The sequence below is a fragment of the Rhea pennata genome, chromosome 7, assembly GCF_028389875.1.
Source record: "Rhea pennata isolate bPtePen1 chromosome 7, bPtePen1.pri, whole genome shotgun sequence".
In the NCBI taxonomy this organism is placed as follows: Eukaryota; Metazoa; Chordata; class Aves; order Rheiformes; family Rheidae; genus Rhea; species Rhea pennata.
Window position 1 is genome coordinate 39,531,787 of NC_084669.1, and position 143,012 is coordinate 39,674,798.

General features: G+C 41.4%; 4 protein-coding genes and 1 long non-coding RNA gene across 6 annotated transcripts in view; 4 read left to right on the top strand and 1 right to left on the bottom strand.

The window, feature by feature from the left end:
- The first annotated feature begins 1,255 nt into the window (after positions 1-1,255).
- MINPP1 (multiple inositol-polyphosphate phosphatase 1) lies at positions 1,256-19,963 on the top strand. The gene is made up of 5 exons (XM_062580653.1): positions 1,256-1,787; positions 1,970-2,158; positions 3,025-3,122; positions 4,673-4,806; positions 18,842-19,963. The coding sequence occupies exons 1-5, from the start codon at positions 1,256-1,258 to the stop codon at positions 19,239-19,241; spliced, it is 1,353 nt and encodes a 450-aa protein (XP_062436637.1). The 3' UTR covers positions 19,242-19,963.
- Positions 19,964-36,375: 16,412 nt separating this feature from the next.
- PAPSS2 (3'-phosphoadenosine 5'-phosphosulfate synthase 2) lies at positions 36,376-70,661 on the top strand. Its single transcript, XM_062580786.1, has 12 exons — positions 36,376-36,418; positions 53,206-53,311; positions 55,562-55,797; positions 56,524-56,662; positions 56,937-57,055; positions 57,177-57,290; positions 57,749-57,860; positions 61,937-62,142; positions 63,442-63,577; positions 66,208-66,476; positions 67,414-67,643; positions 68,204-70,661. The coding sequence occupies exons 1-12, from the start codon at positions 36,398-36,400 to the stop codon at positions 68,343-68,345; spliced, it is 1,830 nt and encodes a 609-aa protein (XP_062436770.1). The 5' UTR covers positions 36,376-36,397; the 3' UTR covers positions 68,346-70,661.
- Positions 70,662-72,782: 2,121 nt separating this feature from the next.
- On the bottom strand, positions 72,783-90,875 carry ATAD1 (ATPase family AAA domain containing 1). 2 transcript variants are annotated; one of them, XM_062580789.1, is made up of 10 exons: positions 90,764-90,875; positions 87,343-87,518; positions 85,632-85,730; positions 85,203-85,323; positions 84,121-84,321; positions 82,890-82,996; positions 79,760-79,849; positions 77,623-77,673; positions 74,824-74,960; positions 72,783-74,283 (listed from the first exon to the last, which is right to left on the bottom strand). In XM_062580789.1, exons 2-10 carry the CDS (start codon positions 87,502-87,504, stop codon positions 74,163-74,165), a joined length of 1,089 nt encoding a protein of 362 aa, XP_062436773.1. In that variant the 5' UTR covers positions 87,505-87,518; positions 90,764-90,875; the 3' UTR covers positions 72,783-74,162. The 2 variants fall into 2 exon arrangements, with proteins under 2 accessions (XP_062436773.1, XP_062436771.1); XM_062580787.1 differs by lacking the exon at positions 90,764-90,875 and adding an exon at positions 89,703-89,796.
- Positions 89,797-99,623, top strand: LOC134143090 (uncharacterized). Its single transcript, XR_009959035.1, has 5 exons — positions 89,797-90,012; positions 91,184-91,271; positions 95,804-95,841; positions 98,945-99,043; positions 99,331-99,623. It is a non-coding gene; the product is annotated as an uncharacterized LOC134143090 (long non-coding RNA).
- Positions 99,624-101,353: 1,730 nt separating this feature from the next.
- The window catches only part of PTEN (phosphatase and tensin homolog), a 49,538-nt gene continuing 7,879 nt past the window's right edge, over positions 101,354-143,012 (top strand). Inside the window, exons 1-7 of the mRNA XM_062580254.1 lie at positions 101,354-101,477; positions 116,489-116,573; positions 120,238-120,282; positions 125,338-125,381; positions 128,673-128,911; positions 134,429-134,570; positions 136,895-137,061. Of these exons, the coding sequence (XP_062436238.1) occupies positions 101,399-101,477; positions 116,489-116,573; positions 120,238-120,282; positions 125,338-125,381; positions 128,673-128,911; positions 134,429-134,570; positions 136,895-137,061 (801 nt within the window). The 5' untranslated portion in view covers positions 101,354-101,398. The remainder of the gene's footprint in view (positions 101,478-116,488; positions 116,574-120,237; positions 120,283-125,337; positions 125,382-128,672; positions 128,912-134,428; positions 134,571-136,894; positions 137,062-143,012) is intronic.

Consider the following 143,012-nt stretch of genomic DNA (forward strand, 5'->3'; position numbering starts at 1 on the left):
CTGCTTAAGGTTAACAAAGGTCAAGGATGGTATTTCCATCCACAATTAGTGGCTCCCCCCTAATTATAGGCTATTCAAACAAGCTAGACCAATGGAAAAGCAGGCTTGGGGAGCTCTGGCAAAACACTTTGATCCCAACTTCAAGGAGATCATTTTGTGAGCAGCTCTAAAATAGCCACCCTTGGCAATTGGAGGGAGGAACAGGAAGGGCGATACCCGGAAAATGCAGCCCAGTCACAGACCTCCATCCCACTGATGGCTGTTGACAGGTTGCAGTGCTATGAGCCCCATATCTAAATGATGTGAAAGATAAATAGCAAACCAAAGTATGAGGAGATGGTCCTTCTCTCTCTATTACAGTAGGAAAGATAAGATCAGAATTCGACCTTTTCTGTGAAAACCTTGTATCAGTGCATGCGTCATTACTTTTCCAGCTGTTTGCTAACCAAATTGTGGCATCAGCTAAAAAAAAAATAGTTTTCACAAGTGGCAAAGATTTTTCTGCTCCCTATTCACATATGCAGCAAAGGACTCTCTCTCTCTCTCTCAAAAAAAAAAAAAAAAAAAAAAAAAAAAAAGGAGAGAGAGAAAGAAAGAAGGAAACAGAAAGTGCCTCTGAAGAGCCTATGCTTCAAAAGGAAGCAGAGGGCATGCTGAGTTCCTCCAAGGCTGCACCCTCTGCCTGCTAATACAGTATACTCAAATGGGAGCATCTTAAAAGGTTTTTCTGTGTGTCTTTTGGCTGCTGAAGAAATATGTTGCCACTAATGGAAATTCCGGCCCACCAGCGTGAGGCTCAATAAGCGCTTTGAACTTCTACCCAGAAAGAGGGGTGCTGCGCACCCAAGCCGTGCGCTCTTTTGTATTTCCAGACGGGGCAACCTCCTTCCGCCGAGGCTCCGCAGAGAGCTCAGCTTCACGTCCAGCCGTTTGGACAAGGCGCTGTTTCCAGCAGAGACCAGCACTCGGCTGTTTCCCGTGGGACCCCCGCCACGGGCAAGGTTTTCAAGGGAGCAGAAAGGCCCCTGCGGAGGGGCTCGTGGAGCTCCCGAGGCGCCTCCTCCCCGCCCAGCACCCAGCACCCAGCACCCAGCGCCCCGCGGCAGCGAGCACCCGCCGCCGGAGCGGGCAGCAGGGCGGGCGGCGCCCGCGGGCGCGGCCGGGGCGGGAGCTGCCGCTGCCGCCGCCGCCGCCGCGCTCCGCGCCCCGCGCCGCGCCGCTCCGCCCCTTCCTGCCGCTCCGCGCAGCTGCCGCCATGGCGCCGCGGGCCGCCGGGTGCCTTCTCCTCCTCCTCCTCTTCCTCCTGCTGGCGCCGGCGGCCGGCGCGGCGCTGAGCAGCTACTTCGGCACCAAGTCCCGCTACGAGGAGGTGAACCCGCACCTGGCGCAAGACCCGCTGTCGCTGGGGCCGGCGGCGCGGCCGCCCGCCGCCTGCGCGCCGCTGCAGCTGCGCGCCCTGCTGCGCCACGGCACCCGCTACCCGACGGCCAAGCAGATCCGCCGCCTGGGCGAGCTGCACGGCCGGCTCCGCCGCGCCGCCGCCTGCCCCACCGCCGCCGCCCTGGCCGCCTGGCACATGTGGTACGAGGAGAGCCTCGACGGGCGGCTGGCGCCGCGGGGCCAGCGCGACATGGAGCACCTGGCGCGCCGCCTGGCCGCCCGCTTCCCGGCGCTCTTCGCCGCCCGCCGCCGCCTGGCCCTGGCCAGCAGCTCCAAGCACCGCTGCCTGCAGAGCGGAGCCGCCTTCCGCCGCGGCCTCGGCCCGCCGCCGCCCCGCGCCGACGGCGGTGAGCGCCCGCCCGCCGCAGCGCGGGTCTCGGTCGCGGCTCCCCGACGCCCGGCTGGCGCCGCACGGGCTCTGCGCCCTCCCGCCGGCTCGTCCCCACCTCCGCGCCCCTCTCCGCTTGCCCCGCTCCCTCTTAACTCTGCGAGCGCGCTGAGAAGGATTTCTCCCCTCTTCCCTTTCCAGAAGCCGAGATCGAGATTAACGATTCCTTAATGCGGTTTTTTGATCACTGCCAGAAGTTCGTGGCCTTCGTGGAAGAGAACGATACAGCAATGCATCAGGTGGATGCCTTCAAGGAAGGTCCGGAGATGAGGCAGGTTTTGGAGAAGGTAGCAAGCGTTTTGTGTTTGCCGGTGGACGAGTTGAACGCAGGTAAAGGCAGCCTGTTTCAGGTCGCTCCCGTTCTGCGTCCGCGTGAACACGGATGCTCCGTGGGTACGTGAAGTTAGTTTAACACGCGCAGGAAATTACAGAAGCGATCGTAAGGTATTAGCCATATGAGGCTGCGGATGTATATTGGTGCAATAATGTGTGCTTGTTGCCTAGTGCTCGGAAGGAAAACGCCTCTGAAAGAGTCTCGCTGTAGTGAGCGTGACGGGGACTTTGTTTTGAAGGCTGCAAATAAGTTACTCTCTTGATTCTCTCTTGGACGGTACTCATAGCTTTTGCGTCCGTGTTGTAACTTGGCTTGTCCAGAAGTGCCAGGTTTCCCTGTGTTTATCCCGAGGTTAAACTTCGAGATAGGCGCCGCTCTTGATTGCGGTTACAAGCGTTCCCTTAAAGATGCAAAGCTGAAGCTGCAGGATGCGGCTGTTCATATTCACCCCATAATGTGGGGGCTGAGTAGTGGCAATCAAAGACAGGCCTGCCCAGAGCAGACACATCTTGCCTGTATCGCCTCTTCTGTCTTTTATGGTGATCAAGATACATTAACAGTCAGTACCTGTAGCCCATGCATCAGCAGATGTATAGCATTCAATACGATTTTTCTTTTTGTGTGCCCCAATGTAATATGAAAAGCTTGCAAAGCAAAATTTGGGTTCTGCACATTTAATTCTGTTGTGGAAAACTGTTTATTTTTAGTGCGTGGCCTTTGGACAAGCAATTATTTATTGGATCACACTGATTGTTTTCATCATTAGATTCCGGTTACCTCTCATCTTAGGGGAAAATTGGGAGAAAGTTATTAGTTCTGTCGCAGTTGTTCATCTTTTGCATGCTTCTTGGATTTATTGCAGATCTCATTCAAGTGGCTTTTCTCGCCTGCTCGTATGAGTTGGCAATAAGAAATGTGACCTCCCCATGGTGTTCGCTCTTCAGTGAGGAGGATGCCAAGGTAGGTGCTGAATGTTAAGGGGAGAGATATTTGAGAAACATTTAAAAAGTGGCTTAGTGTTCAGATACAACTTCCAACTGTGCAAATAATAATTATTAAGTTCTGGGTCTGTTATTCTTCAAATTAATGAAGCGCTTTGTCTGGTCTCCAAAGAGCTCTGGATTAATCAAACAGCAAGAGAATTAAATACTGCTGTAGCCTTGATTCGTCCTGATTAAAATGATCTTTTACTGTTGTGCTTAACTCATGTAATGCTTTCTTTTCCTGTAACTTTAGAAGTGCCTTGAACAGCTCTGTTTCATATTTAAGGGTCTTGTATGATAAAACGCCTTGATTCTTGAGCGTTAGAGGACAGCAGATGAGGTCTTTTAGGCCCTCCAAGACCCCCCTTCCCCCCTTTCTTTTTCTTTTTTTTTTAAAAAAGGGCTCCAGGACTCAACAGAGACCTGTGCTGCTCAGTATGTTCATAAATAACAGCGAGTTAAAAATTAACAGTGAGGTGGGAAAGTTTGCTGGTTATACAAAGTTGTGCAGGGTATTACGGATGTGGGGTGGTTGAGAAGCCTTGCAGAAGGACCTTATGAGACTGAATGACCCAGCAATATAATGACAGATGGTGTTCAGAGTAGGAAAGTAAAGCGATGAGTGTGGGATAAGAAGTTGAAACTTCACATGTGATTTGATGGGCTCTGAGATCCATTTTGGCCCTTAAGAGTGAGATTTTTTTGGTGCTATTGATCCATGAAAATGTCAGTTCAGTTACAGCTCATTTAAAAAAAAAAAAAAACACCACACCTTTGATGCTAGGAATTGCTAGAAAAGGAGAATAACGAGGGGAGCATCACCGTACTGCTGCATAAATCCAAGGTATGCTTCCATCTTTTTGAGATGTGTGCAGTTTTGGTCTCTCATATCTCAAAAAGGATAGAGTTTGACCAAAATGTCATTGAAGGTGTGGCATTGCTTCCATTTGAAGAATGACTAAGCTAAGGATCTTGGACCATAAAAAATGTTTTCAACTACGAAATCAGAAATGATACAGAACTGGTGGGTAGTGATCATTTTGTTCTGTCTTGTCACGTACTGTAACCAAACAAAGCCAGCAGGACATGGGTTCACAACAAACATTGCTTTTTACACAGTGTGTAGCCAGGCTGCAGGATATTGCAAATGCTGAAACTTGGTATGAGTTCAAAGGGCAGATTGGATGAATTTGTTGGAGAGAATTCACTGAGGTCTACTGAATTTGTAGAAAACCACCTTGGGGCTCAAAGTCCTAACCTGAAAATTACTGGAGCCTGGGAAAACGTATGTAGTCTCTTCTCTAGGCCTGGTTATGAGCATGTTTAGAGACAAGATGCTGAACTTGATGGATCTTTTATCTGTTGTGTCTCTTTTATGCAGCACATAGCAGAAGCTGTTTGAGCTAGAACCTCAATTTTTATTTTTGTCAAAGAATTGCTGATTTCATGCTGAAATGTCCTTGTTCCTCATTGTATTTTTATTTTCCTCTGTGCAATAATAAAAACTTTTGAACTGTGTAACTGCAGGTACTGGAATATCTGAATGACCTGAAGCAGTACTGGAAGAGAGGCTATGGCTATGACATCAATAGTCGCTCCAGCTGCAATTTATTCCAAGATATTTTCCAGGAATTGGACAAAGCGATGGAAGAGAGCAAAAGGTAAATAAAAAAAAGTTTTTGGGCTGTGACTGGAAGCTTTCTGTGGTTGATCTTGAGTTGGATTTAATGTGAATAGAAGTTAAGCATTTCACTTCCAAAGATAACTGAATGGTTGAGCTCAATTAGAAGAGTTTGTAATAGAGGGACTCTAACCTTTGATAGAGCAATATTACTCTAAAAACATGCTTTTTGCTCTGTTGATACTCTTTGTACCCAGCTAGTTTGTTTCCCTGTTTTAACCTATTGATCCATGCAGGCTTTCAAGGGGCAGCCAGCTGCTGCGTCCGATAACGGTGTTCTTCACTTGGTCAGTTGTGCTAAAACAATTAACTTTTTAAAACAAGGGCATTTTAAATAAAAAGTTCTGTGATAAAGCAGAAGACTCTGGGATGAAAAAGTCCTCATGATATTTATAGAAACCTTGCCTTCTTTCTACATATGTTTGTTTGGAGTCTATTGTGCTATTAAAGCTCTCTTTTCAGGCTAAAGGTGCTGAAATGAAATTCTAGATAAATATCCTTCCAGACTGATCCAAACACTTAGTGACTCTAGACCTGAGCTGAGTGTTGCAGCATCCAAGAGGGCTGAGCTGTCATAGCAAACCTGCCTTCTTCACTGGCTGATGTCAGTCAACAGTAGTGATTCAGTATCTGTTTGGTCTTGACCTGTGTGAATCCGTATGATGGGGAGAACTGAAATGGAAATGAAACTTAAGGATCTATTATGGCATGGAGAAAACAATAGAAAAAACAAAGGCGTCAGTAGGATTACAGAATGGGACATTTTTATGTCGCAGAAGTACGTGCATGTACTTCCACGTGTTGGTTATCTAATTTTTTGAGAGCTGCTTTTGGCTCAAACTCAGTGTGCTCATAGGAGGATTGATTTATATAATTCATGTGAGTATTCCTCATGCAAATTGAGGAATTAATCCATGTGATCAGTCGCCAAACTATGACTTTATTAATACTTTAGCAGGTAAGTGTGGAAATGTTTATAAAAGTATATAAAATCAAGATAGTCAGACTGTATACATATTGTGCCTTTAAATACCTGGTAGAAACCATTTGTTAAGTAACTATAACTAACTTATAACCAGCAAATTCAGCTTTGATGTTAAAATGTAAACATCAGTTACATGTGGTGGATCTTTGTGCATTCCTAGCATCCTTGGGACTTCACTTTTATATTCAGTATATTAAAGTGGATCTACATAACGCTAAGCAGAATGATATTAACAGATTTTAAAATTTTCAGAAACGAAAGTACTACTCATCGATGCTCCAGGCTACTTAGAATGATTTTGGTTTTTTTAAAAAAAAACTTAGTAACCTATTTAAAAACAGTATTTTCCTTTTAGTTGTCAGACTAAAATTAGAAGTAGCAATCATATTTTGGAACACAGGAGTAATTCATAAAGTTGATTTTTAGCAGCAGCAGAAAAGACATTCAAAGAAGCTGTGTTGCTTAAAATGATTTCCTGAGCGAGGAGGATCTAACGTAGACATTAACAGTGATACACGAGTTTGAGAATTACATTTTAACTGACTTAATACTTAGTTCTTTTAAGTACTGTACATCTTAAAGTTACTTTTGGGGTTCACCTGGAAAATCAGACTGAGTTTAATTTTGACAGTATCAGCTCAGTATGTGAGAAGTTAAATGCATTTAACTTTTGCCTTTTGAGGTTTATGTGGAACTTGGAATAAAATCAGTTGGGATGAATTTGTCAGCCTTTACAGAAATCTGCCGCAATACTGCATGGTAAATGGGCTAATATGAGAAACTGGAGTAGAAATTTGTCCGTTTTTCATGTATTCAAGCTTCTGCCTGTCATATCTGCTTATTGATTTTTTTTTGCCTTGTGCTTTGAGCAAATAGCAGCGTGATGGCATGGGAAATCAGACTGGAGCGTGATGTGACTTGCTGCTAACCTAATGTGTGTCTCCCAGTCCCTGCTTGCAAGGCTTTCATCCAGACCAGCTCCTTGATCCGGCTCCAGTGGGGAGGGAGCTGCACGGGGTTGGAAATGAGAGCTGAGGACGGAGCGTATGGGACTGCTGCGTTGTGTGGCAGCACTGTTCAGTGGTCTTTCTGAACCTGATGTGTCATATGCCAGCCAGCATGAAGACAACTCTGCTTATTTTGCCATGAACGGGTTCGAAGTGGATGGTTGCAAACACTGAGTTTGGCTTTGGGGAGGAGTTGCTGTGAATGAAAGATGGGCAGGAAGAAATGGTTGGGGACAGGAATGTCTCCTGCAGCCAAGCTGGCTTAAGAAATTCTACTGTGAAATGATCGCTTGGGTTCTTGGAAATTTAAGGCCAGTCTAGGATTCTGTGATCCCCCTCATTTCAACAGTGGAGGAGTCAAAACTGTGGTTATATTAGATTATCCTTTAAATAATGGTCTTCACTGCATCCTTTCTGCAGCCTACTAGGGAGCTAAATAAAAAAATATATTTAGCCACAGGTCTTCAACACCAAACTGTGAACAGACTGTCAAGCGCACTGCTGTGATTGCCCCTGTCGTGTGTTATGTGTATCTCTGTGCTAGTAAAACGAATACAGAAAATAAGAACTGGGAGTGGGCAGAGAAATAAAAGGTTAAAAGAAAGACAAGCAGGAGCCATAAAACCCCTCTGTCCTTCTGAAATCTGAAGAATGAGTTCTTAATGTAGCTTGACTCAGGTGAGGAGAATGATCTTTTCAAATTTGTTTGCTTTTAGTGTCTTTACTCTTTGAGCAGTGACAGCCTTACAGGTTTCAATCCTTATATACCCTAGTCAGAAAGCCGTGTCTTACAGGGATATCTTATATCCAGTTGAGTTTGACAGAAATATACAGTAGTTGACAAAATCAGTATCTGTACTCCTGAGTTATTGAGAACTAGCTCAGCAGTCCTTAAGTTATAAGGTGGACTCCTTAGGAAAGAGCAGATGTTGGAGGCAGGACGCTGAAGCACCAAGACAGTTTCATCCTGTCTGTTGGCTCTAGCCTTAGAAGTTCAGCTCTTAAGTTGCAGAAGGAAGCAGATAGCAAGTTCATGCACCTATGGAAAGAATGGGGACACTAAAAATCTTGTGAAATTTGGAATTGCATGAGAATTGCATGGAATTGTGTGTCTTCCTGAACGGTAAATGAACGCTTGCAAAGTGTTTTGCCTTGTACAAGAAGAGCATGCAAGTCCATCCTGCAACGTAAGAGGGCAGTCTTAAAGCACCGAAGACTGAGCATAATCTGAATCACGTAACCTGGTGCATTTAAAAGGAAGTAGAGATCTGCCACTGCCAATTGATTAGAACAGCTTGCATCTCTTGTGATCTAGAGAGTGGAGGTGCAACTGATGCTTTATCACTTAGAGGGACTTATCCTGACTACGGCTGAGAATGAAAAGGCATGCACGTTAAACTTTATAACACTACAAAATGTTTGGTTGTGCATGTATGTGTACATACGTGTCTTTTTAATGGTGTAGTGCAGCTTTAAGGCAATTGGTAAAGTGTTTCTGCAGCAGTGCATTATTCAGAAAATTAACCTCTGTGATGATGGAATGTCTTTCAGTCAAATATTGCTTCAGTTTAGCTGTGTTTAATGTTGATTTGTTATTGGCTGTTTTGTTATGGAAATTTGAGAGGGACAGATTTACTTACAGCACCTTATTTTTTGGTCCAGGTTCTTTTTTTTTGGAAAGTTTAGATTGGGCTATTCAAAAGCAGACTGGTGAGCATTTCTGTTTGCTTGCTCTTCTGTTGTATCAATCCCAATGGAAGTAGCTAATTTAAAGTACCGATAGCCTCTTCTACATAGATCTTGCAGTACAGCAAGGTGTTTTTGAAGGCTATGAAAGGGATTTTCACTTTGTGCTTGCTTTTGTTATCAGTGTCTAGTAAAGGTTAATTCTTAAGTAAAAAGCATCTCTTCCTTGGGACCTCACGATAGTTGCAGTGAGCCTTCCAGGACTGCTGTCCTCCTTGTCCTCCCAACCTTCTTGCCTGTCTGATGGTAAATGCAGTGTTCACATTTCTAGGGAAAGATGGAGGCCTCATTAGTTGCACTAGCAGGACTATCTTGTACGTAAAAAGTTTCTTAATTACAAAAAAAAAAGAAAAATTATCAAGAGGAGTTTAATATCATGTTAAACCAGGTGATTTGTTTTACCAAAATGGCATAATCAGGCAGTTGCCTGAGTCTATAGAGCACTTTGTGAAGACAAAACAGTTTTATCCAAGTTGTCTTGTTGTGGAAAAGGATTTATGGTTATGGAATAGGATCCATGGTTATGGGCAGAATAGAGTCAAGCTATGTAACTATGTTGCAGAGAAGCTGATGAGGAGCTGGTCTTCCGCAAACTGGTGTTTCTTCCACTAGAACCTAGACCTTACTGAAATTACCCTTACTCTTCATTATATTGGTAAGGTTGCGAGATGACAACACATGCATGCATGTCCACTTGGCATTGTGCTAATATGGAAGAACCCTTGAAAGGCCGCTCTTGCCAGTCATCATTTGCTTAAACGGATAGAGGATTTGTTTAGAGGATAGAGGGTGTCCAGTTTTCTGGAGCAGTGCTATTTATGGCAGGATGTAGAGGAGCAATCAGTGAATAGCACCTTACCTAATAAGAAGCTTGAGTTCTTTGAAACACATCTGTTTGCCACAGCATGTCTCCTGTCCTTGCTGCTGCATACTGCGAAGGTAATGGAGGGGATCTATCCGTGTTGACCTTGTCTGGAACCAGAGGCATCCAGAAGCACCAGTGAAGAGCAGTGTCTGGACCCCCACAAGTGCTAAGATAGGTTATATTGCTTTGGTACATTCTTCAAGGATTTGATACGTTTTTTTACTTCAATATGAGCTGTGCAATTTGTGGACAGTTAGTGATCCTAACCTATTACGATTTCCCTCCTCCCCTCCACACCAAATCATGCTGATGGTACAGACTGTAGGAATAACACAGCCAAATCTGAATCTTGTCTTCCCTTTTTCATTGATTGCCCTAGCAATTGTGAATCTGTTGGCCAAAGATCACAGTAGGCTTAGAGAACACCTTTAGTGTTTAACGTTGATTTGTTATTGGCTGTTTTATTCTGGAAATTTGAGAGGGGCAGATTTACTTACAGCACCCTATTTTTGGTCCAAGTTCTCCTTTCTTTTTGGAAAGTTTAGACTAGACTAGAGAGCCCCTATAGATCATGTGAATCAGCAGCAAAGCAGAGGAAGGAAACTTGGGCTTGATGGACCTCCCCGTCCCTCCTCAGGTAAGGTATGTCTCGTGCGTTGCAGGGGACTGCCGAGATTGCCACCTCGACGCCGTTTCTCACTGACTTCTTGCCTGATTGGGAGAGCTGGAATGCTGAGGGATGAGGAAGGGGGAGATTGCTGAAGTTACAGAAGGAAGCTACTATTACTGCAACATGGAGCATCAATCTGTAGGAAAACCAGTACACTGCTCATGGAACAGATTAAGGTGTGCATAGTTTTGCAGCTTCAGATTTTTGTGAGTTTTCTAGGTCAGCCTAGGTTTGTGGTTTGGGACTGCTGTGGGTATTGATGAGAAGTGATGTTATGGTAGTCAATGCAATAGGGAGATGCTAATCTTACGTAGCTGCTGATATTACTCTATTTTTATAGTTGGCCAAGGGCAGGTTTGAAGATTGCTTGTGGCGTATTTTAAGGATATCTGATATTCATTAAACTACCTTAGACTTCTAGCTTCAAATATCAAACACTTCGTTCCTTTTTGCTCTTGAAAGAGAACGTGAAAATACCTCTTTTCATTTGTGCTGGCCAAACGATTTAGATGGATTGAGATGGTGCTCTTTGTGCAGTCATCTCAGTATTCAAAGTACTTGGCTAATGATTCAAAATACTAAACTAGCTGCGTATACATATTGCAAAATACTTGATGGTTTCCTCTGAAAGTGTGCAGGTTCTAAGTACTTAAAAAAAGACTAATTGAACTTACTCCAAGATCCAGTGAATGTGAGCTTTGTAGCTGTACTAGGCAAAGCCATAATTTAAACATTCTCCCTTCCCGATTTATTGTTAGCTTTTAATATTTTACATAATTTGCTTTCCTCTTTGCAGTTTAGTTCACAACAAAATTGACAAATTTTATGTAGTTGTTCAGTAGTAAATAGCTATGTCCTAGTTGTTTCTTTCAAAACTATGATTCAGCATACAAGAAGTCACATACGATCTAGAAACAATTAACTGTTCAAAACTTTCCTGTTGTAGTAAGTACAAAGGGAACAGAGCAAAAAAGTTTCCACATATTCAGAGGAAATGATATAATTGCTGTATAAAAATCTTTGTGCAGATCAAAATCCTTTAGTTGTTTCTTTTATCAAAACTTCTTGGTTAGTGCTGGAATCCCGTGTTTCCAGAGTGCAGGTTCTTGGTTCTCCGAGTGCATCAGCAGGTTGAAGACATCCTGCATCCCTTTCTGGTGCTGTAAACCACTGATCACCCACTGACCCACAAAGTAGCTCAAAAGGAGACCCTGGGCTATCATATGTAGATGTAGTATTTCAAGCATGTCATTTACATTATTTGATATGCAAAGCATTTTACAGCCAGATCTGTATTACAAGGGGTAACTTTAAGGTATGAAATGGCTCTTGCAGAACCAGATCAGAAGTGTCTGGATTGCACTCCCCAAAGAGTCCCTGTCCTAGAGAGCAAACAAGTGGCAGGTGACTCCGTGTGGCTTTGTATAGGTCCACATGAGGTGTCCTCACCACATTCCCTTGCTTTTTTGGGCTTTGGAAAAGCCTCCAGTGAAAGCTTCTGCAGTGGATGATTGTCACCTAATCTACTAACAGCAGAGTGATATATAATTTACCAAGATAAAGAGCTGTTTGATTTCCAGTGTATCTGTTCAAAGAGAAGAACAGACCGTGTGCATCTGATGGGTGAACTGATCTCTCTAATAAGATGTTCAGGTATTTACAGAATAAAGTGCCAGCTCTGCAGTTTAGTAGACCATAAAGCTAGTATCTGCACACTTAAAAATAGGCAGGTTGTGTCTTCATTTCCAGGTAATCAGAGAAAGAGATGACTTTCACTGGTAAACACCTCAGACAGCTTGACCTGGGAATTTCTTTATACTGTATTGTACACTTGTTTTGATAGTTCCATCTTTGAAAGATGGGACTTCTGACATGATTAAAGAATACTTTTGAGGAAACCAAGGAGAGCCATGAGATAGAATTACGTGATTTTCTCAAGGTCCTTGCAGCACGTTCAGTTCAGTGGCACGACAGTGTCTGAATTTCTGAAGTGTGCATGTGTGTTTGCTGACTTCTGCCACATACCTGGGCAGTCGGGTTAAGAGAATAGCCCCTGGAACGGCATGTCTTTTCGTTCATTTGCCTAGGACGTGGCATATAAATTATTGTCTGTGCCCTTCAAACTTTCCAGAATGTAGATAATCTCAATTTAGTTACCTAATACTTGCTTACTTAGAACTGCTCTGAAAAGATAGCTCAGCAATTTTTATAGAATCAATATCCTTTTATCTAAAGAATTTTTTTAGAAAAAAAGGAGGGGGGGGCAAAAGAATACCTAGACAACTAACATATAAATGAACTGGTCTGACCAGTATCTAACCTTACCTTGGGCAGTAAGGGTTTGATAAATGCAGTGATCAAGTGCAGTGACCTTCTTGATGTGATTTGTTTTTAGCTTATAAGAATGGAGCAACATTTAGCATCAGCACCCAATCTGAGACCATGATGTATTTAATTTTCTGAAGTCTTTAAGAATTTAAGAGGTTGATCCTTTCAGAAGGGAGCATTTGAAACTGCAGTTAAGAAGCTAAATGCAGACAAACCTAGGTATCTTTGGGTGATTAACTCATGTGGGACTGGATAAGAACTGCGACCTTTTAATCAGGGTTTTAAATTAATTTTGCGTGTTTTTTATCCCCTTTCCAAGTTCACCTTTACCATGTCCTTGTTTGGAAAGGAAGAAAATGTTGCTCTTGTCAGTATTTGTGGGGATGTACTGTTGTGTTGGTACTGATTTTGGAAACTAGCGTGCACAACTGGCTTCTGTTGTTCTGCCATTTAAGGTAGAATTTTTGACAAAGGAGTTCTTAATACCCTTTAGCAGATTTATTTTCTTCTTCCCGCTGGCAATACACTGTGAGCAGCAACACTATTCGTTGTTTCTACTATGCTCCGAGTCCCAGCTTGTAACGCCACGTTCCTTGACCTCTGCTGTTCCCTTGCAGATCTAGGGTTCCTCTGTCCATTTTCCCAGAATATTTCACTCGGGGAGGTAGGAAGAGAAGAGAATTCATGCAGTAGCTGAAAATGGAGAGCCAGAACCCTCCTAAAAAAAACCCCTCCTATCAGAGGGAGAAAGGACAATGTAGTTTAACAACTGTTAAACAACAAAGTTTAAACTTCTCTTCTTTGAAGTTCTCAGAGGGATCTTTACCTTAAGTGAGAAGGTGCTGTTTGAAGGTTGGCCAGGTAAGTTTTACTGTAGGATATGTTTCTTTTCATCCCATTATCTCTTGTTGTTTTGGTTATCTCTAGCTGAAAGTTATTTCAGTGCTTAGGAAATAAACTTTGGTTAAAAGAAAGTGAATTTCTTCCATATCTGAGGCTATGTATCAGTAGTCCTGAAAAAGTAGGAATGAATCCCCTGTTGAAGCTGCAGAAGGTTCAGGGTTAAACCCAAGTCTGCAGGGATCAGGAAGGACTAGAACTGGCCTGTACAATAAGTCACACATCCGTGCTTCTCCATAGTGCTGCTGTAGCAGGCTGAGACTTAACTTTTGGGGGCTGTGCTGGGCAATATTCAGAAAAACTGCTCCGTTTTTAACTGTAGTAAGATTTTCTTAGAAAGTTACAGCTGAAATGCACACATCTCTTGAATGAACTCTGTTGCGTGTTCTGCTTAGTGGCAGCCACTTCTACTTGTTTCCAAGTGTCCCATAAAACAAATATGAAACCAGTAGCCAGCAAGAATTTTCAGACAAGCAGTTAATATTGTATGGCGAAGTTTCATGCACAGTCTCTTCGTCTCACTTTTAGGTTGGAAATGAGGTTTCTTTTTAGTGATCAGTATGCTTTCCATAGCTGTTTATTACAAGAAAAAAAGGTTAATTCAAGTATTATCAGTTGCTCAAGTAGGACATTGAGAATTTTGTCCGACACCGTTATGTAATGCTGAGTCATGAATCTTTCATAACAGAGATTAAACATGGAAGTTTTAGGCCTTTGGTTTAATATTTTATTAGCTTGTGCTACTGTTTTGAATTTATCAGTATTCTACTGATTGAATTATGTGCTCCCAGTTTGAATTTATCAGCGCTGTATGAGCAACTATAACCTTTGTCTGTGCCCATGCCTGGGGCAGCCAATCTTGTACCGATTTCCCATAATTAAAAGTGGTGCTATTGCTGTTTTAACCTTGATCGTCATTTTTATGGTCATTACTGTATGATATGAAACTTTAATCTAAACTAGAGTGATGAGTGCAGACACTGAACAGAGGGTGCTTCAGCAGTCTTAAACAGAAATCCAGGATCTGGCATTGGTGAGAAACCAAGCAGGCTTTCAAGCATATTGCATTAAGGAGACTAGCAAAAACTTGGCTGTGTATCATATAAGGAAACTCTTAATCCTTATGAAAACAGTATAGTGGGATGGTTGTGAGTGGGAGAGATTTCAGTCTTCCTTCTCCAAAGTGGTTTGACCTGTTGCCATTAGGCTTTCAGGAGACTAAAAAAGAGTAAATAAACTCAGGTGTTCTTTCCTTGTTCTTTAGAGCGCTTGTGTGTGTATATGCTATAACATGTCTTCTGTTCTGGAAACACATGTTTTGCTGCTCTCTTAATTAAGTTAATCATGGTTTTTTTTGTGTGTGTATGTGTTATTTACTTCCATTCTAGAATTCCTGCTAGCATCAACTAGAAGGTAAAGCCAAATCTTGCTGTGAAGTCAGCACACATGGCCAGGATATTAAATCTATTCTTTTCCTTAGCATCTCTCAATCTTTTGTTATTAATTTGATGGGATGTAATCTACCTGACTGTGGAGTGAATAATGCCCTTGTACTTTGTGACACTTCTTTTGGAGACTCCAGCAGTACATTGTCATTAGCTTCCTGTTTAGTAAATTTTAAGGTTAAAACCCAGCCCATTTGAAAGCAAGCATATGTATAAGGGCTGATTTAAGGGCAGTTAGGTCAAAATGCAAAGTAATAGCTTGCTAAGCCGGGATGACGTTCACCTCAGAGTACTAAAAGAACTTGAGTGAAATAGCTGAAATAACAACAGGTTTATGGTGGTTTTAATCAAGAAGCTTCTAGGGGCTGGTATATCTGTGCCTGTGGTCCATACCAGCTGATCTAGTGGAAATAATAATTCAGACTACCATCTGTAAGTTCCTTGATGAATGTAATATACCTGGGTAGTGCCAGTATGGCCCTTCTAAAGGGAAGCATCTCTTGGAGCTCTTGAGAAGGATCAGCAAGCATACAAATAGGGTAATCTGAGTTAATACAGTCTGTTAGATTTCCAAAACTCTTTCAGCAGGTTTCCTTATGAAAAAATGAGCCACCCTGGGCTAAGCGGGGGAGGTCACTAGGTGGGTAAACAGTGAACAAAAAGATAGGAAATGAAGGGTGGGACTGGTTGGTTTTCATAGCAGAGGCAGGTCACTGGTGTTGGTCTGCAAGGATCAGGACTGTTCAGTGTATTGTAATTGATGGAGAGAGAAATGAGCAGTCAAATGGTAATGCAAATGTAGCATATTTATTCAGGGCAGATAAGTAAATTTTTTTAACCAGGTTGAATTGTAGAAAGACCTTATGAGAATAACTTGGCTTGAAACTTGCAGATGGACACATCTGTGAAGCGATGCACATAAGAAGAGTGATCTTAGTCTGTCAAGTATGATCAGAGATAGCTATTACTGCTCAGGAGTGAAATTTTGAGGTTATGATAGTTTTCCGGAAATAACTTCTGCAGACAAACTAGAAAAGATATAAAAAGCTCTGATTTAAGAAAACAACAGACAGCTTCATGGGTGTAGTATGCATTTGAGAGATGGCTTAATGTCTTGAATTCCATGCATTTCCTATATTCTGATCTTCAAAAGGTTATAGTTGAGCTGGAAAAAAGTGACAATGTTCTGAAATTACTCAGTTAGGTTTTATTGACTTGGAGAGAAGACGACTGCGAAGTTATGAGTAAAAAGGATCAAATTGTAGGTGACCTCTTCAAACAGAAAAATTAAGAGCTAGCTAGAAAGCAATGTATGAAGCTGCGAAATTCCTTGCCACAGGATGTTGTGAATTCTAGGAGCTTCAAGGAGAGACTTGGCAAGTTTTTGGAAGCAAGATTCATTGAGAGTTCCTCCATACAAAGAAGCCCCATCTGGCCCAGGAAATCTCTTAAGCTGGAAACTGTAGGAGGCCAGAAAAGTATCCCATTCCAGTGGTTGTCTTCTCTTCTTCTCTAGGCATCTGTTTTTACTTTTTGTTCCTATTTGTTGATTGACAGGAGGGATGTCAAACCTAAAAAGACTTCCTGAAGCTTGGTGGTGGGGGAGGATCGAAATGAATTCAATGAAAAGAATAAGGAGGGAACAAAGAATGGAAGGGAAGGGGAAAAGGGTCAAAGGATCCAAAAACTTAACAACTTTAAAACAAAGGAATTAGAGTTGGAAGGTTATAAATAAAAGAGGAGAGATGCAGCCAGAATCTCTGATTTTAGAGGAGCTAGAAGAAGGGCTGAAGTGTGAGGCGCTTGATGTAAATGCATACCTCGCGGTGCAGCAAAGGTATGAGGTGAAAGAAGCGTAATATCCTCCATACAAAAGTGCTTCTTTTAGCTTTTTTTGAACAGCAAATAGATGTAGGTTCCTGGGGGCTGTGGGGGTGGGTGGGTTTTTTTTGGTTTGGTTTGTTTTTTGCAAAATACATTTTGCCTAAGGGTGGGGGGAGTATGTGTGTATATGCATGAACATGTCTAAGGAGTATAGTCAAAAGAGTGTAGGCTCTCCAGGGAGCAGGACTGTGCAAGATGTATTTCAGACTGCACAAACACTATGGCTATATGGAACCAGTAATGTAGAACCCGTCATGTACTCGCACTAAAATACTGCTTATCTGAAAAAAATTCTTATCTGCAGGTAAGTCCCTCAGTTAACCATTTTTCAGTTGCTTCAGACTTTAGGTTCAGGCAGAGGAGACACCTCCTTTTCAGACCAATCAAGATGTGCCTGATCTGTGGGTGGACTTTCCTGGCCCGTACTGAGCAGGGGTGTTACTAGACGTCACCTTTTGTCTCAGGAAAGCTAAACGTGTATTTACACATCCTGGAGTGACCTGGGAGAGCCATCTGGAGATGGTGCCAAGAATACATCCTCCTCCCTTAAGAGCAAGGGGCAGATATTCCTCTTGGCTGATGCTTCCTCATACAGCAAGCCAACTGTTACCTTTCCTTTGGTCGAACAGTGTGTAACCTGTTGTCCAACAAACTGTCTTGGTTTTAAGCCGTGTTAGTGATGTGAATCGTTGGCTTAATTGGCAGAAGTCAGTGATAGCAGTAGCTGTGTTTATAACTTGAACTAGTAATTTGCAGAGGGAAAGCTGTTTTCTCTCCTGATTTCAGTCTAGCCTTTGGTATGGAAGTATACTGCTAATATAGTCTTCGAACAGATACACCATGTTACTAAACAAAACAATAACTGGCAGTATTTTGTTATCAAAATGTGATTCTTGTTTTAGCAGGATACACAGTTTAAAGTATTGGTGGTAGTAGGCATAGGCAAGAAAAACTCTCCTTAAAATTCTGCTTTGGTGGTGGTGTGGCAAGGGGGGAAGTAGTTTTCATGTTAAATCAGCAAGGGTAGCAGCGTTTAGTGTAGTTTGTTAATGTGCCAGTAATTTTGTGATTAGACTTGATTTATGTCTTGAAACTGAATTGTCACCTATCCTGTATTACAGCAGTTGAAAAAAGTTTTTTAATCTTCAATTTAGTAAAAATTAATGCTGCAAACTTTGAAAACTTCTCAGGCTGAAGAAGGTGACAGTTTGCAGTCTTTTCACCAGCACACCTTGAATTAGTTTAAGCAGAAACTTATTAAGATGACTTAAAAATTTTCTAAGTCTTTTGAAGTATTTAGAGAGGCTAGAGAAAGAGTGTGATTTAACACTAAGTCATTTTTCTTTGTGAAGGGTATCATGTCCTGAATGAGCTCCCTTAATTGTTCGTTATGCTTTGTCATTCGGATGCTTTTTGCTTTTGCTAGGGAATAACCAAAAAAATGGTTATCTCTAATAATTTATATTAAATGCAAACTCAGAATTCTGGGAATAGCTGCGTTATATTTTAGTCATAGTGTTGTACTAAAGCAAATCTATACTTCTAGTGTGTACCTAGGAGAATAGCTATACTTATTTGCAATGGATCTGAGTTATGGGAGTTACAAGTTATCAAGGTGTTCTGATGCCTTCCCAGATGCCAGCAGTGGAAAAGAAGTCCAGCCACGTAAGATGAAGGGTTTCATTTGGTTCATGTTTTAACAGAGCCTTGCAACTGGCTTTTGGGGATTTGCTGTTCTTAATTCCTGATGAAAGGAGGCAGTGCTATTTTTAAAAATGTTATGTTTAATCTCAAACCAGTATGTTAGTGGTAACATGTTATTGGTGCTTTCCATAACTGAGACTGGTACAAGTAATTGGGTTCACACAGGAAGTCTGAGATGCACAAGGTATATGGGTGCACACCATGAATCTGGTCTTTGCTTTTGTTCACCGTATTCCTTCATTTCTGGCTATATTTATTACAATATGTATTACAGATCTATATTTAACTTGGATGCTTTGAAAAAGCTTGTTATATACTGAAATTCCCAAACAGGCTTTTTTAGGGCATCAGAGGAAACCAAGTTCAAACTCTACTACTTCAAGCTTTTGCTACTGACTGCCGTGCAGTGTGTTGGTATGCTCATTTTGAATCACGGGCCCTTTCTGATCCTTTGCCCCTGTTTTGTTTGTTTTTTTTTTAGTTCGAAGCCCATTTCTTCACCTGTGATTGTACAGATTGGACACGCCGAAACACTTCAGCCGCTGCTCGCTCTTATGGGCTTCTTCAAAGATGATGAGCCTCTCAGGGCAAACAATTACGTGAGACAAACGCATCGGAAATTTCGCAGTGGCCAGATTGTGCCTTATGCAGCAAACCTGGTGTTTGTACTTTATCACTGTGATCAAGTGAATACCTCTAAAGAAGAGTATCAAGTGCAGATGCTGTTGAATGAAAAGTTGTTGCCGTTTCATCACTCAAATAAAACCATCTCTATTTATGCAGACCTCAAGGACTATTATAAGGACATCCTTCAAAACTGCCACTTCAAAGAAGAATGTGAATTACCAAAAAATAATAATACTGCTACTGATGAACTTTGAGGAAATGAAATGGAGTGTTTTTTGTGCAAATAGATCTCAGTTCTGTTTAAAAGATTTTGTGAACAAGCACTTTTGATTTGCTGCTGCTGCGGTGACTTTCTAAACTTGCAGATTTGATGGTCATGACTTATTTGGTTGCCTCCGTTAGCTAAGCGCACTGTTTGCATATTACATAAGCAGAATTACAAAAGCAAATGGCAGTAACAGGGTTGTTGCTTTGTAACAAATAAGTGTTGCAAGATAAAGCGTGCCTGTATGTTTACATGTGAGAATAAGTAATTTCGTAGGTCATTCCTCTTAGGAACATGCAGTATATGGATTTAGGAGCTGAGGCAACTTGCATTTTATCAGAGCTGAAGTTGGTTAGACTGATTCAGTGTTGCTTTGCACTGGCTGTTTTTGGTTGCTTTTTTTTTTTTCCTAGGGCAGGCATGAGATAATCCAAACTTGTGAACAAGAACTTTTTTGCTCCCTTTCTTGAGCATCAAGGAGGAAGAGGCTATGTATTCCTTCCCCACAGCTACCCATCTTCTGTGTGGACAGCACCGCACGAACATCTTGTCTTGAGCATTTAAAGCGGGAGGAGTTGCAATATTTCTATGTACATTATCTGCCTGAAAAGGGTCAAGGAATTGAAATTCTTACAGGCATCAACACATCCAACATAGCGAGTTAGCCACTGAGGTAAGTAAATTCTCTTTAATAAAAAATGAAACCAAAAACCCACTCAGCTACTCTTCCTTTAAAGAGCTCTTGAGATGCTGTGTTTCTCTGAGCTATCTGGTGTGTATTTTCACCTGATACCATCAATTTCTTGTGTTCAATGGTTGGGGCTAGGGCATTCAGGTTAGGCTGTGTTATGGCTTTGAATATCTTTGCCCTCTTAGAGGGCTGACAGTTTTCCTAGAAGCACTGCTTGGACAGGACCTCTGCAGGTCTCCGGTCCAGCCTCCTACTTGGAGCGGGATTTTTGCCAACCCGAAATGACAGAAGGTTTCAGATTGTAATAACTGTCTGGCTAAGACTTGACTTTTGCTAGCTTTAAGGCGCTGAACATGGAATCACTTACATAGGCCTTAGACTTTTGATTTGCTAGCTTGTTCTTGAAACGAAGCTGGTTTTAAAGAAATGTATTGCATAAAAGTATTGGTGTTTTAGAGCAACTGCACTTCACGTAGGTTTTCATGCTACTAAAAGATGGCAAGTATTTTAGAGAGCCCCAGTGTAGCAGAAGAGGCAAGAATGATGATAGTTTTCCAAAAACACCTTAAATACACTAAGTCAAATTCTCGCTTGTCCAAATAGGAGTGGAAAAAATTGCCCCAGGCAAATGAAGATGTGGTTTACAGCGCTGGTAGCTCTTAAAATGTGTACTTGCACCCTTGTAATGAGTGCTCTGGAGTTCACTGAGGGACAGTTTGCTCCATTTATTGGGAAGGGGGTGAAAGGCTGGTATTAAGCACTTAAACTGTGTATCTCATGCACTATAAATGTTTATACCCTTGTTTGCTTTAGGGTAACTTGTTCTTGTAGCCTCACCTTGAGACAGGTTAGACTGACAACGTAACTGCTGCATGGGTAAAAAAGAGAGAGAGACCTGGACTAATTTGAAGCTGACAAATAGTACTGTGAGTCTCTAATTAATTGATTTTTCTTTAATATTACTTATATAAAAAAAACCATTTTGGGTCTGTGTACCTGGAAGTTGAGCAGAAATGAAAAAAAAATAAGGTTTTTTTAGGATATTGTGACGACTCTTCATGGGCTTTGAGCTGCTGCTTCTGTGGAAGCAGATCAAAACTGGTGCTTGTTTTAGTATTAATGTCTTAATGAAGTGCTTGACTGCAATAACTATTGCTGCCAATCTTTTCTGAAACTGATGAAACGGAAAGGGAAGAGTATCAATACTGAAACAAATGCAGGAAAATGTTCAGGATAACTGTCAGCACTAGCATATGGCTTTTACTGCTGCTTTATATCAGCTTTGCATGTGTCCTTTTTTTTGCGTGATCCTATCTGAAAGGAAGTCAAATGATCATAAAGTCTATAATAAGCAACTACCACAAATTATTGTGGGACAATAGTAGACGCAAGTTATGAAGAAATCAGCCTTTGCTTAAGGATAGTTAAGTTGGTTAAATAGCAAACATAAGGTGGTGAAAATTCACCTTTCAACAAATAATTTTTTTCCTGGAATGAGTCACCTTGTATTCACCAGATTGTGATTTGAACGTAAGGGATGAAATCCTGCCTGTTGGAAATGAATGGAAGATTTTGTTTGCTAGTGAGACTACGATTTTACTCATCTTCTTTTAAAAAAGATACAACCTCCTTCTGTATGGAGGACCACTTTTCATTTTGTGCCAAATGAGCTGGAAGGACCAAATAGTTCATTTTTTTTTCTATAGTGAAGCATCATTTACTTCTGTGTTACCAGGTTGATTGTATTATAAATAGAATCTGTGCAGTGAACTTCAGGGATGACTCTTCGGAGATGGTTTCATATTTTGCTTTGGAGTACAGTTCAATCATTTCCAGCATGACATATATTTCTTCAGTGGCTATCACCAAGCTATTTGGTTTTTGATCTATATTTAAGGGGTGCACTGATTCATTCAGCTGGCATAATTAGAAGCTGAATGTGGAAACTTTGTACAGTTGTAGCAACAGAAGCGTTTGCACATATATATGTGCTAGGCATGCGTTACATTATTAATGTGACTAATTCTTGCCACTTGGGAGGTGACTTTAGTATGACTCACTTGTTTAAGGAAAAAAATATATATATTTGTGCATGTAATGGAAAAGAAAACCAAAACAGACGGGAATACTTTCATGAAGTTGGGCACTAGCTCAGTGAGAGGCGCTTGGACAAGCGGCCACATCTCCTGGTTTTGGAAGCTACCATATCCTGAAAAAGTCCTGCAAAGAAGATGATGCTTTCTCTTTGTTCATATGGCTCTGGACAAAACTCCTCATCTCGGCCATCCACTGGAGACTGCATGTGTAATCTTTCTGCAACTGGAAACTTTCCTCAATGAAAAATACTGACATTGTTCTTGGGTGCTGGCATTAAATAAATTTGATACATACGTTGTTTTGTTAAATGTCTGAAGCTTAACCGATCTCTCTGGCAAATTCATTTTTCTTCTGCATAGGTGCCATTGCTATAATGCTGGTTAGCATCAACCTGTCTAATCACAGTATGTGATACAAATTTGGGGCAATATGATACTAGCAGGATGAATTTTTTGAACTTGTTTTGGATTTTTAGTGCTGTGAAATGTGAGTTGCATGTTTTCTTCATCTCGCTGTTGGGAACAGTAATAATGATATGATCTTTAGTATCACGGCTGTGTTCTGCTTCAAAATATATTTAGTAGCTTGCTATTACTTGCAGTGGTGTCTCTGATTATTTTAAATTCTCAAATTTCTCGGTAATTAATATAAAATACCTTGATTGGGTCAAGATTTTCACTTCTTTTTTGAGGTAAGTGAAAATTCACTCGTGTTTCCAGGGGCCTTTAAAAACGGTAGTTATTTTCTGACAAACCTTTAACAACTATGACAATAGTATGCAAAACCGCAAGAAACGATGTGCATTTTGAAGTAGAATGAACGGTGCACATGCATTTTGGAGCAATCTAGAATCTTGCAATAGCGTTTTCTTGAACATTACTGATTTCTCAACAAGACTGTCAATAAGTTTTTGATAAAGAAGAATTACAAACATGTATAATGTGATACTTTCTAACCCATCATTTCTTGTTTAGCAATGTGTCCTCGTTATTGAGCATCCGGTAATTAGTTACCTTTAGTTTGTTAATTCTCTAATTACCCGTACTTAAAAATTAAGCTTTGCCTGGAGTATGTTTATGTGCTGAGGGTGTAGCACTTTCAGAAGCATGCTGTGACTAATTGACACCATCTTTGATGACAGGCTCTTTCATTTTCAGATGTATTGGTCTCAAAGACAGATTAAAGCAAAAACGGAGTGATGCTGCTTTGTTAAAAATACCCGTACAGTCATGGGAAAAGGAGAGAACTGTCTCCAAGATACTATGGTTTATCTTTGAACAGTTGGATCCCTTGCTTTCTCATGCTTTAAATTAGCACAATTCCTCCCGATTCTCAGAGTCCTTTCAAACTTATCTGGATCAGGGTGAAGGTCCCTCTTGCCCTCTATCATCTTTGAAGGGTAATCAGTCATGGATAATAAGCAAGAAGTATAAAGCATGCAAACAATATGCAGTGGCAGGTCCACCAAAGTACGGTGCCAGCAATCAGCACATCAGGAGCCTGTGAGCAGGGGAGAGCTTGTAACCTTGTTTAACATTTCTGGAGAGATCTTCCCCCACTTTCTCTTCTTCTGCAAATTTGCTGCAGAGCCCAGTCGAGCTTTTATCACCCATGTGATGCCAAGTTCAAGGTTTGTATATATGTATGGTGTAGAAAGGGTTTCTTTGTTTTAAACTTAATCTGTGGGTTGGGTGGTTTGGTGTTTTGTTTTGTTTTAGTTGCTTTGTCCGATGGTAATTCTGCTTAGCTGGAGCCCCTTTGGTAATGCGGAAGGGGAGATCTGACTCTCATGCACCCAGAGTGCATGTGTGCATTTTGTCCTTTCAATGTGCTGCTATCTTCAAAATCGGCTTCAGTGTGAAGGCTAGGCAACCCGCGTAATAATTCTAGCTTTTGAATGTTGTTTTTTGTCTGACTTACGGTTGATGTCTCTGTAAAGGCAGTATGGCTTCCCCCCCACCCCCCTTGTTTGCTTCCCTATGTGGAAAACGAAGATTGTATACACAGATTAAGCTGCAGTAGGGTTTTTTTTCAAACTAGTCTAATACTGTAAGGAGATATTTTTATATATGTATTTTTATACTACAGCTCAGCTATAAGCTTGATGAAGAACCCGCTCCTTTCATTTAATTTGAACTTTCCATCCAGCCGTGACTGTCATGTTTCTAGGAGCCTTTCTGTCACAGTACAAGGCTGGCTTGTTTGCATCACGATGTGTGTTGGGCAGTCCACGCAAGCTATTACTCATCTCATCGTTAGCTTCTTCATGCCTACAAATAACTTGATAAATTGTTCTGGTATTTTTCTGGAAACTAAAATCAAGCTGCCCTATCTGTAATCTATTTCTTCTTATGCTAGATACTTCTGGCTAAAGCACAGCCAAAATGACTGGCTCTTAATCCTCTCCAACCAGTCTGTTTCGTTCACTTACTCTAATGCTTTTAATTAGGTGTAGTTATTTAATGTGTTTATGAAGCACTGCTGTTCAACTTTCAGAAATGTATAATGGCTCTTAGTCAGACAACGTGCTATCCTAAGGGATGCTGCCCAACTATCATGACATTGCAGACGGGGAGACACCATGGGCTGTCACGCTCTCTGCGGCCACCATTTTACAGAATATCTTTTGTAACCGTATTTACCTATTGGTTTAAAAAACCATCAACACCCCCCCCCCAAAAAAAAAAAAAAAAAAAAAAAAAAAACACTCTAAGCTGCTAGTTCCTGGAATGTCTGCCAAGAGACACTTTTATAAACCTTTGTCTTTTGGTTTCCAGCCTAACTTTATACTTGGTCTTTGTGTACCACATCTGTTTTCCAATGTATGCTTGCCTGCCTGACATGTTTAGAGACAGCACTTATATCCTATTTCAGTTTTTGTTTGCCAGGTTTAGTAAGTCAATCTCTCTTGGTCTCTCCTTTCACCCGATTTATTTATTCTTCTGTGTACTGACTCTTGTTTCACTTCAGTTCTTTTGAACATAAATTATTGCAATTGTTTTCCACATGAGGACTTACAAATGGCTCACTTGTTGGCAGAGGTATTTCCCTTAGTTTCTCTCTTGGGAAAGTTAATCATTATGCAAGTGAGGTTTTTATATTTGCTAGTTTGGCTGAGGCCTATGTTTGTGGTGCCACAGAGGTTTTGTGCTTTGTCTCCCATCTTCTGCTAGGTAACATTTTCACTTGTTCTCACAGATCATTTCTTGTGCATGGGTTTCTTGTGTAACTGCACATCCCCTCTCCTAGGCAGTATGTTATTGGTTATATTCTGCATGCATGGGTTGGAAATCTGTTTGTCTGCACATCCTCTCCACTGATGATCCAGAACCTGCTGGATGGAGCTCAGTGCCTGGAGCCTTGTGCCTCTCAAGCATGAAGCAGACGTAAAATCCTACTGTGGTTTGGCTTCACAGAAATGCCTTTGGGGTTTGCATTTCATTACATATACTTCTGAATTACAGGGCTCTCCCTGGCCTTTATGTGGTACTAAATGGCAGGTCTCTCCTCTGTGGTCTATGCAGACTGTCCACCTAGTCAACCAGCATGGACATTTGGGTTTACAGCCAATCTCGGGATCTTTTTACCATCTGAAGAAATAATATCAGCACATAACCACTTTCTACTGCACCATTCTTCTTTTGGACCTGAGTTCAGATGAGATAGATAGATACTTGTGTGTTACCTTGCAGCGGGTCTCCCATTCCCCCTTCTTCCATCTGTTGGTCGCACGTGTGCTTTCTGCTTGTAGAACGTCTCCGTACCAAGTCGATAGTGAAAGTTACCTCCAGTGTGACGTGACACAACTGTCCTGTGCCTATGTGCTTCTGGTCATGTGACTTACTTCTCTGGTAAATCAGTGAAGAGGTGGTAAATCAGATGAGTTCTTGATCAGTTAAAGTCCTTTACTGCAGTGCTAGTTTTTTTCAGAAGGTGTTGCATCTGCTGATGAAAACCAGCTCTTGGCATGGGACTCAAGTTGGAGGTAAAATCCAAATCTGGAGGTTACTTTTTGAACTGCGTGCTTCCAGTTGAATGAAGCAAGACAAAACTAACCTCATAGGCTCCTGTGACTTATTCCTCACACTGTCACATGTAGGCTTTGGATAGGAAAATTAAACAGGAGGAGACAGCTTTCATAGTAAATGAGAAATTGTTTCCATCTCTTATGATAATACAGAGCTTCAGATTTTTTTTTAACTGTATCATGGTTAACAGAGCCATGTTGGCTTGCTGTAACATTAAGTCAGCAGAAGTTTGATGATCCTACTGAAATTGCGAGGGCTGTTAAGGAAAAGCCTCTTTTTCAAAATGGCTTAACTCCTGAAGTTCTTCCTAAGCAGTTCTGTCTGACTGACCAGGTTACCTGGGTGGCACCAGGCATCATCAGTGCCTGACAGCTCGATTTTCTCTGGCAACAATGTGAAATGATAGCTCAGGGGAAGTACAGAAGTATGGGCCTCAGCTGACTTGCTGTGCAGATCAGGTGGCTGTGTGCGCTCTTGGAGTTAGGATGAGAGAAGGTCACTGGAGGGGAAAAGGTTTTTCAAGTCTGGGTGGCCACTTGGATGTAGATATTTCATAAAAACAGGGCAGAAGGTGGACTTTGTGTAGGGGGGGAATGGAAGTGTCTACTGTGTCCTGCACTACTCTCCATTACCTTGGATGGAGAAGGGATGAGGTTTGAACTGACATCTGCACATGTGCCTACTGAAATCCAGATAAAAGGAGATTAGGGATGCAGAAGAAATAATGTTAGCACAACAAAACAGAGATAACAGAGCTCTGTCTTTTTTCTAAATCACACAACTTCCTTCTCCATCTCCCTGTTTTATACTGATGACAAGGCTCAAGTGGTTGGTTTGGCAAGGTGCTCTACTGAAGCCTAACTAAAACTGAACTTGGAGAGCACTAAAGCTCTATTTAATCCAAGTCTCTTAGTCTCCTTCCAGCAAGCAGAGCATGCCTCATAGTCTTTGCTGTGGTTCAGTGCATTGTAGTCTTTTTTACTTATAATGCCTTTCTAAAGGTGAATTTAAATGAGAGCGGATCACTGTAGCATACCTTGAGGTGGTACATGCTCACTCTAGTGCCACTCCAGACAAGATTTCTAATTGCAGCAGCCCTCTGCTATCGCAGCATGTTCCGCTTAGAGAATTGAGCTGATGTGAACTGCTTTTCTGGTCAGCGCTCTACCTAGATGCAAGGTGAGTTAATCGGTAATAGTGTACTCAGGACATACCTTCAGCTGGTTACACAATTTCCTGCTGGAGTGTTGATTCTGTTGGGTTTGGCTGCTTCAAAAAAAAAGCATTCAGGCTGTCTTTTCTCCAGCATGACAGCTGCCAGAAGCAATGTGGTTGGTTGATCAACTCCACTGAGTTAAAGATGCTGAAGAGGTGCTTGTTCTTATGGCTCTTTACTTGTGTCTTTTCTTTGATCCAGTGATTCATTTGATGTCTGGGGCTAATGGGATGAAGTATCATTTGTTGTCACTTTACTAACAGACTCTGCAAGACAGCTGGCAGTGTAAGCTTGGGCGTTTTCTTAGTGACTTGATATGGGAAGAACACAGATCTAAGAAAGAAAGAAACATTCTTTTCTGGTATTTCCTTGCATGCAGTATGCATTTTGAAAGACACTGATCATCTAGTAGAAAATCCATGTGTTCTGTGTCTTTGGCTAAAACTGTTTTGGTTTAAGAACACTTGTTTTTCAGCAAGTACCCAAAATATGTTTCCCAACAAACAGTGAAATCATAATTTCTTAAGCTACCACATTTTCTCCTGTAGTTAACAATTGCTTTTCTAGGAGAATGTTAGAAGTCTCACAAGGCACACAAAAGAATAATTTAAAAACCTTTAAGATGGATTCTATAGGAGTGGTCACTTACATTGCCACCAACTTAGAGAAGGTATGTCCTTTGTGGCTAGACAGCCTGCCTTGTAACCCATGTACTAAGCTACACTAGAAAAGGACATGGAGAGAAGGCAGGACTACAAGAAGGTATAAAATTCAGAGGTGAATTGCACGTCCTAAATCATTTGTCTTTGCACAAGAGTAAAGACAGATGACAACTGGTGAATAAAAACTGTGGAGCTGTTCACTTTGTATTTATTTGGGGCTAACTGAAAAAGTGCTTGGTGCTAGAGAGCTTGTGTTCATAACCGCCATTGAGGTAGAAGGCCAAGGGCTGCTATCTTGTGATGCAGATTTCCTTGCAAGACGATTAGGATGAACTGACACTTCAAAATGTTGTAATAAGAGTTGACCTGTCTGTGCTTGCCCGGCTGTAACACTAGCTGGCCCCAGAAAGGCTGGATTTGCTTGGCCTTTCTTTAAGTTCCCTCTGACTCTTCTTCCATTATGACTGCTTTGGTAGCAATTTTATCCTCAGAGATAATCAGTCTGATTTTCTAATGCCTTTCTCTGTGTTAACTTGCTTTTAGAAGATGATATATGTGGCTTGTGGTGACCTCACCTAAGCTCACAGATTGCAGCAGTCAGTGGAGAAAATGAAAATGAGCCTTTGGAGTAACTGGGGAACTGAGATCTTTATTCTAGCATGGTGGAGTGGACAAGGGAAGGTGTACAGGCCAAGGTCTGTAATGGGGAAAAGAGATTATGCAGGGCAGAGGCAATGGATCTGGCACAGAAAATTACACACAATAAAAAAAAAAAAAGTCTTTACTGCTTTATGACACATCACAGAATGATACCAACCCTTGCCTTGCCTCCAGACAGATTTATAAAGTTGCTTGTTACTAAATTACTATGCAAGGTGAAAAAACAACACGCTCCTATGAGTAGAGCAAACTGCAGCAATGAAGATTTTCCATGGCTGAACTCCTCCATGATTGGATTTACTGTCTGCCCTGGTGTAAAAAAAACAACTCCACCAGCTGTAAAAAATCAGTTAGAAATTATTGACTACTACTGCTGCTGTTTAATGGACAAATATCCCTTATCTTGTGGACTGTCATCCTAGTTTCAATAGTGATATATTTGTCTTGCTGAGACCCCACCCAAAAATGAGGCAGTGCCAGCAGTCTCCCAAGCAAATAAAAGCCTTCCTAATTCTCATTCTGCCTTTTGCTTAGAAGCTTTCTGCTACATCACCCAGTGCCCAAGTTGGGACGACACAGTTGAGCCATTGGGATCTTGGTTTCGATTCTGGCTGGATGATGGTTTGGGTCTTTAATGCACATTCTGAATTGCCTGCTCTTTCATGTGAAATCCTTGGTTCGTGTGGTTATATCACCCATTCCTTTCACCTGTCTATGACTGGTAGAGCGATCTCCAAGGCACTGTGGGATTTTAAAAACAAAGGAAAAAGAGAAATAGGAATGAAGAGGTCAGTGTGAAGAAATACAGACTCCTGTCAGAACTGAGTTTGGAGATCTGGGTATTGAACAGTGCTGCAAGGATGCAGCTAAAATTTGTACCTGCTCTAAAAAGGAGGAAGGAAGAAGCAACTGTATGATTCCACATTTTTTCTTTATCGCCGCTTCTGTAATGACTGGGGAGATTTCTCACATACAGCTAGCTCCTAACAGCTAAGGCCAACAGGTTGGCATCCCAACAGCTGGACCAGTTGCCCTGGGAACCTTCAGAGCTGTTGGTTACAGGCTGGAGAGTGTATAGGAAAGTAAGAGGGTGATGATCAGCACTAGTGGGTGCATCACCAGGGAGCAGCAATTCAAAACCATGTTGGAAATCCCAGAATCTGCTTTCTTTAAACTGACTTTGAAGATTTAAACATACCAAGGCCTACATCAGTGCAAAGCTTGTTTCCTGGCTCAGACTCGTTTCTCCCGTTGTGAAATCTTGGCATATATAATACATAATTTCTGCCTCTCTGTGGCAGTCCTTAGTAGCAAGGGGTGTTGCTAATGCTGAAAGTTTCCGTGACTGATTTGTCACAACTTCTGGAGCTTTTGTTTACCTTGGAAAACTTTCCAAAAGTTGGAGATGATTCCATATTTTTGAATTATAGAACAAGAAAAGGAAAAATAGCATTTCTTCCTCTCACTGAAAGATCTAATTGCTTATGAAGGCAGCTAGTGCCATACAAGCCTGTATCTAGGGTCAGGATTCTGACATACCGTGGTTTACTTTGATTTTGTAGTTTTCAAAACTGTTTCTGATTTGATATTTCATGAGTGAGGTTTTAGAGCTGCAAATCCAGGATTGGCTTATATAGGGGATTAAAATCTGTATTAAAAGCCATGGGTGAAAGGTGAGGTAGATAAGCAGGAATGGCTTGTTGGGGCAGTTCTGTGCTGGAGCTGGTATCTTTAAGGGCATGACAAATCATAGAATTGATGCCAAGGGTGATTAACACATGTTAATTTGGGGGCTATTAATTTTGAAAGGCACGGATCTAATGCATTCAATATTTGAAGAGCACAATTTGTTACCCTCTTGGCAATTGAATGAAGCTTCATTAATTGGGGTGGTAGCCTCCCTTGGGACCTTGTTGTCTGCGTTCTTTTTTGGATGCAAAGCTGGTGAGTTGGAGTCAGCCTTTCTTCTGCATTTCTTCATTGATTTCCCCTGTGTGCTCCCTCCTGAGAGCTGTCTTTATGCTGTTTGTCTTCTGCATGATCCTTTTCCTCGCTGCTTCCAGGCTAACAGGGGTCTCGCCAAATACCAAACCACCTCACCGAGGCCATACTTATTACGCTTTCCTCCCAGTTTGCCTTAAGCTGACCATACTAAGTGTCTGTGAACGTCATGGCAATTCTTCACTGGAGAGCATGGAGCAGCAGGCACTTCATATAGAGCTTGTCATCTAAGCAAACCTAGAGAAGCCTAGAAGAGTGCCGACTATGACAACTTTTTGCGTCTTTGCCAGCTAAAAAACTAAGCAAACCACTGAATTAGTGAGGCCTTCATCTGCAGGTTCCCTGGTATTAGGAAAGCAAATTAAAAAAAGGAAGAAGCCTAATAGCAGAGTAGTTTGAATGCAGGGAGAATCTTATTCATTCAGCCAACACAACCCACTGCATGCTTGACTTTCATGGCACGCAAATTCAGACTTGGCAGTCCTTCCTATTTCCTTGATCCTTTGCTTCTGCTTTCACAAATGTACAAAACAGAGTTGTGAGGAACAGCAGAGGGAATGATGGCGGTAGCAGTATTGCAGCTGATCTTTGGGCACCTTCCCCAAGGTTCCAGTGTTAATTTGGGTATGGCTTTCCAGGCAGATGTAAGCAAGGCAAGGGAACTCATGCAAGGTATTAAGAATATCTGCAAAGTCAAGGACAATGACTCCCTTTATAGCTTTTATGTGGGAGAATACTGTAAAAGATGCCCATCTCTTTACATGCCTCTTGCCAGAAGGCTGTGGTCTATATACAGGACCTGTGAGTAGGAAGGATGTAGCCTGCTTCATTTCCACCTTGGCTATTCTGGAGGTGGGCAGGGGCTGTGAGTGACAAAATATTTCATTTTTGTTGGTGAACCTGTTATGCTAGGCATGTCAATGTGGGTTGCATCTCTTCAGGGATGTCAGAAAAGAAATAGTCATGCTGAACTTGTTAAGAACAAGCAAATATTTGCTTAGGTATTGTCACTTTTGGATAACTTATTGGGTTATGCTCTTCAACTTGCAAGATGGCTGTAGTGGATTTTTGAGTAAGAAAGTGTCTGTAGCAAATGACTCTCCAGCAGTCACACACCTGGCCTGTTTTGTAGGGTTATATATAGATTTTCCTCTCTGTGGGTCCTGTTAGTGTAACAGCAGGTTGCACAACGGGCTCCTAGGAGAGCTCTTTGTCTAGAGATTTATTGCTTCTTTGAGATCAGAGTGTCGGGGCAATGTAAACTTTCCAAGGGAGTACTGATTAATTCCCATTCGGTGTTCACGAGGACAGACACCCAGTAAATAACTTTCTTTGTCACTCCCAGTAAGGAGGACAACAAAAGTCTCTGATTCTGTAAGCAGAGGCAGTGTGAGAAAACCCACAAATACAAATATTCCCTTTAATACTTCAGACTCCATTACATAGGTAGGCTGTTTCCTTGGAAAAGCGGACATAAATTAAAACTTGAAGCATTAGTCAAGTACTTTTAATTATTGGAAGTTCATATTAAAGAAGTTTATCATAATCATTATCATATCATTTTCGGTATTGTGCTTGGGCAAATGGAGGAGAGAAAAACTTTTAAGACTTTGGCACAGAATAAATCTTAGGTGCACAAATTCTCAGGCAGGTTGTAAGCAGTTAATTTAATTCCTAGAAGGGAGATATCTTTGATGAAGCAAGTGAAAAATGATGCAACAAATGCAGGTAACATTGACTCTGTCTCTGATCTGTCTCCGATAGATATCTAGGGGAAACATGGAGCTATTACATGCACCTGATGCCACTTTTTCTGTAATGAGCTAACACAACTTTTCTATCTTCCTACTTATCTACTTGCTCATTTTTAAGCAGAAAGAGCTGGGGTTTTTTTGTTTTGTTTTGTTTTCAGTAAATTTTCCAGTTAAAAATAGTTGTGTATCAGGACAAAACGGTTTTATGAAGTTCTGTGACTGCAGAAGCACTTTGGAAATCTCAAATAATCCAGCAAACCATGTATAGGATGGTTCAGACCACTGGATCTATGTTGTCCCTGTCTTTGCAGGTAATTTGCCTTTTTTAGAATGGGAGAGTGTATGCATATTCTTCTCTACCCTGACACCATTCATTTCTTTGAAAATCCCTGGTTTTGCTCTCTCTTCTGCACAGAACCATTCTTACAGCTCTTCTGTCTTTAGAAAGCGTATTTCCTCTCTTGCCTTGGAGTCTTTTGGGGGGACTTTCAACTTTTTTTCTGTACTGAAGGAAGATGTTAAAGGTAATATGGTAGGAATGCAAATATGTGTATTAAAAATCATTGTTTAGAAGGAAAATATTAAATAATGTTTATACCATCTGAAGGAAGACTATAATCTCAGAAAATTCTTAACAAAATTAATGTGTGTAATTAATTCATCAGAGATCATAACTAGCTCTTCTGTGCTCTTCCGCAGCAGAACAATAAATGCAAGTGAAACTATGGTTAATCTATAATCATCTGTGTTTTCTCTTATATTTTACATGCTTTTGTTGCCAGATCAGCATTGACGTGATCAGTTTTAAAGCTCTTGCATTAACAAATTCACTCAAATCCATGTGTAAATAAAGGACAAGTTCCTGACTCTGGATACGCTGATTCAGGCAAGGCATAAAGCTATAAAGACCAAGCAACCTGCATTAATGCTTGGATGCCACCATGCTTGAAGGAAAACTTAGCAGCATGTGCCATTTTGCTGTGCACTCTCTGACTTTCACTCATGTAAAATGTCCTGCTCCCAATATCCTCTGCGGGAAGAGGAATAACTTGTGTTCTGGCTAGGCAATGGTTGCGGGAGAGTCCCTTTAGCCCTGCCATTGTACCAGGATGTGCTATTCCTATGGATATTGTGTTCACGCTTGTTTGTCTGTTCTTCCAACCATGTTATATTGTTTTTATGTCAGGAACTTAATTACAACTGGACAATTGAAAAAGCAACCTGAAGAAACGCTTGAAAGAAAGACATGAAAATGTGACCGTGGTATTATTTAGCCAAGTTAATCCCAAATGTAATACTATAGATTAATTGGAATTACACGGGGAACTAGTTCAGCTGATAGATGACCACACTAATAGCTGTGTGGCTTCAGGAGTCATTTGAATAGGTGCTACTTAAGTTCTTCCGTCCTTTCAACCCCTAGCCCCATTCCCTTATCTCCATGTTTTACCTGATCCTCCTTCCCCACCCTGGCCCCTATTCCTCCTCCAACAGAACTTCATTTGAGACTCTGTTTCTTCCACTGTCTCTCCTTTTATCCTCTCCCAGAGTCTCCCATTTTCTGTTCTAACTATCATTCTCCCATTTATGTTAGGAGCTCTGCAAAATCCCTCCATCTTACTTCCTTTTCTGACTAGAGGCTTCATTCAGGATGCAAGCATTTTAAACTCCACAGGAAAGAAGGAGAGAGATGACATGAGCATTTTACAGTGAAAGACATGAATAGCTGTTGACTGTGTGATGAACAGTTTCCAGGAGATGTCCACAGCTCCCATTACCAAAGCAGGCTCTGCACGTTAGACCTAAGGAGGGTCCTTGCTCTTCCGGACGTGATCAGAAGTAAGCTACCTTCCCCAAAGGGAGAAATAGCAATGTTTGTTTAGCTGTCCTCACAGCAGTTAGCTAGGTTGTTGGATGGATGGCTAAGGATCAGAAGATGGGAGGATGTGATCAGAGGACAAGTGTAATACTGGATTGAGCTGTGTTTTAACAGAAACAGGTAAGAGCCCCTGACCATAATGGGCAGAGCTGCACACCCATGGGGTGCATTTATTCCTTCATCTCTGCTTCACAAGTCATCCCAAGGATACTTTATGCTTTCCTTCCACATGAATTTTCAGTCCATCTTCCAGTTGAGCCAAGTCCTGGGATTTAACTCCTCTACTAGTGGAAAATTCCATGGGTTGTAGATTTTTGTGAAAAGCCAGAAGGCATTAGTCTTTCCTCTGCAAATCATCTGTTGAATTTTATGTGCTGGTGGACACTGTGTATTTCTTTCCAACCTTCTTAGCATTTTTTGGAGCAAATTTGCCAAATAATTGTGGTCTAGCCTACAGAACTGTTTGATTTTGGCAGTATCATTATCCTTCAGAGATCTTTCTGTTTTTTCTTTCTTTTTCTTTTTTTTTTTTTTTTTTTTTTTTTTTGTGGAATCCCGTTCCTTCTCTTTGACTTTCCCTGTGCTTGAATGTACGTGTTGTTTCTGGATGTGAGTGTGAAGCATCGTTACTAGTAGAGGACAGGTTGCTGAGGGGAGATGAATTTTACCCTAGAGGCACAGTTGGGCCAACCACCTATTTAGGCATCAGCAATCTTTAGGTGAAATAGGTCTTTTGTTTCTGTGCCCTGGCTACAACTCTTTGACAAGTCAGTAAAGAAGCCAGGTTGTGTACTGAATCCTTGAATGAAGGCTGAGTTTGATGAACGGAGCCAAAACTAGTAGGGTGAGTCCCGAAGAGTCAACCTGAGTTTATAAATAACTAAGCTTCAGGGAATTTCAGATTTGCATTTTAAATTCACGTTAAAGGCCCCAAGTCAGAGCACTTTAGATGTTTTGTGCAGCAGTTCCAGTTTTTATCATCTGTCACAAGATACTGAAGGAGTTTGAAATGCTCCTTCTGTGCCGTGACTCATTCTTCAGACATGCAAGATAGAGAATTGAGTTATTGCTTAGTCTGAATCTGAGATCTGTATTTGATTACTTCAGTGCCTTGTAGAAAACACTGTTGAGCTGAAAGCTGGTGTTAACTCCCCATCGAACAGAAATGCCCGGCTACTTTATATGGAAAGTAAACGGAAGGCTACAGGTTCACGTGAAATTATTTTAATCATCTCATTTGCAAGGTTCATGAGCTAGGTCATGGCCATCGTGCACTATGAAGAACAAACTCCCAGCCTATTAACTGATGAATTTATCATTTTTATATGGGCAGTTGGAAGCTATATGGCCCTTAATGGGTCCATTCACCCATAAAAACTGTCAAACTACTACTGTTGGTGCTGGGGTTCCCCTTGAACTTGTACTTTGCCACAGACCTTTCGACCCAAAGGAGGTGTTGCATGTGCTCAGTTTCCAGCAGCTCCGACCCCGTGGACCCTTATCTGAGGTGCTGGGCAAAGCATGGTACAGCGCTGCCTCACCCTTTTGCTTCCCTCGCGCGCAGCAAAGCGCGTGAGAGTTGTATGGCAGCGTGCGCAAAGAGGTGGCCTCGACAAGAACTAGGTTTCGATGCCTTTTCAGTGAGGGGCAACAGAGTTGCCTGGCCCCGAGAAGAGAACGCGTGGGGAAAGTGGCGGGGGCCTGCGCTGCCCCCGGGCGTGAAACATCCCCCCTGCGGCCTGGCCCTCGCCGCACTGGCCCCGGAGCAGATGAGCGAGGGGTCCGGCAGGGCCTTGGGGGGCATGGTGGGGAGTCGGGACCCGCGGCGGGCCCCCGGGCGCGGCAGGCCAGGCCCCGCGGCCGTGGGGCTGCGGGCAGGCGGGCCGGGTGCCGAGCGCCGCTGTGGGGCGGCGGCGGCGGCGGCGGCCCGTGAGAGGCCTCGCGGCCGCCCCGCCGTGCCGCGCCGCGCCGCGCCGGGCCCCTTCGCGGCGGTGGGGCGGAGAGGGCGGCGGGAGGAGACGGAGGAGGAGACGGAGGAGGGTTCAGGGCGAGAGGGGCCGGTCCGGGGACGTGCTACGTGTCTCGGGAACCCTTATAGCGCCTCGCCGGCCGCCGCCGCCCCGGGAGCCGCGCCTGCTCGCCGCCTCGCGCCGCACCATGTCGAGCAGCGAGAAGACGGTAGGGCTGCGCCGGGGGTGGGGGTGCGTGGAGGGGAGCCGGTTTTCGAAGGGGAGGGGGAGAAAACAAGCCAACAAGGGAAAAATCCATGAAGTAAAAAAGCAAAGAAAAAAAGTCAGCATTCAGTTAAATTGTGAATCCAGCTTTTTTTTTTTTCTTTTTTTTCAGAGAGGGGTTAGTGTATCTAACACACAGCTAACGTGTTCAGATAGGAGTGTGACCCAAACCGCAGGGCACAGCTATACGGCTGTGTTTTCTTGGAAAAGGCGAAAATTTGGGCTTGTGGATTCTTTCAGGGAACGTGGGAGGGGAGGTGACATTGGTGAGTTGTATTTTGGAATTCTGCTTGTTCCTACGTAGGAGAAAGGTGTTGCAGGACTTCCCAAAATCCTGCCTGTGCTTTGCCTCTGCTTGTGCTGGAGAAACGACCTTTCGAAACAAGATTGTAAATGACCCTTGTACCATGACTGTCAAAACAGATGTTTTCTAGTTGACAGTAGTAGGCGTATTTTTACGTGGCTCGCTGCCCAATGAGTTAGAGAACCCAAAATCCCACAGTTGCACTCAATGCTTCTGATTATAAGATTCACTCATGGTGCTGAAACTTTGTGGTTTTTCCCAGCGTGTTGCCGTGGAAGCGCGTTGCTGTGTAAAGTGTAAGCTGAAGTTCAGGCTCGTAACATGGATTCGGTGGCCTCTGGGCTTCAAACGTCTCAAGTTGGTTGCAGGTGTAAGGTAATGCATTTCGCTTTGATAAAGGTCCCTTTATCGGCAGTAGATATGAGGAGTTGCGTGCTAACTTGAGATAACTTTCATGCATGTACGGCAGGTTGGACTCAGGTCTCAATGAAATTACCTAGGATGGTTGAAGAAAGCTGAGACGCTTGGAGTTTATCAGAAACTTTTGCCTAACAGGCAGCAGCAAAATGTGCCCTGCCAACTGGTCGTCCAAATATCACAACTCAGAGGCGTTTTAACATGCTCATGAGGTTTTTGTGATGTCTTTTGAAACTGGAATGGCCAAGATGGGGCTAGTTGGAAAATGAAGCCAAGATGACGACAATAATTCACCCTTTTGCCTCTTACTCCCCTTTCTTAATCTTCCCAGTAACATCACTCTTTGTTGCTCATAAAATCTTGGTTTCTGTCATTTCTTCCTGGTGTTGGTGATGCTTTAATCTTTTTCCTCCAGACAGTGTTTTGTGAAGCTTGCATGGTGCGCTCCTGAAGGAGAATGGATGTTTCCAAGGATATTCAGTGCTGGACAATATGTCAAAAAAAGTTTTTATATGTGATGTTGATTAGCTAAGTATTGTCCTCTTTTGAAAGGTGCAGTAACGCTAGTTGCTAGGAGCTGATTTGTCTGTATCGTGTGATGATGCTCTTGATGATAAGCCCAGGATTTAAAACTCATATTCAGCCTGAATGTTCTCTAAAGCTCTAGTTTAAGGATATTTTCACTTAACACTTGTTTATTAGTGTAAGCCATGGTAAGGCATGAAGAGGAAAGCTTAAGATTTTAGCCTTTTACATATATTGTCCTTAACAATAGAAAATGTACCTTTTTTTCTGAATAAGACCTAGGACTTGATATGCAGAAATCTCTCTTTTACTAGTTAGTAAATATTCCCTTTAGTTCTGCCCATGGCATTATAAGAGGCATGAAATCCACTATATGGAAGATAGTCTCATTCAGTTCAAAGACACTACTGAAAGCAGAAAGCACTTATTTCTGACAGGATTCAGACCTGACTTTTTTTTCTTCTTCTTCTTTTTTTTTTTTTTTTTTTTTTTTTTCTTTTTTGGAAGAATGCTCTTTAGTGAGATACATATGTTAAACATACATATACAAATGTTTAACATTTCTTACATAAATCTTCTGTGTCCGTATGGTGAAATCGTACTCTCAGGAGTGAGTACGCTTTAAAATAATTGCTGTGAGTAACACATAGCTGTGGCCTGCCCTTGTTTATTATGTGGGTTATTGCACAGTGAAGCATTCATTACTGAGTAGTTCTTTTAGCACCAGCAAAATACAGGCTTGTTCTGTGTTCACCTGAGCTGTCTCTGGCGTTTCCTCAGGTAATTACCTCTCAGCATCAAGCGGTGTTTTTTATTTTATTTTTTTTAAAACAAGCTGAAGAGTACAGATGGTACAGTGTGCTCCTGAGAGACAGCTGCTTGTAGTGCACAAACCTATAGATAGGGCCCTGTTCTTAAATGGTAGGCCCCTCGCTGGCTTGGCTTACCTCTAGCCCTCATTTGCAAATGTTTTAACAAAGCATAAGTTACTGGAAAGATGCCACTTAGTCAAAATATTTCATGAAATCAAAGTATTTGACAAGTGTTTCTTTGTGGGAGACCCATCCAAATACAGTCTGGTAATTAGTATGCTCATCTGGGACATGGGAGGAGAAGACCTGGTTGTGGGAGTCCTACCTTTGGCAAGGGATGGTTGCCCACATTGCTGGCGCTTTAGAGTGAGTATCTATCTGAATGTGCTTTCAGACACTTAGAGCAGAATGAAAGCTCAGTGCTGAAATCACCTCTCTCAGGTTAAGTTACATCTTTGATCTATCAGCCATTCTAACTATATCTCCAGGAAGTAGGTGGTAGGACACATGGCACAACTCTGTTTTGTGGAGATACCATTTCAGCAGGCCAGCAGATCACAAAGCTGCAACTTCGGATTTTTTTGGTTTTGATTATGTAGCACTGACATGTGCACAGTCACAAATTATTTGATCTTACTCAAAGACAAATGAACATGCAAAAATATTTTTGATGTGTTTTTTGTTATTTAAAAAAAGGACACACAACATTAGATGAAAATGTTGAGGAAGTATGAAAAGGCTTTATTTCTTTTGTCTATCACATATTCTCATGTTAGAAATGCTGCAACCACAGAGCAGCGTTCAGATGGACTTGGTACTGCACATTAAGTTGTGCAATAGCATATATATAGTTGCTCTATTTTAACTGCTCAGCACCATAAAATAAAAAAATTGATTTTTTTTTAAATCAGTCTTTCATGCTTCTTTTTTGTTATTGCTTGAATATAAAGACTACAACATCTTTAGGGATGTTTATATTCAAAAGAGTTATGGATAGCTCATTGCAGTGAAGCTTGCACAAAAAATGGTGCAGCAGTTGTCAAAACCCTTGTTTTAGTGAATTGGCATGTTTTGGTTTTAGCAGAGTTTTCTCAGGACCATTATTCTCATGATTTATCAGACTTTTCAGAAGTCTTGGGTTTACAGCAATGATTTATTTTGTGATTGTGAAATATAGTGCCTTACTCATTGCACTGAGGTAGTAAAAGGTGATTGTTTGCTAGTTACATGTTTGATATGTCTGATATCTTTTGTATTATTTTCTTACCATCTTTTTTTTTCTTTATATTTCTTTTCTTTGAAAACCAAGGAGAGGTTATCAGGATTAACTTTAATGATAGGCTGTTATTTTGAGTTCTGTTGCTACCTATTATAATAAAGTAATCAGCTTTGTGTGGTCCAACCTTAGTAACTGCAAGCTGTGGACCTTGTTTCTGGTGTCCCGCCGCAGTGTCTTCTGTCCTGGGCCATAGTAGCAGGAGCAGTGGGGTATGTCTTCCAGGAGGCTCTGTGGACCGAGCAGCTCCTGGGTCTGTGCAAGAGCATGCATGTGTAAGTATGGAAACATTTTTCTGCCAGGACGTGTGTTTACTGCTTGAACGCCCATTCTCTCCAAGGAAAGTGCCAAGTAGGTCAGATCTGATCTGTGGACTCCCTGTTGGAGTGCTTGGAGTTAATTTTTTGTTTCTCTGACAGAGCTAGTGGCTGTTCGGGACTTTCTTCACCTCACAGGGGACCAGTCCTCTGTTTTATGAGTGCAGTTGAACTCTAGGCTTGATAAAGGTGATTGGCAGAGCTGTGGGAATGCTCTGGACAGGTGGCTGAGATAGGATGAGTGTGAAAACTGAACCATCCTTTCTCCAGATTGGATCTGAAGCACTTTGAATTGGCATGTTTCAGGAGTTGTTTTCCTGTACTGCTACTTGATTCATGGATAAATTGAGCCTCCAACCTTGACTGTATTTCAGGTGGCACCGATTAAGTCATGGAGAAGTTGTTGGTTGGTAACACATCTGTGCCAGAACCCATAATTCTGGCATGAATTTCTGTCTGTATTCTTGGGTAGCCCTTACAATTAGACACCACTGATTTTAGACAAGACAGTGACAAATCTTCGAAGAGCCTAAGCTATCCAGACGTATGCACTGCAGCAGTAATTCAGATTTAGGCTGCAGGAATTTTGTTTTTCCTAAGGGTTTTCAGGAGAAATAGAAACACTGAGGAGCTTGCATTGTTTTTTTTTCTTTTTTCTTTTTTCTTTTTTCTTTTTTCTTTTTTCTGGACCCATGTTAATACCTCTAATGATATACTTTGCCTTTAACTTGTACTTTGGTCACGGTTCTGTATCTTAAAAGTCCATTAAGAGAATAGCACATAGTTCAGGTTATTATTTGTTAATTCACTATTCTCATGAGTGTAGTGAATAATGATTATCTTTTGATTTAGCTCTGAATCACAGTTGTAGGAAGTGAGAAATAGTTCCTTAATGACCTTACAGTTTAATCATTTCTAATTGAAAATCTACCTGGAGCATTTCAGTAACGAAAGGAGGGATGCAAAAAAAAGCTGTTCAAAGCATTTAGTGATGCATATTTTCACTGAACAGGATGCTGGAAAATTAGCATTTTGCCCAACAGGCTAATGGCTCACGTTTCTTAGTAGAGCAGTCCTTTTTTGTTTACTTACAGCTTGGTTCAGTTACAACTATTTGTGTCAAAAGTTTTATCTATTGAGTAGGTGCCAAAATGTTTTTGTTTGGGGGAGCAGAGCTTGAGAAAGATGCTGTTTTGCTTAACTTTTCTTTGGTGTGTCTTTTTTCAATGTGGCTTTTATTTTTGAGATGCAGTGCTTTGGAGTTTGTTGAGTTTTTTTTTTTTTTTTTTTTTTTTTTTTTTTTTTGCCATCTGTGAGCCAGATTGTGCATCTTTGGGAAATGACCATTTATACCTACGTTTTCGAGACTTTTTGACCTGGAGAGGTCTTCACGGAAGCAAATAAATCTCTGGCAGAACAAAATGTTTTGTTTGATATGAAACCATTTTTCAGCTCCTCATTGTGATACAAAAAAAGTACGTATGGTGGGGTAGGAGGGGGAAGCGACGCATTTTCAGGCCTGTCCAGCCCTTTTGATGGGAAGGTCAGTTGTTTTTGTGACCAGAGGCTCTAGGAAGAGAAACAAGCATCATATTAGAGGAGCTGCTTATTGCTGTGGGGGCCTGTGTTGCACGTGCGCTTCTGCCAGCAACCTGGTGCATGATGCTAGGTGAGTCATTTAACCCTTGGCATGCCTTTGTCCTTGCGAAGCCCATTTGAAACCCTGTCCAATACCATGGGAATGGATATGCAGAAACGTTGTTGTGCAGCCTTGCAATCAAGGGAAGCTGCTCTTTGAAGGTGTGTAATTTTTATGAAGCTTAAATACTGTGGGAGCTCAAGTCCTCATCTGCCCTTCTTTACCTACTCTCTTTTTCTCCACTGTAGCTGTAAAAGTGGTAATTTCACCATCACGATTGATACTAGGAATTTGCACTGAGTTTTTTGAGGCACCAGATACTAATAATCACCAAGGAAAATTGTGTAACTGTCCTTCAACTGGCATTTGAGTAGCATATAATAAATAAAGCCTGTGGTGACACCTGGTTTAGGGAGGAGTGAGTGAAATACTGAATAGCTGCTTGTTCAGGAAGAAATCTGTCGTTCTTCATGTTGACTTAGGCAAGAGTCTAGAAAATGCCAGATGTGCTCACAGTTAAAAAGCTGTATTGCAGCTTCTGTGGGTTGAGTGCATGAACACTTTGGGCAGGAAACCTTCATCCTGGCATCCCCGAACTTGTGAGTTCTCAACTTGGAATCCAGCTCATGCAGGCCATTTTGCAGTGCGACACATTTAATGATAATGCAGTGAAAATAAGCTGTTGTTTGGCCAAAAAAATTTTGTGGAGATTGCAGAGGCACTGAGTGAGCGGGAAGGTCTGTGAAGATTCATTCTATCTAGTCTGCTCTCTCCAGCAGCAACTGTGAATGGGTACCACCGAAACGTTTAAGGCTAGGAAGTGATGGTAGTCCCTTGGTAGATTGTCCTAGCTTCCACCGACTGTGATTTAAGATACCAGGGACCATGTCTTTGTTCTTACTAGTCCTTGTTGGGCTTTTCTTCCATGAATTCATTTTAATGACTTTTTTTCAAGCCAAGGGAACTCTTCACTTGCGCTACCTCCTGTGGTGAGGAATTCCACAGTTGAACTATGTGCCAGAGAGAGACTCTGGCTGAGTTTCCCTCAGTCTTCCCTGTAGGTGTTTTTGCCCTTTGTGTGCCTTAAAAATTTACTGAGGTGCAAAGGGTCCATGTTGCCTGCTGACATGGGATGAAGGCCTCAAAACAGCAATCTAATTTTTGAAAAAGGAAGTAACATTGCAAATCAAGCGCCTGTAGGTTGCAAAACATCCGACTGAGGATTGTGCATCGAGCCTGGATACTGAATGAGAAGATGGGGAGAAGCAGTGGACAGTTACAACACCGAGCTCTTGGGTTTGTGTCTCGGAGCAGAACTTTGGTTGCAGAGGAGATCACAAATTTAATATTTTCTTGTTTAGTTAGCACATCCAGGACAGGAGGTGGGCGGTGGTTGAACTTATGGATGTGGGCTTTGTTTGCAAGAGGACTGTGCAATATTGCCTGCTTTGGTGACAGGGGTTGGGTCCTGACATTGTAAGAGTTTATTCTGTCAGCAGGCTGCTGGCATTGTCCTGTAGAAGAGAAGTGAAGCAAGAGGATTAGTTCTTTTAGTGAAATTTATATTTGAATAGCTGATGAAGCCTCTTGAAGTGTAGATCCTGTAGCTCCCACTGCGTATGAAATTGCTAGAGTTTCTCAAAAAAGTTACGAAATTTCTTTCCTGATGGGATACGATGGGCCTGCTAACAACATGTATCCTGTTCCCATATGATTTGTGGTTGTCTTTGATCTGTGTGGAGCAGAACACGGGTTTGTGAAGGCATACTCATGCTGCTTTTCAGGAGAGCAGAGAAGTGGTTGCTGGCTGGAGCCAGACACAGCGGCTTATGTATCCACTCACAAGGTAACATGGATGGGCTGAGACAGGCTCAATTCAACCTACATTAGTCTGGGGAGAGGAAAAAGAATCTACTTTCTTCTTTAGCAGTAGATGGAGTTGGTCCTTCACCTACATGGTCTTATGCACAGTTAGTTGTTAGCCTCAAGTTTAAAAACCTATTGCAAATTCACGGAAGCTAATGGAGGCATAGAACTGCTGAATGCGGCTCGCGGTATTTTGTGTTTACAGCATTGCTAATATGTTGATTCAGCTTTTAAAGATAAGTTAATCATGGTCCAAAGCCATTGCTACATTTTGTATTTTCTTACGCTTATTGAACTGATTTTGTGAGCTCTTAAAGTAAATGATTTTGATAAAAATAGAATATTGCTCTTGCACATTGGCTAACTGTGTTTTGCTGAGGGTGAGCAGATGACAAGAATTTTGGTGGAGTTCCCTGATGATCAGGCCTGGTCGTCTTGATACTGCATCTGGCCCATCTGCCGCAGGTGACTTGGGTGGGTGGGATGAGATGGTATGATCTTAAGAGAGTCATTTATTCACTACGTGTCTATAGGATCAAAACCTGCTAGTGGCTCAGAAATGTGGAATTTCAGTCTGCCTTCATGGTAAAGCATTTTTCAGACAAAAGATGACAAGGAATTAAGGTGATCTTGAAAAAAAAATGCTATATCTGGATCCTTTCATTCAGATCTTTGGATAGTTACAAAGCTTCAAATGTGAAATTCAAATTTGCTCCACTGTGGGACAAATTCAGCTTGGGGATGGCTGCAATGAAACAAAGGTTAAAGCTTAGAAGAGTGTACAGCGAACAGCAGAATTAACGTCTTTGTCTCCTATAACTGAACAAAATTTAGCTCAATTTTTGATTTCCTGACATTGTATTGCAAGTTGTTCTTTCCGTGATATTTGATGCAGGGGTCCTGTAAAGGTCTGGTTGTCCATCTTTCTTGTTCTAAGGCTGGGGTACCTGCGTAGCCATGGTAAGAGATAGGATGTCTAAAATGGTTGGTTTGCCTCAGAAGCCACAAGCCGTGAGTTAAATTCCTAAATCTCAATTCAAGAAAAAAAAAAATACATGCAAGTAAATTCCTCCCTGGAAATTTTTAGATACCAAAGTTACTGTATAGTCAAAATATATACCTTGACCTCCTTTCCGTTTTTTCTTGCAACCTGGGTGACTGGTACCTCATTTGCTCTTTTCATAACCTGATACCTTTCTCTGAAAGAAGATAGGGAAACCAGGCCATGTGCACTTGGTGCTTTTTCCTGGTAGAGGAGCAAGGAGTGTGCTCTTTTATTCTGATGAAGTGTTTCCCACGCTGCTGTAGTTACAGCCTGCAAAGCAGCTAGACTGGCTGTCGATCATGTCTCTGCACCCCTGAGACCTGGATATACTGGCAGTTTACCAGGTACACCGTCTGTATGTTTTTAACAATTAAGTAGACCTGCTTGATAAATTTTTTTATGGACATTCAATCCACAATACCTCAGTGGCTATCTGATTTATGTTTGTCTTTTTTGCACGATAACCTGTTTTTGCTTTGTCAGTAGTCCTGCGGCATCATCAGGTGTTTATTGGCATGATCCAAAAAAGGCCTTGGAGCAGATCCCAGACATCAAAAGCAAAGTGATTCTCCCTTTTCAATGTAAAACCTATTGCTTGTAAAACGAGCCTGAGCCAAACTGTCAAAATGGATTCGTTTATGGGAGGTAATTCAGCAGAATTGCTTTGAGCAAAAAAATGGGGAAGACATGGAAGGGTTTCTTGTTGCATTTGTTACATTTGTTAGTAGCTGGCAAGATGTTCTGTTTGTCAGATATTTCTTACGCATGCAGCTGTCCTTTGTGATTTTTGGAAAGAGGACAGAATGATCTTTTTTTTCTAAAATAACACCTGTCCCAGCTTTCCAAAATTCATTGTGAAAATACAGGAGCCCGAGATGACTCACTAGTTTTACTGTTAATTTACTGTGTTAATTAAATTAGAGTAGCAACATCATCTTTCCAAAGGAAAAAGAAAAGCTCGATTTGAGTGGGCTTCAGGAAAACAGATCTTAATGTCAGTTTTGACCTGCTGGTTTGAAGTCATACATTGATTTTTCGAAATCAGTGGCTGTTTGATTTCCAAGATTAATGGAACACAAGCTTGTACATTGAGATAGAGTTTTTTTTTTTTTTTTTCAAGGTTGTATCGAACTTGATTCTGGGAACCTGAAACTTGCAAACTAGTACAAAAAAAATTAGGATCTTGCCAAGAGCTTAAAAATTCTTATGAGTTAAAAAAAAAAAAAGAAAAAGAAAAAAAAAGAAAAAAAGAAAAGAAAAGAAAAATTAGCTAAGTCCACTTTGAAAGCCTTGTGTATTAGTAATCTTTGGCATTTCAAACCGTCTGTCCCCAAGCTGAAAGACTGCTTGTTTCAGGTAACTAGGATGTCTCTGCTAGTCTCCTTAAGATCTTCTGTGCTACGTTGCTGGCAGAGGAAAGAGGCTGGTGTAGTAATGCCAAAATGAACAAGCGTAAAAGTCAGCGTGTGCCAAGGAGCAAGTGTGGTCTGCTTTGGTTTACTCCAAGCACTGAATGAAGAAAGGGATCCCAGATCAACAGTCTGCCTGGTGTGAGCAAACACTGGCAACTTGAGCTCAGGAAACCCGTTGCTGTACAGGGTATTTTTTGACACATCACTGTATTACTCTGCTGAACCAAAATTAAAAAAAAAATAAAAGCATGAATCCATTCTACAGCAGGTACAAATCTCCCCCTCGCCCTTCAGGAGGGGAATGGGGGAGAGGGCTATGTCAGGCAGTCCAAATGTGATTTCTGCTCACTTACAAATGGTGGGAGAGGAGAAGAGTCCTGCCTGCAGGATGGAGAAGGGAGAATCGCGAGGGAAGCAGGAAGATCTTCCACGATGCTGCATGACTCAACACGCTCTGTGTGAGTGCTCTGAGGTGACTGAGGCTTCCTGACAAATACCGGAGGATGTGGGTGCTTGAAAAGTCCTGTCCCTCGTTTACCATCTGGACCTGCAAGCCTTACTCCATGTCGTGATGGGACGGGTGAAGTTTCCAGGGTAACTTTGTCTGTTTGGGGATTTTACCTGGGCTTGATTTTGAAGCAGTTATGGTCTTAGCCCATTCAACTAATTACACTGAAGTTTGGGAAAAGTCTATAAGCTTAGGGTTTTGAGAACTAAATGAGACTGCAGAGACTTTGAAGGTTTCTCCATCATACTTAGTTATGAATGTAAAGAGTTGACTTTCCACAATAAACCCACCACTTTACTCTTGTCCTCCTTTACTTCAGAGTATAATACATTTAATATTCTACAGCAAATGACTGTTCTGCAGAAAGCTATTTTCCCCGTGTTGAAGACTGACGCTTTCTCTTTTCAGAGATGGCAACTTGCCCATTTTCGAGACCAACCACGGGAATTGCCCAAGTAGAAGAAACCTATTTTCTATGAAACTCACATAAGCTTAGTTTTTATGCATCATGTTCAACTGATATGACAAAAGACTCTCGTCAGTAAGATGATAGGATTTGGGAGGGGATTTTAAAAGACAAATTAGATCAGTCTATGGAGATTTAAGCATGTGTTTGACTTTAAACTTATAAGCTTGTTTAATCATTTCAAAAGTCTGTTTTACCATTTGTCAGTACAATTGGCTGAAAAATATTTCAAAGCTTCTCATTCCTTTTTGAAAGAGGTAAGATTGGAGTACCAAAATAGGGCATATATTAACTGCTCAACTGGAAAAAAACGAATGCTTTTATTCCTAGTGATGGGCGATAGTCCTATAAATAAAAATGTGGTTGAGGGTAGTCCTGACTCTACCCTTCCTGTAGGGTCAGAGTTTCCCCAGAGCTGTGAATGCTGGCAGCCACCAGTCAGATGTTAACTGCATTCTTACAAGGCTGAGCCTTCTGTTAAGTGAGCTAAATGTGTGACTAATGTGCTCTTAATAACACTGTGCTACAAGAATATTTCTTTGTTGGCATAGTTCTTCAGCAGATTTGTAATATACTTTCATGAGGGAGTTCCTCCTTGGAACAGATTGTCCTACAGTCTGCCATGAGTTGTGGTTCTTACCTTTTGGACTTTTTCCAGGACCAAGTGTGTGCCAAATACACCAGATAGACAGAGATACTTCCACAATGAAGGCTAGTGGGAGAAAGGGCAATTAAAAAGAACAATAAGAGCATTGTTTTAGACCTTATTGGTCTTTGTAAAGACCAATAGTGCATTCTAATGACAACTCTTTCCTTCACAGTGGAAGAGAGCTCCACATGTTCTGTGGACATCTCAGCAAATATTAGCCTGAGGAGGTTGTCTGCACTTATGTGATCCTTTGAGTCTCCCATGAGGGCTGCTGCTAAACAGGCAGTCCTGGTCACCTCACATCTCTTCTCATTCCTTTCCAGCTCCTTTGCTCTGCCCACCATAGCATGTGGCACGCATAGGTAGTTCTCACTATGGTCTCACTTGTTATGTAGCCCCATGAGTGCTGGCTAAAGAAGTGGGTAGAAATGGGCAGGAGGAGAATACCACCTTGTGTCCAGAGATAACTGTCCGGTGTGATTGAGGGCAATGGAATTGATATATATTTGAATTTCTAATGAAAGATGGCAAATCATCCATGTAATTAGTTGGGATGATAATCAACGAGATGTTTGTCTAGTGCATATTCTGTTAATTGTGCAGTCATTCAACTCCTAACAAATGTGGTTCTGCTGTATCACGTGAGAAGAGAAGATGGTTCCTGATAACATCTCTCATTTGAATGGTCTCATGCAACCTTCTATTTATGTGGACAAGCACAACTGCTCCATTTCACAAGCAAATACTTGAGGCGAGTTGAGATTACTTCTTTGGACCTCATGAATTGAGAAGCAGTAGCTCTAGGAGCAGAGGACACTGATAGTTCTTGATTCCCAAAAGCTCTATGCTGTGATGGACTCTTGTCTCAGGCCCTATCTGTTTATTCAAGAGATGCACCAAGGAAAGGCCTCTCATCTCTGCACGTACTCTGCTTTCACAAATCAGGGAAGCATCTTGTCCTGCTGGGGTAGCCTTGACTAGCTCCATGTTTGGAGATGTTGATGCTGCTAGAACAAGGTCTGTCACAGTTGGCTTGGTGTGCCGCGGTACCGTTACAGCTAATTTGTTTCCTTGCAATCCTATTTGGATGCTGCAGCGTTTGCTTTAAACAAGAACCGGTAAATCCCCTATCTTCAGAGATCTCTTGCTGCTTGTTCCTAGGCTGTGCTGAATTTGAAGTAAGAAGCTCTTCTCCAAAACATCACTTCTGTGATCTAGATTACTGCAAGGAATGTTTAGCAGTGCCCCTACGTTGTCCCTCTGTGGGACTTGAAATTCAGTCATGATTCTGTTGAGATGAGGATTGGAAGCCTTTATCTTTTAAAAGTGTTTTGAGGTCTTTGTCCCCAGGCTCAATCTGTGTTTTGTTCACAGTTAAAAGATTAAAACTGAGAGCTAAAATTAGCAGGAGGGCCTTGAGTCTGATTAAACCCCATCCACTACTTATCTCTGCATCACAGCGGACTTAGAGTGTATGTTCATTCTAGATGAAATCTCTCCAAGGTTTGTTTGTCTCAGGCTGTCTGTGATTGTTTTTGATGCTGACTATTTTGGCTTCGCTCTGTTTGCTCCTGTTTCAGAGCTGGCTTCCCAAGCTGCTTCTGAGATTGTGAATGATGAGGTAGGAAGTCAGTATTTCCTGATGAACAAACTGTTCTGTTTGGAACAAGCTGTCAGTTCATCCATAAGCAAAAATGTTTGTGTTTCTCTTTGCCTTTTTTATTTTCTGCATATCTGACCACAAGAATTTGAGACAGTCTGTGTCAAAGTATTGCATTGGGGGTTAGGAAGAGTTTCAGATGTGTGATGTAGTAGAAGTCTTGCCTTTTTCTGCGTTCTTAATAATGTCACTGTTAAAAAGTCATAGGGATTTAGTATCCAGCTGCAGGTAGGAGAGGTCTGAAAGTGCTGTAGGATTTCGAAAATGTATTTAATGATGAGAAAAGCTCCAAGATACTTGCACAGTGCAGATTTATAGTATGCTGACATGCACTTCTACCATAATAGTCTTGTTACGTCAGCCTCCTAGGAATGTGCTGGTTCCTGAGTCTTGCTCAGGAAGAGACACTATTGTGGTTGATACTATGCAGGATAGATCCAGAGCCAGCAGATTAACACTTTAGAAAACTGCTCATGAAGAAGTAAGTGTGTTGTCACATTGGAGAAGGGGGAAAAGGATGAAGAAGCGTGTTTCGTTTCTCCATGCAGAAATACCTGCCTCACCTCTCCTGGTTTGCAAACACATTGCAGAATAGCTGCTCCTCATATTGGAAAAGGAGTTTTTGCACTTGAGCACAGAGCCATTATCAGCTGAGGTTTGTGCAGCAGTGATTTTGTTGCAGGTCTGAGTAGTGGCAAACCGTAAGAATGGGGTGAGTTGGGGCAGTAATTTACTACCTGTGCTCTGTTGATGGTCCTTGGCCTGTCAACGTGTAATTTCAGAATGGTACCAAGTCTTAATCAGCAGAAAAATATGCAAAACATGCCTTTGTATCTTGGGGGCAGGGATCATTGTGGCAGCTATATCTTCTGCATGTGTTCCTTAGGTCCAGCTTCAGATGTTTAAGGCTGACTCTGGCGACCACTGAAAATTAGACTATGATGGTGCTGTCTCAGATTTGCAAGCTCAACAAGTTAAAAAAGCACATTTGACCTTCCCCCCACCCTGTCCCCCTCCCAAACCATCAGTTATTTATTTTTGCCTTTTATTTCTGAGTCGTCATGATGCATTCGGCTCGGTCACATCTCCACTTTCCTCGGAGGATCAAACCTGGAGAGATTTTTGTCCTGCAGGATTAAGTGTGGGATGCTTTCCTAAACATTTGATTTGAGGAGCAGAGGCTTTGGGGACACCGCAGCATGTTGCAAAACTCACGGTAGGGTGGTGAGATTTGACAAGCGCCGTTAGTGTACACTGGGGTCTTGTATTTCGGACACTGTCTCAGCTGTGTAGCTAATGACTTCAGGTCTATAAAGGGCTCTTTCTTTGCACTGGAGAAAAGCGGTACTGTGTTGGTACTGGCATTCAGAGAGGTGATGCTGGATGAGAGCTTATTATGGGGAAGGAAGGTGTTTCCTGGGGGCGGGAAATGATTCAGCACTGGGACTTCACCAGACAGAAGCAGGGATGTCTTGAGACTTGTCAGATAGAGATGTTTGCAGTTTCCTCCTTCCCGAGCAGCAGGGAAGAGCTGCCTGCAAAGAAAAAGGAAAAAGAAGCAGAACTACTGAACCTGTGTAGTAGCAACCTGGGAAAAACCCAGATCACTGATTTTATCCTTTGAAATGACTGTGGAAGGGGGAAGCAAAGTCCGGGATCCACTCCGCTGGCTGCAACAGTGAAAATAGGAACTGAGAGTCCCAGAGTGGATAAATGTGTCGCCTGAGATGGGTGAGACAGTAGCCCTTAAAGCTTTTTTAGTCTGGGACTTCCCATCAAGTCATAAGATGATGACACAAGTCCCAAGGATGGGAATCAATCACATTGTGGTAATTCTGGAGGAATTATTTCTCCATCCCAGAGCACTTTCTGTCTAAGTTTCACAATAGTGGGACTGACTTTTAGGCTTGCTTAAAGCTGATTTTGGAGGCAAGATTTATGCTAATGATTTCTTTGGACACAGCTATTCTTACCAGTACATTAAAACATTCTTAAATTTGCTATCTGTTCAGTGTGCCCACAAGGAATTGCAAATGGAAAATTACACCTCTCACTTGCAGACAGAAAAGAAGAAGCTAATTTTGGAAGATTTTGCTTAAATTGAATGGAAAACGGGCATGAAATTCTGAATATAACAGTTAAATCTGTGTGAGGGGTCAATCTCTGTTGGGATGCTGACTTTTTTGGAAAAAAAAGATAAGAATCCAAGCAGGAGAGGAAAGGCAAATTTTTTTTTTTTTCTGTTTGGGAATGATTTTTTTGCCCAGATTTCTGGGCAGGCCGAGCCCTCTGTGGCAATACAAAATACCAGTTTTCTAATGAACACTTGTTCCTTTGCTGAATCCTAAAAATGTTAACGGCATAGCAATCAAAGGAAAAAACCATCAGGCTATTTTGCTAACTCACTTAAAAAAGAAAATGACCTTTTACTTTATTGTCTCTCCCATTCCTCTTTTTTCTTATATATATATATATATATATATATATATATATGTATATATATATATATATATATGTATATATGTATCTTTATAAAAAAATATTGGACAAATAAAATACAATCACTTCCCTGCTTTGGCTTTAGATGTAGAAATACTTTTATATAGCAAGAGGTGGAGATTATGGAAAAGCACAGACCTCACTTTTGCGCCAACAACATGAAGCAGATAAACCCATGACGGTGTAGAACTGGCTGGGAAGAAAGTATGTCTAATCTGTCTCCCTCTTGAGACTTCTCCTTTGGCCTGCTCTGTTAGAAATGCAACCCGTATAAGAAAGAAGGTAGTAAAGATGCCTGAAGCCAGCTTGTGCAGTTGGTTTAGTGAGACCTCCTAACACAGTGTGGCAGTAAGTTACAGCGATGAAGAGTAAAACCCTTCTTGATAGTACAGACTCTCTCTGGGATGTATGCTGGAGCCCTGCATTCTGCGTAAGAAGAAACTTGCGGATATTTCACATGTAAACCGTCTTTACTAAATAAAGTAACATTATCAAAACTGAAGGGAAAAGGAAGCCTGTCTTAATCTGTGCCTCGCTGGCCAGCAGAGGAAGCGGTGAGCTGTTGTGCCAGCACAGCAGTTAGATGTCAGGTAGCCCTGGCGGGCCAGGAGACACTGCTGAAGCAGCCTTGGGGAGGTCACGTTTCCTTCACTCTCGGTGGCAAGAGCGGACGCTTTGTGTTCCCAGTTTTCATTTATGCAGGACTGACAAACAAAGTGAAATTTTGCTCCTCAGAGAACACAGTTGCATTTAGTAGGAGCAATGTTACATTCAACAAGGCAAACAGCTAGGCAGCTTAAGTTGCTTTTGTTTTGCAAGTGCAGTTAAAACAATGTGCAAGTCTACCTGTTTTTTTTTTAATGTAGAAAAGACAGGGAGTTTGCTGTCTATATCTCCACTTGAATTATATGCCCTTCCTTGTGGGTCAGAGGGAGTATCAGTCTCCTGACAGCAAAGTGAATGCACCTTTGCTGTCACTTCCCAGGAGAGTTTCTTCTATCTGTAGCAGCAGCAGCAGGAGATGCAAAAGTATTTTTGCAACACAGGCTTTGAGCCGGGAAGAGAGGGTCAAAGTTGAAAACTGTCTTCAGAAAATAACCCAAAGACATGTTGTGCAAAAATAAATCCAGCTACACCAAAAGCAAATCGCTTTCTGTGTGATTTTTCCTTTTCTAACAAATTACCAGCTTTGGCCAGTATGGTTTGCATTGATTGCTTTTTGAATGAATTTTTCTCTCTCTTATATAAATCTTTCCTGAAAGTTTTCTTTTGTACAGAGTGCAACAAAGTAACAGAAGTGTTTTTTCTGTTTGTTGTTGTTGTTTATTTGCATCAGAGAGCAACCAATGTGATTTACCAAGCCCATCACGTCAGCAGAAGTAAGAGAGGACAAGTTGTCGGTACCAGAGGTGGATTTCGAGGCTGCACGGTTTGGCTAACAGGTACAGTCAGATACCGTGGGAAACCCATTTGCAAAAATGAGTAAGATGAGGAGAGAAGTTTAGATGTGGAGATTTGGGGTTTTCAGGAAATGTCAGTGTTCCCTAGGAACTGGAAATTACAATTTGTTTTTCACGTGGGAAATACTGATGTGTCATATTTATGAGACAAAATATTCTCTCTGGCAGCTGCAACCTGAAACTAACTTTTTTAACATTTAGCTGTTAAACATTTTAGCTGTTAGTGGGGCTTCCAGGTGGCTGGGCCCTTTGGTTGTGCCCTTGAAAAACCCTTAGGGTCTCATTTCTCATTCCCAGGTGCATGGCTGAGGAAGCCTTGCCTCCAATTCTGCTTGCTAGTTCCCTGGCAGAGAATTCCCACAACTGTCCTGAACAATATACAGATACTTTCATTCTGTATCAATGGGAAATTCATTGGGACACCTACATTTACTGTGTTTAAAATGACCTTGTTCGCCGCTAAACGCAGTCTTCTTAAGAATAAACATGTTCATAGAGTGAGTCGCGCTCTAAGTGTTTTGTTGTTTAGACCCACTGAGGGTTTTTTATTTTATTTCTCATCTGATACGTGTTCTGATGTGTTGCCCTTCTGCTTTGAAAGACAAACTCATTATTTGGTGATTAGGGCCTCATGAAAGTGGCAGCTACGTTTCCTTTGCTCCACTGCTATTTAAACGGCTTTAGTTTTTGCCACTTGTCCAATTGTTTCTCTGCTTGTTAAATATCAGTAACTTTTCTTTGACTCCCAGAAAACATAGAAAGACACACTTGGAAAGGCTTGGAGAGCCATTCTGATTTGTGTTCTTATCAGCTTATATGCTAAATGGTGAATTAAAATAGAGTCCTCTTTTGATATGCTCTCTATTTACTAAAAGAAGACCAATGTATAATCTGTTTCAGCGTCATTTCTGAAGCCAAAGATCTATCCAGGCCAATTTCATTCTCTTTCAAGTATCACTCTGAGATCCTTTGTATGAAAAGTTTGACTTTCTCTTAGTGATAATTATTCTTTAAAATATACAGTTGTCTCCCAAGTTACTATCTGTTTAATTTCAAGAGACTATTTGGAAAGATATTGCATTTCGTGGGCTATATGGGCTGAACAGAAGGACACTTGAGTGCTCTAGTTTGCCAGCTCAGGAAAGCTCTCTGTTAGTCTCTTGTGCTATGAAAATCAAAGGCACAGCAGCAGGCATCTGTGTTCAACCAGCTTTCCTGTCCAGCACAAACGTGACTGTTCTGCATCAGACCAAAAGCCCATCGAACTCAAGGTCGTGTTTCCATCAGTTATCAATAGTAGGTGCAAAGGAAAGAGTACAAAAACAGGTGAGCAGATGATGATACCTCTGTAGGATTTTCTCCAAAGCTAAGTGTTTCCTGAGAGAGGCGGGAGGTGGTTGGAGGTTGTTTGGAGGTGGTGTCTCTGCTAACTCAAGAGCATCTTGTATCTCAAGGAGTTTTCAGCACATGGATCGCCACCCAAAAGGAAGGAGTTTGGTGCCTCAGGTGCATTTGCCTCTCCCCAGCACAGCTAGTAGTTTGGTTTGGTTTGATTTGTTTTTTTGTGCAAGTGGACAGAGCTGGGATGGGAAGCAGCCACCTCATTAGTATCACTGACTTTCTAGCTGACTGGACTGGGCAGACTGACTGCAGGGGAAGCGGGTGGTAAAGATGTCTTGTTAGCCTGTACCACCCTCCTATTTCTGCCTGCACGGACCTGTAGGTGCAGGTGGTGCAGAAACACTGTCCATGGATGGAGAGGGACAACTGCTGCTGCTGGAGCCTGTCTGACCCCAAGCAGCCATTGCAGGAAGCTCTGGGTGGGGAGTTGGCTGTCTCTAGGGGGAACAGAGGGAGGAAGGGGAAGATGCTGAGAGCCTTACAAACAGCAGCCTCCCTTCAGGCTCTCCGTCACTTACTGGTGCTTATTGGTCCCAGCACAGCCCAGCAGGATGTACTTTTGCAACACTGTTCACTTGAACCCCTCCGGATTCTAGGAGATACCAGCTTTTCTCAAGGCATTAATGCCACCCCTTGAGTAAGAAGAGTTGGTCAGAGCTCTGTGGCAGTAACTGTACACTAAAAAGATGAGTCCAACTTCCTTACCGCATTCTTTCATAAAGAAACTTCAGAAAGGAGTTTTGTTACCAGTGTCCCTTGAGGGACTAGGTTACAGTGTCATTTTCAGTCTTTTGAACGGTAACCTGAGCCTCACTTTTCTGTCTCCAACAGGCCTTTCTGGCGCTGGTAAGACAACCATTGGCTTTGCTCTGGAAGAGTACTTGGTCTCTCACGGCATCCCCTGCTATTCCCTGGATGGTGATAACGTTCGACATGGCTTGAATAAAAACCTGGGTTTCTCAGCTGGCGACCGTGAAGAGAACATCCGCCGCATTGCGGAGGTGGCCAGGCTGTTCGCTGATGCTGGACTCGTCTGCATAACTAGCTTTATTTCTCCTTTTGCAAAGGTAAACTCATGGCATCATGTTTTGCCCTTTCCTGGGCAGCCTTAATCTCATGACTTTTCCTAGGAAAGAGGTATTTATGTAGAGGAATTCATGTATCAGACCCTCTTTTATTTTTTCTCCATTCTTCTGTAACATACCACAGCTGTACAGAACTAAACAACATCAGGACAAGTTTCTGGAGAGTGATTTGGTATGACCTTGTTGTATTAAAGATTCAGAATTTGTTAAAAACTAAATGAAATTTAAAATCTCACTAAAGAGCTTCCTACCATTAACTCCCCAGGAGGCAGAGAAGAGGCATAAGAACAATATCCTTTCATAGTTCTATAAATGCTCTATCTGAAGAAATATTGATTAGGTTTTTATGCTTCCTGAGAATACCAGGTAGCTGCCATTATTGAGCCAATGCAAATACTTACTTTTTTAACACAGGATAGATGATTATTCACGTTCTAAAGTTCTGCTGTTCTACTCAATGAAGGTGTTTTATTGCTGTTTCAGGTGAAAAAGCTGAAAACAGATCGAAGTTGTAAAAAGGGAGACAGGAGATAAAAGCCCTTATTAAAACGAGTTTAAACGTAATAATTGTTTACCAGAGATGAATTTACCTGTGTTGAATTCTAGGGAGTGGCATGCAGTAGGAAGGTGCTGGCTGCAAGTCAGAGCCTGATAGGCAGCCCTGTGAACTGTGGAATCTCTTACAATTTCGCTTCTTCCTTCTGACAGGATCGTCAAAATGCACGGAAAATTCACGAAGCAGCTGGTCTTCCTTTCTTTGAGATCTTTGTAGATGCTCCCCTAAATATCTGTGAAAGCAGAGATGTGAAGGGCTTATACAAAAAGGCAAGAGCTGGAGAGATCAAAGGTATGGAAGAGCTATCTCTTTTTTTGCCTTTTGCTTTCAGGACCATTAGATAGCTTATCTTTGCAGCTCTGTAGATAGAAAAATTCTGAAGGTGGATTAATAGAGACTGTTTGTACCACACAAGAATACCCCGTTTCCCTAATCTTACTGTCACAAGTGTCACTTGCAGTACTCAGTATGACTGAATGCTTCCTGGCTGTTTGTTCACTGTTGTCAGCTCTAGGTCACTGAGTATTACATTAAATAAATTTAGTTTGAATTTAATTGTCCATAGGATTCACGGGGATTGACTCAGAGTATGAGAAGCCCGAATCTCCTGAACTAGTATTGAAAACGAATGTTTCATCAGTGTCTGAATGTATTCAGCAGGTTGTGGAGCTCCTACAAACACAAGTAGGTCATTTTTTACCACCACTGCTGGCACCTTGTAAACCTAATTTCAGATACTAACTTTTTGGTGTATGTTTAAAAACCAGTGTGTTGCTTAAGATTGCTCTCTGTCTTTCTCCTTTAGAACATTGTCCCACAGTCGTCAATTAAGGATGTTCTCGAGCTGTTCGTACCTGAAAATAAACTTGATTTTGTCCGAGCTGAAGCAGACATGCTACCATCCTTAGAGATCACTAAGGTACCATTGCGTGCAAATACAGCACTGTGATTCAGTAATTGTTTTGCTATTTGGAGGGCAGAAGCTCCAATATGGGCAGTTTTAAAGGGTGTCCTCTTCCTCTGATTGCTGTGTCCTTGTATGGCTGTGATTGCATGTCATGAAGAGCTAAAGTTATTGTCTTGATCTTCAGCCCTTTACTCTTGCCTTGTCTCTGCCCGTTACTGTAACAAGCCACCTCCCTGACTGTGTTAGTGTGGCCCCACAAACACTTGTGCTATGGAAGGATCCAGAGCTGATCCAGCTTAAAAACAAAATAAAACAAAACAAAGCGTTCCCCTCCCCCCGTTTACAAATGTATTATTTTTAAAGCAAAACAGAAACAGCTTAATGAGACTGCTGTTGTAATGGAAGGGAAGGAAGAACAATCTCTGAGGTGTAACCTAGTAACAGGAGTGCTGTCTGGATTTGTTTTGCAGCTGGATCTGCAATGGGTGCAAGTGCTGAGTGAAGGCTGGGCCACTCCGCTGACTGGCTTCATGCGTGAGGCAGAGTACTTGCAAGTGATCCATTTTGGCACCTTGCTGAATGGTACGATTCCCTTCACTTTTGTGTTAATACTGGCAGGGAGCCCACAAACATTGTGATACATGTTTAAATCACTGCGTTCTAGCAGTCATTTGTATTGTGGAAAAGGTTAATGCTCAATCCTTTTCTAATCCCTTCTTTCCTCTTGAATGTTAACTACAAGGCCTCGTAAAGGATTGAAGGAGTGAGGAAGCTATGCTCTGAAATGCTTTAAAGCGTATAAAAAGGTGACAAAGTTCATTGTGCTGTGGCCAGGGACTGTGTCACAGATTAGATATCCTGCACGGTGCTGTTCAAACGTTGGAGCAGCCATTATGTAACTCTTTTCATGCCCAGTTATACCAGAGTTAATACAGATGCAAAATGAAAGCCAAATGAGCAGAGAGATGCCAGACTCAGTTTCTAGAGGGAGAAGAGGGGAACTGTACCTTTGAAACAGGAGCAGAGTGTGATTTAATGTATTTTTTTTCCTATTTTCCTTGCTTAAAATAAATCAGATTTAGAGATTTACTCGCAACTTAATAAAGGTCTCTTCATCCCTAGCCATGGCAAGCAGTATTCAAGCAATGACAGTGAACAACTCAGACTGGAACAATAGATATTTCCGTCTCATTTCTTAGATGTAGATGTTGATGCTGTGACTTTGAAGCCATGCACACAGTGAGGCTGCATGTGTTAGTCTCTGTAGACCTAAGAGCAGTATCTAATTTTCTGGGTTTGTGATCTTGGTGAATGACTCCCTGTGGTGAATCTTGTCCTCCTTTTACAGGATCCTTATTCTGCCATACTCACATAGGGAAGTAGCTTGCTGCTGCTGTTTAGGACTTGGACACTGTGCAGCGTGCATAAAGCTAGTGCTTAGCTCAGGAGCGCTTGCTGTTGGACTGTAGATGTGTCTGTATGTGGCATTCCGTAGTGCTTTTATGCTCTCTGACATATGGTAACCTTTTTACTACCTTCTCAGTGTGCAAACTATGTTCAAAAGTCCATTTCTTTGTTATCAGACTCAGATCTACCATTTTTGAGTTGTCTGTTGTGCCTAATAAGGTCTGGGAGGTGCCCCATCATGACTGTTGCCCCAGAGCTCTGTGCTCTGCATTGGAGGCTCATCCATAAGTGTGTATGTTGGGAGGGACTCAGGCTCACCAGGACTGGGACTGTGCCAAGTTCAACAAGAGCGGGGAGAAGAGGAGACAAGGTCCTGCATCTGCAGCAGCTAGTCAGAAGGGAGCCTTTCCCCTAGAAGTGGCAGTACGCCTACCTTGATAATACCCTCCAAAACAACCCACAAACCTGTTGGCTTACTGAGCACAGGTCCTCTCAGATCTGCAGCTGTATTTCAAACCACTGGTCAGTATTTGTAGAGCTCTACATGGTCAGGGACAAAGCCCAGGCACCAGGTTTTGATGCAGTAACCTTCCAGAACAGGATGTTTGCTGTAGAGGGCATTGACATCTATTCCAGGTACACAGTATCTCCACAGAGGTTCCCAAACTCAGGACCTGCTTTGTTAGGTCCACAGGGTGATGTTGGGCAAGAAGTGAACAGCGCATTTACTTGGACAAACTATTAGTCTCTATCTCTTATAAAAACATGAAGAGTTTCTGTTTGGTCACCTGGTGATGAACAGACATTTTCCATGCTCTCAGCAGTAAATCATGCAATGGTATTGCTATTAGTTGGCTGGGTACAAGAACATTAAAAAAAATTATCCTTATGGACCTCTTCCCATCCTGAGTGAAGTGCTTCAGTATGATGGATGTGAGGAAGAAATGTCTGTGCTGTTGTATGATGTTTATGTCTCATACAGGCAGAAATGACCCATGGTAGGACTGGATTTATTGGTGCTTCACAAGTATCACGTCACCATCACAGCTCTGAGGGAAGGGACCTTAGGGCCCTTACTCCACCTCCTACTCACAGCAGGAGTCACCAGCACTGGGTCAGGGTGGATGTGGCTTGGCCTAGCTGAGCCATAAAACCCCCAGGATGGACATCCCCCATATTCCTGGTGATCTCTCTCAGGGCTGCTCCCACTCCGAGTTTACCCCATCCAACGTAAACCTCAGTAAACAGAGACTATGTAGCTACTGTCTTCCCTGCTTCCTCCCCCCATGCTGCAGAAGGATCAGGTTATATCAGAAAACAAGAGTCCTGATTCAACTGGTTGAACATTTTGGGAGAAAGCTGGAGTTTTGGCTGTGATACCTCTACTGCCTCCCAGGAACATCTCCCAACCTCCACCCTTAGTGGGTGCTTCAGCAAATGCTGAGGGCACCAGGCTTTGCCTGTCATATTTAGGATGTGTTGTAAGGACATGCAAAGAGACACTGTGCCTCGAAATGTGCAGTGTTTGCCCGAGGTGTTAACTGAACAGCTTTGATTCTTGGAACTGTTACTGTAAATGTTGTTTGCGAGAATTAATTATCTTAACTGTGTTTGCATTCTCCCAGGAAAGAATCCCTCTCTAGTTGGTATGTATATAACTGTTTTTGAGATTGTGTGGAAATTACTGCAATTAGAGATTTTCCTATACAGTAATTTTCTTGCCATTTTTAAATAATGAAAATTCTAAGAGTAGAAACAGCTGCTGCCTGTTTGATTCAATTGGTTAACCCCGTGTTCTATTGACCAGTCTTCGCAACAATTCTAATAGTATAAATTTGTAACTATTCGCTAAACCAATAGCTACTCTGCATATTGCATTTGGAAATGGAATATGGAGATCTTCAGCTTCAACATGGTTGGTTGGCTACACAATCTGTGTTTTTCCATGCTGACTTTACTGACTGATTACTGGTTAATATTATTTAACTGTGTAAAGTCGATAATGATTGCATTCTGACCTTTGTGATTTGATTCATCTCACATTTGTAAAATTAATGCACTTTGAGATGGAGTAAAATTAAGGAATAATTTACCTGATTGGCTCAGACGTGACTATACTTACAGGTATCTGATTATTCATGAAGGTGCTTGAAAATTGCTCTCTTGCATATGAGTGATAACTAGTCATGAATTGGAAGTAAATATTAACATTTTAATAAAAATGGAAAAATCTACTTCACAGAAAAATCACCAAATCAAGAATCTCAAGGGTCCAAAATAATTTCAGTCAGATCAGAGCAAAATGAATCAGTGATTTGTTCATTCTTGCTTATGATTGAAAACCCAGAAGGAACTAATTATTGTATATTAATATTAGGATGTCCAAGGAGAAATGGGAAGATCTTAGTCTCAGGATGGGAAATGGGGGAATGAAAGCAACATAACTTCATGGTATTTAAAGAAAATGCTGAAACAAGAAACCACACATGCAAGTATAGGCTCTACACACACAAAAAATAAATTAAAAATAGACTCCACAGAGATAAGCTAAGAAAAGTGGCAGTATAAAGACATCAAGGAAAAAAAAAAAAAAAAAAAAAAAAGCAAAACATGACTGTTACTTCCTTGTTGGAAAAAGCAATTTAGAAGAAGTGCAGACAGTAAAGTGTGGCGAATATTCTATGTTGTGGGAGAGGTCACTGGTGAAAATTAAGCCAGAATGGTCTTAACGGAGAATATTTTCTGGAGGAGGAGATAAGGAGTATCCATGATTAAATTTTCCAAGTGCTTTTCAGTTTTCAAAGAGACTTTAAGGAAAGCCATTTGGAAAAGAACAAATCTTTCTGGGAGATAAACTTACAGCATCCAATGAATCCAGAGAATAATGAAATACTCCAAATGTCTTTGAAGCATCTCTGGGCCTAAGTTGTGGAGCTTTCTTGCTTCACTAACATCAGTATTTATTGGTAGTGGGAAGAAAATTGGGCAGTGAATGAATTTATATGACTAATGGTGAGTCCCTGAACTAATAATGTAAAATGTGGCCATTCCCCAAGGAAAGATTTTATGCTACTGAAAACCCCTGGTTGATGCATCAGCTGTGCTCTGTGCCCTGCCCCATCCAGCCTCTTCTACCTCCTTCTTGCAGTCAGGCCAAAGTAGTGTCAGGACACTTCCAGTGTCATCTAGTGCTATTATTTCCAATGCTTTAGGTCTTTTTAGAAGGCTAACATCTGGCTCTCTCTTACCAGATGGCATTATCAACTTGAGCATCCCCATTGTGCTGCCCATTTCCATGGAGGATAAACAGCGCCTCAATGGCTGTAATGAATTTACACTCACCTACAAAGGGCGGAAGATTGCCATCCTTAAGAATCCTGAGTACTTTGAACACAGGAAGGAGGAGCGCTGTGCCCGGATCTGGGGGACCACCTGTCCAAAACACCCGCATGTCAAAGTAGGTTTGTCCATGCCCCCTTCTGCTATTAGAAACCTGGTGAGGGTTAGAAATGTCCACGGGGGGTTGAGGAGTCAAACCTTTCTCAAGACAGTGCTGCGGGTGTCCTGTCTGCTCTGAGAACCCAATGCAGAGAACTGTTCTTTGAGAACCACTACTTCCAAAGTATACGGGAGAGGTGGACTTTTTTGGCTTGCAAATGTTAACGCTGTACTTATTGTTTGATGAGAGCATTGGTCAGACTGTGAATGCAGTGCAAATGGATGAAGAGGAAAACAAGCATCCTGCAGAGGAGCTGCTTCTTTCATTCATTTTTATCTTCACCAACATTTTTAGGGTTTTTTTTGTTTGTTTCTTTTTTATAGCTTATCTTTTCCCACTTACTCTCTATGACAGTACAAAGGACATCTCTTGCAAAGCGACAGGCTCATGTGCTGCAGATTAGACTGAATTACTTGAATTTTAGAAAAGCCAAAGCCATATTAATTCTTTTCTCCCACCTTAAAATAACTGTCTTAAAAATAACCACTCAATAGTTGTTGCTGGACAGCTGGCAGCAGTGGCAATACTACCAGATCAGTGCTTACCACGTGGAAAGGCTGTGCAAAAGCAAAACGTTAGATGAAGAAAGAATTTATGCTGTAGCTTCTAGATGTTCAGCCTCCAGTGTGGAATCTAGCACCCAGCAGACAAGTCCTGTGGCAGACAGGTCCTTCCCTGTTAGTTGATGTCTTTCTTCATATGATTGTAGACTCAGTGCCTGAAATCCACCTTGGGCATCCTGGGAGTTGCAAAGCAGAGCTGTTTTTTTTTAATCTGGTTTGGTTGTGGCTTATAGTTGGTTGTGCTACTGGAGGTTAACTTCAGCAGCAGCCAACACCCAGGTTAAGGACATCGTGTTCTCAGTTTTGCAATCTAACGGGGGCCTCGTCATCCTTACTTGGCAGGAGGCTATTTGAAGAGATCCTCTGAACCCAATGTTTGGGGTTGCTCCAGCAACACACCTTGCATAGTGTCATGCACTCTTTGAACTTTGTTGGAGAAGATGACAGTCCCCGCTGCTGCTTTCACCTCCACCACCAGGCCGCACAGTTTACGACATATGTTTCACATTGTCAATTTAATGTTTTCCGCCTACAGTGTGCTGAACTGAAAGGATGATAACCATATAAGAAGACTCATGCCTAAATAAAGTACTTTTCAAAGGAGACTGGCAAATTAAAGATGAGATGAGATGAGAGGAGATTTTTTGCTATCCTGAAATATTTCCTCGCTAATGCGCATGAGTATAATTTGCAGATGGTGATGGAAAGTGGAGATTGGCTGGTTGGTGGAGATCTCCTTGTGCTGGAGAGGATCAAATGGAACGATGGACTGGACCAATACCGCCTGACACCACTGAATCTCAAGCAGAAGTTTAGAGAAATGAATGCTGGTAAGTCTTACCTTTGTATTATCAACTTCAGCTGGATTAATACCTAATGACCCTCCCCTTCTTACCAGAAAATCTTACTGTTGATGCCTTTATTTTGTAACTGTGGAGCTCTATCGTCACAGTGTTAAGGTAAGCTCCTGGGAAAACTGAGTTGTGATTTGTGCTGTATGGTAAGAGCCACATGGTGCATCACAGCCTTGTCTGACAGGCTGATGTACTTGCTTTGTTTCTGAAGGTTTTCAACTATTTTCCTACTTCCTATGCCTTTCTAGTTAGATAAAACACAGTCTGCCCTCCTGCCATCTTTCCTGACACTAGGAAACATGGGTGGTGTGCAATGGCTCGTTCTCAAATGCTCAACGCTTGCTAGAGTGGTTTTGTATGCTCCTGAACCAGCAGTACACAGGTGGGGAGTACAGAAACAGCATGCAGAGCACAGCACCAAAAACTGATGTGAATCTTCCAAGTTAAGAACAGGGCCTGGGATGGGCTGTTTCCGAAATGGACTTTTCTAGACGCAGGACTGGTAGAAGGCTGACTCATCTGTCCTCCCTGACAAGACGCATTTTCTCTTTCCACACCTAGAGCACTTAGAATAGAGGCACTGTCTGCTTGGCCTTTGTGCATGAAAGTAAGTATAGGTGAAGAGCTGATGAAGAGCGAAGTCAGACTGGGCAGCACAGAGGAAAATTCCTCTTGGATTTGCTGTCACAGCTGCTCTGCTTGCAGGCTGGTCCTGGCTCCTGGTGGTGACTGAGGATCACGGTGGAACCGTTGTCTGTGGATTTTGTGGTCACTAAAAATCCCCTGGCTGAGTTGTTAGACTTGCTGATGCCCAGAGAGTTGACCAGATAATGGCATTTCACTAACCCTAAAGATAAATTCTTATTTTGCTTTTCTTGCTGCACTGTCTTGTGGATGATGTTGCTTTATAAAACAGCATCGGCTTTTGTGTTCTGAAACAGGAGGTTAAAGGACCTGGAGAAGAGTTTCTAAACATGACCTGCCCTCAGTCTGCTTGTGAAGCAATTAGGCTGAAAGACACTAAGCAGTTTACCCCCTTAAGTCAATCAGTTATTTAAGAATTGATGTTTCTGATCCCCAGAGGCTTCTTTTGAAACAGCTCTTGCCGCCCTGGCCTAGGCCAAAAGGCACTTCTGCAAAACAAAGTTTTAAATAAACAAATGCAATCTGGTGAGCTCGATTCTATACATCAGTCTGTGTAATTAGAGTCAATAAATCTCCTGTTACACGTGACAGCTCCACCTGACTTGTTCTCACCACCACACATAGGCCAGCCTATGGGCTTTGTAGTGTTCCTGCAGTATCAACACATTAAGGCTTATTAAGTTTCATGGTGTGTGACTTTAACTCTTTTGGCCCTCACCTCTAAGGCCAAAGCAGTTGCCATGCGGTGCTGCTGTCTCTTTTCTGCATCCCATGAGGGGGCCCAGGATCGAAAGCAGCAGCAGGGCTGTGCTGTGGATGGAGGATGTGTCACCAGAAGGGCTGACTTGGGAACTGTGAAGTCCCCCCTTCTTTCTTTCTCATAAAAAGATCCCTCGTTTTGGGGCTCACGTGGCTTGAAAGTTCATAATCTGAACTGTGTGACAGCCCAGCCGGAGGCACAGTCTTCCTTGCATGTCTGCCACTCCTCTGTGTTGTATCAATCTGGTCGTTTCCTTGTGCTGCTGTGGGATTTTGTTTTGTCTTTCTGAAGCGTGCACACACATGAGAATTTTAGATTTGAGTTTCTTTTGCAGAAGAAGTCTCCCTATAGTGTTGCAGATCCTGCCTGGCCCACCCAAGCAGCTTTACGCTGTTTGCTAGTTCAGGGACTGCAGAGCTTAAGGCCTCTCATGCAGTGATGTCTCTGTGCACTTGTTCACGTATTTTGATGACTAGAATGACTCAGATGGCTCAGCCTGGGCTCATAAAAAGTATTTCCTGGGCAGTTTCAAAGGAACTTGAAACCCCTTCGGCGATTCAGGTAACTTCCTTGTTCTTCCTCACACTCTTCACAGTGGCCAGTTCTACACTGAATGTTTTTTAGCCTCTGCCTGACCATCTGCCCTGTGCAAGATGAGAACTTCTCACCACAGGACACCATGTTGGTTAAGGAGCAGTGTTCTTGGGTTGGAGCTCCATCTCGTTACTTACTGGAAAACTCCAGTAGAACCTGTCTGCAGCAAAGATGCCAGCCTTCTCAACAGTCATTTCAACTCAATATTCAAAGAGGGAGAAAGCTTTGGCCTTCCTGAAGATGACATTGAACTTGAGAAGGCACAGATCACTTCAGAAGTCAAGGAACTCAGTATAGGTTTAAGTTTGTCCTCGGTGACATATGAAGAATGTTGTCTGTAGGAGAGCTGCTGGGACTGTAATCAGCCCCAAAGGAGAGCTGTACAATGAAAAAAAACCTTACAGAATGATCAATAGACATTACACTTATAGCAGACACTCACCTAAGCTATTTAAGGTCTCTTTAATGTGAAGATAAGATATACAGCGGATCTGCTGTCATATTACCACGTCAGAATGTGTATGATGTGCAAATAAAGTTGCTGTCGCTGAGTGCTTTGTCTGAACCCCTGAGCAAGCCTGTGACCCTCTCAATCTTTCCTTTTTAGATGCTGTCTTCGCATTTCAGCTGCGCAACCCTGTGCACAACGGGCATGCCCTGCTCATGCAGGACACGCGGCGTCGGCTTCTGGAGAGGGGTTATAAAAACCCTGTGCTCCTCCTGCACCCCCTGGGAGGATGGACCAAAGATGATGATGTCCCGCTGGAGTGGCGGATGAAGCAGCATGCAGCAGTGCTAGAGGAGCACGTTCTGGACCCCAAGTCGACCATCGTTGCCATCTTTCCCTCTCCCATGCTTTATGCTGGCCCCACAGAGGTAATGTAGTGGCTGGCTGCTGCCATGTGATGGCACTTCTCAAACCTTCCTGCTTGCAAGGAGTGAAGTCAGTCAGTGGGGAGGACCGCTGCCGGATTCCCGGGGCAGCTCCAGAAAGCAGCAGGCCAGGGAGTCGCTAGTCATTGCCTTGCTGTTAGCTCCCTCCTCGATTCATTCAGCAGCCATCTCCAAGCAGACCTCAGCTCAGCGAGCTACAAGCTGTGGGGAGAGCTGGCGAAAAATGGGCCTGGAAACAGCGATTTGTATCCCTGTGACCATCTGCCCTGTTGGATAGGGATGCTCGTTGGTTTGGATACTCCCAGTGGTTTCCCTTCTGTCCCTAATCTGGTGGGACAAAACCAGTTGACTCAGAACCTCCCTTGCAAGCAGTCCAAGCCCATCGCTGCCTGTTCGTTTCACTGCAGCTACTCACTGACTGATAAAAACTGAACACAGTGCTATGTCTGTCCAGCAGCAGGTGATCTGAGGAGATGAGCTAGCGTGGAGTTAGATTTCTCGAACAGCCATTCTACAGCTGTTAGTGTTATTCTCACAGCATCTCAGAGGAGTGGGGTGGGAGATTTGGTGACTCTGAATTACTTTCTTCAGACGGGCTGTCTGCATTTTGGCTTGACCACAGCCCAAGTAGCAAATAAAAGGAGAAGGGAGTGAAGCTGAACAGAGGCAGTGGGTGCAAGTAGAAATACATCAGGGAGATCCTTGGCTGTAGAAGAAAAGAGGGACACGTGGGCAGTTTTACCCTGCCTTTGCACAAATGGGGTTCGGCGGCTGATGGGCACCTTCTTTGGGTGTTCAAAGAGCAAATTGTTGCCTCAGTTCACTACAAAAATGAATCAGGATCGGTTCCCTTCCCTGGCATTTCCACTGGAATACCTGTCCTTAGCAGAACTACAGCTCTTGTGTGTCTCCTCCACAGGTGCAGTGGCACTGTCGGGCTCGCATGATTGCTGGGGCCAATTTTTACATAGTGGGCCGAGATCCTGCAGGCATGCCTCACCCGGAGACCAAGAAGGACCTCTACGAGCCCACGCAGGGAGGGAAGGTCCTCAGCATGGCACCAGGCCTGACTTCTGTGGAAATCATTCCCTTCCGAGTTGCTGCGTATAATAAAGTAAAAAAGGCTATGGATTTTTATGACCCTAAAAGGTAACCTAGATGGCAGCATCTACTTTTTTTTTTCTCCTATGCAGTGCTGTTGGTTTAAGATTGCTTCTGACTTGCAGTTTACCAGAGGAAAGGGCAAATCAGTATTTCTGGTAAAATGGCTGTGAGAGAAATCAGAGATCTTATCTGTGAAATCCATCCACTTTCCCTTCTAGGACTTGGCAGGCAATAAAGCATTGATCACGTGGCACTAAAGATATGCTGTCTTAGCCAACAGAGAGGATAAGAAACACTCTTTTGGGGAATAAGTGGCAGTAGAAATAGAGCCTCTCACTGCTGGAGAAGTGTTTTGTGTATAATCCAGCTCTTTCCGAAAGGGCAGCTGCTTTTGAGGATCCCATTGCTGCTTTGTGCCGATCATAGATTCACACATGAAGTCGCAGACTGGTGCCACCAGTGCCTGCAGAGCTAACGCTGAATTGGGGCCAGGAGTTTTCAGCCTAGATTCCTGGCATGGCAGAAGAGCTGCATTTGCAAAGACTCGGTTTGGTACGCGTGAGGCAGATTGCACTGATTTCGTCCCTGTCTCTGTTTTGCCTTAGGCATGACGAATTTGACTTCATCTCTGGAACACGCATGAGGAAACTTGCTCGGGAAGGTGAAAATCCACCAGACGGCTTCATGGCCCCTAAAGCTTGGAAAGTCCTAACTGAGTACTACCAGTCGCTGGAAAAAAATAATTAACGCTACTTCTCCCTAGAAATGTGTGTATTAAGAGTGAGCAATGATTGATTGATTTCCTGTGATACAGATCAGTTAACTTGGCATTTTCAATATTCTGACTGTAGGATTTTTCTAAACAAAGTCAGAGTGGTTTTATTTTGCTAATCAAAAATATTTTGAGCCTGATCCTTCTCCCCTGGAACTTTGCTGAGAGCTTCCCCGTCACGCTGGAAGAGAAGGGGAGCAGGCCCTTCGTTCCCAGCCCAATGTGGCTCCAGAAAGCAGTCACCTCGCGCAGGGTTTGCGTTGGCCAGTTGGAGTGTTTAGTGCCACCCTGGCCACGCACCGGTCGCCAGTGCAGAGTTGGGACCTTGTTGCCAGGATGAAAAACATGTTCCCCCCCCACACACACTTTGCGAAGCAGAAATGAAGTGACTTGCCATCCCCCCTTGACCCGTGTGTGGTCGCGCTGCTGGCCAGAAGAGCTTTCTGCGAGGTGAGGCAGCCCCAGGAAATACCAGAGGGAGGCTGCAAGGCACCCTGTGCTCACAGCATGGACGACACGCTGGTGGGGGGAGAATCTCTCCTGGGAGGCATCTTGAAGACCAGATCGGTGAGAAAGCTCAGGAACACACAGTCAGCAAGTAAAAGTTGCAACGGTGGTTGCATGGTTTTACTTGTACGCTTGCACCTGGCAGGAAGAGCTTGTCTAAGGGCAGGATTGGACCCTCCCTTCCCCAGCCCTCACCCCTCCGCTGTGAAAGGCCAGTTCAGAACGAAGAATGGTGACAAAACCCAAGTGTCAAGTGGGTCCAAGTCACTGCACCCGCAAGGAGCCAGGCAAGGGATTGCTCAAACGCTTCTCCTCTTCGTTCTGCGCGTCCTGCCCCTGAATCTGGAGCCGGTCGCTTTACAGATGAGCCACTTTTGCTTTCCACCTGCAGGATGGCTGACTCTGGCTCCAGCGAGGAGCATGGCACAAAAATCCCAGGCGTTGCTTTTTTTTTTTTTTTTTTTTTTTTTTAAGAAAATAAAAAAAGGAAGGATCTCCTCCTGCCGCCCAAGGCACTGCTGCAGAGAGGGTTAAGGTGCCCAGAGGTAGGAGCTTTTTCCACATCTGCTGATGGAAAGTTACTGCAGCATGGGATTTTTTTTTTATTATTTTTTTTTTGACCTGGACTTTGCCAGCCTGCTTCATGCTTTTCTGCTGCCTCACAGTTACCGCAGGAACCTCTCACAGGGCAGGGCAGTGTAAATCTACAAGGAATGTTTTACCTGGCCTCGGCTGTAGGCCTAGCGAGCATGTCGCGCTGGCACGCGGCGCCGTATCAGTTGTCGGTGCGCTTCCAGGCGGTGCTGAAGGTTTGGGGGTTGGAGCGCAAAGCTCAGGTCTGCCTGCCTTGCCGGCCTGGTTGGGGTGCGCTACCTCCGCGGCCACTATGCTCGGGTGCAGCGTTTCTGTGTGTACGTGTGTGTGGGTGGGAGGGGAACAGCTACGTACTTGTTTGTTAGTTATTGCACCGACAAGAATTTCTGATTTTTATACTTGTCATTTTTTTTTAAGCCCCCAAACCGGTCAGAATGTGTTTTAAATGAACTGGAAATAACATTCTCCTCTCCTTATATTTCAGTTTTAATTTCAAATGGATCTACGTTGAGTAAAAAAACGATCATGCTTCCACTTGTAATTTAGTCTAATGAGCTATATCTCAAGTGAAACTGTTTTGCTGTGACCATGGTACAGTGTCCAAAACTATGCAAGAAATTGGAAATATTTTTTGCAAAAAGTGTTTCTTTTCTTTTTTTTTTTTCTTTCTTTTTTTTTTTTTTTGGCAATTTTGAAGTGTTCAGAGTGAAGAGCCCAAAGCTGTATTATACCTCAAAAAAAGCTGCAAAGATAATGTTAGTGGCTGAAAGCATACTAGCAATAGTGCCTTTTATATTCAGCCCCTCCGGCAGGGACCTGAAAGATAAAAGCAATACTCCAACTTATAATTGTAATATTTGCCATTTTTCTAAAGTAAAAAAATAGTGAACTAGTGTTGTTGCCTCTCATCTTAAAATAATCAAGTGGTTTGAGAAAATGCAGTAAATCCAAAGTGGTTACAGCAAAACGTAAATGTTGTATTATCCTTTCAAAAATAGCATAGTGTGCTGATTACCTCTGATTAATAGAGTACATTGATGAGTTTTTTTTTAATAGGGTATTTATTAAAGACATGAGACTGGAATTTGTACCTCAAGTGATGCATCTCATGATTTAATATATTCTGAATGTGATACTCTGCTACAAAACACTCACTTTTAGTACAAATAAATATTTATACATATAACCAATTCTGGCTTTGTGATTTTTGTTGAGAAGCACAACCTCGTACCACCGCAGACTTATTGTCGCAGCCCTGGTTTCCGAAGCACCATTGGGGGGGGGAGGGGACACCCCTGCCCAAGCTGATTTGCTAATATGCTTAACACTCCCCCCCCCGCTCCGGCCTCAGTATTTGCAGAATTCAAACAAGGACACAATTTGTAAAGGTGACAGAAACAGAGTGACAAAAAGGCGGGGGGGGGGGGGTACTTCATTCATTTAGCTGTTACTTAAGACTTCCAAAGGTTTGTGTTTGTGCTGCAGTATCAGACTGGCAAGATGAGCGGCTTTACAGCCCGAGTCCGATTTAGGTACAGGCTGTACTGTACACGCTGCCTAGCAGTGCGATGCCTGAATAGGTCCTAAACAAAGTCTTTGCTTACTGGGCATGTCTGTGGCTTTTCCTGCCAGAAGAGTCAACCTTTAAACCCCCAACAAGGCTCCTTTTCACACTCTGTATTGCAGCTCAGAGCTCAGGACTGGACGCAGCCTCAACCCTCCCCTATGAAAGTAATGCTAAGGTTTGAGCAACGGGCTCAAATACTGTGGGTGATCGGTTCAGCTTTCCACTGCTTCTCTGCCTGAGTTTCTCCTGCTCTAACCAGATGCAGGCTCCACCGGTGAGGAACCTGGGCCAGCCTGACACAGGAATGAAGCTAAGGGAGGCAGCAGGCGAGTTCTTGCATGATAAATCGTGCAGCATCCTCAGCCTTTCCAGCAAGCTACAGTAAGCTATAGCGTAAGTGCAGCAGGGCAGTGTGGAAGAGTCCTTGGACTAGTGAAAAATTGCACTTCAGCTTCAGTTACTTTACAATGGCAAATAACTCTGCTTTTCCAGTGTCATGTTTACCTCTTAAGCCTACAGTGATGCAGTGATAGACACAACAAAAGGGCAAGATACTGCTAGCATGGAAACTGTCAGTTCTTAGAGAAATGCACAAAAAGGAGATGGGCACTCATCTGGTGGCTAGATGATGCCCCAGCATCTGCAGCTGGCCTCTTTTCCTATTCCCATGCATCAAGTCTGTCCCCTAGTGACAAGTAAGACAGTATTCTTCAAATGCCTACAGCAGATCAAAAGGAAGGAGCCACAGGACTGTTTACCAGCTGGGTTATTCTACCAGCACGCAGCTTGGGCTTCTCCAGGTGTCACAGCTACCAAGATGTGCTGGGAGGACTTCAACGTCAAAGCCACAACTGAAAAAGGAGTCGCTACCCAAATGAACTGAGTACCTGAAGCGCTCAAGGTGGCACAAGCATAATGTAAGCATTTTGAGAAATCAAGTTGAAGTAAGGAGTACTATTCACATTTAATTTCAAAGCATATCCTTGGACTTTGAGATCAGACTCTCTCAGAGCTAGCACTGATGTTGACCTTCTGAAGTAGTAACACGTTGTCATACAGGGTGTGTCATTTAATTTGATTGGGGGGGGGGGAAAGCAGCACCATAAAATTTCCTCTCACTGAGGACCAAGGGAACAGGGAAACATTTTCTATAGTTTACCAGAACTGCTGTACTCCTGCATTTTCCTCGTTCACTACCCTAACAGCAACTAAGCTTTGCTGATAGTTATTCTTTATAAAGCTCTGCTCCTTTTCCTTTGGAAACTTTCTAGCCCTCTCACTATTTCAGTATTTTTGTACAGACTAAATTATCTTCCCTCCCTCCCTGTTGGAAGAATACAAATTATTAGCATCTGCAGTATTGCTTATGTAACTTTTTTCCCCTATAACAAACATGACTTGTGGGATTAGCGTTCCATATCACAGATCTATTATTTTGTTGATAATTTGTCTCATTTTCCATGTCCTTGTGTCAGACCATATAAGAAGACCATTGTATTGACCATATAATTACTTCATTTTTTGATATGGGAAAAATTCTAGAGCAAAAACAAAAAACAAAACAACACCGTCCCCCAAAACTGCCCCCCAAACCTCATGTTCAGTACTCAAAGAGATTAAAATGAGTCAAAACTAACATGCATTCTGTAAGGGGTATTACAAAACTTGGGTGCAAATGGAAGGGACTCCAGTTACGAAGCTTTTTGTGGCTATAAGCTTAATGGAAATTGTCATCAGTACCTGATACTGTGTGACGGCTGGCTCAGAACGTCTTTATTTTACTTTGCACCTTCTCTCCTTTTACACTGTATCTTGCTTTCAGTGCCTACCTTTCTTCTGCAGCTAAGATACCTGTGACATAATATACCATCTCTTAGAGTTTAAAAATTCTCATTACACATGTATGTTAAATTAGTCCACAATTCATGGTGCTGAGAAGAAAGTTAAATTATAAAAATCTATTGACTAACATCAGCAAAAAGCTTTGCCACTTACATTTTTTTAACCCTTTGCCTTTATCGCATTTTTACATAAATTTATTAAACTGTTACCAGCAAGAACAGCATAACATTGCTAAATTATATTTTTAAGTCTAAGACCCAGTCCCTTCAGTTTTGCAAATCAGAGCACGTGACAAAGCAACACATCACAAAACGTATCCTCTTGCCTTAGTCAAATACTACACATATGACACTCCATTGTACAATGCCACAGTGCTGCAGTGGGTCTTCTAGAGAAGATTAAGTAGCAGCAAGCTCTCATTACAATATGTAATAGATCAGAAAGCCACAATTTTTCTGAGAGCTTATAATATGTGGGGCTTAATTAAAAGACTGGCTAAGAAGATTCTACTCTATAATTGCTCATATCAGAGAAGGAAAAAATATAAAAATAGCATTAAAGGCATTAAATATCCTCAATAGCAGGATTTATACAAAATGAAAAGTATTCAAATGTTTTTACAGTAGTTTACTATCTTCACTAAATGGCACCAGACTTCAAGTGGTCATGTGAAAGAAAAATCAGTAACATTTTTAATTTTGCCTGAAAATTATTCTAGAAGCAGAATTTCTATCTTCATTTTTGCTGCTAAAAGGAAGAAGTAAATGTGAATTGAATATTGATGAATCTTTAATCTATACATCTGATTTGGCTTGATTCAGCAAGTAGAAAAGATTTTCCATACTCAAGTTATCTACAGATTATGTCTATATATATAAAAAAATGTGTGGATATATACATTTCATACATACACACACACTTGTACATATATACACAAACTGGTAATGGATCATCTCCCCTCCTCACAGGTGACCCACTGAACCCATGCATCACATCAGAACCTGCTTTAAGGCTACACAGTGTATTGATTATGGGACAAAACACAGGCAGTTGCTCTTGGTCTGGGCTATAATTGTTCCACTTCATGATCTATTGTTACATTTCTAATGGCACATTACTAAATTTCAATAACTTAGAATTTGTTGTATAAAAACAGTTTCAGAAACATAACTCCCTTCTTCAAAGAACATCCCCACTCCCACCCCCGACATTGTTTTTACTAACTGATTACAGAAATCAACAAACTAAATCACATCAGAAACTGCAAACACATTCTTCAATCTTAATCTAAACTAACATGCATCAAAACATTCTGAAGTGTGGCATCCTTTGATTTTCTCATCTTTTCAATTGCCCTGTGTAGATCCTGCTGCTGCACAGGCCGGATTTCATCTTCATCATGGCTTTAAAAAAGGAGAAAAAAGAAAAAAAAAAAGAGAAAAATAGTGAATCAGGTGCTGCATAGGAACTATTCAGAAAGTGAAAAGTAATCCTTGACAACAGTAACTCTGATGGGGAGCCAGTATTTCTGGAAATGCATTCCTCTATCCATGCATATGGTTTGCCTTCATGAATGGCAGATAATCAGGAACATTACAACAAATAAAGTTACATGCACACAAGAGCGTTTCCAGCATCTAAGCTTGATAACATAATGCAGTAATACAACTCTATTGTTGGTTCTTGCCATCTCAAACTTGCCACTTTGAAACAAATCATCTTATTTTCACAGTCAGAATGAATAAAGATAACATTGATATTCTGCTGTATAGTGGCAATTTCTGAAGGAAAAAAAGAGAACCTACTTGTGAATCATAATGTTTAAAACAATCCTAAATTTGCAATGCAAATCAAAAGATACAAACTCATAATGGCACAATATACAGCACCGAGAGCATTCGCAGTTGCTGTTCAGCTATCGTAACACAGAATAAAACACCTACTTCTCTTCTTCACAGGCAGAATTAACGTATTCCCTGACACAAAGGAGTGCTGCATCCCGGCACATTTCTTTCAGGTCACTTCCTGAGAAGCCATCAGTTTCTTTTGCAACTTCTAGGAGATCTACATGCCTGTCCACCTGTTAAAAAATAAAAGGTGATAACTTTGAAGTCATTTACACTCTTCTCCTAGAGTACATCACATAATTGCCTCCAAATATTTTTTACCTGCCTTAAGATTTTTTTTCAGTTTTGCCTTTTTGTTTTGGAAACTAAATGGAAATTGTTTAGTTGCCTTGTGTTTTGAACTTATTTGTAAGAGTACATTTTATTCTCATAAAGACTTATGTTAACCAGTAACACAGTAAGGCTGGAAAAAGTTCCTGTCCTATTTACATTTTGCTCTTGCCACCTCTCAGTGCAAAAGAGGAACTCCAAAAACAGTTTTTTGCTGAGTTACTGAACAGCTGTGCCTACTTTATCTATGTGCTTACCTTATCTATTTAGTCATCTATGACATGGGGAACTCAGAAGCAGAATAACATGTTTAACTCCAGGCATTGTATCAGAGACAGAACTCAGACAAGCAGCCAGAAGAGCCTGCACCTCCAGTCAGGACCTAACATTTATCCACTTCTTTCCAGGATATTTTTCCAAGACATCTGTGTTTCCTTTTTTATAAAAGTTAAAGACAAACTAGTCTAATGAAAGTGAAGGGGGACATTTTCTAAGAGGGAATCTATTCCATGAAATTGCTAACTGGTGCTAAAGGCAAAGCCCCATATGTAATCCATAATCCTTCCAACTACCAGTTCAATAAATCAGTGGACTCCCAGGGAGAACCTAAGAATGCACTGACATCCACTAAGCACTCTTCAAATTGCTCATCTTCCCTCCCACTTTTCCTGAAAGATAACAGTTAAAGGTGACACTGTCATGTTCGCTCAGATCTTGGTCTTGTACTTGAGCTCCCTCATCACCACACGACAACTCTACATGCAGCACTCTGGTTTATGTCTGCAGCAAGTCATGTGAGTCCCCAGGTGTGGAAAGTCATGCAAAATTGGCACCTGACTTACTCTAAAGTGTTGTCCTACAAACAGTACAGCCCTGCTGTCTTGGTGTGCTTTGCTATAACAACACCAGCATTATCTCACACACAAGTATCAAAGCCAGTGATAGTCAACTGTTGATCTGCATATCATTGCCTAATCTGGGGTTGAAAGCTAATCAGAAACGATGCAATGTAGCTGGCTGAGAATTAACATGGAAAACAGGCACTTTGGATACCAAGCATTAACAAGGATTTCCTTTGGAATGAGAAAGGAGAAACAAGATCTTAAACAGGGAGGAAAAATAGAGGCATGACATCATGGGAAGGAGTCTCCCAGGAAGTTTGTTACTCTGGCTGAAAACAAGCTGGGCTTGAGAGATCCAATTCCTCCTCCTACTAGATAACCAATATAGGCTAATTTATTTTTTTAAAACAAGTTACTTTGTGCTTCCATGATTCACTGCTGGATGCTTGATATCCCTTACATTTTGTAAAGTCCTTATTCAGGAGCTGATTTGTGTCTCTGTTCAGGCCATACAGCCAAGGTGCTGCAACCCAAAGGTCCAGCTGCCAAGACAAAGGAGCCACAGCATTCACTTATATGCAAGGGCTGGCTGTTTGCAGATATTCAGGGAGACAATAAAGAAGCCTATCACTTGGCTTACCTCCCTAACAATTCCTGAAAATAAATTAAAATCACCATTTACAAGAGAATTTTTAGGTTGTTTGCAATCTTCTGCAGAGAAGCCAATATTTCCTGCAGGATACCTTTGGCAGAATGGATATCATGTCTGGCTTTTTGCTGGTCATGCTATTCAAACAATACAGAATGACTCTTTGCAAAATCATTTCCTTAGTATCTCAGCCATTCACAAACGATCAGCTTACATTAAGCATCTTAAAGGTTTGTGTTGGTTTTACTAATAAAAGAGTCCTACCTTTAGGATAGACCTCAATCAACAAATATTTTACAACGTTAACTTAATGAGAATTAGTGCTACTAAATAAGTTCTGTAGAACTTCAGTGGCAGGAACCTCTGTGGCTCAGGGTTCAGGTCCCCAAAAGACTAATAATATTGATCAAGTTCCATATTCTGCCAACAGATAATACCACTTGCGTGCATATCTACTCCTTCTCCACATCTTGGAATACAGACTGCAATATAAACACCATCTAATATTAGTAGCAGCATACATGGAAGGCCCTTTCCTCTAAAGAAAATACAGACTTTGAATCAAAATGGCAAAAGCAGCACTGTCAAAAAATGTTATTCTTCCTTTCTGAACTAGAGCCAATAAACTACAGTGTTCAAAAAAATTCAGTGTCTCTTCTTCCTGAACGAATGCTTCATGATGGCTTGAAATTTCTTTCACTGATCAAAGTGATTTCCAAACATGATTCATCTTTGGCATCTTTAGGGAGATAAATATATTACCTTGTTATATAATAGAGAAATGGAGACAGAGAAATTAAGTAATTTTCCTCAGAGACAGTGTTCCACCAAGAAATCCGAGACTACTACTGCTCTAGTAGAAGGCTTGTGCTTAAACCAGTACACAATTCTACTGCTTTAATTTGAAGCCACACCTGAAACCGCAAAAGATTCCTAAATTATAATCAGAAATACTCTGGTAGATAATATATACCTTGCTCCAAGACAGACAATTATAACACATATTTTCCACAACTCCAGAATTTGCAGCCATGACCACAGCAATTTAGCAGATTCATCATTAAGTCTACTTACATTTTCATTTTTCAAAATTAGCTTCAAGATTGCTTCTCTCTGTTTCAGAGCCTTAAGCAAAAGAGATTAAAGTTATTAAAGAACAAAAATAAATGTACTTAACATTTATATCAACTTTGCACTGAGTGGACCTTCAGTCAAATTTCAGTGAGCAGACAAGGATACACACTAAGGAAAGCTATCTGACTGTGCATGAGGCATATCAATCAGTAAAAATAGACCTAGGGTACTCTGATTCGAGGAGTGCATGAAATTAAACATTTGAGCATATGCATTTTTATTAACAATAGGAAAAGAAAAAAAAAGTGCACTGACAGATGTTTAGTCTTGCTTTGCCCTAAACAACAGCAGCTTTTGTCCGAAGTTTCCCCAAATCATCTTTAACAGAGGACTGACTCCCTAGATGTAGGGGGTGCTTTCAATATACGCTCTGATAAATCAGATGAAAAAGATAAACTGCCCTGTGTAAAAAACCTTTTTTAAAAAATAAATTCAATTCAACAGATCATTTTTGGGAAATTTTAAGCAATATTAATCATACACTGTAATGAAGTTATTAAAAGAAACAACCAAGTCCTAAGCATCTCCTTACTAAGAAAGTAAAATACAGGTAGTGATTTGTTTGTTTCTCCCAATATCAAACTTGTCCAAAATTCACTTTCATTAAAAAAACACCCACTCACTCCTCCAAAACTCACAAAAATACTTTGTAGCTGAACACTCCATATTCTTTCTCAAAAAAACCACTTCTGGCTATCATTTCCATGTGCCTTGCAGATAACTGAGTAATTTTGAGATGTTCTCACTTCCTAACCTTACCTTACATGTGAAATTTGCAAGGCTCTAGTCACGCTACAACAATACTAGGTGTTCATGCTTTCTGTCCAGAGCACATACAAATGATCTTAGCCCTCCATAAAAGAGAAATTATAAAGCCTGGTTGTACCACAAAATACTACAGACAAGAACAAGAAACAAGCTGGCTATAGCACAATAAAACAGTTACAGGTCCAGGCCTGAAGCGACACGCTTTCAGTTTTAATTCTAGCATTCAAGAGAACCAAGTCTTGTGATAACATTTTGAGGGATATCTGAAATTCATTCATCCTACTACTTATGGTTTGTGATAGAAAAACGTGAAAAAGTACCAAAATAAACTGCCATTGACCTTACTAATTCAAGGAAAACTTGAAGACGAGTTAGGGTTTATGCAACCCTATGAAGAGGCATCTCAAAAAAGCAGTTTTAAACACTGTTTCAGGAAGTACCTGCCCATTAAGACAGATAGCCGGTTCTTACAAGACAGATCTGGGAATGTGACTGCTCTATTGCACAATCAATACTAAAGGAGTAAAACATGCAAAACATAAATAATCAAGGTTATTTCAGTAGCCAGAAGGGAACAATGACAAACATAACCAAACTTTTTACAATACTGGCAGAACAATGTCTTGTGATAACACTAAGCACACAAATGCTTTTAAAATACTTTGACAAGGATGACAATTTATAGAAGGAGTTATATTGTGACAGCTGGCATAATTGATAAAGATATTAATTACTGTCTATTTGGTATAAGTCATGAAAGGTACAAGTATGGTCTTCCAGACCGACTGTTGCTCCTGACTGTAAGAGGCCTTGAACAGATTTCTTTTTAATGTGCTGTTTTCTAAAACACTGCTATGGAATTGGTCCTGATACAGATGATGCACCTACAGTTTAGCTACAGTTTGTGTGTAGCTAAACAGTACTTCCTCGCATACCACAGCTAACTGTGTTACCTTGCACTACCAAAAAGAGAGCTAAGGGTATGAGGAGCACAGCCTGCATTCAGAAAGGAAACAGAAAGATCGATAGCAAACCTGAGCTGAAAAACAAAACAGTAGGTCTATTGACCATGAACAGTATCCAGCACTAACTGCCATGAACTGACACAAGATGCCCCCTAGTTTTCTATGAGAAACTTCACTGTAAAAAACAGAATTACATGCACTTCTAAAAAAGCTAAAAACAGATCAAAACAGAACCCCATCTCTATTTCTCTGAGAAATGAAGACGTATGCTTCCTGGTTGATAAGACATCCGCTTATTGCTCAGCTCCTAGGCAAATGGTTTAAGCAAAGCTGGCCTGACTTACAGGTTGGTTGATGTGAAATCGGGTCGGCATTCTTCTCATGATTGCAGAGTCGAGATCCTGAGGACGGTTCGTAGCTCCCATCACTATTACCTGTATATAGCAACAGAGAAAACTAGTTAGCCTAAGACCAGGTTTTAAAAACATCATAATACTGGAGTTTCAAAAACAAACACATGACCCTTCCAAACTTTATCAACACGTTACCATTTAAAGACGTTACATAAGGCTTCTTGGTACTGATTTCAGCAATTGGATTTAAACAGACAGCTTAAGAAAGTTTTGGTACCACAGAATATCATCTGTGTAGAGACCACACAAGTTTGAAGCCTTCTGAGCCTAATTTCAAAGTTCAAGCAACGAGCAGTAACCCAAAACTTTTTTTTAATATAGATCTGGTTAGTTCCTATTGGGAACTGAGTACGGAAGGAACTGGAATGGAAGCATTTTGTTAAGGTATGAAAAACTTTGCATTTCAGTGCTATGTTAAAAAAAAAAAAAAAAAAAAAAGATGCAATTTAACAGCAGTGCATTAGACGCGTGTAAGCCAAATTCAATACAAGGAGAGTATTTACCTTACTTGATTGGATTCCAGTTGTTAGCTTAAGAGCAAATTTATTTCTAGTACACATCACCTTTGTGTTCTTATTTGTTATTTTAAGTTATGTACAGTGTAAATAATCAGTCAAGAAAATGAATAATGCCAGAGAAATTAATATCCTATCAATACAACTTCCTGACATACTTCTGTTCTTTTGTTTTGGATCACTGTTCCGCAACTGGCTCTAGGAGCTTCAGCAGCCTGTGCCCAAGCCAGGTTGCATTTCCTGGATCAGCGCGACTCTGCCACCTAGAGGCCTAATTACACGGTGGCAAATTGCTTCCTCCTCTCCCCTCCTCCTCCTCTCCCCTCCCCCCCCCAAAAACAAACAAACAAAAAAAAGAAACACACAAGCCAAAAGGCTCATTTGTAGCCAGGGCTCTGCAATCTACCAAGTCTCCTTCTAGCAGCAGTTATGCACACAAGTTCTTTGCTCTTGCATGTAGTAGATCAAGCAGGGGACAGCAAAGATGGTTTGAAGCTGCATCCAAGCTCCCTTGACTGTTTTATCAACTGGGTAACAGGCAAGTGTCTAAGGAAGTTAAAGAAATCTTTATGTTCAGCCTACTTCTTTTTCCCTACAAAGGCAAAGGAGACAATGGAACTATGCAGGTACTGGGATAACAGCAGATACACTGAAGAGCCTCCATGCGGGACCTCAAATGACTGGTGCTGAACACATGCTAATGATTTGGCTGAGCCTGAGCTGCCTCTTGCAAAGAGACATTACTATACCCATATTGTGCTTCCCCGAGGTCTGTATCAGGGCCAGTACTGGATCCAAAATATTTTTTCTCTGTACTACTAGAACTGAGGAGCCTTCCCAGAACTCAGGAGAAATCCGCCCAGAACTGGCTCGGTCTACAGGTTCTGCTAACCCAGGCTCCCCAAGGAATGAATGTAGCTATATACTGCTTCCAGACTTGAACAGGCCCTCAAAGGAACACAGCCTTTTTTGCCAGGCACTGTGCCTGAAGTTCCTTCTGGACTCAAAATTGTGTCCTTGGCAGGTTTAGCCCACCCACAGACAACAGAGCTGAACACACTTTTCAGGTGCAATCAACAGAGGAACAAATAACATGCATTACAACACTTATTTACAATTTCCTCTTAACATTTGGAATTCCTGTCACAGTAACAAAAGCCAAATTTAATCCTTAGTCAGAAGAAATTTGTTTGGCAAGAATCAAACAGGCAGCCCAAAGCTCCCAAGTAAACATCTGTAATTAACAAGAGTCGAATGAGCTAGCTGTCAAAAATGAGACAATACAGAAATGTCAAAACCACTGCTTAAAGAGCACTTCTTGAATAGCAATCGCATCTATGGGAGGAGCCTAAAAATATGGTATTGAAACAAAACACTCTTCAGCTAAATCCCTCCTCCAAGAAATCTCAGTTGACCGCAGTGTCTTCAGTCACCCATTACCATTGTAATTTATTTACTCCAGTGACCACCTACGATGCAGAGACCTATGAGTACGGGATAACAATGACTTGTTCAGGCTTAGTACACTGAACTCAAAAGATGGATAAAACTATATATTGTCTTACTGCATGGAATGAACAGTTTGACTTGTTCCAAGAAGTTGTCTCTATATTGGAAAAAAGATAACACATTAAAAAGCCGGAGGAGTGCATGCTTGCACTTAACTTCCAGTTAAGTGTTCATACCATCAGCTTCATAATAACAGCAAGCAAACACTCAGATTAAAAGCCCTTATGTATGTTATCTTGAATGTGTTCTAATCAGTCGCCAAATCAACTGGAAAAAAGTAGCTGGTACAAGCTGAGGAAAGCAGGAAAAGCAAAGAAGTATTTGTTCCACCCTAGACTGGAGTCAATTGCATCATTGGTTTTGTGTTTTGTTGGTTTTTCTTTTCTTTTCTTTTTTCTTAAAAAAAAAATCAACAGCTATTTTTTTCCCAAAATATAATATTGCCATTGAGGTAATGAAAAGGGAAGAGAAAAGCAGAGGGAGGAATACAGAATTGAAGCATGGCTCTATTTAGCAGAATTTGTCTTTTGACAAAATCAGCATTCCTACCTTTTCAGATTAACTCAAATAAGCTTTGCTAGTCTACTGCTTTTCTGAAGAGAAAAAAACCCTGCAACTAGGATGCATACTCAGATCTTTCAATACCTTTTCTGAAATAAGGTTTCCATTCACCTGGTAAAAATATTGTTGACAAGATATTTTTTTAAAGCCGTTTTGAATTCCTGATTTGGGCAGTTCAAAGTTTACACTTGTATTATTCAGACTTAAGAAACTTCTGAAAAGAGTATTTCTTAAAATTAAAAAGCAGGCAAGAACATCCAAGAAAACTCCACACAAGAACAGTCTTCTCAAGAACAGAAAGATCCATTAATATAATTCATCTCTCTCCCGTAATACATTGGCAATCACTAACATTAACTGGTAGACAAACTCTTGGCAATTATTACATGCAATATGCCACCCCTTCCCAAATGCTGTAATGCACACTAGTTTAGAAGAAAAAAATTGTTACTTTTCATGTCATTCTCTCTACTTACCTGACAATTATAATCAGTGTCCAGACCATCCCACAGGCTCATAAACTGAGCTTTCATCATAGCTGTAGCTTCATGGTCAGAGCTTGAGCGACTTCGTAGGAAGGAATCTGTATTAAAGGATTCAGTAAAGCAATTTACTTTCAGTTGAGCCATAGAAACTGTACACTTTTATTTCCTCATGTGCAGACCTATGTTATTCTGTCTCTTATGAATACTTTTTAAATAAACACTGTCAACAAGTAGAAAACACTTCTTATGACAAAGGATAAAAAAGTGGAATCTTACTACATTTTAAAATAGTTACTTAAGTATCACAAGAAATTGTCCCAAATCTTGTGTTTATTGCAAGGGCTTCAAATTTTCACTTTCCTGAATTCATTGAAAATTCAACTTTTACCTTTATTGCTCACACACAATTTGAACGTTCAGCGTAAGGCAAGTTAGAAGACACCAAAGCACAGAAGAACAGCAAGCTGCTGTTGCCTGAACAGGACTGATACAAAGTAGACTCTACACGCTGTTATGCAGTGCTCTAACTTTGCTAGCAGTTTCCTAAAGAATTTCCAACAGCTAGTAAAAACCTAAACTTCTCATACCTGTGTGAAATAAAAAACCATCTTAAGAAAATAACCTTTTCATAAACTGAAAATGGGGAGAGAGTAAAAGCTTCAACATATTCCATTTCTACAAACTGCATGACTGATTCTAAGAAGAGCCAGTGCTAAGGGACAATGAGCAATTTTCATTCAAGTTCACAGTAACTTAAACACAAATGTGACAAGTCTAAATGCACTGAGCAATTGGCACCTTTGCTGTTTTCCTAACTGAAATTTTCCTGCTACTTCTTCAGCCTTATTAGACTATTACTTCTGAGCTCTCCTAATCCCCTAATTTGTTCTGTTTCCTCATGACAAAAACTATTCAGTGTTGAAGTGTATTTAGGGATGAATTACCTGAATACAGAAGAAAAGCTTCCTGCAAGAACTAGTTTAGCTCAACCAAAAATAAGCATCAACTTGTTCTACTGTAATTTCCTCCACTGACACTAAAAAGTATAATATTTTTCCTATTTTGGCATCATTGCTTTTCTATACTATTTATATGACTAAACCTGATTCTATTATCATTCTTTTTAAAGAGCACGTAGCACTAGACAAATACACTCATCAACTTGAGCTTGCAGTTTAATGTTACTTTGTTACAGTTACTTACAAAGCAGATAGCTTTTTACCTATTTCATCAATAAAAATGATGGATGGTTGGAGCTTTATAGCAAGGGAGAAGACAGCAGCAGCCAGTTTTTGAGATTCCCCATACCATTTGTCAGTCAGCGTTGAAGGTTGCAGATTAATAAATCGACAACCTGCTTCCTTTGCTGTAGCTTTGGCGATCAGTGTTTTACCACAACCAGGAGGGCCATAGAGAAGTACTCCTGAAAAAGCAGTGGTGTTAATGATGTCTCGTAACAGTATACAAAACATGGATTAGTGTAATAGACATGATTGTGCACAAGTTTTAAAAGCTGTGAAAACAAGTACATAATGCCCCATCAAATCAAATGTCAGTTTTTAAAGATACCCTTATCATAAGATAAAAATATCTAAAAATGGATACAGTCAAACTGAAGAGAGACATTTGTTTGAAAGATGACTGTTCTATTTCTGTGACTGTAAATTTAAGATAAAATTGAAAAAATATCTATTTATTTTCCATGAGCATTTGATAGACCTTTTTTATAGTCTGTTTCAACCCTGCTAATACAATATATCCCAGAGGAAAAAAAATGGAGCCCAGATAAATAAAGCATCCACTTTTTAAACTTGTCACACTGAAACAATTTACACTAATTCTTTTCTAACACAGATGAAAATAAAACAATTTAAAGGAAAAAATAATTCAAACAAGCCAGAAACAGAGAATTACTAGAGTTTTTTTTTCTGGTAATGTGACTGATGACCATAAACAACATAATAGAAAGTCACCTCAGAGGGATAGATTAACACATGATGCAAGACACTAGTAAAATGGGGACCTTGCCCTGTGTGGAAAGTCTAGTTAAAAAGAAATGAATAATATTTTTCCAGACAGTTTCAATTTGTGACTTAAAAAGTAAGCAGTCTGGAAAAACTAACACAACTACAAAAGTGCTCCAGTTATTTGATTTTGCACATGAAACAAAGAAGAGAGTGTCATACATATAGGTAGTTATTAACAGTTATCAACTGTTAACCCATTTCTTCTTTTCTTTCTAAGTAATCATATATATATATATTTTTAATACCAATACATAAGTCTGTAGCATTTCCTTCCTACCCTTTGGTGGCTGTAAGAGTCTGGAATTCTCAAACAAGTATTTCTTCTTAATGGGCAAAATGACTGTGTCTTTCAAGTCTGTAATAACATCATCCAAGCCCGCAATATCACTCCAGGTTACCTGATATGGAAAAACAGTATTAGAAGTGGTCTTTGTAGTCCCTGCCAATAAAAAATACATCGATTTTCAAGGAGGCCTCATAAAAAGCTTCGAAGTAGTGTAAAGCCTCAAATTAAATGATTAAAAAAAACTCATTCTGTTTGTAATGATGCAATTTTAGTATCAAATTACAGAAATATTTTCTGTGTATTTTCACGGACATACGTATGTATGACAAATAAAATCATCCAAAGTCATAACCAAGATCTTCCCTGCCTGAAGTGCTCTTATAGGAAACAGGGACAATTGTGCAGAGAACAGTGTCTTACATGCATACTAAGTGGGTCTACGAGATGTGCAGCAATGCTCATTTCATATTCAGTAAGCTTGACATTTTTCACTCCAATCTGCTTCATTAGCTTTTCAGCCTGGAGGAAAAAAAGAAAAAAATTAGAAAAAGAAATTGGTTAGCTAATTCAAAAATTAGTTTTTAAAGAGCTGCTATTTTCAGTCTGAAAGTTAGAAATAAAAGCTTCAAAATAGCTTAAATCATTCTGAAGTAGAAAGCTCTATTTCCTAATGACTTACTAGTCACTTGAGAGAAACCAAGTCACATGTCTAAGTTCCCATCAAATAAGTGTCAAACTAACTTCCCTCATCCCCCAAATCTACAAGTCATATATCGTGACCATAAAAGCAATCAAAACAAACATTAAAACGCTAAGTTTGTTGTCCAGAATAGGGCTAATATATAGGTAACCCCAGTACAGAACCACTTCCATAAGCTGTATAGGAGTTTTTAAAGCTTATACAGATATATTACGCTTCAAGTCAGTTAGTTCCTACAAATTTTGTAGAGTATTCAGATGGAAAGCCTGGAACTCATCATTAAAGATAACTCTAGAGAGCCTTCACATTTCTGCATTACCTTCTTTCACAACCCTGCAAATAACAAGAATGTTTTTACGGAAAATACCATTTGTGTTATTCTAAAAAAAGACTGTATCAAGGAGAGATTCATATATTTTTAAGAAAAAAAGAAAAAAGGTAATGCACAGAAGTTAGTCATTTATTTTTCTCTGTATTCAGTGTTTTCTTTCTCTCCATTTAAAAGGAAAAGTCATTTGTTGTGTCAACATACTTTCACAATTCAGTTTCTCTTTACACTCAATTTTGCGGTTAAATCTGACATGCTTTTGGGATATTGCAATCTCTTATATAATTGTTGGCACTGGCACAGATTGTGAAAGTTGACTTTTCAAGACAGGCCAAACTTTTAACTAAGGATTTCATTAAAAAAACAACCCATCTCTGCCCCCAAACAGAGTTAGGTTGCTCAAAACTGCTGCAATGTTTCAACATTTTCCAAAGGCAATACTTAGCATTTTTCTTGAATTGCACCCAAATCTTTTCTCAAAGCATTAACTCCCATGAATCATTCTAGTTCAATATAAGGGACAAGGCTTTTCACTTTTTTCCCCTCCCCTTTCCAGTGCATTTTGACCTCTGCTGGGGAAGGTGCAGGCAAGGTGCATGCTACTCTTAAAAAGGAAAATGGACAGTAGTGTTCCTCTTTGTCATGAGTAACTACAATCTCTGCTTTTGCCATTAGCTTCTAATTGTGAAAAAGCTGCACAGAGGTAAGTCACTTCTGCTCAAGGTTTTAATATGCATCCAAGAGACCGATGAGAGCATTATTTAATGCTACTGCTACTTAGCAAAGCTGTCAGAAGCAGAAGAAACTCTGGGACCACACACCTACAGATGCTTCAAGACAACATCATACTACAGTTGAGCATTTTTTTCACCACCGCCAGCTAGACATTTCAACTTATTATAAAATGTAAGTACTGAAAATGCTAATAGCATGGATTCTGACATTTACTACAAAAGATCTCTTTCTAATTTTCTGATTTCTCCATATCCACATGCTTTTGTTGATTCCTTTGTTGGTTATTCATAGTCCAGTTTTCAGTTGATACATTTCTGTGTATAAACAGTAATTAATGAGATAGTCATACATGTTTCTGTAAACCCTACCTGTTTCTGAGCTTCTACTTTTTGCTTTCTGGTGGGATCAATGGCATCTACCATCCATTTAATGGTAAAATACGTTACGGCACCAAATATTGTTAGACGAAAAATTAAACCAACCACCTCATTCCGACTCAGTGGACGTGAAAATGCTTCGGCATGTACCATTTTGCTTTTCAACCCTAAATGTAAAAATGCAGGATGGAAAGAAAGAAAGAAGGAAAGAAAAAGTCATTAAAACTGATAAAACGTCTGCCTTACATTTAAGCACCATTTTATAAAAACTTGTTTTCCATGCAGAAAATGGGCATAAAGTTTACCATGAAGTATCTCAACAGTAGCACAATGCCAAGATATTAAACTGGATAACGTTAAAACACACAGCAGTGAGAATATGATGATGATGTTTCAACTCCATTTTTCTTAAGCAGAGAGCAAATGGCAGTAATAATTTGAGACTTACTTCTGTGATTGAATAAATTCAGAAAGGTCCTGATTTCAGTCCTTCCCTCAAAAAATCTACATTCCTTTCAGCTCTACATTACCTTACTAAGAAAGATTATTTTATTTCAGTGCCAAGTTTGTATTTCCATTAAGGTTGAAATTTTATGACTATTATTGACTTCACAATACTAAGTCATGAAGATAGACAACTACATTACTAAAATATGGAATTATTTTCCCTAAGAGGAAACCTAAAAGAAAAGCACCCAAGCGTCACATTCAAAAAAAGATTTATGATTTGTTTTTGGGGGTATAACAAGGTTAAGAGTTGGAAGAGTTTTGAGCTATTAATATCTCTGAAAAATTGAAAATGCTGGATGTGACACACAGCTATCAAGGGAAAACTCTGACTGCTGTAGGAGCCAAAATCAGAAAGCATAGCTCCTTCAAATTAAGGGAGCTTGCTAGATGTGAAGAAAAACTCTTCCTAAAAGATACAAAAAATGAATTGAAAAATTGAAATCCTCTTTTGACAATCTGCTTTCTACTGAACTGGTAGGATCTCAGCTTGAGAATTGCAAAAGCCCTATTCATTCACTGCCTGATTTTTCTGTAACAAGGGCAAAATCAAAGACAATTCCTTTGGCAGTTTCAAACTGGCTAATCTCCAAATTGAGCTGTCAGCCAGGGAAACACTGGACTACCTACAGCCAAAATATCCTTGAATTCCCTCTCTCTTGTCTAGTAGTCATATTATGTTGATCCTATATTCAGATAAATGCAATAGTAATGTCATACCATAGATTTGATTTAAAGAGATTCAGCAGACCGGAATTAGAAGAAGCACCATTAAATGTTTGTCAAAAGACTTCAAGAGCTCGTTACAATATTCCAATGTTGACTGCTAAAACAGTTTTGGTTTTGTATTTAAAATTTGTAAATTAAGAACATTTCTGTACACTAAGAATGTTTCTGTGAAATGTTTCTACTTGGAAATTAGTTAAAATTTTCTGTTTAAGTGCCCATGCAACTAATCAGAAGTAGTAGATTCAGCATATTTGCTTAAAATTTATTGGTTAAAATAAAAGGGATAAATATTAACAGATGAAAACAGCTTAAAATTTTGCAAACCTTGCTCTGAATGCTAATTATAAGAAAAGTTTTAACAGAAGAGACTTTTAAGCCTTTTTAAGTGTTCTGCAGTTCTGTTTACACTAAATTAATTTTAGCATTCTTCTCTATATAGATTGCTGATATAACAGCAAAGATAGTTAACTGAATGCCAAACTAGAGTTCTGTGCAGCTATTGCTACATTTTCATCATACATTGGAATAATTCATTGTTGATGTTTTTATATAGTTCTGCTTGTCTGCATATCAACACTTCAAACAAAAAAAAAAAAAAAAAAAGAAAAAAAAAAAAAAAAAAAAGGAGAAGCTGTGCTGGTTCCTTTCCTGTTCCTGTAGCATGACTAGAAGGCAGTTAGGTAACTGCAAGAATTTCTTGTCTCTCCTTGAACACTTAAAGCAAGGAGCAAATGCTTTTCAAGTCTGTAAGTACAGGTAATAGCTGAAAAAGTCCCAGTTGGCCTACCTTTCATTAGCTATAAAGTACCTAAGGGTGGAAGCAGGGACAAGAACTGAGCTGATACATTTGCTGTCCCTATCCTACCCCTGCTGCTATTGTGTGCTCCCTGCTGCTTCCTTTGTGCCAGCGCGGGTGCTTGTTTAGGATCTCCCTTGCCCTTTAGTGAGCCAGTTCAGCTCACCAGACTAGCAGAAAAAAAAAGCCAGAAAAGGATTACTTTTCTGCAAGGTTGGTGAGATGAATCATGCCACCAAAGGTCTGAGTAAACCGACAGATAAAAGGGAAGGAGCAGAATGGCAGAGGCAAGAGAGGGAGCACCCTTTTTGGCACTTACAGACCCTAGGGTGCTTCCACCACCCCACAGTGCTCTCCCTGAAGGGTGCTTGCGGCTCTCTGGCCTGCAGTCTGCCAGGCTGGGACCTTGCCAGGAGCACCAAGTGCCAGCGCAGGGGCAGGAAAGGGGTGGAAGGGCAAACGCTCCTTGCAGCTACATCCCCGCAGGCAGATGCAGGCTCTCAGGCCGTGACTGGGACCGGCTTCTGCCGTCCCGCCGACCCAGGGCCGCCAGGGCAGAAGCCCGCCCCTCGGCGCGCTTCCCGCCGCTACGCCGCGCCCGGAGGAGCAGGCCTGGCACCGCCGCTAAGGTGAGAGGTACCCGCCGCCGCCAAGGACGCGTAGAGGGCGAGACTGCCCGGCCGGGGCAAGGGGAGACGAGCGAGCTCCGCCGCGGCCGTTACAGCCGGAGGCGGGGGGAAGCTCGCGCCGTGGCCGTTACAGCCGGGGAGGGGAGGAAGCGAGGGAGCTCCGCCGCGGCCGTTACAGCTGGGGAGAGGGGAGGCGGGGGGAAGCTCGCGCGCGGCCGTTACAGCCGGAGGGGGTGTGGGGAGAGGCGAGGGAGCTCCGCCACGGCCGTTACAGGTGGGGGGAGGGGAGGCGGGGGGAAGCTCACGCCGCGGCCGTTACAGCCGGGGGGGGGGGAGGGGAGGAAGCGAGGGAGTTCCACCGCGGCCGTTACAGACGCGGGGGGGGGGGGGGGGGAGGCGGAGGGAAGCTCGCGCCGCGGCCGTTAAAGCCGGGGGGGGGGAGGCGAGGGAGCTCCGCCGCGGCCGTTGCAGCCGGGGGGGGGGGGAAGCTCGCGCCGCGGCCGTTACAGCCGAGAGAAGCAGAGGGTCAAGCGCCAGGGGAGGGCAGGCCGGGGGTGGCTACACGCCGGAGCCGCGCCGAGGCGGCCGGCGATGCGAAAGCGGGCGTCGGTCAGGGCCGGCCCCGCCGCCCGTGACCTTCCGGCGGCCTGGCAGGTGCCGGCGCGGAAATAGGGCCCGGTACGCGGCGACGGCGGCGGGTGCACACTCACTCCCCCTCCCTCCCCTCCTCCCTCTGCGCCCGCTCTCTCACACGGCCGCGCGAACCGGGGGGTCCCAGCGGCGGTGGCCGGACGGGAGGAAGGCGGCGGTCGGCAGCCCGACCCCTCAGCGCCTCGCTTGGCGGCGGCCGCGTCCTTCGCTTCCGTTCTCCGGCCGGCTTCCGCGGCCCGGCACGAAGGTTCCGCCCGCAGAGCGGGGCGGAGCGCGCTAAGGCGCCGTTAGCGGCCACCGTGGCCGCGGCTCCCAGCCGCGGCGTGGAGCGGGCTGCCGGCCTAGCAGCTGCGGGCCGGCGGCCTGCGGGAGGCAGTGTGTTCGACTCAGGCCCCGGAGAGGGCACTAAGAACAGTAGCGGGCGAGAGGCGGGGAAGCAGCCGGTGGCGGGAGGAGAGGTGGGCGCTAGGAAGCGGCCTGAAACAGCCCTCCCGCTTTTTCTCCGCCGTTTCAAACGTAGGGGGCTTTAAATGAGGCCAGGCTTGCAGCTCGTGGCTTTCCTGAAGCGTCCGCTTGACAAGCTCCTGTACATCTTTCTGCGCCCTGCAGTGAGTATTCTAGTCTGTGGACTTACCATCCTAGACTACCTTACCTCAAACTTCACTCGTGCTGTTGTTAGTCTGCTGAAAACAACCCCCAAGGCCACAGATACTGAGTTGATGTCTTCACAGCAGTGGGCTTGGGACATAGAGGGTTTGGATGTTTCTCTTTTTGCACAGGTATCCTGACTATAATTGCTCGTTGTTTCAAGTTTTAATTTAATAAATATAAGCAGAGCAATTTAAGAGAACAACTAAATAAAGAAAAATGTCTGTTTTCCATCTGTTGCATCAGCAAGTTACATACTAAGGTTAAGCAGAACAAAGTTTAATACATATATTTATTATATTAGTAATAACCTACTGACTAGGACTTACCTCAAGTAAAAAATGGCCATGGTTCTTTGATAAAACTATGGTATAATGTTTTGTCAAGTAAGTATGACTATTCAGTAAAAATTTTCCTTCTTCCATTGTACTAATGCCCTGTTCCACCCTTCTCTTTCTCAAGGATAACTTCTAGATTAGAAGTTTATCTTCTAGCACCCCAAGCCACCTAACACTGCAGGTGTCAAATCACCAGGACACTATAACACAATATGTCTATTAAGTGATCAGTTCTACATATGAACAAACATAACATCATGGCCAGAAGATATTTAAAACAATATGAATATTGAAAGGTTCTATTTATCTTCTGGAAGTATTTCTTATTATTTAAATGGATGTTTAATACTGCCTGCATAATCAGTTTCAATGGTAACACAAAGCTGTTTTTACTATTTGCAATTACATGATCACAATGATAAAAGGTCTTATTTTCTTGTTTCTCAGTCACAAACTGTTTTCCTTAAAATTTCAAGCCACAGTGTGGTTCTGCCATCAACTACAAGACTCATCAATGCCAAACTATTTTAAGAAAAATAAACAGCTGTGAAAACATGAGCTTGCAGCAAAATGTTTTCTATATCTATAGCCTATGTAGATATACATATTTATTACATTTTCAGGCAATGTAGGTGACATGCATTCACATTGTATGTGTAATGTTAAAATAGGTATGGAAAACTGTGTACTTTTTAAAAATAAAATCTTAAATATTCACATAAATTAAATATCTTAAATGTCTCTACTCCCATCAAAGCAAAATGATAGATGAGTCATTAAATAGGTCAGTTTCTGAACTGTTCTTACTTTATGTCTCTGTAACATGGAACTGTGTTGTTGTAGATAAACCTGAAGCTTGAGATCTATTTTTATCTGGAAAAAATGGCTTCAAGATATTTGGAAAAAATAAGATGAAGCTCAACTTCATCTTATTTCAGAATTTCAGAATTATTCAGGAAAAAAATAGATTCCAAACTGACTAGTAAACAAGCAGCCTGACTAACTGAGAAAATACAAAGTGTCTACAGAAAAGAAAAAAAAATGGTTATGGAGAGCTATTGATCTGTTAATTAAATAGTAAGTGCTGAGGAATTTTAGCACTAGGGGAGCATTTTAGTGCAGGGTAGAGACATCTGAGAGAGCTTTAAGAAAAGCTCATTTGGATGTGCAAGGAAATCCCTGGCATTGCAAACTCCAGTCAGGTTAATATGCCCTGCTTCAGAGAAAGTAACCTAAACATTTTAGATGCTGAAATATCATTCATCCATTAAGAAGCTACAGTGGTAGAGCTTCCCATATATTCCTGTTAATGTATTTCCAGATGGTTCAAGGTTAATTACTTTTTATGTCCTTTTTTTCTGTTTTTCCTTAATACGCCCTGATTATTTTTTTCCTTTCCTTTCCATGTTTTCCTTCTTTGTGGGGCTGTCCTTCCCTTCTCTGACTTCAGGCAAATGGCTTTCTAAGCTCCTGCCATAGACCTAGCAGAAAACCTCAGCCTCTCAGAGTTGATTTTTTTTTTTTAAAAAAAAAAAAAGATGTCACTGAAGTCTTAAAACTTTCATAGCAAAGGTATCTCAATATTGTAGAAATGTTGGTTGGAAGGGACCTTCGAAGGTCCCTGCTCCACCTTATACTCACAGCAGGTGTCACCAGCACTAGGTTAGGGTCATGGCTTGGCCCACTAAGCCCGGGCACCGCCGCCGAGACTGAGATCTCCTGTATCTGTGGTGACCTGTCCTAGGGCTGTTCCCTCTCTCAAGGAAAAAGTGTTTCATTACGTACAGCCTGAACCCCCGGGGCTGTGATCTGTGGCATTTTCCCCTTGTTATGTCATCTGTCGCTGCAGAGAAGGGTTTGGTCCCATCCATCCCTTCTGTCCCTGGCCATCCTGCTGCAGCCAGGGCCTGCTTGTAGACACCCCACCCCACTTGAGCATCCCCATGGCCAGACCCAACAAGCTCAGCTCCTTCCCATCTCCTTGTGGATCAGGTGCTCCAGGCCTGGACCTGCTTTGCAGCCTCCATGGGGCCTCATTGGGGTCCCTGCACCCCAGTATGGATGTATTTGGCATCCACCTACTCCAGCACCATGTAGCAGGGATAATAATGTCCTTCATACCATTGAGGCTATATGGCAAAAGCCTGCATTTCTGCATTGAGGAGGGATGGCCCAGACCTCTGGCAGAGGCAGGCACACGTGCACGGGAGCACCATCTGGATGGCGTAAGGGCAAGCAGAACACAGCAGCCTAGGAGCAGGCATATTGGCATTAGCACCTGCAAGAAGGCTGGGAACGCAGAGAGAGGGGGCTCCAAGTTACCTACCTGACATACTGACACCAGCACAGAGCTTGGTCCAACTTACATGACATGTAGAATGCAGGTTTAGCTGCTCTTTCCTTTAACTCAGTGGTTGCAAGTAGAACAACCCCAATCAAAGGACTGGCCAGGTCTTAATGGATAACTTAATAGAAATACTCTGCACAGCACAGTTGATAACTGTGATAATGTATTTTTATTTTTTTTTATGATTGCTGTAGAAGAATGAACAAACAGAGCTCCAGCTGAGAAGCAGCAGCATTTCAGAGGCTAATAAGGCAAGTTTGGAAAATACAATAATTGGCTGATTTGAGATGCTGCTAGAATCCATCAGAAGGAAAATCATCTAAATTTAATAATTAATCAATAGTTTTCTGAAAGATGTTGAGGCAATGGACTTCAAATTTCAACTTACATTGCAAAAGAAAAATAGTAACTTCTAACAATGCATATTAAAACAGAAAATTGTCCAAAAAGGTTAAAATGGGGGTTCTTTCTAATGACTGTAATTAGTCAAATGTCTTGGCAACTTGTCTGCTGTTTTTTTCAACTATTCTGCTCCTTCACCAATGTCACTGATTTTTTAGAGCGTTTTAGACTTAGCTTTTCTCTGAGACAGAGCCTTATGACTTATTTTGTTCTTACTTGTAATTTATATATTGTTCACGGGCTTAATAAAAAAAAATCCAACAGCTCACTTAGGAACCTGTTTTTCAAGAGCAGTTAACTTCTTATGCAACATTAATTTTACTACGGGATGGGTCATTATTAAACATCATCGCTTGTATACACAAGCAGGAGATGCTTCCCCTACAGATGAGTCAAGTGAGAATTTTTTTAGCTTTTGGATACAATGACTTGTGGAGCAGATCTGCTGCTTCTGATCTACAGTTTTTTCACTGTACCTGTTCCACTAAACTTTACTTCTCAGGTAAAACATAGATGCAATATTTCCTTCTTATACCTGCTCACTAGCTCATGTTAAAATCCGGACAGTCTCCTCAGTGATCCAGATAAGATGTGATCTCATTACAATCCATCCATCATCAAATCAGTGAGGTGGTGTTTTTGTCATTAAATCTATATACAAAAAATACTTAGGTTCTCAAAATTGTGATTTTTACTAAGGTGCTTTCCTGGCAGTTTTGGTTTGGTTCCATTTATTGGATTACTATAACCTACATAAAAAAAAATAATGTTGGAAACAACTTTAGTTTCTTCAGCAGTATTGCAGGTTTCCACCTTTCTCTGCTATGTGCTTCTATAGCTTTTGCAAATAAAAGATGTATTTAATCAAAGAATAAGTATGTGTCAATATCTGAGTACATCTATTGATTTACAAAAGGCCTTCCTTTTTCTACTGCTCCTCCAATATTTTATGGTAAATAAAATTATAATTTTTAGGCATATTTTTAAATCTATGTAGAATGTGTCAACAGTTTCCCTTTGATGCTTTATAAAATGAACAAGATACAATCAGTGATGCTGACAGTTTTTGTTATTAATTTGAGGCTTATACTAGTTTTTATAATCAATCCTCTGGAATAGAAAAAAAGATAATCATTTATTTTACTGTCTGTATTTCATGCACTAGCAGAATGGTATTGTGTTTGAATTACCAATGCAGTCAGAAAATATTTAGGACTCTTCTGTTTTTTCTCCCACTCTTAAAAAAATGACATCTGTTTTGTTGCAATTAAGGATAAATGCAAGCACACATACAAATAATAAAAAACTTCAAACCTACATTTTATTACAGCTATTTGACAGCTGTGGCACTAACCTTCAAAGAAAAATCCACTGCTAAAAAGTTCTTATTTTTTTTTTCTGATAGATGCAATTTTTCAGAAGCCAAACAGGGTCAGTTTAAAGGTAAGGCTGATGCTTCTGTTTTTTTACTGCGCAGAATTCATAACTTACATTGGATCTTAATTTCTCACATGTTGAAATACAGTTATTTCTTGAATCAATATTAATTTAAAGTGGCAAGAATTACCAGTTTCATCCTGTTTTACTAAGTGCACAGACAGTGTCATAACCTTCTTGAAGGCTCAATATAGGATTTAACTAATTCTAAAACCCGATCCTGCATGAGTCTCAGAGAGGAAAGACTGGTCGTCTTACTGGAGCTTTCCATGTTTGCATAAATCTAACCATGGAGAGGGGCTGCTGTGCCATCACTGCTGACACATGAGCTCATGCTGTCCACAGACCATGCTGTTCAGGAGCTGGTGCTGTTATCTTGGTGCTGAGCCATCAGAGGCTAACACTTGTTAGCCTTGTTCCCAGTGGCAGTGCGATTTGAGCCTCAGTTTTCAATTCATATCTTCTAGTGAAAGTCTGAAAGAGAAAGGTACTGGAAATCGGGGGCTTATACGGAAAAGGAAAGGTCTTTGTGGCAGCTTCTGTCCTCGCCCATGAGTTTCTCATGCTTCCAAGTTCCTGTATCACAGGTACTGTGGATCTCAATGTCTGAAATATGAATAATGTATATCCAGCAGTAAAGGAAGACAAATCTTTGGAAAAGGGAAGACACACCCCAGAAGCAAGGGTCTGATACCCAATTCCTACCCAGACCCCAATACTACAAACTTGCGTCTAGTCAAGTTTACTTGTGGTAGTAGATCCACTGAATTTGGTGGCTTCACTGCAGTCATACAGCTTCTTACCTGCATAGGGCTCACTTTGTGGAAATGCTGCAACTGGCTTCATCACTCAGAAGGCAGCCAGAAATTTGTAGGAAATTGGAAGTGTAAGATTCCTGAGGACTCCGTTTATGTAAAAGAATCCCCAGGTGAGAGGCAAAACAAGCAGGAAGTGCATCTTCTATCAAAGTACTCGAGATAGAGTTCTTCAGAGAGAAGCGAGCCAGAGTTCCCCACGCATTTGGCATCCTGTGGCTACTGGGATAAATCAGCTGAGTTGTGTGCAGTTAAATGAGATGTAGATGGCAGGGTCAGGGAAATGCAGAGCTGTTGGAGAGACCAGCTACAGGTGATGGGTATGTTCCACCTGACCCTGAAACTTTGCATCATACATTATGCTTCCTAGTTAAGGACAGATCTAGAAACTAGCAACATGAATTGATCAGACTTTCTGAGCCACAGGTTGTATTGTATTTTATAGCTAATTCTTTCACAAATCTGTCTAGTCTCCCCTTGAATCCCTATAAACTTTTAGCATCCAAGACATTTGGTAGTGCAGTTCCACAGTTTAACATTATGTCATGTCACTAACTACCTCTCTTGGTTGTTTTGAACCTGTTGCCAGCTCATTTCATCTGGTGTCCCTATATTTTATATGGAAGAAATGTTAAAGAAAACAGTCTTTGTCCAATCTCTTCAGTAACTAACGTTTTTATAGATCCCTAGCTAACTTTGCCAGGGTGAAAAGTTCCAAACTTCATGGTTCCTCACTGAAAAGCCGTTCTGCAGCTTTGGTCATCCATATTTCCCTTTGCTGAATCTTCTTCAGATGTGCTCTACACTTTTTTAAATGGGACCTGAACTGTAGACAGAGTTCAAGATGGAGACATACCATCAATTTAAACACAATTATTTTCACTCTCCCTTTCCTATTAATTCCTGGCATAGTCATGCAGCTTGGATAATGGGATTTCAACAGTGGTTGCCATTACAAAGATTGTCACTGCATAGCTTGATGAAAATCTATCCCAGGACTTGCTGGCACAATAGCCATTGATAGGATATTTTCTGCTCAGGTTGCTTTTTGGTCTTGTTCTAACCTGGACTCAGGAAGCTAGCCAAAGGAGTTTCAACTGAGCCATATCGGCTTCCTAGCGACATGTCATGTAGTTGGACGTTAGAAAAAGAGGGAGAGACTTTACGCTTTCAGGACCGTTAGAAATGTTTTAACACATGGTTTTGATTTGCTAAGCACAAGTATATTTGCCTATGGATAACCTTTGAGTCCAAGGCCTAAAAGTAGGCACGGCCATGAAATCTTTTCATGGGTTCATTGCATACATTTGTAGGTCAGAAAAGAACATTATAATCTGGCTGTGCACACTAGTTGATCCCAAAATAACTGTGAGCTGCCACTGTGAATAGGAAAACACGGCCCTAAGATGTCTTAGGCGCAGTGTTTCTAGCAGAGTTTAGAAGGGATTAATACCATTGTCCTTGGCTTTGGCAAGATACCATCTAGAACACTGCATGCCATTCTGGTCGTGTATATTGAAGAGAAATGAATAAAACTGAAACTGGAGCAGAAAGCCACTATTGAGATGAAGGAGAATGGAAAGTTAGGCGAGCTGAGCTAGCTTAGCCTAGTCAAAGGCCAAGATGGACGTTTCTGGCTATAAATGCACAAAGGGTAAATATGATGGAGTAAGAGCTATTTAAGGCCAACACTGGCACAAGAACAAACGGATATAAACCAGTCACAAATATATTTAGCATGAAAATCAGAAGAACGTTCTGGGAACAGCTTCTCAGTGGGAATTACGGTGGCAAAAGATCTTAAGATGAAACTTGATACATTTGTGAAATGAATTATATAATACAGCATTTGCAAAGGCTGGAGGTTGCAGTGACTCAGGAGATCCTTTTACCTTACTTTCCAATTTATTTTGACCCTGTTGAGGCACAGCATGCCTTAAATTCCTCTACCTGTTCTAACCATCTGCAACTAGACTTCAGCGCCTCTCTTGAAAGTCATTAAAAGATGGAACAAGACAACGAATTTATCATATCCTTTGGAGTACCTGAAACATGAATTCCTGTTGACCGTTTCTCAGAAAGGAAACAGTTTTAGAAAGTATTGTCTAACATATAAATAAAAATTTATATTATCTTTTTATATATATATATTTAAAAATAAAATACAGTTGACAGGGACAGTTGACAGTGTTGCTTATCAACCAGTTTTCCATAGTATCTAACCAATATGTAAGAGAGACATTATGATTTGAGTTTCCTGCTCAGATGTATTTGATAGTAACTGTATTATCTAGGGTACGGCCATGTAAACCATGTGAGTTTCCTGCTTGTGATCCTGGGAGTTCTGTCTTCATTGCGGTCTGATGGTTCTATCAAGATACAAACCTTCTTAGGTAAGGTGCTTTTCACTGCCAGCCTCAGAAATATTTTACTCACATGCATGAATTAGAACCTGGATCTGTTCTTTAGGGAGATTTCTGTCAGTTTACATAATCTGTTTCTCATAGAGAGAGAGAAGAAAGGCAGGCACAGGTTCTCCCCATTAGGCCGCTTCTTCCAAAATGTCTCTTCTAGTTATACTGGGAGTGTTTTCTCTTCTGTTTTTATTCCATGAGGATTTTTGGAGAAGTCCATCATTCCTTATAAAACTAACAACTGCCTTCTCCTTCCTTTTAAACAGGCTTTCTTCAAAGGTACATTATCCTTGATCTGCACAGAGTATCCCTCAAGTTACTTACTGTCCACCATGAGAATGCTTCATATGAAGTTATACATTCTAAGCTGCCTTTAAGTATGCTGTTCTGTATTACCTCAATGGGCTAACATTTCACCTGTCTGCACAAAAGAAAAAGCCACAGCCGTATCAAACTCTGATAATGATAGTAAACTGAGGCTCCAGCCAGCTTTCATACTCAGAAGTCCAACCTGGGATGGGCAATCGTCACTGCCTTAATAAAACAGTTTTCGGACTTATGCAACGGTGTTTATCTGTAAAAGCTGCATTTTCCCCATTTCCGTGAAGGCTGGTTTGGAGTTAGAGATAGCACTTTTCACTGTCAGGATAATTGGTTTTCATCACCCAGGGTTTGTGTGGGGGGGAGTCAGTCACCAAGGTCGTGGCTAAGCTGAGCGCATTACTCAGCCTGCTCCCCAAAGCCCTCAGCACTAGAGCTACAGGCCCCGTAACGGAACGAGCAGCAGCTCCGGCACAGCTGAGTGCCCTATGCCTACTGCGTCTCCCCCGGGACCTGGGCGGCTGCAGGGGGCAGTAGGTGCTCACGTACCGCTGCCGCAGGGGCAGGACGGCGGCGCGGATCATTTAGCGTCAGGGCGAGCTCCCCGGGCGCAGGCAGAGGCGCACACGACTTTTTTTTTTTTCCGGCGGTCGGGGCGCGGAGCTGGGCCACGGCCCCCCGCCCTCCCGCCTGCGGCGGCTAGGTGAGCAACGGGCCGGCCGCCCGCGGGCGGAGCGAGGCCCCCTCGCACCTACCCGCCCCGCGGGGGCACCGCCCCGGGCTGCCGCCTCGCAGCGCAGGCCGCGGCGCCGCGGCTCGTCCCCGCGGGGGCTCGCTCCCGCCGGCCCAGGCCCGCCGGCCCGTCTCGCAGCCGGGGGAGCCGGGCTGAGGCGCTGCCGCTGTCCCCGCGGGGCGCCGGGCCGCCCCAGCAGCGGGCTCCGCTCGCCCAGGACCGCTCCCCCCGCGGCGGGCGGGCGGGCGGGAGGCGCTGCGCCGCCGCGCCGCTGCCTCACCTCAGCGGCCCGGCCACTTCCGCCCGCCGCGGGGGGCGGGGGGGGGGTGCGCGATCCCAGCGGGCCGCCCACGTGACCTGTCGCAGCACCACCGCTCGTCACCGCGCCTCTCACCGCGCCGCCCGTATCCCTCCGCCCGCCGCGGCGTCCCCCCCTCCGCAGGGCCACAGTGGCCGCGGACGGCTGCTAGACGCGGCGCGGCGGCGGCGGAGTGCGCGGCGGCGCGGGGCGCGGCGGCGGGCAGGGGCCGCGGGTGGCGGCGGCGGTGATGTGGCGGGACTACTTTGTCGGTCCGGCGGCGGCGGAGGGGGCGGGGCGGAGCTTTCTCCCCTCTCGGAAGCTGCAGCCATGATGGGAGTCTAGCGCTCGCGCGGCGCTGCTGGGCGCGGACGAGGCCGGGGGAGATGAGCCAGGCCGGGCCGGAGCCCCGCACGCCCTGAGCTGCGCTGCCTGCCGCCGCCGCCCGCCGGCCCACCCGCCCGCCCGCCGGGGAGCGCCCGCCCGCCCGGCTGCGCGGTCCCGCCGCGCGGCTCCGGGTCCGCCGCCGCCGCCGCCGCCCCGGGCGGGGAGCGGGGCGGAGCGGGGCCGGGCCGGGGGGGCGCCCCGCGCCGCTGTCACCATTGCTGGGGCCCGGAGCGCCGGAGAGCTGCTCTCTCCGCCTCCGCCGCGCTCGCCTCAAAGACGGCGGCGGCGGCGGCACCCTCAGGGACTCGGCCCGACTCCGAACCCTCCCTGCGCGGCCGCCGCCGCCGCTCTCGCCCCGCTCGGCGTAGCGGCGGCAGGAGGAGGAGGAGGGGGCAGCCGCCGCCGCCGGGAGCTGCCGCCGCCGCGGGGGGAGGCGGGCCCGCCTGCGCCCCCGGCGCCCGCCGCGGGGCCTCGGGCTGAGCCGCGGCAGCAGCAGGCCCCGCGCCCGGGGCCGCCCGGCGGCCGCCGGCCCCGCGCCCCGCCGCCGCCGCCGGGCCTCAGCGCGCTGTCCCGGAGCGGCCCCCGGCTCCCAGACATGACCGCCATCATCAAAGAGATCGTCAGCAGGAACAAAAGGCGCTACCAGGAGGATGGCTTCGACCTGGACCTGACCTGTATCCGTGCCCGGCCGAGCCCCGAGCGGGGAGCCCGCAGCTATTGCATCAGACCCGGCGCGGCGTTACCTAACGCGCCCGCGGGGCCGCTCCGCCGGCGCGCAGCGCGCCCGCCGGCCTTCCTCCGCCTGGGCCGCGAGAGGCGCCGCGGCCCCCGGGCGGATTAACGGGAGCCGCGGCGGGCGGAGACGGCGCGGCCGGGCCCGGCGCCCCCGCCGCCGCCTCGCCGGCCGCGGCTGGAAGCGCAGCTACGGTGGCGGCGCGGCGGGCGCTTTGCTCGCCCTTGTACGGCCGGTGTGCTCTGCCCTGATTTCCCCCCCCCCCCCCCCCCCTCGATTTTTCTACGTTAAGCGAGGCAGAGCTCGCTGCAGCAAGGGGTAGCTAGGTGCTGTGTACGGCGAGTGGCACTCATCGCTGCTCTCTGAAATGGAACAAAAAAAAAGGGGGGGGAAGGACCTCTATAGCTGGCTAAAACGATGCGTAAGCCATACTTTGGCCTGGTCTTAGGTTCTGTAAACGCGTTACAAGTGCAAATGCATCAGGGCTCGTTGAAGCGAACGGTGAGAAGAATAATTCTAGGATATGTAATCAGATTGCAGTTAGATCTAATGAGCCAAACTGTGCAGAAGTGAAGAGTTTTGGTGGCCTTTCGAACAGATGTGCTGCAGCAGACAGAGGTTTAGCTTTGCATGCCTTGCAGAGGTAATAGTGTGTCGGGGCAGTAGCGTGGGTGTACCAGTCTTTGTGGTGGAGAAGATCATTTTTGTGCTCGAGAGGTTATTAAGAGCCTGATACAGTCTCATGTAAAAGTTAAGACAGCGTTAGGAAAAACGAGTATTGACAGTAGTAGTCAGTGCAGTGCTCCACTGCAGAAGGAGAGTGCTTTCTGCCCTGCAACAGGGCCAGGGTAGGCTTTACTGTTTTTCAGAACGAGTACATTTGTAGTGGAGCAAACGCTGCAAAATACAGGCAGATTCTTGGGCAGGATGGAAACAAATAACTGCTGGAACTGGTGCAGAGCTCCTGCTGTTACTCTGAGAGTCGGCCTAAAATTTTGGTGGCCTTAAAATAGCTTGAAATCTGTTTGACTTTAGCAGGTGACTTCTGGGTTTGACTAGAAGTAGCAGCTTGGTGTAATTCTTGTGCTCTGTTTGTGGTATTGATTAAATTTTAGGCTTGTATTTTAAATGCTTTCAGTTGGTTGCTTCTTTGGCCCCCAATTTGGACAGTTGTGACACTGAGCTAGGCCAGCGCAGCACTTAGCTTATTGCTGACTGAAACACTGAAGTCTGAGCTAGAGTTTTGATTCCCCAAGTAATGTGCTTGCTGGGAGCTTCTGGCTTCAAAAAAAAAGTGTTAGGTGGTGACAAAATGATTAGTTTTTGGCTTTTCAGCTATGGTGTTGTGTTTCAGATATCTTTGCCCAAATGTGCAGTTGGTCAGGAGGGATTTTTGACACAGACAGATCTTCCGATCTTTTTAACTAGTAATCTGCTTGCATTTATTATCTGCCTCTTGGCAAAAAAATTGCTGAATTTTAGCTGATCCTGGATTTTCTTACTTAAGGCTTTTAATGATATGCCAAATAGAATTTATTGCTTTTTATTTTTTTGCTTTTTTGTCTCATTAATTTTCTTCTTAGTATTTTGCCTTAAAAGTAGGTCACTGAAAACTGGACTTAGGCTGGTTTTCCTAAAAGCTGACTGCAATTCTGTAATGAAATTTAAGGGGAAAAAATGTATTTAACGGTTGCAGAAACACCTTTGGAAGCTTTTGCTCACATTGAGTGCTGTTCTTTATTTGTATGTGCAATGTTCTTTATTCATACAGTGCAATGTTCTTTATTCATACGTGCACATTTTGGACAGATAATTAATGAATGAAGGCACCGCATATGTGACAATATAATGACTGTACTGGCAGACTAACATTGCGAAGTAGTGAAAGTCCAGTATTTTATCGTTCTCTGCAGGCTTTGTGGAGATACTCTTATCATGGTTTTGATGGAAGAGTTACTACCTGGTTCTTGGAAATAGCCTTTCTTCTAACATGTATAGACAGAAGACCAAGCGACGAAGCTTGGAGCTAAGCTTCCTAACCATGCAATGTTAGATGGAAAAAAAGAGGAGAAAATTGAAACCTAAATGAGTTCTTTGGGAAGGTATTTGGTGTGTGATAGGAGATCTGGAGTTTGATTTCTCAAAGAGGTTTCCTGCTGTGTGCTGGAGTTTACAGTTCTAAGACTGAATCAAGCTTGCATCTAGATTTCTGCTGTTGGTTAGCTTTGCTTCCCTGGCTTTCCATATCTGTCAGAGCATCCTCTGTTACAGATTACTAGTTATTTCAGTTGCTTCTGTCAAAAGAGAAGGTCTGATGGAACTGTGTAGCCAGAGGTTTGGCCTTTTAGCTGGGATGTGGAAAACTGAAATGCGAATTTCTTCCTCCAGTAAATATTTTTATATGCAGTAGATCAGTGTTAGTGGAGTTTCCAAAACACTTGGTAAGTGAGTTATGTAGACTGTAGGAGACGCAGAGTCAGATCCTACTGAATCTGCTAGAGTAAGGACATGAATCCAGGTGAGGTATCTGATCACCAGACTCTTTGAACTGCAATGTGCGATCTGTCTTTTCTTACACCTGTCTTTGAGGGAGGGCTTGTGTCTTGGAATTGCAAGGGGATAAGGACTCATAGTCTTTATGTTTCAGTCATGACTAATTCTCCCAAGGCATTTTAGGGAATATCTGAGTGCAAAAGTGCAGTAAGTTAGATACTGGTGTGCCAGAGTCCCCTTTGAGGATCTGAGCTGGAATGTGTCTTTTTCTTTTTCTTTTTTTTCTTCTTTGGGGCCATGTCAACGCATTTTAAAACTAACATAGATGCATGTATGATAGAGTATGTTGTGCTTTCCTAAATGGAACTCTTAAAGACTTGATTAAGAATTTTTTTTACATGGGTGCTGCAGAATTTTAGGAGTGAGAAATTCTGACTTCTTAAAATAAGTAGATTTGCCTATGCAACATTAAAAAAAAAAAAAAAGTATATAGTAATCACAAAACACAGGCCTTAAATTTACATTAGTTTTGTTCTAATCAAGTCTTCTCTTTGGCACAGTCTTTATGCACCTCTTGGTTTAAAAAAAAAAGAGAGAAAAAGAGGAAAAGGAGGAAAAAAAAGAGGAAAGGGTTCTGAAGGTAGAGATATCTAAATCAGCTTTTTAAGGATTTTAGATGCTGTATTTATTCCTGATTTATTTGAATTTCTCTTTTCTTTTCATGATACCTTTAAATACCTTGTTGGAAATAGATGAGGAGACATTTGGATTAATGGCTTTCTTCTAAGATGTCTGCTTTTCTTTAGGATGCAACGACGATTGTGTCTTTTGAGGCGCTGTAATCTTTGATTAGTATTTTTAAGGTTATGCAGCTCTGTTGTAGATCATTTTAATGTAGAGAGCAGTAAAGACAGAACACTTGCATGCAAGTCTAAACCTACGTTGATTGCATGTGTCTTACGCCCATACATAACTGAATTTAACAAGTGAGGCTTAAACTACTTAAATTAACAAGGACCAGAAATGATCATATGTTTTTTTTTATAACTTTAGTTAAACTTTCTCTCATATTTCCAGGTCTTTTGTTATGCATGAAAATGTCCATCTAGCCTTAGCAGGGGATAAAGCATGCCTACTCTGATGTTCAGTTGGAGCTTGATATCTCATGACCTATATAGTCATGTAAACTGCAGTAATATTCATTAAAGATCGGATGTTGGATGTTATTATGTTTAAAAATCTTGCATATGTTTGTCTCCTCTAATGAAAGGTAGAGAAAGCTTAAGTTATGAGCGGATGTTTCTTAAAATATCATACTGCTTCATGCTATTTGCAGTCCTAAAGCATTTTGCATTTTTAATGAAATCTTATATTATGTGACTTCACTCAAAATGGCTCAGCTTCCAGGAACAAAAGTGAGCTAGAGGCAGGAGGTACATACTGAGTTTAAAAATAGAATCAGAGCTGGGAATGCCATTTGTTTAAAATACATAGTTTTATTTTAAAATTGAAGATTGTTAAATATTTTGTAGCAGAAGCTTTTCTTGCACACAAGCACAGTGAGGCATTGCTAAAGGTTTTGAAGAAACCAACTAGCGGAGCTTTTTTGGATAGAAAAATATATTTTTTTGATCAGGCCTAAGCCTTATTACTTTGGGATGTTAAGAGCCTGATGGACTCATTTTGCTTGTGGAGACTGGGAAGATCTTGGGTTTTGGACCCAAGTTAGTGTCAGTTTTTTGCTTTGAATTCATTGAAGAAGTCTGTTTTGAATAGGTGGCAGTAAAATGGTACTGCCCAGGGACTTCTCAGAGTTTGGTTCAGTTGCTTGCTTGCTGTAGACCTGTCTTGACTATGAAGAAAATCACTCTTTCTGTACTTACCAAAGATAAAAAATTTTGAAATGTCCACATAGAGAAAGCAAGGTGTTGATAGATGCAAATATTTCCTTGCATTTTCTCTCTTGAGGTTACAGCCTAGCTGGTTAGGTTATCCCTTAGTTTTCCTCACATCCTAAAAAAAGCACATTGACATATTGCTGTAGTACATGCATATTTGTGGATAGCATTGTTTGACAGCTGAAGCCCATGCACAAAAAAAAAAAAAAAAAAAAAAAAAAACATACTAGTAAGTGCTCTGTTGTGCAGCCCTCTGCATCCATTCAAAGAAACTCCAACCCCTTTGTGCCCTGTTTCTTTGCCTGTAATTGCAGGAAGAAGGGCTTAAAGATGCTTGGCAAATGATAGCTCATCTCTGCCCTTTCTTAAACGTAACACAGGCTTCATCATGAACTGCTTGATCTTGCATCATCAGAAAATTTTCATCCATGTGCAGTGTTGCTGGAGACTGTTTGCACAAGCTAAACACGAAGTTAAAAAATAACTGCTTGTGCACACTTCTAAATCAACAGAGGCTGCAAACTAATTCTGTTTCGCGTTGCTCTGCTGTTACGGGCTGGCTAAATGCTCTTTTCCAGTCGAGGAGAGAAATGAGATAGTGTGAATACCTCATGAAAATTTTCACAAATACTGACCTTAAGAAAAAAATAAAAAATGCACAACTGAAGTTGATCTTTATTGAAATCTCTTTGTAAGCTTAGTTACACGTACAATTTTTAAACTGCCCAAAGCTCTTTCTTTTAAACATTATTAAAAGGGTAATACTGTGTAAAGTGCAAGGGTGACCAGGTTTTTGCTAGAACAGATGGTTTTTGAGCACTCCGATTGTTTTTAGGGAAAAATCAAAGTACATCTTCATCAGCTCTTTTACCATAACATTGATGATGTGTTGCCACTTGAGGCCCTTGAAAAATGGTCTTTGTTGATGCTGGTCAGTGAATTCAGTGAGGACAGTTAGGTCAATGCTGAGCACTCGTGAAAATCCCAGTTGTTAAGCCCCTTGTTTAGTGCTGGGTGTAATTGCTTGGCCCTGTGTCAACACTGGGTTAAACTTGGGTCTTGAAGAAGGCTGATGAATTTTGAAAGTGAATCTTTCTAGGAACTTGTGCTAGTCATTAAGGCCTTTCTGTCCTCAAGATAATTGCATGTGACTTCCACTGACTTCATGAGATGCTTGCAGTGTATTTAGGGGAAGAATATAGCCGTGAGTGTGGAGCTTACGCAACACTTGAAATGGCTCTTATTGCCACGGTATAATACATGAGGAAAGATAGTTGGCTCTTCGTGGCTGCTAGGGTGACGATCACATTTATAAGGGACAAGAACCTTGCCTCTTTTTTTTCTTTTTTTTCCCCTATGCTATCCAGCACTACTCTTATGCACTTTGTTTAAGACCTTTTTTGATTACCAAAAGGTTTTGAGGTACCAGAACTGCTGTGGAGAGAGCTAGTATTTACTAAATGATGCATCACAGTGTAGGGGAACAGGGAATTTTCTAAATTTCCTCCCAAAGCAGAGAGTTTATCTTGCATTCTTCTCCTCGTAGGCTTGTATGGAGACCTAAATTCTCTTTGCCTGTAGTGTGGAAGCAATTGATACCATTTTCTTTAGTAAGAGTATTATTTAAAAAATATGTTTTGAAAATGCTTGTGCTAAAGAAATATAAAGCCGCCCTGAAACTAAACTTCAGAAAGTAATAAGAACTGCTAAATTGAAATTTTTTATGTTAATTTTCTGTCTAAAAAAGCTGCTTTTGCCAGTTGCGAATTTCTGAGTTGTTTCTTAAATGAAATTATATTTTTAATGAATTAATGTTGCCCTATTAATACTATGTGAACCGACAAATTGTTCTTCTGGTACCTTAGCCTAGGCTGTTCCATTACAACATGTCTAAACAAGAAAATGGTTCGTGTATAATGATTTAAGGGACAATAGTTGTGTTCTAACAAACTGGAAAAAGGGCAGGGAATAGACAGCTGAGCTGTCAAATCTCTCAGTGATGTTACAGAGCCAGTCACTGTCCGTAGTGATAACTAGCTCCCTTTAAAAGCTCACCTCTTTACTAACTGGGTGCTCAATCTGGAAATCTCAGACTAGGAGCTGCATATGGTTTGCATTCATTTACTTTGTCTAATGTAGGAGAGATTGAAGATAAATTATTAAATTATTGCATAGCTTTTTCAGGGATGTAAAGGCTATATAGTATGGGGTTGTGAACAGTGAATGCAGGATATGTCTAATGTGTGGGATCTTTTAGTTTGACATCCCTGTAAAGATTCTGGGGCTTAAAGCTGTGCAAGTTTGTGCATCCATGCGAGTTGCTGGGATGGTGATTCCTAGGCCGTAGGAAAGGGGATTATCCTAGAACATGGGAATGTCCATACATGGCCCTGGAGGGCATGATCTCTTCTGAAACAGGAATGCTCTCTGGGTAGATGGCTGTACTTTGGATTCAGAGGTTGCTATTAGCTTTTTAAATGTATGTTAATCCAGACTGATATTTCAGATACAAACAAATCCTTGTTCCAGTTTCTAATTTGGGCTAGCATCCTCTTTGCTTCTGCAGTCATCTGCCTCGCTTACTGTCTTGCCTGTGAAGCCATTAGAAAGAAGTTCTGTAGCGTGGCAGTACGTAATCATGCAATTAAGCCCTGTATCGTACTGCATAAATTTAGGTTATCTTAATAATTTTTTTTTTTTTTTTTTTAGGCAACATAGTGAAAGTAGTGGGCCCTGTGATTCAAACGGTAATTGACTGTGCAGCTGAAAATTTAAACTCAACTGCTGTATGTTTGGGATGATGATTATTGCAAGTACTGGCGTTGTTCCCTTTAAACATGAAGTTCCAGCTTCACAGCCCCAACACAAAAACTGCTTAATATTTGGTTTTTGTAGTGAAGTGCTTAAGAAATGTCTTTACAAACTTAATTCTGCCTTTGTGTAGATAGAGTATAATAGCTTTTAATTGCATGATTAATTTTTGAGAGGCCTATGCTTAATTCATTGCCTTGCCTGGATACGTATGCAGATAGAATTGAGCTGGTTGTGTTTTCTATTCCTTAATTTCTTGAGTGGGTGACTTAAAGTAATGTCTTTTTTTTTTTTTTTATACTAATATTTAGAGGAGGAAGACAATAGATTTCCTTAGAATTAAATGAATATAATCCACTCAAGGCTGGTTGATTGAGAAACAGTTTATTAGGGTGGCTCTTCCTTGTATTGCTGCCTGTTTTTATATTCTCCTGGGGTGAGGGGGAAAAGAAGTTAAAGTTTTTAACGGCAAAAAATTCATATAAATCCTTTTTTCTTTTCTAAACTTAAGCCTCACAAAGCTTTTTGCTGCTACGTATTTGTCCTCCAGACCGATAGCTATTTTAAATTCCCTTGTCTCTGAAAGTTTTGGATGTCCTTTCAGACTTTCATAGAGTTGACACTGAGCCATTTTTCGCTTCCTGTCAGTAGATGTCAAAGTAGTGACTCTCTGTGCTGAATAAAATTCTTGTATTTTTCTGTGGGTGTTTGAGGTTAGGGTATGCTTAAGTACACACTAGTGCTTCTCTAAAGGAGATGTTGCGAAGTGTGGCAGTATTCTGAGAACATGCACCAGGGAGATTCCGTATTTTGTCTTGAGTTCACGTTGCATTTGCTTCATAGGTTAAAATAGATAAATTTGGCAGTTTTAATATCTCAAATGCAGAAATTTATACACTTTCTTTTACATGCTGCTACATACTGAGAAGATGCACTAGATGGTGTTAACCTGGAGGACAGCTAGCTGTTCTGCCCAGCACCTGTGCTTGTCCTTTGCTGCTGGTGCAGCTCTTTGCATCCTGTGATTTTACTGCTGTAGCTAGTTAGGATGCCAGGGCACCTACAAAGGGATGGGATGTGGCTTCTCCCAAAGGGCAAGCAGAAATGTAAAGTGTTCTTCACTGGACTGCTGCACATTTGCACCTCTAGAAATCATTGTAGGAACTTGTCAAGGATTATGCTTCCTTTCAGTGCTGTAAACCTGACTTGGAGTGAAGGAAGGAGTTAATACCCTGTTCTTGGTTTTTGGCCTGGAGAGTTCTGTCTTTCTATCGTATTTTATTTGAATAATACTATGTGCTGTTGCCTCTTTTTTTACACTGCTGTTTATTCTTGGCTTTTTCTTCAGGCTGAGGGCAGCTCTTTGTGTTCTGTAACATCATCAACTATTTTAGAGGGATGTGCAGCTCTTCACAACATGCTTGTTTTCTTTACTCTGCAAATCTTATTATCTTTATTTGCAATGTGAAACCACGTTGAAAAGGAAGCTTAATGCATCCTTTTCTCAGTCTTTGTCAGAACAAGCTCTTCAGTGGACCGAGCATCATTCTCTTCCCTGCTTCTCTCTATTAGTAATTTTTTGTATTTATGTTCTGAAGTTTGTGATGGCTGATACCATGCTTTGCAAATCATTTTGGTGCTTACCTACTATGTGGATCATGTTTTCTTTTTATTATTTTTTTTATTTTTTTATTTTCTTGACCCTATTAGCTGTCTAACAAAGCCTCCATTTGTCTGAGAGCCCCACAACACATTTCATACCTTTACAGAGCTGAAGGCAGAGATGGTTGCTCTGGAAATAACTCCCAAGTGCAATATGGTCAGCTTACCTGGATCCAACAGCCCCATTATGGGATGGACCTGAGTTTGCGGATACAGCTGGTCCCCGAGACAACTTGGCAGCCTCATTTTCCAGCGTCTTCCAGTTTGTTTCTTCCTACCTTGCTGTATTCACATTATAATATGAAAGATTTAACAAAGCGTTGCACTTGAAATGCTGAGCGTGAAGGGGTTAAATACATATCTTCTATATCGTAGAATGTTTCTCTGCACCACATCTGAGTTGGTCTCTTTTCTTGTTCTTTAAGGCACAGATGGTAGAGTTGGCAAGTGCAGCTGGCTGGCTACAAGGAATCCTCCTTTACTCCGAAGAACTTTCTTCCTGCTTGTTTTCTTCATGCTTCCTGATTAACCAGAGCCATAGAAAAATAGTAAACTTATTTTATGTTTCGTACTGGCAAATGGAAATGCGGCCTATTTAAATAGGGTATGTGTGTGTACAGGCTAATAGTACATATTCTGGGAAACTTTCCTAGATTTGACTGAGCGTATTTTCTTATGTCTTTTTTTTTTTTTTTTTTTTTAATAGGGATGCTGTCAAAAAAAATGGCACTAATAAGAGTTTGGCCATTTGTCAGGACACGTAAATCTGTTTGAGGATGGAGTGTGGACACTTCTAGTAACACTCTCTCTGTAGCTTCAGGCTGTCAAGCTGTTGAACAGCTAGAACAGCTTTTTCTTGCTGTTGCTATATGGACTTGTTTAAGCTAGAGTTAAAAGAGTTGAGGTTAGCATGCTAACATTGCATAGCTGTTAAGGACAGATGTGCTACTAGACCACATTGCATGGTTACTGAAGTCAAAGTTCCTGAAAATTGAGGACAAATTGAGAGAACAAAGCAACTTTCAGAGACTTCAAAGTCAATGTTGTTCCTCTGCTCTTCATTCTTGCTGTCAAGTGGGGGTTTAGGTAGCTGTCTTGACCACCCCATGTTACAGGCTGGTTTCCTTTGCCCTGTGGATCTCCATGGCTGGTGACAGATGAAGAATTTGAAGGCTTCCATAGTGGAGACAGCAGTTCTTCACACAAAAGGAAGATTGGGATGATTAGTAGCAAATTATAACAACTATATACCTTACTTGCTTAGACTGGAGCTGCAGTTTGCATTGCTGGCAGGTTTCTGAGCTTTTTTTCAGACTGAACTGTGCTCTTTGTTAGACAAGGTTCATATTCAGAAGCTGGAAGCTGTGAAGGTCACAAAAATGAGACTGTTGTCCTTATGTTTGAAGGGGGCAGGTTCAGATTTTGCAGAAAGAAGTGCTAGCTTCAAAGTCTAACTTGAACAGTGGCTATCATTCACTGGTCCTGGAACATTCAGCTTGTTTTAAATTTCCTTTTTAAAGCAAACTGAAGTCTGATGACTGGTAGATCTTCCTGCAGCCTTTGATTATAAAGACCTTTGGAGTAATATTTTGAAAGTTGTCTTTTTTTATGTGTGTGTGCTTTAATTTAAAATCTCTTAAGTGTAGGCTGAAGCAGTAAATCTGTATGTAAATTCTTATACGGAGCATGCTCTTGCATGCTTGTAGGAAGATTAGGTCACTTGATTTCTGTTATTTTCTTGTAGCTGCCTTCATAAGTGGAGTGAGGGGAAAGGATTAAATGCTTACTTTGTTTGAAATGGGACTTTTTAAAAATTACTTAAAAATCTAGATTTTTACTTGAGAATATTGTCCATTACAGGAGAGGCTTTAGCTGTATATTTTTGCAGCTTTCTTGTGGCTGTTTTAAGAACTTAAGAATCGGGAAATACTTCAGTATTTTTTTTTGGCATGCTTCCATTATTAGGAAAAAGGTGAATTTGTGAGAAAAACCCTTTATCTTAAAGGACCAACACAATAGACATTTGTTTTCATAGATATGTTGAAGTAAAAATCAGTGTGTACTGCCTCTCCCGTAATTTGATCTTGCCATAACGTGAATATATAGGTGACTATTTTTGAAAATGATTCTAAGCACTGATTTGCATAATATCCAGGATTTTTCTCTTAGCAACTTCAAAGAACACCATCTTTAGCATGTGGGAATGATTTCGGGGATTAAGAACAGTATCTTTGTTAAATGTACCGACAAGATTATAGGCGAGATATTCTTTAAGTAATGTCTAGATTATTTACTTTGGTAGTCTTAAATGTTGAAGAAGCTTCATTTCTTCTATTCATTGTAGAATTTGATTGTTAACATATCAAACTGTTGAGTGCTTTCAATATAAATTTCCTTGGGTATAGAGTACTTTATTCAGCTGAAAGCTGAAGTATGCTGTTTTGTAGTTAGTAAAGAAGTATGAACTTGAGTAAAGAACAGCATTTAAGTGTTCTGCTGTTGCGTATTATGAATCAGTACATCTGTTTTTTTTTAATTCATTAACTAAAATGTTGACTTCCATGTTCACAAGGTTGCAAAAGGAATGAGTGCTTTAAAAGCAAATTGCCCCATTTCTGCGAATGGAGTTCTTTAGAAAGAGTTAATCTGGCAGTTACCAGTGGTGTTTTTTTAGAAAGTCTGCTTCAAATTCTTGGTAATTTATGACAACTTGGTTAACCTTGCCTTGCATGTTAACCTGAAAGTATTGTAGAACTGCTTCAGTAAATGGCTGAGGCTTTATCCATTTTTGTTTCCCTGTCACTAAAAACAAACCAACCAAGTCTGGATTTGATAATAAACTTGTTGCATACGATAAATCATCGGCTCATCCAAGTTTCTAAAATTATCAGCATCATTACCAATTTCATGATGACTCAGAATTCTTGCTTTGAATATAAGCCCAGTTTCCCAGCTCCCTTGTAAGAGATCTTGTCTTAGCAATAAAGAGCAGTATCTTAATCTAAGCTTTGGAAATTCTTTTTTAGTTTGTTCAAGTGAGAAAAGCAGCATCCCTGAGCTGTTCAACATGACCGATCGTAGGGGAGCTTGTTAAAGAGACCGATCTGTAGACGTTTGCTCTTCTATGCAGTTATCATGTCTAGGGGGAAGTATTTTGTTCCCTGGTGTTAGAAAAAAGCATGTTGGTACAGGTGTGACCCATGTTTTTTTGAGGGGCATCTCCTGTGGAGAAGGGAAAGGGTGGAAGAGATTGGTTTATAGGGCTTTTTTTTTTTTCCCCCTCGATTCAGTGATGAAACTGCTATTTCTGGTCATGGATTAAGATCGGCTGTGCAGGTTCTTTTGTTCGTGCAGAGGAAACCCGCGGGTTCACAGGCGTGCTGTGCGAGGGGACTGTCTGCTTGCTGCGGCTGGTGTCTCCCTACGCCCGGTCGGGTGCAGGTTGAAGAGTGAGTCAGCAGGAGCTGTGTTCTGGCGTAATGCTTTGAGATTATAAATTAAGGTGCTTCAGGATGCTTTTATTTAGGTGGAGGAGAAATTGGATCACCTGTTTTAAAGACAGGCTTGTTTTCTTAAAAGCAACCCTTCTCTGTCCACCATCGGGGTGCTGTTGAATAATTGTTTTTCAGTAACACTTGGGTTTTTATTCAATATCAGTTAATTGATACACACTCTCTTTTTTTCCGATTGAAAATCGTTTGCCTTACTTCTGGCATCTTCTGAACTTCTCTTGCAGTGCTAGCTGTGAACTACAGATTTGACTCGTGCTTTTGACACGCAGTTAAGCTCCATCGTTAGATTTTGCTGTGGTTTTTTTTTCCATGCAAAAGAGCAAACGTGCATACCCTGTGAGCGTGTCGCCCTTGAGGAGGGAGGGAAGGCGGAGGGGGTCACACGAGACACCGGATCCAAAAGGGGATCGTGCTTTCCGAAAGCATGAGACTGCACTGGTTATTTTGGCAGTTTTTAAATCTCTGCCTGTGTCTTTGAGGCTTCGGTGTTTGGACCAATCTGTTAGTCTGCGAACTGGAAATACTGTCTCTTAGCCTGGTGTCTGCCTGCCTCGTTTCCGTGTTGTACCAGCTGGGAGTCCTGGAAAGTGTCTCGTTCCTTAGCCTGTCTTAGACTAAAAGCGAACGGCAGGAGGAAAACATCTCAACGTAAACTGCCATCTCAAATACACGAGGAAAATGTGTAGTCAAGCTTGCTGTTGTCTATACAAAATTGAGCGATTTAGGTGGTAATTTTGTGGAGTTTGGGTGGCTGTGTCCTGGGTGAAATTATAGTTAAAATTGAATTTTATTTTGGTGCAAAGGCTTGGGTTTCGATGCGGAGTGTCAAAATGAATTTATTTTACCCGTGTTGCTAGCGTAAATGCCTGTCCTTTATGGAGAAGTGCAGTGTAAAACAGGCTGATATATTGGATTATTTTGCTGTGGTAATTTTATAGCCTTGCTGCTGAGTACAGGATGCAAATAAAGAAACTTTTGAGCAAATAGTCTGAAACTGGCAGTAGATGCAGGCTTTTGAAATCAGAAACAAGGGAGTGATCGGGTGTGCTAGCTAAAAGTCAGGTAATTCACTATTAAGTAATAGGCATGGAGCAGGTGCATGTGATTTATAACTAGCTTCTTAGGCTTAGGACAAGTAATAACTGATAAAATAGTAAATACATAGCTAATTATACGGCACCTTTTACTAATTTAACAAAAAGGTGTGGAGTGCTTGCAGAGTAAAATATGTTCAGAATGAAGTTCAAAGTTTAAGATTTATGTGGTTTGATTGTATCTGAAATTATCGCAAGCTCTGAAAGTTAAGCAACTTAATTTTTTTTGTTTTTTCCGCAAGATAAGCTTTTTTTTTAGGGTTTGGGCAAGTTCAGAGTAAATTGGAAAGCAGTCATAAAACCTAAACTTTGGCTGAGGAGGAGTATTTTAATATGATTGGGCATGGCCTGCTTTTGAGCTGCTAGTTTCATTCTGTTTTGCTTTTCAGTGAAGCTGCTTCACTACCCTGCCTTTTTCCAGTAGTCTTTAAAACTGGATGTTTTCTTTTTTTGAGCTCTGTTGGGGGAAAAATATCAATGTGTCGTGACACCGCCAGGAAAAGAAGTACTAATCGTTATCTGGGAATTAATTGTGCCTTCCTCGCCACATCTGCTCAGAACTTAAACTTTTAATTTTCTTATTTGGCCTTTTTTCTTTCTGCAAAGAGGTGCTGTTGCTAAGTTCTCTACCTTGGGTTATATTGCTTTATGTTGTGTGAAATACAAGTAGTTCAGAACAAATCATTAGAAATTTTGGGTGGAAATAGGGAATTCTTAAATAAGTTCTATAATCATTTTCAGAGTCTCTAAGTTCCCGCTTACGGACATGTCATATATTTAGGCATTCGGAGCTACCTTAGTAGCTGCTGTGATGGTCCAGTATGTAGAAATCATGAAAGTGGTAAAAGCATTATCATTTGTATAACGTTGCCAGGGCTTGCATGCCTGAAATACAGATTTGCTGTTTGTTTTGCTGTTGTGTGTGGCATACATATTTTGGGATCATCTGGGGTTTTTACCTAGCTTTTTATTTTGGAAAGTTTTGCAATTCAGTCACATAAGACTTTATTAACTGCAATGGGAATTTATTTTATTATGCCACTCAGAAACTGTAGATAAAGACTGGTATTTATCAGATAAGCTGTTCTAGCGAGATGGTGTATGAGGCAAATGGACTATCTGTTTCTGCTTCTCTGGTGGATTGCTTTCCTAGTTGACGTTAGCATTGACTGTCCAGCAGCGCATGCTTCTAAAAAGTTATCGGCTCTTAAATTGCAAGGAGGTTTCTGTTACAGCAACCATGATCAAAACACTAGTTTTTGGAAAGTTGTCCTACCGATGATTTTTCCCATTTTTTTTCTCAACATTTATTGGAAAGTTCCCTTTGTACATAAAGCTGAATTGAGCATGTATGGGAGTTGCTCTGAGCTGTTGCTCTGGCTTTGAAATAGGAGTATATAAACTTACTTTATTGATGTTCGTTTTATACTATTGTAGTAATTCCACCTATTTTATAAATGTTTCCATAACTTGCATATTCAGATATTTATCCAAACATAATTGCTATGGGTTTTCCGGCAGAGAGGCTTGAAGGAGTATACCGGAACAACATCGATGATGTAGTAAGGTAAGACTTTCTTTTTGTTTTTCTTAACTTATTTGTGTAAGTCTTAGGTAGCTTTTTCTGTGCTCATTTACATTCTGCCAAGAAAAAATGTGTGATCTGACTCTTAGAAACGGCAAAGTTTATTCCTCATAGATGCACAGCCTTGCTGTCTTGTTGGAAGCAACAGAAATGGTATTTTCAAGGATTTTAGCCCCGGCTGCTGTTCTGTGTTGATTTCAAATTCATTTAATCTGCTTTTTCAAGCGAAACTTTGACCTCAGCCAGTTGTGTTGGAGTAATGGCAGGTTCTTTGGTTTTAGAAGGATGTGAGTCTGAGGCTCTGTTCTCCATACAGTATTGAGAGTTTCCTTAGATACCTGATGACACTTCAGAATACGTATTTGCCCGTATCCTTTCTTATTCAATTGATAAACTTAGCGCTTGAATAAGTTAATTAGGTTTTAAAGTAGTAAAGGGGGCTTAAGGGCTTCTGCAACTGGCTGTGTTTTAAAAATGGTGGAAAGGAGAAGAATCAGCTGAAATTCCTTATTGTTGGCATTTCATAGTACGTTTTGTCAAAACCTGTGGTTTTGTTTTTAAACTTCGAATTATCTACTCTGATATACTGGATACGACTTAGGGAGGTGTGCTGAGCAATTTAAGAGCATAGTTCTAATTTGTTTACTTAACGTCCTACCTGGAACGTGTAGCACGAGGGATTCCATTAAAAATTAAATACCGAGAGGAAGAAGCTGCCAAGTGCTAGTGTTTTGAGGATCCTAAGTTTGTGTTTTCAAGTCATCTGTGATGCTTTTGAGAACTCGGCCATTAGAGCTTCAGGAGCTCTTGAAGCGACTTGGTTTTGGGGGTTGGGGGATGCTGCAGTAGGGGTGTGATTATGCAGTTAGAAATGGCCGTAGCTGGGCAAGAAAATGCTGTTCCTGAGTTTGAGATGCCGCAAAGACTTGCCTCTAATCACTGTGAGGCAGAATTAGCTATGCTCGCGTTATACTGGCAGTTAGTTTTCATCCAGCTTCGTACTCAAGTGAGTTAAGACTGCTCGTCAGTTCCTGCAGTTTGAGGAATTGTAACCTTCGCCTGTGAATAAGTAATCTGGAGGCTGTGACTTCCTTAAGCAGCTGCAGATAGATTCAGATGAGTCTGAGAGGGTTTCATTTTTGCCTGTTTAACCGTCGTGACGAAGCTTGCTGTCCGAAAGTAGTACCAAAAATGTCAGAGTCTGGATTTGACCACATTTGCAGCAGTGACCTTCTAACACTGCAGGAAAGAGAAGTTACTTTTCCAGAACTGGTCATCTCCATGAGCTCCAGCGTAGCAATCTGTAAATGTTCTGGCAGAGTGCCTACATTTCCGCTGGGATTGTCAGTGAGGGCACGAACTCATCTTTTAACTGCGGGATTGGTGCTGTTTGAAACAGGTTATGCACAAGATAAGCTTCAGCTGTCCTTTTGGGATAGCAAAGGGCTGTCCCAGAAACTCAGATTATCTACCCAACTTTCTTTACTGGCTGTCAGAATGATTTTTGGTTTTGTTCTTTTTTTTTTTTTTTCTTCCATTAATGACCTGGGCATTGCACTTACTATTTGATACTAGCGGTCGCTGGTGGACACCACCGTCAGCAATTGTCAGAGCCACAGGCTGGAGCTGGACCAGGAATGGTTTCTAGGTTTGCTGCAGAGGAGAAGAATCCAAGCAGGGAGCCTGTGATTTGGCCTGGATGGGAAGTTTTGATTTATTATATAGTCTTAACCAAATGAATAATGTGCAGTAGGTGTTTTGAAGGCCCTTCTCAGTGCGAAGTATTGATTTAAGTTGCTCGTATATGAAGGAAAAGACTTTTTCTTGGTTTTCCTGGTCAAGTGTGTAATATAATATGTAAATTGGGCTTTTGAAAGGGAACTATTACACATTGTTTTCAAGTTGCCCATAAACAATCAAAATGGTCGAAAGAAACATTTGTCTTTCTGAGCAATAGTCTAAGAGTGTTATCAACCAAAAAGAACAGATGAAGAGGTGTAAATTAAGTAGCTATAGGGATCTGGACACTAAAGTTGTGTAAGTGTTGTCCCGTGTTTTAAAACCCCAAAACACACAAAACAAAGTTGTGCTGCATTCTGCCTGTTTGTGCTAACCAGCAGGCCTTCATCTGCTTTCATAGTGTTTTTATTGTTGAACTGGAATTTTTTTGAAGAGGAAGCGGAAAAGCTTTGGAGCGGAAATTCAGTGTGTTTGGAGTCTGGAGCCCTCAGTTCTGAGCCATGGGGCTATGCCAGCGAACTCTTTCTGAAATAGCTGCTGTCCAAATAAAGTTGATGGTACTGTTTTATCAGAGGTATAGTCTTGCCTGCTGGTTGTCTTCTGTTACTTGTACTTTGAGAGGTTTTGTGTGGAGTTCGGTCCTTGGAGAAACACTTGTGTGAGAATTCATACTTAGTTTTGTGGATATCCTTGGCAGAAGCGCAGAGAGGGGATTTTCTTCGCTCTCCAACATGCTTTAAACAAGTGGGAACATCTCTTGGGATAAATTGCCATGTCCCCTATGCTCCTTAATCTCTCTGTCTGCCAACAGGGGCACCAGGGGTAGCTGCGAAATATTTTTGCGGATGAAATTGGAGTCTCATGTTTGGGACTGCATGAGGAGCATTCACATCTGTTCTTATTTTAATGCATCGATTTAACCACGGAGTTCTTCTAGGTTCTTCTGGAATATTATGACTGATAACCAGAGCTTGTTTTGCTTGAGCTTTCCAGGATTTTAGCAGCTAGTGTTTCTTTTCAATTTGAACAGCATGTTCTGTCATGGCTAATTAAATTCCTTCTGGCTGATGTGCCGATACACACTGTTGATGATGTTAAGTGTAAACATTTGTATGTTATTTCTTCTAGAACATTGCCAGGTGACACATCATATATAATCATGGCAATTTTGATGAATCATGTTTGCAGTTTGGCTCTCGGAGGCTTCTGTATGGGAAGTTTTTGTTGCAAAGTTGGCATAAAAATGCAATGAGTACAAGTGTGAAAAAGTGGAGTGGTCTCGCTCATTCTTTCTGAACCCAGAATATTGCTTGGCGCTTAGATTTCAGTGGCTAATAACGGTTCTTAAAAAGCTGTTTTTAAAAGTAAATGGATGTGGTCATTCTAACTCACTGCTGGTGTGTTAGCAGCATATATATATATATATATATATATATGTATTCACATATATGTGTGTGTATATATATATATAAGTAATTTTAATGGCTTTCTTCGTCAGAAATACCACTGTGGTAAAATATTTTGCACAGATGATTAAATTGGAAGTAACTGTTTACAAATACTTCATGTAATCGATGACCTGCTTTAAAAATAAACAGCCCTGTCTCAGCTTAATGTATTGATATGCAGATCTTTTATAAAAGCAACACAGATTGCACACAGTAAACATCTCAATTGTAGATCAGATCTTGGTCTTCTCAGTTGCATAAGTAGTCTTATTCATGCTAATGGCATGTTTGTAGCAGCAAGGTTTGCAGCATGATGCCTCCTTGACTTTGAGGTGCTGCAGGGCCAGCTGGAAGTTGGGATGCAAAACTGCCGATGTTGAATGGTATTTTAATGATGCTGTGAAGGAAGGTTGCTCTTGCAATGTATATTAATATATTCTTTTTTTCTTCTTTTTAAGGTTTTTGGATTCAAAGCATAAAAACCATTACAAGATATACAATCTGTAAGTATGTTCTTCTAGCTGCACTTTCCAAAATAATTCTAAAAATGACTTACGAGTGAAAGTGGCTTGGTCCTGTACTGAAGCAGAGTTAGGGATGTTTTGCAGATTTCGTAAAAACAATTAAGCCTGATTGAGAGCACTGTTACTTCATTTAGTGAAGCTGAGTAAGGTTAAATGAAACGCTGGCGTATATTCATGTTACTTGAACGCCTTTAAATGACTTGGCATCTAGCCCATCTAGAGCTTGTACCATGTGATGAAAAAGCGGAAAGTAATTCACAGCAGGCTTTCTGTTAATGTATTAATGTCTTCAGTGAAGAAATTGCCAAATGAGAGTTTTCTGTTTCTTTTGTAGTTTTTTGTAAAACTGTATCGGTACCCAGGTCCTTTGCTTCTGTTCTGTGTTGTCTGTGCTTATTGCTTTGAATAACCTATTGCGCCCATGAGTAGCTTTATGGTTTCCCACTTTTATAAGTGTCCTGTTTTTCTCTGCAAATTCAGTTATGCAGAAAACTGCTCTCCTTAAATGAGAGGGAAATTTTTTGTTCCTTGGTTGTTTTAATACATTATTGTAGCCAAACTTTTTTTTGTACTAAATGATTTATTGATGTCAGCTGATACTGAAGGGTAGGTTTAGTGTATTTTTTTTTCTCCTCATTTTGCTAAAAAGCTAAGTGTAAGATTTATTGATTCTCTGAACTGTTAAGGCTTTTTAGTAAATTAATTGCTAAATATCTTCAATTAATAGAAAAATTACTGTAGTATGGAAGTACAAGAAATATTTTGTGGTGTAATCTGCGATATTTTTAAAAAGTATTTAAATATGCTTCTAAGTAAAAGAATCATGCATCAGCAAATCTGTTTGAAGTGATATTAGAAACTGAGAAAGGGAATTTTGGTTTAAAAATTGTAAAAAGTTGTCTGAAAAGACTGGAGTGGGAGGTGACAGACAAGCATTTGTAACCAAAATATTCATTCATATTAAGCAATTTTGAGCCATATCAAAATCAAAAACTTTAATATGGCTCAATAACAAAAGCACCTTCTCCAGCCTAGAAACTGTCCCCAGAAAACTTTTCAATATAGCCTTTCAATAAATGGTATCTTGGTGGCGTTCCTGAGTGCAAAGGGTAATATTTCCTGGAATAGCTGGAGTCTTCTGGAGCTCACTCGGAGAGATCTACCATGTGTAACACAATGTTGTGCTAGTCCTTCCCTAAAGGCTCTTTACAGGTTTTTCTGGGATTAGGGCATAATGTGGAATAGCGTAGATATAACTTAATTTCCTCCTGCTTCTTAGGGCCGGGTTCAGCCGCTGGTTTCAGTGAAGTGTGACTCTGATATCGCTTACGAGATCAGAGATTGCTGAGATGCTTGCTACTGAGCTTGTCATTTGAAATCAGCTCAGAAGGTGACAGGTAAAAACAGGGAAGCAAAAGCAACAGGTTACTGTGTGTTGACTTCTGAAGTCTGTCAGAAAGTAAGAGTTTGATGAAACTTCTCTGCCTCTTAGTGGCTACTGAAAAAAGGGGGAGCAGTGTTGAAAGGTTTCTGCTTTGCTGTCTTCTAGCAACCTCATTTTGCTTTAATAAACAATTTTAAAAACATAATTCTACAGAGTGACAGCTTTGGTCTTCTTAAATGAAAAGAGCTGAGATGTGACAAATGCTTTTTGGTTTTACGTTGTTGATGCACGTTTTTCAACTGTGCGAAGAGCTTGTTCAGGTGTGTCAGAGCGTTTTGTCTTCAAGTTCTTTAGGTAAAAATTTCAATTTATTCTTTTCAGTTTTCAGTGCAAGAAATGCCCTCTTCTACAGCATCAATTTTACTTGCGTCTGACTTAACACAATCTCAGGGGGAACGTCCCAAAATTTGTATATTAACAGATTTTCCACAGGAGACAATATACTACTAAAGCATAGGTTTTTTGTTTTTTCCTTTCCTCCCCAAAAGAAGGATCGCTTGAAAGCAAAAATTCAAATTATTATTCCATAGGTCGGAAAGCATGATTTATAAACTTTGTTTCTCCAGCTAGAGAGCTCAGGCTACCTCTTTATCCCTATACATGCAAAATTTGTACACATGAGGTAAATAAATGCCAATAGGTGAATTGGTGCAATTTTTGATCATGAGATGAGAAGAAATTACAACCTTGTGATACTTTAAAGAACAGCAGCTCTTTAGATCAAGCTGATCTTTTGCAAATAATCAAGTCCTCCTGTGTGTTTAAAAGGAGGAGGTAGGCGTTCATAGGGCGTAGGTTATGTGATTATATTATTCAAAACTATCAAACACTGACCAGGGGTTGGAGTTCCCTTAAGGTAGTTTTTATATGAAGTTTGTAATAATGTGTCTATTGAACTGTTTAATTTAAAAGGATTTAGAGATGTTTTTCTCAGCTGGTGCTTAAATGATGTCAGTAATGCCTTGTCCTAACATCTTGGCATTTAACTTTCTAGTGAATGTTTGAGCCTGTAATTTCATTTTGTTCCTCATTTAAGTTCTTGTCGTTTGTGCCTTAAACCCTTTGCTCTTTCTCTGTATTCTTTCGTGTTTTAACATGTTCTTTCGCTGCCATCTTTTAACCTCATGTAGCCCCAAATTGGGTTCTTCATTGCAATTGCCACTTCTCTGTCTTCTCGAGTACGCTTCTTTACCTTTTGTACAGTCAGGTGTTTAAAGGAAGGACCTGTAATGAACAGTGAGAATTTTTTTTTTTGTGCACATGCTTTGTATATCTGTGCGCTTGTGGGGTTGGGCTTTGGCACAGGCTGCTGTCTTGTCCTTAGCCTTTAGTCCTGCCAGCAGTGAGACTGTGGTTATAATCAGAAAGTCATCCAGCTGGCAACAGTTAAGATTTGAGTTGCTTTAAACTTGCTCATAATTCCTGCTCACAGGTTACAAGAATCTCAGAGGGAAAGAAAAAAAAATCAAGTTTCATTTAGAGATTTAATTGTGTAACAAATGCTTTTGAAGTGCTAAGTGAGGGAAACACGTATCACCCAAAGTGTGTGTCAGTGGGATCTCTAATATAGATCTACATGTGTTTTAGGTAATGAGATGAATTTATGACAGGGTATTTTGTACAGCAATGTTTGGGATATTTGCCTTGTTTTGTGTAGAGATCCCATTTGAAGGTGTAAAGTGTAGTGTGGAGATGTTCTACGCTCAGTTTCTGTCTCTGGTATCAACAAAACTATCTCTTATCCTTTACGGTATTGCAGTTGCTACTCTCTGAAACTTCAAAATTTGTAGACCTAGATGTGTAAACTTTTATGCTTTGAGGAGTTTCATCTCTTACCATTCCTTTGAACTGCTTGTTTCTTTAACAGGAGGAAGGGAACTTTGTTGAAGAGCACAGTTGGATAAGATGCTTTGTGTTACCTGCTTTGCTTCCTAGCAGCTCAACTTCCAAAGTTCAAATGCTGACTAGCTTATAGCAGTCCTTGCCCAGCATGGCTGATGGCTTTTCCAGGTGTGGTGACTACTTATCTTGGGTGTATGCACCCTATCTAATCTTTTTTCTTGAAGACTGAAGTGCAGGTGCTTTTTTGAGTTCCATCTGCGAGCTCAACCTGTGCTGTATCACTCCTGATTCACAAAAATTATCAGTGATGTGATCAGAGCTATAAATACTGATTCTGACCAGACTTTTTCATGACAAAGGCTGGAATGGAGGTAGCTCTGGAATTCAGAGAAAGGAAATCACAGAGCGCATGAGCAATCCTAGAGGATCAGCTTTTTTCTCTGGTGTGTGAGTTTGGACAAAGCTGGGTGCAGTGTGAGTGTGGCTTTAGTTATGTGGAACAGTCATGAAAATAGACTTCTAAAAGCTTGCGTATCTGAAAGTGTCAATTAAGCCCTATATGGCCCCAAAGACTGTGGTCATAACATACTACATTAAGAAAAGATAACTTGATACCAGTCCTGAAACTGGTGTGGATATTTCAAGCCTATGATAATTGTAGGTCATAATCGGAGCAGAAGACTTAGATGTGTTTTGTTTATTGAAATTATTTCCAATCATTTTTGTTTTCCAATTTAGAGTCATACTGTTTTGAGGAAGAATTATTTTCTCTTTCTTTTCTGAACTGCATTTTCATTTGCATTGTGTAGGGACACATCATCTTTCCTGGAGAGAGCAGCTGAAAGATGACAGAGGCCCTCCTGTTCTTGGCTTCTTTACCCCTATCTTCCCAGCACCTGATCTAGATACTTTCCTTAAAACATACCATTTTGGCTGTATTGGAACCCTACTGATTTTTATGCCTGGTTCCTGAAGCTTGTACATGAGTAACACGGTGTGTTTTGCTTTGCTGTTAGCTAGCTACAGTGAGTCTCTTATGGGATGGCAAGATAGACTTTGCAACTCTAGAGTCTTCAGCAATGTGCCTGTTCCCAGAATCTGTGCGCGGGAAACGTGCTGAGTGGCCTTTTTTTTTTTTTTTTTTTTTTTGGACTTGACCTAATTTCGAGAACATATGCCACACTGGAGAGAGCACTATCACAGTTGCTGTTTGATGCAAGGGATATTCTTCATTATATTACTTGGTGATACCTGTCAGTTACCTGTAGTGGTCGATGTTGTTTTTGAGGTCTGTTGACGCGTGGTTTGAGCTTGGAGTCAATTGGAAGAAGGTCACAGCCATATACTCTTTATGCGCTTTTGTGGGAGCGTACTCCAGTTTGGGTGGCAGGAGTAACGCTATTCTGTTCAAAATTTATATTGCATTGCATTGCATTGATTGCATTAATATCTATATTGAGATCCACACTGACTAAAAAATACTGATGGATCACAGTTATCATAGGGTAAGTAAATATTTTCCAATAGGATCACTGTTACTACTGAGCAGTTAAATGCATCTGCGACAAAATAGTTTGATTTCTGTAACTTCTAGCATTGTTTTAAATCATAATGGTGAAAGGAATGTGGGGAATTTTTTTATATTAATCTGTATGTTTCAAGGTGTGACAGATATTGGAAGTGCCTAAGAGACTTGTCCTGAACTCTCATCTCTTTTTTTTTTTTTTTTTTTTTTTTCTTCTTTTTAGATGTGCTGAAAGACATTATGACACCGCCAAATTTAACTGCAGAGGTATGTTTGCGCTGTCTAGTATGTGTTTTCATCTCTACATTTTTCAATTTTTGAATGAAGGAATAAGTAAAGCTGCTACATAGTAATGTAGGAGAGTTGAGGGTGATGAACGGTGTGAAATAACTTTTGATTTGTTAGAGAAACTTGCTGCATGCTTGATACTTTCTTAAAAAGTATGATTTTGGCAGTTAACTAATAGGGCAATGAAAGTCAACTGATTTCAAGAATTGTTGCAGAATAGGCTACATGGAGGTCTTTGTTTAATTTGATGGACAAGCTTACTGTAAAATTTAGCTGTGAAGTTTAGGGGAAAGCCCCTTTTTATGCAGTAGTATCAATTGGGATAAAGATGAAGAATGCTGTTAAGCCACTGTCACAGTTCATATAAGCTTTTTGAAGATCTGGAACAGATCTTCAGCTGCTTTAAAAAAAAAATCCCCATATGATGCCTCTTTGAAATACATTGGTTCTTGTAGTATTAACTTCTCAGGTAGTAAGTACAGACTTATCTTTATTCTTTGTGCAGAGGAACATCTCTGTGCCTAAGCTTTTGCAGTTCCTCTTGATATCATACTTTAAAATGGGAGGGTAGGTAAGGAGTACTTGTGCATATGCTCTGGAGTAATTTAGAGGAGATGAATAAATTTTGGCTTTACCAATTAATACTAGGTGATAGCAAGGGCTCAGCTTTCTTTTCTTTCTTTCTTTTCTTTCTTTTCTCTCTTTTCTTTTTCTTTCTTTTTTTTTTTTTTTAAGTCCTTCTGGTTGTAAAGAGAGTAGTGTTTACATGACCAAAATGTAATTGATTGCTTTACTGTCTGAATATAGAGGGACTGAAATTTTCATTTTAAGTCATCTTCACTCCTGATATGCTCTTATGATGTTGAATGGCAGTGTCCTGAAACCCTGCTCAATGTACACAAGCCAGAAAAAAAGTATTTTAAGATCTACTTGAGCAATTCTTTGGGTAAGAGGAGAAAAGGTATAAATGAAAAGGACAAGCCTCTAACATCATGTCCAGAATGTATGCTTGCTTTAATTTATGCTTTCTATTATGGAGATGCTCAGATTCCTTTACTGTCAATCGCATCCCAAAATGTTGTTTCTTTGACAGAACCTTTCACAGTTCCTCTGTGTAAGGCAACACAGTTGTAGGAAGCTACATATTTCATTTTTCCTTTTCATCCCCAAATTAGTTACCTTAGATAACCAAATTTGTGACTTAGAACTTCTCTTTCCTTAGCAGAAGAGCAGTTGTACTTAAAATCTTCTGAAGTGAATTAATTTCCAGGGTTCTCCTCATTTGTATGCTTAACATGAAACCCCATAGTAGTTCAGTATTCAACTAGAGATTCTTGCATCAAATTCAAAACCAGACACTGAAAGGTCTTCATTCTCTTTGGACGGTAGCTGTCTGACTAAGGCTTGTTTAGTTTCTGAAGTACTTCCACGTTGGAAATTGGCCTCTGATTTGCTACTTTTTTTTTTTTTTTTAATGTGCTTTGAGACTTTTCTTGCAGTTTCTAGGAGGTTTGAGAGAGGAGTCAGAGCAGTTTCCCTTGCTGTATGCCTCAGTGTAAGGAACCTTAATCCATGCAGTACCTCTCTCCTCTAAGCTCAAGACTGTGCAGCTTAATGTTTCCCAAGATTGCTTGCTCAGTTTTAGTCCCTCTGCATCATCGCAGGGAATCCATTTTACAGGCTCCTCATTTGCTCTTTGCAGAAGGTCCTGCAAGGTTTGACTGGGAGGGCATCTTCAACAAGCTGTTACTAGGATTTTTCAGACTGTTCTTCCATGACTGCTTTGCATCAACTCCTCCCAGGAACCTTACTGGAAGTAATGAAGGTAGAATCAAAGTGATATATATGCAAATTTGGAGCACTTCCTGAATAGTTTCTTTTCTGAGCAGTTTAAGTAAACTCCTCTTTCCTCTACATCTATTGCAAAAAGTGAAGTCTGTGTAACTTGACATAGAGTGATCATTTTGGGAGTCCTAGGATCTTCCATGTGGAAGAATTATTAGGGTATACTCATATTCGTTAATCTTTTCTTTAACGAAGATTGTTCACTCTGTCAGGCTTCCCTTTTTGGTCTCCTAGGAGATGAAGTGGACGGTCCCTACTGTGAGTGAATAAACTGTCCTTGCAGTTCCCTCCAGAAGGCTTCAGACTTCTGCTACAGTGATTTAGCAGTTCCATAACTTCATCTCTCACTTCTGCTCTTTTAAGTCCTTGGGGATTCATCAAAAGGAGCCTTGCGTGTATGACAAGAGAGTAGTGCTTATGAAACAAATACAAACACTTGCCAAAAAAATGAAATGTATTCATTTTTAGACCAGAAAAGGAAATGGTGTTTCTAGCTGAGAGTACATTTAAATGAACCAGACTTAAAACTTCTGGTTCTTATAAGATCCCTAGGCTGTCGGTCAAGAATTGGGGCATGTACTTTGTGTAATGCGATTCCCTTAAGCAGACAAATATAACTTTATATAATACTGTCAGTCAGTGTGGTTTTAACTGGCACTTTATTTGATGTATCAGGCAGAGATTTGTTTTTGTGTGCTTCTGTCTGCTTATATTTTTTATTCTTTTTTGCCTTTTTTGAATTTTCCTTTTATTTCTTGCATACTACCTTGAAATTCTTTACAACTCTAGATGGAAACTGTGTGTGTGTGCATATATTAAAAAAAAAGACAACTTCATTAGGTGGTTTGACATTTAAAGCCTAGAGGTACTGCAGGTGTCTCACATGAGATTCTTATTCTGATTACTTTAAGTATGTAATTTACTGTTTCTTTTCAAAATTTGAGAAAATTTTGAGAGTTTGTCCCCAGTGTTGAGCCAACTATGCTTAGAATTTTTGCAGAGAAATTCCTGTTGTCTGATCAGTGAGTGAGGTGTTGTCCTGTTTTCTCCGAGCAAGTTTCAACTGCTGCTAGAGTAATGTATTTTCACAAGGCTATTTTTTGTGACAATACACCCTTAAATTCCAGAAAACCCATGATGTAAAATACGGAGCATATGCTACTCATTTCTGTACTGCTGTGTAAAATAGGCTCTTCACGTAGCAGCATGCTTGCTTATTTATTACTAGAGGAATGTCTGTGATGCATTTAATATGCAGTGCATTGCTGAATAACCATGGATTCAAAACATTTAGATATCTATATGATAGATGAGTAGTATTTAGAATGTTATTTTTTTTGCATGCTTGTCACAACGTTGACTGTCTAGTTGAGCTTGCCAGAATACTCTTCTGAGATTTTGATAAGCTATTTCTTTCCATTGCAGTTGCACAGTACCCTTTTGAAGACCACAACCCACCACAGCTAGAGCTTATCAAACCTTTTTGCGAAGATCTTGACCAATGGCTAAGTGAAGATGACAATCATGTTGCAGCAATCCACTGTAAAGCTGGAAAGGGACGAACTGGTGTAATGATATGTGCATATTTGTTACATCGAGGCAAATTTTTAAAGGCTCAAGAAGCCCTAGATTTCTATGGGGAAGTAAGGACCAGAGACAAGAAGGTGAGTGATTCTGTTCTCCAGAGTGTATCTTTATGCTTTTTATAGTTGAGGTGAATTTGAATGGTCAAACTCATTAAGAAGTGCTTTCATTAGTTGTGATATATGGTTTGATTTAGCTTTAACATTATTGGATCAGTGCAGTTTTTCTAAACTAAAAAGCTTTAAGCAGCAGTAGCAATTAATCACAATACTGAAATTGTGTTTTTTTTCTCTCTCATGTTCAAGAAGGTCTGGACAGTATATTTACCCAGAAACACTAGTCTGCCTTTTAAAGGGCATTCTGCTTTGTTTTGCATCAAATGGGTGGTTGTTGAGTGAACTTTCTCATTCAGCATTTTCAGCCCAAATAAGAGGATTATTCTAGCTTGTTTTGCCTGAATGGAAGAGCTGTTCAGATCCTCAGGTTCTCTAACTTCTGTGGTGTTGTTACGAGATGCTTAGTCATTTAGGTGCTTGTTACAACTGAATATCCCTTCCAGAAGAGTATATCCAGTCTGTCATGGGACTCCCCTTTTCAGTAAAAGGGTAGTTAAGCCCATACATTGGCTGCCTCAGAGCCTAGTTTATGAGATGCTGTTGTTTAATTTCTTGTGCTTGCATCTCAGGAGAAGAAATAGGAAGATCACATTTCAGAGAAATGATGCTAATGGCTACAAGAACTTTCGATTAAGACCTTGTCGGCAGTAAGGACAGACTTAGCAGTAACTGTATGTTGAACCTTTTTGGCACGACTAAGTCTTGTTAATGGGAACTGAACTGACTTATTTCAAGTCCTCTCTAGGTGTATTGAAGTGTGCCTTTGAAGGTCGTTTCAGCAAGCTTCCCCGCTCATCTTCCGTCAGTTCTTTTTATACATTGTTAGAGCAGCCTAGGGGGATCATCCCCACAGGCCAATTTCAGCCTGTTCAAGTACAGAGCATGCTGAGTTCCTGTAATATTTGCATAAAGTGTTAATTTCACAGTGTGTAGACCTCTAATAAGTAGAGTTTTGTGTTCGAAGGCTCTTGAGAGTAGAGGTAACACATAAGGAATTACAGAATTTAGCCGTTGATTTATTAGAAAGTGTAAATAAATTTTTAGTTTGCTCTCTTTATACAATGGAGCTGTTATTCCGTACACTGTATAGAAGGTAATTATGGTGTAGTATGGGAAAGGAGACAATGTCAAGGTTTCCCACCAAAACTTAGTGGGTTTTTGTAAGAGTGCATGATAGTGAATAGAAATGAGCTATATGATGAATAAACAGTGTAGATTGCTATTACTTATACAGAGTATCTAGTAGGCTAGGAAGAATGTCACAAAAATTACATAACAAAGATGTGAAGCATTCTGTGCCTCAGTTTCCCTTTTGTAAAGAGGGTAGTATTTCTTTGCATGAGTTTTTTGAGGATATGGTCATCTAGGTGTTCACTAATACCCTAGTGGTACCTCCAGCATGTTTAGGGTGACAGCAGCTTTAGTAAACAGGAATAGTGGGAACCTTGTTTAGCTTCTCTGTAAATACTGTCTGTAACCAACCACTTTGTTTTGGTTTCAATGTCTCTTCTGTAAAAGTTGATTTTTCCATATCCACTTAACTTGGTTATCTTTATTTGGACAACAGACAGTATGTGATATACGTGATCTTAGTATTTATAAACAGGTATTCCAGTATGGATCTTGGAAGGTTTTTTTTTTTCTTCCCTTTTGACCCGTATTTCAGTATTATATCTCAGGTGCTGCTCTCAGGTTTGGCTTTACCACACCTTTATATCACTTGACGTCCTGAAAGCAAAGTAAAGGAGGCACCCAGAGACAAGTAAATGCATTTTTTTTCCTTTTGTTCCTGGATCAAGATAAGCATGATTAAGGATAACTGTCTTTAATTAGATACCAAAATTTGCTTTGTTTAAAGCCATCTCAAGGTGCACAGCTTGTGAGCAGCTGCTTGGAACAGTAGAACTAAAGCGCATATTGTGCTCCATCCCTATTGCCATTAACGTGCGTGGCAAATTGGTTCTCAGGAGAATTTAGTGCAAGCAGGCAGGAAGTATGAGTCTGATTGCAAGAGGAAGTATGACTAATTGGTCAAGAGGAGAACCTCAACTACTTCTATAGCAAGCATTTCCCAAACGCCTGATGGGAGAAGAGGCCTTTGCAGTATCGAGTGAGAGCTGTTGTATGTTAGACTGACAGTTCCTGGATAGTCTTTTAATGTGCTACTGTCTATGTCCTAAAGAAAGTAGCGGAGGAATAAGACATTCTCCAAACTGAGTCTAGAAGTCTATTTTTGATGAATAAGTGATTTCTTCCCCCCCCCCCCCAGCTGCCTCTTCTCAACTTCTGTAGCTCTCACAGAGGCAATGGGAACCCTCAAAAAAAGATGCAAGTACTTTATCTTTTTCAGAAGAAGGGACTGGGAAAAATTAGAAGGTACTGGCTGAAATATTGCGAGTATCAGTCACCAGTTCATGAGCAGAACAGGACTTGTTGTTATTTTCCCTTTGAACAGAGGGAAACAAACTGTTTTCTGAAATTTGGTGTACAGTCAGTTTTCAGAGCTGAGGAAAGGGTAAATTCAAAGAAAATAAAATGCAAAATCTTCCAAAAAAATTGTTCCATCCACTTTTTTGAAATTGCTAGCCTATCGCCTGTTTTTCCCTGAACATTAGGACTATCCTATACAAATACTACTGTGATGACGAAGACTGGCAAAGTGCCTTTCTATGGCTGGAGAACGATTTTATTCACACTGTCACCTTAAATTGATTTATGGCGGAGGGTTAGTCTTGGAAGGAAATGTCTTGTGATCTGCCTCTCAAAGAAACTGTTCAAACCCCTGAGTCGGAGATGATCCGTTTGAGACTTTTGTATTGTATTTTAGAAATGACTCTTAATGGTGGTGACAGCAGCAGCTGAATGGAACTGAACAGGAAATTAATACAGATTATTTTCTGCAAGGAAGTCTCAAAATGACTCTTTCAACAGGGTCAAAATCCAATGTCTGATGTGTCAGAGCTGGTGGGTTTTGATCCCTGTTTGTTGGACATCCTCAGGTGACAATCCCTGTTAAACCTGATGCCATAAACTTAACCTGAGGCTGCGGCTCTAGCATTGCTCTCGTAGGTCGGCACTTCAGTAATACAAATGTGGGAATGCTACTTCCAAAAATGTTTGTTCATAATACTGCTTGTATGGTGAGAGGAGGACTATGAGCAGCACCTGACAGTTCTTTTATGATGGGCACTCAGCTCAGCAGTCAACCCTGAAACTCTGGCACGGGGACCGGAATAAGTTATTATGTCCATTTAAAAATGATGAGGGCTGTAGTGAGGAAATGCAAGCTTCCCAAGGAGGAAATATTTAAAGTGTTTTCTCGTTCTTTGTTCTTCCTCGAGTAAAAGTGAGGATTCAGTTGTACCTCTCTGTGTATTACCTTGTTATAAAAAGTCTTTGAAATCAGCCCTTTGAAGAACGAAGATCTTTCTATTCCACTTTAATGTAGCTCACTGCTTGGGATTCCTAGGTCTCTTGGGAGTAAAAACTATATGGGTGGAGGGATAAAATTACCCTTCCAGCTGTGCTTTGGAGATCATGTGTCACTTTACGTAACCACATACGTGAATGTTTTCCCTTCATTCTCATCCCAACCCTGGTTGCCTTGGTAAGGTTTGCTGGAGTTTATCTATGTGACACATTTGGAACAGAGAAACTATGGACGGAGAAGAGTATTTTCTCTACCTGTATGACTACCTATCTCTACCTGTATGAAAGTCTATATGACTTTCTCTACCTGTGTGCCTCTATCCATATGACTGTCGTGGTTGGCAGCATTGGCTGCTCTCAGGCTGAGGTTGTCTCAGTTGTGAAAGTAACTTTATTTTCTAATAAAGAAAACTTTAAAGCTCCCTTAAGAAATGGGTCTGATAACTGCTGAGATGACATCTGAACCAAAAAAACGTCAGCTTGAAGGCTACTTAAGAAATTTGTTGTGCAAGTCGTGTAGGGAAAAGTCTTCTGTGTAATTTAGAAGCAGCTGAAATGGTAAGAAGACATCATTATCAATATTTTTTAAATAAATGCAAGAAGGCATTCAACCAAATTTTTCTCATGTGTAGACTTGATACTTATTAAATTAAAGTATGTTGGCTGTTTGGAGCTTATGGCTGCTGTAAGGTGAAGCAGATATTAGAAGAGAAGGCTTACAGAAATACTGTATTCTAGAAATGCGACCAATATGTTTGCAGATTTATATATGAAAGCCTTTCACTATCTCCAGTTTATTGCCATTTCACACTTTGTTTTAATGTGAAAGTATACCTACTGATTCTGCGAGTACATTGTATGAGCTGCTGTAAACCATATAACACATTTTCTGGGGAATAAAATGATTTTTTTTTCCCCCATATTTTGTCAGTTTCTCAGAGATAGTATTTTCAGGAGAACTTTAAAACTATTCCTGCACTTGAAGTTGAAATTGGTTTAAAATAGTAATAAAAATGTTCTTTGGTTATACATTTTCACAGCAACTGTTGACTTCAGAGTTGTAATTCAATAGAAAAGGCCTTCATATAACAATTTGGCCTATGAGGCTGCACGTTAATGCAGCTTTCCACTTTGGATTTTTTTTTTTTTTTTTTTTTTTTTTTTTTTGTAAAACACTTCAGAGGTACGTTTGGTAATAGAAAATAGTGTGTTGCTTGGCCACAGTGGTATTAGCAAGCAGAACTGGAATCTTTTGATTTCAGATGTTGTAGAAGCATGCTTGTGGCATCGGTGCTTTAGTGCAAGGGGTCTGCTACTAAAAGTGCTACTGGAGGGACGCTGACTCGCTTCCCGGGCCCTCCCCATCCCTCAGAAACAGTGTCATGATACCATCTTCTTCATGACCCTCAAAGCCCCTGAGATGTGGAGGAGAGAAGTCTGCATTCTTTACCTTGTCACTTGGCTGTGAAGAGATACGTACAAAAAAATAAGTGGAAAACCAGTGTTCTGCTTTGTCTGCTGTCAGGACGTGGTAGTTGCCTGGTGTTATGCAGTGCACGTAAACAGCTTCCTTCTTAAATATGTTGTCAGACAAGTAAAAGGGATGTGGAAACGTATGAGGAAAAAGGGGACACGTGCAGAGGCTGTCTCTGGGAGCCGTTTGCAGGTGGGTTATGATTTGGCTAATATCCTAATTGTGGCAGGCAGCAGTGCAGAAACCGTCACAGAGGGTCATCACACGTTACTCTACTGAAACCGCGTTGATGAGTCTCAGCACGGTAGCGTGCTGCCGTAGCTAGGTTAGAGAGCAGGCGAACGCTCTCCTCGTCACAGCCAGTTTGGATATTTTACCTTGTGCTCCGTTCTTTATGCTGCGTATACCTTGGCAGCAGCTATATTAAACCACGATGGGGTTTATTTTGTGCGCTTTAGCCACCTTTTTATCCTTGGTTTATTCATCCGTAGTTATGTTCTGAGCTACCAGGCGGAAGCTCGTTGACTGCTAATAAATGGTTTTGATTGCTTTTGAAGTTTGGTTTCCCCTTTGTTTAGGGAGTAACGATTCCCAGTCAGAGACGCTACGTGTATTACTATAGCTACCTGTTAAAGAATCACCTGGATTACAGACCAGTGGCACTGCTGTTTCACAAGATGATGTTTGAAACAATTCCCATGTTCAGCGGCGGAACTTGCAGTAAGTACCAAACACTCTTGCGCTCCCTTGTTTGCTCTTGCAGTGAAACAGTTTGGGCATTTGAACCTGCATTTAGTTACGGGACTGCTCGCACCTAGAGCGGCGTGTCGTTGCCTAAGGCCAACGGCTGCACGTAGAGCAGATGATGATACTTAAATACTTTTGGTTCTCAAATCTGCTGGGTTACTATGGTCTGTCCCCTTGCATCCTTCCAGGCATAGTAGCTTGAGGTCTGTCTCACTACAGTTTTGAATTGAGATATATTTAATGGTTCAAAGACTTAAAAAGAATGCCATGTGTATTTTTGGATATTTGCCACTTAATTCTTTTTTATACAAGTTTTTAAAAAAGCCTTTTTTTTTGATACAGGAACTCTTGTGAACCATGAATTGCTTAAAAACTTTTGTTTTATTGTGTGGCGTATTGACTTCAAATGCAGTAACATCATTCTTCCCATGATAGTTTAAAAAAAGTCAGTTGCACGGGGTACATATGTAATTACCTCTAGAATAAATTTCTCCTTAGACGGAGGCTTATTAAGTAGTATATACACATGTACATGATTAATTTGCTCATACAGTGTGTTAGCAAGGAACAGCATATTCTTTGCTACTCATTTATTAGTATGAGCAAGTATTTGCCTCTGTCCTTCTGTGGACTGCATTACAAAGCAGAATTACCTAGTGTTGCATGCTCATTTTCTGTTAGTGGATTTTTTTTTTATGCTTTTGTTATGGCTGCTGCAGCGTGCGGTTAATTCCAGTGCCTCCTGCAGCTTTGGTTGAAATTGCACTCTTCATGTTTTTGCAAGGCACTACTTGAACGTGTAACACGCACAAGAAACAACCAAACACCATGTTAGGCTAGCTGTATTTACAGGGAGCAACCTCTGCCAAGAAACCTCTGCCCCTAGGGTAGAGGTGTGCAGAGATTTCTGCAATTAACACTTACTTAATGTTTTGGATAAACTGCGATATGCTTGTGAAATCAAGCTACACTAGGTATGAGTTTAACTCACACGAGCATTGACTTGTGTGTCCAGACTGTGATGTTGGTATGTTAGCTTTATAGCAAGATGTTAGGACAAGCAGATATTTGATAAGCATGTGAAAAGACTTAAAAACTACCAAGTGGCACTCAGCACATGCATACTGCAATGCTTTACGTTTTGATGGAATTTTCAGTGACTTTCTGAACGCAAAACCAAATGACCTCTTATAACCTGCTCTCACTGTGCATCGACAGTGGTAGTAGTAAATTTACCAATGCAATGTGTTTAAATCCTACTTCTTGTCGTGTTCCTTCTGTTTTGAAAGTCAGTGGCTGAGCAGTCACATCTCTTGGGCGAAGAGAAGGGATAGCAGGGTTTCACAGCTCCGAGGATTTGCAAGGGATATGTAACAGCTTTAGAGAGTAGACTGTTAAGCAGTGTGCTACAGGTATGGTAGGTCTTGCCTTTCACAACTCTGCTGCGGTGGTTTCAAAGTGGCTTTGCAGCCTAAGGTAGGATATGGTTCAGCGGGTGTCGTCTAGAGAGCAGTGTAGATCTGATGTTAACTGAGAAATTAGGAGAAAATGTGGGAAGATTTCTTTTAATTAGGTGCCCATTTGAAAAACCAACTGTAATATTGCTGGTTTTCATGCTAGTTTGTTGGTAGTTTCCAAAAATAAAATCTGCTTAAGCTGCAGCAAAAACCTTTACCACTTTAGCAGTTACCCCTGAAGATTTAATTCTGGAAGTTGCACTGTGGCTGGCACTTTTTTTCTTTCCTACTGGTGGCAGAGATTACAGGACAGGCTAATGGGCTGTTTGTATAGTTGGTTGTCAGTGCTGATTGGTTTGTATATTAATGTTAAATTTTCCCTTGTTTCGTTTGTATAATGGTTCTGTTTGTGCAAGAGGAGAAATCAGCTTGTACTGATACGACCTCCCACTCTGCAATGCAAAGAAGAGAAGAAAGGGAGAACGAAACCCCTCAGCTGTGTCCATAATATAGAGATGAGAGGAATATGCAAGGAAAAGTCAAGAAGCTGTCACTTTATATATTCATTTTCTTAATATAGCTTTATTAAAAAGATGCAGCAACTTTTTAGGAATCCGGTAGTAGGCTGAGAGTATTGTTACAAAGTACAGAAATATGTTACGCTGTTTCCAGTAGTATCCAGTAAAGCTTTTTCTTGATGCATTGCAGTGCTTAATGCTGAATATACTTTTTTAACCTTTTCAAAATATTGTAGCTGATGGTTATGATTTTGAAACTAATACTGTGTTTTTGTCAGTTTAAGAAACTTCTTGTGAAGTGACACTCTGTTTTGCCATGCAGATCCTCAGTTTGTGGTGTACCAACTAAAGGTAAAGATATTCACCTCCTCTTCAGGACCCTCAAGACGTGAAGACAAGTATATGTACTTTGAATTCCCTCAACCTTTGCCGGTATGCGGTGATATCAAAGTGGAATTCTTCCACAAACAGAACAAGATGTTGAAAAAGGTTGGTTTTCTCATTCTTCTCAAAAGCACTGTAAAGCCAGCCCTGATGCAGGGCTGGGGTGTTGGTTATTTTTCAGTGATGTGTAATCACAGTGTTTAATTCTTTGACACCTAGTTTTCCCGAGTTGGCAGTCTATCACAAAATGAAAGCTGGATATTTTGAGATTCAGTGGGTTTAAGTACAAATGTTGGATAAAAATGATACTAGATATGTACTGCAGTAGTTAGGGTAGTAGTGAGTAATCTAATTGAGGAAGAAACATTCTCATCCTAAAAATAGACTTGCATACTGAGCAAGTTAACTCCAGATGTTTTCTTCACTACATTTTCTTAAAGTTTTAGCAGACACATAAGATCTTGATGTCTCTGTGCTGTTGGCTGATTTCTATCCATCTGTCAAATTTTGTTGAATCTTGGAGATAATTGAGTTCCTACGCACTTTGTGAAAATGTCTTTGCACTCTGTTCAGCCATCTCCTGGGTTCATATTGTAGCATTTCCCTAGCTGGAATGCCGTGACAGAGAATCCACGGAAGTGAAACTTCTATCCATGGCCTGATTGTGGGGAAAAAATGAATCTGGAAATTACTTTGGCACCAGAGTCATCAGTTCTTAAAGATGAATGCCTCATCATTGGATTTCATTAATTCTGGTGCTTGTGGAGCTAGTTTGCACCTACCTAAATGAAGCCTGAGGATGAAACCATATTGATTTGCATGTTAACTTTGTCACTTAATTCTGATCATTATAAATAGTTGTTCACTGCTTAATGGATGTTATAAAACTTAAGAGTATTCATGGATCAAGTCTTCTGCACAGATAAAACATAAAAATAACAAAACACTATAATGGATAAGGAGACAAACGTAAGTGTCTGAGAAGGTCATACAGTCTGTTATAACCATGTGTGCAGGCTGTACTTACTAGATGGGTCTATATACACATAGCCACTCTTTTGCTTTTGGGCCTCTTCAGTTACAAAATTGTTAACTAGTTTAATGATAAATTTTCATAGGCTGAAAATACACTCTTCCATTGTGTTTGTCATTTGCTGGTGCTTGTGAAAGCTTAAACCGTTTCTCAATGGGAATATTCTCTTTCTTTGTTAAATCAGATGTCTTAGTTGATCAGTACAGCTATGCAATCCACAGAACGTAGAATAGAGCATTTTTTACTGTCAACTTAAACTAGAATTCCTATTTTAAAGTCATTTAAATTTAGAACTTTAATGCATGTGAGTCAGTTTTGAGAAATGACTTTTACAAGAGCAACCAGATAAGCACTGTGTGCTAGACATGAGGGATGTAGGGAGGAGATGAAACAAAACCCAAACATCTGAGACAAGGTCCTGTTTCATCCAGTCTCTGTCCTATCTTAACTGGATATTTTGTAGTTTCTTTACTGTCTTCAGTAATACACAGTTTATGAACAGACTTCCTAGGAAATGTTCTGCTACCCTTCTTCCCTGTAAGCTCTGAGTGTCAATACAGAGTTCTGATGCTGTATCTCAGCCTTTAACACCATCAGTGAACTCCTGTATTCATTTTACCTCTGCGGAGAGCATTGAGTTCAATGCTAGCACAAACTCATTATCACAAATTGCCTTTGTCATTACATAAAAGTTTTGCGGTATAAATTTTGCCTTCAAGAATGCATCAAAACATTGGTGTAGAACTGTCTATGGAAAGCATGTAATTCTGCTGAAGTTTCATTTCAGCGTTGTATCAGCCATGGTTTTATTCCTTAAGAAACCTGATATTACTTGCTGAGGTTTTTTAATCTTTTTTTCCCCAAGTGCCCTAAATATTTTGATCTATGAATTACAGATATTGTGGAAATGCTCCTTTTCTCAGTCCTTTTGGACAGCTGGGGCTAGGAAACGCTGGATGGTGGAAGCTGTGCTTTGCACAGCTGCAAGCTTTTCTGCGAGAGAAAAGCTTTCCCTTCTCCAAAGAAAAAAAAACGTCTTTTGGAAGGCTAGGAGAAGCCACCTTGATAATCTGCTTCAAAAATCTGTTGAGTTGAATTCCTAATTGCCTTCAACTTTGTGTAAGAATTGATGCCAAAAGTAAGTAGGTATATGGTGTTGCACAAGTCTAGTAAGAAGATTTCTGTAAGCACTGGTGTCAGTGCAAACACAAATTCTAGGGCATCTGGGGCTGGAGCTGTGGTCCTGTCAGGTGTAAGCATTTTAGTTGTTAATTTTATGAGCCCACTACTGAGCTGTTAATATTGAGAATTAGTGAAATACTCTATATAATAGAATCATAGAATCAGTAAGGTTGGAAGGGATCTCTGAAGATCATCTAGTCCAACCCCCCTGCTCAGCAGGGCCACCTAGAGCATGTTAGACAGGGTTGCATCCAGATGGGCCTTGAATATCTCCAGAGAAGGAGACTCCACAACCTCTCTGGGCAACCTGTTCCAGTGCTCCATCACTTTCACAGCGAAGAAATTGCCCCTCACATTCAGGCAGAACTTGCTGTGCTTCAATTTCTGCCCATTGTTTCTTGTCCTGTCACACGGGACAATTGAAAAGAGTTTGTCCCCATCCCCTTGACACCCTTCCTTCAGGTACCTATACACATTGGTAAGATCCCCCTTCAGTCTTCTCTTCCTCAGGCTAAAGAGGCCCAGCTCTCGCAGCCGTTCCTCATAGAGCAGATGCTCCAGTCCTCTGATCATCTTTGTAGCCCTACACTGGACTCTCTCCAGTAGCTCTGTGTCTCTCTCATACTAGAGAGTCCAGAACTGGATGCAGTACTCAAGATGAGGCCTTACGAGGGCTGAGTAGAGGGGCAGGATCACCTCCCTTGACCTGCTGGCAACACCCCAGGAGACCATTGGCCTTCTTGGCCACAAGGGCACATTGCTGGCTCATAGTCAACTTGTCATCCACCAGCACTCCTAGGTCCTTCTCCACAGAGCTGCTCTCCAGAGGTCAGCCCCCAGCTTGTACTGGTGCCTAGGGTTATTTTTCCCTAGCTGCAGGACTCTGCACTTGCCCTTGTAGAACCTCAGGAGGTTCCTCTCCGCCCAGCTCTCCAGCCTGTCCAGGTCTCTCTGAATAGCAGCACAGCCCTCAGGTGTGTCAGCCACTCCTCCCAGCTTGTTATCATCAGCAAACTTGCTGAGGAGGCACTCCGTCGCCTCATCCAGGTCATTGATGAGTAAGTTGAACAGGATGGGACCCAGTACTGAGCCCTGGGGGACACCACTAGCCACAGACCTCCAACTAGACTCTGCACCACTGATGACGACCCTCTGAGCTCTGCTTTTCAGCCAGTTCTCAATCCACCTCACTGTCCACTCAACAACTGGTGTCTGATAACTTGGTTTGGCACCAGAGACACTTCTATCGTACAGTTCTTTTGACAACTTGTTAAGTGAAGTGACTGAGATGAGAAAAGGGCAAAGAGTGAATACTTGTGGAGGAAACCTGTCTTGGCTTAAATTTGAACACATTTATCTACACGAAGTGTTTCACATTGATTATGCCCCCTCTGACTCAGATAGCGAAATCTACCTTTTCTCTAGATAATCTCACTCTACACTGTCTTTAGTTAGAACCCACAGGGTGCCTTCCACTATGAAGCTTTCTCATCTTAAAGAAGATCACCTCGTTGGGGTGACCATCTAAGCTATGAGGAGTAGCTTAGTAAGAGTAACAGTACTTTTTTTTCTTTTCCTGAGATTCTGGCTTATTCACATGTTTATGGAATTTGGAACTATGGGTGTGTTGCCTGTTGCTGATTCTTGCTGTTTCAAGGTTTTCTGTTAGCAGATTTATAGGTAGCTGAACAAGCTTTCTTGCATGTATTTAGAGGCATTATATATCTACTACTCAGCATTTTAATTTCTTATAAGAAAACTAATCAAGAAAATAACATTAAACTAATTTTTGATCCTGTCTGGGCATCAGGCCTGGAGAATGGCTATATCTTGTCTCCAGAGATAAAGCTAACTTCCTTGTCTTCTTACTGGGTCTTTCTGGTGTTTGATACCACTGAACTCGGCTAAAGTTTTCTGGATTGGCTCACCTTCTGTATTTGCTTTCAGACTCTCTAGTCCTTTAAACAACAGTAGCGTTGTCTGCAGAGCTCTCTAGTATGGAGGCCCCTCTTCAGCTTTGATGAAGCTGTTCTTGGATAAAATTAGTTTGGATGAAATGAACTTGAATGCCCAAGTGACTTTGATGCTGTAATGTTAGGTGCTTATTGTAAAATTTAAAGCAGTCAAATCTCCTGTTTTGTTTAGTATAAGAACTTAATTTAAGCAAAGTCAGTGGCTGGTGAGAGCTAACCTCCATCAGAGAATTGTTAGTGCTGGTGAGATGATGTTAGAGTGGCTGTGTTGGTAAGGGGCTGATAATTTGTGTCACACGGCAGCAGCTAGCAAATCCACAGCTTTTGATCTTCTCTTGTCTAATAAATGACTGTTCTTGGGCCAATGTATTCTTGGGCTGCTTCTTCAGTGTGATGTAGCTGCTTCCTTTTCCTGACTGCATGCTTGCTCAAATGAGGAAAAAATGGCTTCAGAGTTGGGTACTAGCTGAATGTACAAATTTCTGATGGATGAAATTTGATAATTTGGTGTGAGTTTTGCATCCACGTACCTATCTTGAAGCCTTTTTCTTCTGATTATCGATGTTGACAAAATGATCCTAAGATTTCAGCGTATCCTGAAGTCATTTGCCTCGGCAAGAGTAATACAGGAGGGATCCTCCCTATGGAGCCTTGGGGTAGAGGAGACTTTTTCAGGAAGGTTACAGTGCAGAGCTCTCCCAGTATTGATATGAAACACTGTTACTAGTTTTCTCTAACAGAGAAAACTTCGCTGTTTTGTACCCAGAATCTAGTGTAGATGGTGCTGACACCGTTGCTGACAGCTGTTGAATATGGCATTTTGTCTCTGAGGCTATATAGATGAGAAGAGAAATTAGGCTACACAAGGAAACAGGACTTTGGGTGTTTGCTGTTCAGCAAACAGTGAACTTCCTCTGAAAATGTCAGAAGACTTGTTGAGCTAAAAATGGTACAAGTTTCATCAGCCATAGTGATGGGAGGGCTGTAAGGCTGGCCTGAAACAGGTTGAAACATGATCTCCATCTTCTGATTACTGGATAGCATGACCAAAACCCTTAGATGTTGCTCCAAAGTGATTAAGTACCTGTAGGTTTCTCTGCAAAATTAAATTTTCAGCAGTAAATGGGAACTCCTAACTGATGGCTCAGTTGATCTTGGTTTTGGATCTCAGGCTAAGGTCAGAGACAGGTATCAGCTCTAGAGTGAGGTTGTATGTGTGTGGGGGATTTTGGGGTGGGGGGCAGGGAGTATTGTCAGTCTAAGAACTGAAAACCTGTACCAGGTAGGAATAAGTATTATTGTCTGATGCTGTAATGTAGAATGTATGGTATAGATTTGGTTAAGAAGAGAAATGTATCTGTGATCTTTAAGGCATATTACTGTGTGACTGGAAGTGAAGCAAAACATTAAAAAAAAAAAAAGGCAGCTAATATTAGTTCTCAGAAACCTATGCATTAAGTAGTGTTGCTGTGAATCCTTGATCTGATACTCTGATCTTCAGTAGTTTTCCATGTAAAAACTAAGTACAATTCATGCCTTAGTTTTTAAATTCCTCTTATTGACTTATACTAGAGCTTTCTTCATCACCTTCTATGGAATATTTTGAAGCCTGCCATTTTTGCTGAAGTTTGGTAAGGCTGATTGAATTCTTTCTTGGAAAAATGGGCTTTGTTTTTCAGTGAAAGCAGTGACGCAGTTACCAGCTTCGAGAGCTAATTCCAAAAAACGTGACCATGTCTCCTCTCAGTTTTTGTGACCTTGTCATATTCCAGCACCTAGGAACTTAGGTTTTTAACCTAATTAAGTTATAGCTGGAAAGAAAGAAAAATAACTTGATGCTTTAGAAAGCTGGAAGGTGGTAAGAGCAT

Bases quoted from the DNA above. Each gene is read 5' to 3' on its own strand.
- MINPP1 (XM_062580653.1), top strand. From the start codon at position 1,256: ATGGCGCCGCGGGCCGCCGGGTGCCTTCTCCTCCTCCTCCTCTTCCTC. The intron at 2,159-3,024 runs GTAAAGGCAGCC...GATTTATTGCAG, and splicing joins GGTGGACGAGTTGAACGCAG to ATCTCATTCAAGTGGCTTTT. The intron at 4,807-18,841 runs GTAAATAAAAAA...TTTTTTTTTTAG, and splicing joins GCGATGGAAGAGAGCAAAAG to TTCGAAGCCCATTTCTTCAC.
- PAPSS2 (XM_062580786.1), top strand. From the start codon at position 36,398: ATGTCGAGCAGCGAGAAGACG. The intron at 55,798-56,523 runs GTAAACTCATGG...TCCTTCTGACAG, and splicing joins TTATTTCTCCTTTTGCAAAG to GATCGTCAAAATGCACGGAA. The intron at 62,143-63,441 runs GTAGGTTTGTCC...TATAATTTGCAG, and splicing joins CAAAACACCCGCATGTCAAA to ATGGTGATGGAAAGTGGAGA.
- ATAD1 (XM_062580789.1), bottom strand. From the start codon at position 87,504: ATGGTACATGCCGAAGCATTTTCACGTCCACTGAGTCGGAATGAGGTG. The intron at 82,997-84,120 runs GTAAAAAGCTAT...CCTTTAATACAG, and splicing joins CATTTTTATTGATGAAATAG to ATTCCTTCCTACGAAGTCGC. The intron at 74,961-77,622 runs GTAAGTAGACTT...ATTTTTTAACAG, and splicing joins TAATTTTGAAAAATGAAAAT to GTGGACAGGCATGTAGATCT.